Source organism: Sceloporus occidentalis, unplaced genomic scaffold (assembly GCF_023333645.1).
Source record: "Sceloporus occidentalis isolate IW3139 unplaced genomic scaffold, rSceOcc1.0.p SCAF_1, whole genome shotgun sequence".
Taxonomy (NCBI): Eukaryota; Metazoa; Chordata; class Lepidosauria; order Squamata; family Phrynosomatidae; genus Sceloporus; species Sceloporus occidentalis.
Window position 1 is genome coordinate 119,512,604 of NW_028316981.1, and position 144,179 is coordinate 119,656,782.

The following is a 144,179-nucleotide window of genomic DNA, read 5'->3' on the forward strand; positions in this document are numbered from 1 at the left end:
GATGGATGGATGGATGAGGAAATAGTGTGATATCTATGAATAGATAGGCATTAAGGCTTCAGTGGCACAGTTAATTACATCCTGAGTTTAGTTTTCCAGTCAGACGTAACACACTTTGGCCTGAATCTTATTGGCTGTCCCAAGCAGAGTAGGTCTATTCAATAAATGGTATTTACTTAAGCCTTGGCTCAGAACTGATCAATTAATTAAATGTGTCTACTCTAGTTAGGTCTATCAACAAGACTCTGGGTGCTTTTCAAATTATTTCCAAAATTATCAAGAGCACAGAGGTGTGGAGGCTGGAGGCTGTTGTTGTACGGCACCTTCAAGTTATTACTGACTTATGGTGACCCTAAGGTGAACCTATCACAGGGTTTTCTTGGCAAGTTTCTTCACAGGTTTGCCATTGTCATCCTCTGAGGCTGAGAAAGTGTGACTTGCCCAAGGTCACTAAGTAGGTTTCCATGGCCAAGCCAGGATTCGAATCCTGGTCTCCAGAGTCCAAGTCCTAGTGCTCAAACCACTAGACCTCGCTGGCTCCCAAGATTGGACAGGAGTCACAACTATACAAAACTAAGTTGAATTTATTCTTTTTACAGTTCAGGATTTTGTGAACTGCAGCTCTCAGACCTTGTACTGGGTTCTATTACATCCCAACTTTACACTATTCTGTAAAAATTAACCGGGCTGTTCCTCAAAAATTAACCATGGTAGGGAGCTGTTTCTAATACCACCATGTCTATGACAGTGAAGGGAAGGCCAAGGTCACTTTTGAGGAATGAACATCTAGTTTACACAGAATAAAATAGTTCTGATAAGATTAGATTTGCAACACATAGCTACAAATTTGGGGTCCCTCCCCCTGCAGAATCAAGGGATATCTTGGGGACTGTAGACTGGGATTTTGGGGCATGAAGACATAAACCCATACTTAAGTTAAGTTCTTGTTGATGTGCAATAGCATAGCACATCTAAATGAGAAACTGTATTTATTCTAAGGAACAGCAATATCCCTTAGATCTAAGCTATCCTGGACATATATTCCTCAGGTCTGTTGTTTAAAATCTCATGTGGGCATCTCAACTACAGAGCAAACGGCAGGAACAAAGTTGAGAGAGGCTGCTGATGTGCACTTCCTTACTGATTCAAAATTCATAGTTGTGAAATACTGGAGGAGAGGGCTGATCATTTTATTTGCTTTTAATTTTCCACTATTGTTGCTTTTAGTATATCTTTCCAGGGCTGTGATGAGAATTATGGAGAAAAGTTATGTGAAATATTCTAAAGTGCTATATAAATGGTGGTATTGCTTCAGCTTATGTTCCCAAATCTCAGACACATGTTCTTGTTTGTACAATATATACTTTCAAGCTATTCAAGCAGTCCTTTGGTGATAGATGTTTGAGTAGCGATTTTTAAAAAGTCCTCTCATCCAGAGATATGCCTGCAATTCTGAAGGCAGTTTATGGATTAGGCTATTAATTGTGCCATCAGCCCATCTCAGTCACAGAACCACCACCTTTATATTGATAGGTGCTCCTTCTTTCCCCATTGCTACTTTTTTTTTCTTACTAAAAATCAGATAAGAAAAGGCAAAACTGCACAATGCCTTTGGACTGGAAAAGCTGTAAACCCTTTGTCTGGAATATCCCTTGTCTCTTTGAAAAACTACTATGGGCCCAAACAGACAGGCCAAAATAAAACTGCTTCGGGTTACTTTGGAAGTATGCTGTTTAAATGACACACGCATCCTAGGAGGCCGGAAGCCGGGCTGGAGCGTGGCTTTGCCATGGCTTTTGGCATCTTAGGACGCATGCATAATTTAAACAGCATACCTCCAATGTGATCCAAAGCAGCTTTATTTTGGCCTGTCTGTTCAGGCCCCAAGATACCATGACAGCGGTTTCCAAACTTTAGTCATCCAGATGTTTTGGACTTCAGCTCCCAGACTTCCTGCTAGCTGACCAAGTTGGCTTGGCATTTTGGGAACAGAAGTCCAAAATACCTGGAGAGCCAAAGTTTGGGAACTAATGTCCTAAGACCTCGGATACAGGGCAATATATATTATTTTTGTTTAAACAAAAATTTAATCATATTAGATTGTCTTTCAAAGTATATTGATCTCAGTGCCCCCATGTTGGAAAACTGATTCTTGCGAGTCCTCTTTCACATGTTTGTCCAGAAGCTACATTGGTGGCATAGAACAGGCAGCTGTAAGGCTCATAATGGAAGAATGTTTTCTTGGTATTCAGCACTTACCAGGATACGTGGATGGGAAATAAGATGGTATCCATGGAATTATAATTATTGGTAGTGGGATACTTTTAATGAATCATTTAATAACCTAAACCCAAAAGTATGAGTAAATAATAAACAAAGAAAGAAATGACACACAAAGGAAGCGGAGGCAGTTTCCTTATTAGCTATGTTTATTATGCCGCGGCTCAAGCCGCTCTGTACACAAAGCACCCAGCTGCTTTAAAGCTACTTGGTTTACACTGGATTTTTTTTTTAAAAAGGGGGTTTTAAAATGAGCTAGAAATGGTCCTTCTATAGCAGAGGGGAGACTAGCAGGGCTGTCCCCCCATTACACTACACAGCATGGGAAGGGAAGAGGGAACAGGGAGCAGCAGTCGCCCCTGGACTGGGCTCCTGCCTGCTCACTGCTCCCACCAGCAGTATTTACAGCCAGGAATAGCTGGAATGTACAGGGTGCAAGGAGGAAAGTAGGTAGTTGACTGCTGGGCCAAAAGTCTTCAGGAGAAACAAGACAAGTATTTTTTTAATATAATCTCAGTACCTTGCATGCCAAAGTGAAACATATGATGTCTGTGGCTGCCCAGAGATCCTACAGTACCGCAGGGGCAAGAGCTTTGCCATCAGGAAAGGCAAAGGCAGCCTCAGACAAGGTAGTGGAGGGGACGTCAGTAAGGGCCAGGCATAAAAACACAGTGGCTCAGAATACTTTGGAGACTGGGAAATCCCCATGACCATGGCTAATATTAGCCAAAGCAACACAGGGATTTTTTTGGGGGGGGCAGAGGAATGGGCTGAGGCATAGCTTTAGAATTTCAGATGAATAAATTAACCTGGAATGTGATGAAGTGCCAAGTTCAAGGGTGGGGCTCAGTTCCCTGCATGACAGAGGCAAGGTTGGGACTTGGCCCTCTGTGTGGCAGTGCCAGCCTAGGCTAATGCTGCGTACCCAGTACACAAATAAAGTGAGCAAAATCCCGCCCCAACATGGTGGGAAGGGAGGTGGGTGCTCAACCCGACAAACAATGCCACACAGAGGGGGAGAAAGGATGCCTACTTTCCTCTCCATCCCTCACAACATGAAGGCCCACAGGAAGAAGAGTGGCACAACAGGGGCTGACACTGAATACGCTGTAAAAATAAAAGCGTTTAGAGTAAAATGCAGGGTTTATACAAAAAAGGGTTATTTTTAAAAAAAAACCTCCCCAGAAATCAGGTTGTCATGGCAACAAAGGAGGGACAGCCTGGGCTCTGTGGCAGTGAGGGAATGAGGAGGCCAAGCCTCCCCTCTCCCAAATTAGGCATCTTATTTTTTAAAAAAACTTTTTACACTTGAGTTTTTTCTTATAAAAACACAATTCGGGGAAACAACAGGATCCTGGAGGTGAGCACAGGCCCCAATGGGGGCCACAGTGGGACACAAGCCTCTGGGAGTTTTTCCACAATTTAGCTCCTCATGCAAACACCTGCATTTTAGCGGATGGCTCCGCCGAAGGAAGCTGAGTGTGGCTGGGGCCCAGGACAGTGGGGCTGGGGGTGGACTCAGACCAATCGGACAAGGAGTGCGGAGAGGGGCTGCTCCATTGCTCTGGGGACTCTGGGGAGGGGGTCAGGTAGGGGTGCTCGCTTGGCGGGTGGAGGAAGTGCTTGGGTGTTGCATCCTGGCCCTGCGTGTAACTGTGTTGAGAGGGCGGTGTTGGGTAATCCTCCACCCCTGTGGGCTTTAAGTACTGTGGGGGCCCTGCACGTGGAGCCCCTTGGCCCTGGCCCTCCTGAGGGGAGACAGGCTGGTTGGCCCGCATGGTGGTTGCTGGTGGGGGCATGGGTTGGGCTGGCTCCTTGGCCTGTGCAGGAGCTGGATTGGGCAACCCCTGTGAGCTGTGACCCATGGCCATGTGGTTAGGCAGAAGCAACCCGGGTGGGAAAGCTTGGCCAGGCTGGTGTAGGTTAGGATGGGAGGCAGCAGGGTGCACAACTCCTATGATTGGCTGGCACTGGGAAGTAGGGACACGGGCATGCCAATCAAAAGGCATGGCCACAGGGCTCACCATGCCCAGACTGAGCCCCATGCGGCCAGGTGGCACGGAGAGGCGGTTCATAGAGAGAAGGGTGCCATCACCTAGGTCACTGAGGCGTGCCAAACTGACAGCAAAAGGAGCTTCCATCATGCCATGGACCATGGGAGTGGAGGGTACTGACAATGATGCACTGGCTGTGTGGAAAACCCCTGGCGAGGCAGGGTTGGGCACATATGGGGAGTCCAGTGAATCAACAGGAGACAGGGTGACAGAACTTTCCAAGAGAGCACCTTGACACTCCAGGTTAAGCTTCTTGGCACGGGCCTTGGCCTCTTTGCTCTCCCGGGCCAGGCTGGCACTGCTACCTGCTGTCACATTCTTGGCACTAGGCCGCCGGCTCTTCTTGCCTTGTGGAGTGGGCTTGAGGCTGGGTAAGTAGCTATTGGGAGGGCACATGAGCGGGGAAAGGGAATGACCAGCAGGTAGCCCCCCTTGTGGGCTGCGCACAGTGTTGTAGTCATCCAAAAGCCGGACAATGTCATGGTGCAGGCGCTCCTGGGCCACATCACGTGGCAGCCGATCCATATGGTCTGTGATCTCACGGTTAGCGAAGTGGTCCAGCAGGATTTTGGCTGCCTCATGACTGCCTTCCCGGGCCGCCAGAAACAATGGTGTCTCCTCCTACCACAGAGAAGACAGATTGATGGGCATGTACTGTAGATGTTCTAGTACTGTGTAGTGCTTCTACTTCCCCCAAAAACTCCCCAAATTTTTTTTTAAATGCACAAAAATGGCAGGAAAGACACCAGATCTACCTGGAAAGCATCTAGAAGAGTGGAAAGAACTCCACCCGCTAGTAGGTGCTGACAGTAACAGTTATGATTCTCCAAATTATGGGGAAGGCACTATGGTTTTAAAGAAAAATCAAATATAATCAAGAACATACCTTGCTGTCCTGCATATCCTTGTTAGCCCCATTCTTAAGCAGTGCAATTGTAGCCTCTACATTGTTGACAGCTGCTGCCCAGTGCAGGGCTGATTTACCTGGGAGAGAGGATGGCATCCAGCTTAATAAAACTGCTCCTGTGTCAATGATCTTTCAAATCTACCAGACACCTTCTGCTATACCAGTTCTCCCAATGCTACTTAGTCTTAAGGTACCACTTTCTTTTCCATTACTATTGCAGCCATTACCACCCCTCTAACCCCTGACCATCTATAGATGTGGGACTTTGTAAATGCCCTCAGAAAAAAACTACATTGTTATGTAGATGAATGCCCAGGCCAGATTTGAGCAACCATAAGCCGCCACCCCCACCCCAATATGTCTAATGTTCTGCAAAACAAATGGTCTGATAAGATTTTCTGTGGAACAGCTTGTTTGTCCCTTCTTGCCAGGACCATACACCACTCTTTGAACACAACAAGGCACTGCTGTTACTACAGCCTTCCCCTCAGATATTCTACTACAGTGCGCCAGTGTTATACATGGGCGTTTTACGCGGATTCCAGCATATGCTGGAAGCCGTGACGGAAGTGAGAGAGGTGTGCACCGGAAGCAAACAATGGCACACGCTCCTGCGGCATGCACCCCGCACACCGCTGCTGCACCACCGTCACGGGCATGAACCCCATTCAAATGAGCATCCACGTTTTTTCCTTTACGCGGGGGGATCCGGAACAGATCCCCCACGTAAGGGAAGGGCGGACTGTATTCCTACCTCTCCCTCTTCTAGCTGTGTGGGTACAGGGCTCTGCAAAAACACTGCCCATGCCCATGGAAAGCCCTCACCTCTGGAACAGATACCAAATGAGTTTTGTGGAAGGAAAATGAACAAAATTCAGGAAAACAGCCAAGTGAATTCCTGCTGGTTGAGGCATATCCAGAGTAACCAGATTAGTGGTTCAGGTTGGAAGGTGAGCATAGTGGGAGGAGAGGAATGAGACTGCCTCTGCATGTGTAAAGTCTCTACATGTGTAAAATCAATCTGGCATACTTTTGCAAAAGGTAGTCTGTGATCTGCAAATATAGATATAAGGAGGCCTGCTGAAAACCTGAAGTAGAAGATGTTAATGGCAACTATCTAAGTAACGGAGACAAATTCCAGTGCTGCCCAGCTTGTAGGATAAACCAGTTCATTCTGAGGGCTACATACCCATCTCGTCCACAGCATTGACATCGGCATGACAGGCAATCAATTCCTCCACCATGCCTTCCACAGCCAGTCTGGCTGCCAGGATCAGTGCAGTTGAACCATCCCCCATTCGAGCATCCAAATCTGTAGATCGATTCCGGATCAGGATCTGTCAACAATAGTGGAACATTAGGTGGGAGTGGAACCAAACACACCATGCAAAATAGTACACCACCACTGTCCAGTTCTCATGTTCTCAGATGTTATGTCAATGGGAACTGCAGCAAGGGCTAGCTTTCTGCAATGATAACATAGGTGATAACAAATGCAGTGACTCTTCACTGGAAATGCATAACTGTGCTGCCAGTGTAAGCAAGGCAAATGATAATAGCCATGGATATCTCACAGGATTCCAAAAGGCTTCAAAAGTGTACTGGGAAAGAATTGTTACATCAAGAGGACAAGTCTCACCTGAAAGACCCCCTGGGCATCAGCAGTCACAGCAGCATGAAGTGGTGTGCGCCCTGTGTTGTCCTGCGCATTGGTGTCTGCACCAGCATCCAACAAACGCTTGGCAGCATCTGCACGTGCATATCTGGCAGCCAAGTGCAGTGCAGTCTCTCCAGTGCGGTCGGTTTGGGCACTCAGATTAGCCCCCTGGCAGATTAGGTCTGAAATGATGTTGGCTGAAGAATCATCTGCTTCCTCTTCCTCAGCCAGATCAGTCTCCATGCCACCACCACAGAAGGAAGCCAGCATAAGTGGCGTGAAACCATCTGAAAGGAGCCACCAACAATGATTTATTTTCCAAAAAAGTATTTACTTTGTTTCTTTTTTCTCAATACACTATATATTTCTATGGGAACAAAGCATGTTGGGGCATTGCTTGTGAAAAGAAGTCACAGACTGATTCTGTTCTGCAGATGCAGACAAAGACTATGCACAGGGTTTTCTGCCCCACCACCACCCTCTTTTCTAAATTACCTGGTCCACGGACATTGACATCCATACAGTCAGTGTCAAATTCACCCTGGGGTGGTGTAAGGGCCATAGAAGGTGGCATGCGGATGTCTGCTGCTACCAAGTGGTGCTGTGTCCATTGGCGGCAGTCCACAGGGTCTTCACAGTCTATAGTAGGCTCCTCCACCTGGCAAGGAAAAACACAGGTCTGTAACTTAGGGGACATTTCCCCTATTCATCTGCTACATCCAACAATGTAATTGCTGACTGCAATGTACTTCGCAGGGAAAGATCACATAAATCCAGGCCACGGTCAAAACACAAAACAAAACCAAAAACCCAGCAGCCCTAGCATTTAAAAGACAGGAAAGAAAGCAGAGTGGAGACAGACAGAGGGGTTGCTCCAAAAATGACAAGTGTAAAGAAGAAAAAGAAGCAAATCCCAAATGGAATAGTCACTACCTTTAGTCTCTTGGCCTCTGGGCATTCAGCTTCCAACCAGTCTTCTGAGCTGTCTGGTATGAGACTCTCCCCTTTGCCAATATTCCTGCAGGGGGAGCAATGAAGCCAAATGGTAGTGCAAGGAAGACAGTAACTGGTTTTCAACAACTTGCTTTCTTTTATGTACACCCACATACAAGCATAATTAAAGGAAATGTTCTCCATGAACTACTCACTAGTACTGCTGACAATGCTGCACAATCTGACAAGTTACTACTGACTGTTCTCTGTAGCAGCTGCTACAGAGGGACAGAGGCCTTGTATCTAAGAACTTGCTTGGAAGCCACAGGTGACAATGAATTCCATGTAAGTGAGTGAGCAGACCGGAAGAGAATAAATGGATTCCTCCTCCAACAGCCTGCTTGGTTTCAATGCTAACTGAAGAGAAAAGCAAATCTATTCCTCCCCTGTCAGCACAGAAAGAGAACAGGAGGGGTGATAGTGTGATCCATCTTTCTACCTCTTCCCTTGAGTAAACATCTTTTCTTCTCTTTCACTAGACTGTGTTTCCGCACTGGCTGCAGAGAAATGGCTTCTCTTTTTCTGCAGCCAGCAAAGAAATGGAGACTAGTAGCTTCTTAGCAGATCAATACAGAAATTTACTTTGGCTGGCAAGTAACTTCTAGAAAGTTATTTGCAAGGTTCTCTGTAACAGGGACTATGTATTGATTCTGGGCAGCAGCTGGATGTGTGAGAGTCTCTTACTTCATGCCGAGGGCATCCTGGCCCACAGGCTCACGGCGGTTCTTGTTGCTATTCTCTTTCTTCAAACTGAAACCTTCAGGAAACCAGAGGGTGCTATGCTCTCTTTTGCGTCGTGCTACCAGCACACCCAACACCAGAATCACCAGGAGGATCAGGGCTGCTACCACCAGCAGTGGTAGCAGCTTGAGTGGGTCTGACCCATCTTCCAACTTTACACCTAAAGAAGCAATGTCACAGCATTAATAGAACTTCCAATAACACGCTGTACTTTAAACCAGGCAGAGGGAAGAAAAACCAAATGCAGAAAAACTGTGATTCCCCAACTCCCACAAAAGGACCCTTACCTTTTACAGCCTTGAGTGGGTATGGGAACTCTAGGCGCTCTACAGCTGAGAGAGCACCAAGGTAGTCAGCAGCACTTTCTGCATCAGGAAAGCACTTGTCTGAAGCTTGATAGCAGAGGCGGTTATCAATCTCAAGAGTAACTTCAGACCTGGAGAAAGAGCCAAGAATTGTAAGGGCCTAGTGCAAGTCAACCACCTCTACAAGAAGTACCACCCTTCAGTTTGTGAGAAGACCTAGCTTTTTACATCTGAATTTACTAGAGGCATTTCGGGCTGAAATTACCCTTGCCTCCAGATGTATGAACATTAGGAATGCCAATGCAATTGTTATAATTCTCCCTCTACAATAAATATATGCATTTTCCCCATAACTGTTAACAGTTATCTCATTTGTTTTAATGGTGCATTCAGTATATTTCACTGACATTCACACAGATCTCCAGTAATCTGGCACCACCTTAGGGACTTACTTCTTTATTTTTATTTTTAAGAGTTGTATTAACTGCATATATTCCTTGGGTAACATAGTGAAATTCTTTGAGAATGAATGCTTATGGCAATTTATCAGTGTATAATCTACTATTTGGCTCTGAAGCCTCTTCTGTGGTCATTTGGATTTGTAGCATTTTTGCAAAAGTGGCAGACAGGTAGTTACAGTTATGTACTTTCTCGGGCATCTTCTCTAGTGAAGGCAGCTGGAAACAGTTTCCCTAAACTGCTTCTTCCCATGCAAGCTGTGTTTCCTCCTCCCTCAATATCCTCCAAACCCAGATTGCTGCTAAGTGCCATAGCAGCTCTATTAGCCAGCCTTGAAACCCTTCCCTTTCCTTGGGTTCATCTGTACCTCTTACCCAATAATCTCTTGCCCCAGCTCCCTGCGATGTCGAGCACCAGATCCATAATATGGCTTGATCATATAATTGCCATTGTTATCAAGCCGAAAGCGCACTGAGGTTCGCAAAATGGCACTTAGCTTCTGGAGGAAGACAGTACTTGTGCGGAGCAGTTCATCAGGATGCAGCAGCACCGTTATGACCAAAACACCATTTGCCAAGTGCTCAGGCACTTCCCGGGCACAATCGAGACCATCCCAGCCACATTCTTCAGTGTTACAGCCCTGGTCACAGCGTCCATCAGCAAAGTGATCTGAGCAGTATTTTTCATAAACAGGGCTGTGGAGGAAGAAGGAGACAGAACTGTATCAAACCAGTCAAGAAAAATGCTGTGCTAACCCAGATAACAGTTCACCCTGAATGGCTAATCATCACTAAGGGAAGAGCACACAACAGTGTGGGTCTGCAGGAGGGATTATTTCTACACATCCTCAACACAAGTGTTATACACAAGGAGAAGGATACAGGAACAAAAAGAAATGTTCAAGTCTCTAGGTTTGGGAAATAACTTGAGCTTTGAGGGCTTGTGTATAGCACTCCCTTACCCCAAGTAAGAAACTTTGCACTCTCATTTGGTTAGTAAGAAGCTTTGCACTCTCATTTGGTTAATCTGGAGTAAAACCCAACCCTCCATATTTGGAGAATCTGGTATATGGTATATCACTAGAGTCCACCCTACCCCCCCCCCAAAAAAAAAAAAAACACCATGCAGCAGCTGGACTCACTTGCAGGTGCGATCTCGGTTCTTGCAGTCAAAATTATCATAAAGGCATTCAACAGTGTTGCATAGCTCATCACACTGGCTGTTGTTGAAGTATTGCCAACATTGCGGGCTCTCACACTGCTTCCAGGGATCATCCACCAACAGGGAACAGTCACCCCCATCCCAGTGACAAGCTGGAATATTGCACATCTTATCACAGTACCAATCTCCAGCCTTGGCAGCACATTCCTCCAGTGGACAACGGACCTCAGGGAGCTGAGGGGGATGCATGTGGCGTGGGGCCTGGCACTGTGGGCCAGAGAAGTCCCCAAGACAAAGGCACTGAAAATAAGGAGGGCTAGAAATCTCATGGCAGGCACCCCCATTGTGACAAGGCAGGCTTGAGCAGCTACTGTTTGCACGAAGGCGGCAGTCAGGTCCAGCCCACCCAGGTGGACAGTAGCAGCGAGCACCAAGGACTGAGGTCCGGCAGGTGCCACCATTGAAGCAGAAGAGTTCCCGGCAGGAGAGGATGCTGCGCTCACAGTTAAAGCCCGAGTAGCCCTGGAAAGACAGTTAGCACAGAAAAGCTCATAAAATCCAGAATATTCTCCAATGGCTAAGATAGGAACAAAACAAAAACCCTCAACAGTCTTGTTCCCCATCTAATCCTCACCATAGTTAGGAAATCCTTCCCTCTAGAAAGATGTAGACTTAAAGCTGACATCCTGCCTTCAACTATCTTCTCATATCCCTCACTCTCTAGCACAGGCACACCAGCACAATACTCCCTTTCCTGGGCAAATGAAAACTCTGCCTTTTACTGCACCAAACCACTCTTGTTGGAACTGCAATCAGAACATCCAGTTCTGTGGGTAATGTCAGGTCTTGCAGCGGAACTGCTCCTCACCATTCATCCAATGGAAGCAGAACTCCTTTCCACAGCAAGCTTTCTACTAGAGAATGCTATACTCCCTGGCCAAAAGTCTGAATGACAAACCCCTTACTTAGCAGGAACCAATATTCACTCAAGCCACAGCTTCAGCTTATCCACCTTACAGTTTTTCCATTTAACAAACCCACTGTCATCCTCTCCTTAAATATACTCCTTTGTAATGATTCTGTTGAGGATCTGCATTCATCAGTTCATGGGCACAGAGCTGGAAGGCACTTACCCGGGGGCAGTGGCAGGTGTATCCTAGAGGCAGGTTTACTGCCAGCTTACATTGTCCACCATTTTGACAAGGCTGAGACTCACATGCATTCACAATATTCTTACAGTGACGGCCTGAAGAGAAAAACAGAGTGTTACTGGTAGAGACCTGTCCATAAGACAACAAACATTTGAGCAAGGCCAAGAACATTACCCTACCATATCTGGCCCTGTATCTTACTGCCACTTCCTGCATTCTCTCCTTGCACATACATCGTAAAAAAGAACTACCTGATACACACATTTTAATCCTCCATGCATACACATACTTCTCCAATGATATTTGGTACAACTCCTACCTCTGCCTTTATGGCTTTAAAGTGCACTTAGTTTCACATACACCCACTTGTCTGCACTTGAGCCTCTATCATCATCATGATCACAAACATCTACCTTTCCCCACAAACTGGGCTGCTTATGAATATGGGAAAACAATTGTATGTAGCATATATCCTCATTATGAAATTGCACTGGCCTCGATATGTAACCAGTGAGTGTGTAACTATGTGTAATTTCAGAAATAAAACTACTATAACATAGCTCTGTGCAACTGGAAGATACTAAATGTACCAAGCAAAAGTCTAGAAACAAACAAATGGGAAATGGTGCTAAAAATTTATGCACAAGTAGTTCAGAGTTTATACATAGTCAAGTTAGAAATCCCCCACAGAACAAAGAATGCTAAGCATTCGCTGTAAGAGGTAGAATAGGATGTCAAAGAGCATTCCTTTTTTTTGCTGTCAACCAGCATTTATAAGGCAAAATGGACCAAATGGAAAAACAAATCAACCACATACTATTTGTAAGACAGAAGGGAAAAAACCCTATGATTTACGGTACAACATTGTGATGGATTATCTGAACAACATGAAAAGCCATACAACAATTTGAGCAGCATGGGGCTACAGAAAAATATAACCAGCAAATGCGTATGCCCTGCTGTTCTGCTGAAATTAAATGGTTAGATACAGTCCCCTTCTTTTGTTTTATTTAATAAAATTAGTGTCACTGTTAGCCATAGTTTCAGCCTGCTGCACCAATAGAATAGTGCTAGAGAAACCAGAACCTACATTTATCATGCCTCTTGCAACGAAAGACTCATATGCTCATTTTGTAATTTCTATGGCTGGAAAAGCAATTTGGGGGATTCCAAAAAACCTTAGGCTTTGAATCTAAAACGTTAGGGCTGCTTGTTAAACCAGGTATGTTTCTTTAAGATGTAGGTTAAAATGAACTATGACGGTTTTTCCCTTTATCATGTAGTTCCTAATTGATTAAGCACACCTTGCCTACTTCTTGCTACTCACCATTCTTTACTTAAACCTGGCTGCCCTACATACCATCACTGTAGCCCAGATCACACACTCTTCTCTACTTTGACACCCATCGCAATAACTTAGCATGCACTCCCACTCACCAGTGTAGCCAGGCTTGCAAATGCACTGATAGTCACTGGCTTCCTGAACGCAGTCAAGTGTGTTGCGTGGGTGGCAGTGATTGGATTGGCATTCATTTATGTCTCCCTCACAACGCTCGCCTGTAAAGCCTGGTGGGCAGCTGCATCGGTAACCACCCACTCTGTCCACACATGTTCCATTATTGAGGCACTTAGGGACACGACTGCCAGGATTCATGGCACAATCATCCTCATTAATTTCACACAAGACACCTAGAGAAATAACACAAAGTCACCACACAAACATCCCAACACAGGAAAGTCTAAACCTCTTCCCCACACCTTTTTAATTGTCTCCATAGGTAAAAGAACTCGTTTTCTACACTCTGTGGCGCTCTAGAAAAAATTAGTATTCTTTCCCCCCAATGCCTTATGGTAGAAGACATCCATGTGGCCACCAGGTAGTTTTCGACTATAGTGCCCATCTCTCTAGTGTGGGCAACAGGGTCTGAAGTCTAACAACACTAGGGAATCACTGCTCCAGAAGGACCAACTCTGTGGTTGTCCTGCTTCAAAACTATTCTGAGCCTATATCCTCCATCCTGTGACCTAAGGGAAAAAATCCAGAGTCTCTCTTCACATTATTCAACCAGGAACTCAAAACTGCAATGGCAAAAACCTCAAGTCCTCTCCTTTTCATATTGTTCATTTCTGCTACTGCAGAAGTATATTATTTACATAACAAAGATCTCCCTACCCAATCATCACTTACCCAAAGTTCCTGGTGGACAGGAACAAATATAACGACCCACAAGGTCGATGCAAGTGCCTCCATTCTGGCAGGGGTGTGACTGACACTCATCAGTGTCATACTCACAGTTCTTCCCTTCAAAGCCTACTGGACACTAGAGTGAGAGAGAAACAAAAAAGGCAGTGTGATAAGAAGAGCCAGGAGAACTGAAACTTAGACCTTTTGACAATGTTTCCTGCTCTTGATTCTGTTGGAAATCTGTACTGTCCTTATTAGATGAAAGTAGGTAGAAATAAGACCATTTCATATATATAAGGAAATATTCTTCAAGGATTATTAATTCCTATTCTTTGATAGTGTTATAATCCCTTCTTGTTGCTACATCAAAATTATTAATTTTTAAAGGGACATTACATGAACAGATTTTATCAAATTATGAGATATAAACTTATGCAGATCAGTCCAGCTTTACAAAGAGGAGGAAGAGCAGCATCAAGTATTGTAAGCATTAAACACAAATCACAATATGGAGGGATCATATTGATCAACTGTTTAAAGATATATGTTAAAACTAATTGAAAACACAAGTTAAAGCCTTAACTCCAACAAGGACTTTTAAAAAATATTTAATTCAGGCTATTATTTGTGGCTATAAAGAGAAATCTATCAGAGTTATTATTAGTTTTATTTCATTTATTTCATTTGTATGCCACCTTTTTTCCAGAGTGGGATCCAAGGTGGCTACCATAGAAAATCAATTTTAAAAACTTATTAGCAGTTATTATTTATATACAAGCTGTGTATAATAGCTCCTTAATTTTACAAGATAGCAAGCACTGTAAAATCAGTCAGGTCTGTTGGGAAACATAATAAATAAATAAATAAATAAATAAATAAATAAATAAATAAATGTTTATATACCACCTCTTCTGTTTTGGGGATCAAGGCAGGTAACAACAAAGTTTGTACAATATACAGCAATAAAAACACTAAGCCCCACAAGACCCAGGTCCAACCCTCCCTCCCAAGTATAAAATTAAACAATAAAACATGGTTTTAAAAAATACATAACAATACACTGAAATTAATAAACAACCACGAATGAGAAAAAAAAGTAAGAGGAGGGGGATTCAATTGGTTCTGGACATTATCAATCTACCAAATAATTAAGATGGTCAAATATTATTGGAATAGGATTCTCATAGGTTCAGACAGAATTCTAAGTAGATAAGGGTTTCCACAGCAAAAATGAATTATCATTGCCTATTTTGTTTTAGGTTTTTTTACTTCAAGTTCTAAACACAAGAAAGACTAGCAAAAGATACACAGTGTGCCCTTACTTTGTGCAGGGGATCCGTTCTGGACTCCCCTGCGTAAAGCAAATTCCACCTATGCTTGAGCCCCATTTAAATGAATGGGGCTCATGCACGCAACAGCACGCCGGCACACCAGTATGGAGCCCACACGTGTCATGGGCACGCACCCCATTGTTCCCTATGGGACACGAGTCAATAGTTTTGCACAGAAGAGTTCAATACTCGTGCTTTCATTCACCATAGGAAACTGCTGTGGTTGTCATTTAAAAAAAAACTCTTTCAAAGGAAATTAATTATAAAAAATCATACAGACATGGGACACACATTTCTGTTATATATCTTCCTATTATATAATCTGGATAGGAAACAAATTTGAACAAAACACTAAGATGAGAAAATATATTTAAATGTGGAATCTGAGATATCAGATGTTGGCAGTGTGATGAGAAGACAGAAGCCCCCAAATGCCAATATTGAGATTTGGAACACACACACACACACACACACACACACACGAGAGCATTTCGTTGTAGCATAAGAATGATTTGGAGCTCACTTTCAGAAATCATACAGTAATGCTTTTAAGCTGATTTAAAATGGATGTTATCTAAAGAACTAAATGGGTTTTGGTAGCCAGGTGCCACTTGACAATAAGGAGAGCTGGTATTTTGTGGACTGCAGTTTCCATCATCCCTGAGCACTGGCTATTCTGGATAGGGGTGATGGAATCTGGAGACATAGGGGAATACAATTATCACCCAAATTTTGAATGCCTAATAATTGGGATAATTTGGGGCTTCTGAGAAGGTAGAAAATATATTTTTAAAATACTCACTGAAAAATTTTATTGCATCAACTTTAACTGATATACTTGTAATGCAACATTATACTAGTACGGTAGTTTAGTCAAGTCTCTAAGCATCACTTCAAGTACTGTATACTGATTTGATTTAGGCTGCCAATGCAACAGAAGCAAGTCTAGGGAATTATCAGTGTAAAAAAAAACAACCCCACCAGCCTAGGCAAAGAGGGAAGGAGGAGGCGCCCGGCTGGTGCTGTGGGCAGTGCCAGCATTCAGCAGTGAGTCACATGGGGAAGGGGAGCTATGTCTGGGTGACTGACTGGTATCCAACCGGGACATCAGCCAGGCCCATTACACCACATATCCTTTCTGTGACAGCCGGAAGCTGCTTGCTCGAGGCAGTCTGGGGTGCCTCTTTATGTGAGTAACGAGAACGTAGAACCACTCATGCAACCGGGAGTTGTGCAAGCTGACCAAGATATTTTACTGACAGAGCTAAACACAAACAACATGTATAGATTTTGTAACATGTTAACCAACCTCTCCACCAAGTGTTACTAGCAAAGCTAAGGGGAGCAGCAGCAATGGAAAAACAAACATTAATTCGTATTAGTGAAAGAATGCTAGCTACTCCACGGGATAAAATTTTAGGGCAAACTTATTTTTCTGTTTAAATTATTGGGAAAATAATGTTTAGATCTTTATTGCTTCCTTGTCTTTAAAAAAACTGTGGTAGTCTGTTGGCTGTAATGGAAAAATAAATAATCAAATAAGTATCCTTCACCTTCTTCTGAACCCCCCCTCCTTTTCCCAGAATTCTGAAGAGAAGCCAGGATCCCTGGCTATTGCCTGCTAGACTTCTCTCACCTCACAGATGTATCCTCCCACAAAACTGCGACAAGTGCCTCCATTTCGGCACAGGCTGTGCTGGCAGTGGTTGACTTCACTTTCACAGTAACTGCCAGTGTAGCTTTTCTTGCAAATACAGTAGTGAGTATTTCCAGCATCCACACAACGGCCACCATAATGACACACTTGCTCCTTGGTAACACCTATCCCATCAGAAAGAAAATTGTACAATGTCAGTCTAATAGACATTCCTTCCCAAAGGAGAGTTAGGCAAAGTCATCAAAAACAAGGGAGGTCAAGAACGAAAGAAATAGTGAAAACCAAGAACGGAACCCAAGACCTTGCACCTAGAGATGTAAAATTTTGAAGCCATGAAGGGAAAAAAAAAAAAGGGGGGGGGATTTCCCCAGGAAAAAAATGGAAATTTTCACAAAAATTTGAAAAAATTAAACTTTAGCACTTTTTATAGATTGAAAATCACTTTGTTACTTTAGGAACATAAAATACCACTATATACAATTTGATTTGGCATCAAATTATCACAATTGGTATGTTAAAAATACAGTGTATTCAAACAATTATTACAAATGGAATTTACTTGTATTATTTTAAAAAAATATTTGTAACAAATGGAGTAACAGTCTCCCAAATTGTATGGAACCTCTCTGGTTTTGCTAGTACATGGCAAGAAAAATATTTTAAAGAAACCATCAACATTAGTAACAAAGAAAATTATTTATAATTCCTCTACATAGTATCAGATAGATATAAAGATCCCATTCCCATCAAACGAATCGAAGGAGAAAAGTGTGTGAAAGGGAGAAGGGACTAAGATTTAATGAACAGGCATGACATTTAATCACTCATTTCCAAACTCTAGGCCACACTGCAGAAATAATCCAGTTTGATACCACTTTAACTGTCATGGCTCAATGCTATGGAATAGACATGGGTCAATGCTATGGAATTCTGGGAATTATAGTTTGTTGTGGCACCAGAGCTCTCTGACAGAGAATGTGAAATATCTCACAAAACTACAATTCCCTGAATTCCATTGCATTGAGCCCTGGCAGTTAAAGTGGTATCAAACTATATTATTTCCGCAGTGCAGATGCAGCCCTGGTTATCAGTATCAGTTTCAATCTCTGCTTCTGCTTCATTGTTTGTCATCATCACAATTATCATGGCCTTCTAAAACCCAAAGGTTTACCAGGATTTCACTATCCTTTTGCATGTCAGTTTTTTTCTTGATTTACCTATATTCAACTATAAATCGACCTCATGTATAAGTCGAGGGCAGGCTTTGGGGCCAACATTATGGATTTTGCCATGATAAGTTGAGGGTAAAATTTAGGAGCATGTAACAAAGGATCTAAAGGACAATGGGGAAAAAAACAATACCAAAGAACTTACAAAATTCCAGCAGACATAACTGTCTGTATTCACACTAAAGGATGAGAGCGTGGAGGGGACCACTGCTTCCAGTACAGATTATACTCTTGCCTTTAACCAGGGCACGGTTAAAGACTTAAAACGAGTATATACAGTACTCTGTTTCCAAATATAGGCCAGATTCTTTCAGTGCCCCCTAAAGGAAGAAATGCATCTTGCGTGTGCATTGGACAGTTCAATTTGTCACCTAGGACTTGCCTGTCCTCCTCACTCAGTGCACAGGAATTAAAATAATATGATACTGTGCATAGTTTTTAGAAATCATTTGGAGAATATATGAACACCTTGTCTAAAGTTTTATTCATCATGCATTTGATAAACAAATTTCTTCTGTTATAGTTTTTTTGGAGGGGGAATGAAAAAAGCTTCAGGAAAAAAATGAAAGAAAAACTTCTTTTTCTGAATTTTTCCAGTTTTTTTTTTCCTGGGCCTTCACATATCTACTTGATCCAACCTTTTGCTTGAGAACGTATCCCCAACCCATGCTTCAGAACTGAAAAGAAACTTTATTAGAAATGGACAACCTAAGTCCAATGTTTTCAAAGTTCTACCTTTCATTTCTCTTTGAAGAGCATAATTTAATGAGCTCTAGAAGAGAAAAGCGAGACACATCTCAAGATGCTTTGAGATGGTCTTTATTAGCTAAAAATTTCTTCATCTTTTATTTATCTACTTTCATTTTGCCAGTAAATGGTTTTGGAGTTCTTTGTTCAGAAATTTCTGCAGTGTTGACTTTATATATATATAGGTACATAAGGTAATTATATCCATTAAGTGGGTATACATAGGCTACAGACAATGTCCAAATATATAACAGTGATTTTATATGTGATGATGTCAGTTGTGTTGCCCTTACTCGTTTTTTACACAGCCCTCTGAAAAAAGCGTTAAGAGTAGCTACAGGCTAAAATGCATCAGGTTTTTAGCCAACAAAGACCTGCTTCCAGCATCTTGAGATGTGTCTCCCCTTTAAAAATAATAATAAATAATATATCCTGCTTTTCTGTGACAAAACAATCAAAGTGGCTTTCCCTTGTAGATTTTATTAGCTGCTCCCTAGTCCTTGCTATTCTAATTCTCATGAGCACCACTAATAGAAAAGGATACAAATGTTTAAAAAGTCAACAAAACGTTTGTAGGAAATTGTAAAAAGTGAAAGATACCACAAGAGCTCAGTTTTGCTTGCAGAATTTGGTTCTCAAATACCACAGTAGGACTTGGGATTCCAGACCACCTTTCCACTGCCTCAGTGTGTTGTCTGCCAAGCTCTCATTCTGTTTCACTCCTCTTTAGTAGCATGCCATTTTGATATTATACAATGAGTCAAATATAGTGCTGTGGTTTTTGCTAACACCAAACCTAACACCAGATCACATATTTTCAGCTTTTATTCTGCTCTAAGGAAGCATGGAAAATCTAACTTCATAGGTTGCAAATATTTAGTTTATACACGTCCCTGGGGACAGCTGTCAGAAGTTTTAATTGTTGCATCAATGAACCTTAGAACATCATCTCAGCATCGCTGAAGGGAAGTGACATATAGTTGGAGATCCTGTATTCTGTAGTACACAGCTCCACATCCCTTTCTTCATTGGAAGAAAGCTTCCATGGGCCATGGCATTATGCAATGGCTATTTATTGCCGGGGGGGGGGGGGGTGGTGGTATTGCAGGGATACGGGGGAGTTGTCTAAGTAGCACCCAACTTCATTTCTACAACTGGGAGAAGAAAACTAATATCACCCTCCTAGGTCTTTAGCAAGTGGTTGGAGATCCAGGATGCCAATGGTAGGTCTTTCCCTCAGGATACAAAACTGCAGTTGGGTACTGCCTATGTGCCTTCTGCCATCCCTCCCCAGGCAGTAAATGGCCACAGCAGCATTCCCTTGCACATAGAAGCTGCTGAGGGGTTGGAAGGCATGCAAGGAGGTATTGAATAGTTCCTTTATATTATCCAAAAAAAGGACAACCACCTATTCCTGCCTGACTGTGCCAACTGTGAAAGTCCTGTAACAGTTTTGACAGTGAACACAATGATATTGGTGAGTCTGGATAGAAAACCCTACACCTTCAAGCTTGCTGCCTAGATACTTTCATGGGAATGAAGAAGAAAAAATAATGAACAAGGGACTAAATCCCACTTAGACTTCTAATTTCACTGGCCCTGGAACAAGACATCCTTACCTCGGTTCCTGGCCACCACTTCACAAGAAACATTGGGGATATCACAATAACGACCAGTCCAGCCTCCAGGACAATCACAGGATACTGTAGTCCCTGTCTGCACACAGCGGCCTCCATTCTGACAAGGGGAGCGACTGCACAAATCCAGTAGGGTCTGGAAGGAGCAAGAAGATAAGAATGTGATTATTTTGCATCTGTCAATAATGAAGTCCAACTACCTTCCCACATACTCACTGAGGTCCCAGTGCTGCATCCTCCCTGGTAATCCATATGGAAAGAATTAATAATGGGTTTAAATGTTTTGTTATTATGGTATGCTCCCAACTGGCAAAACCACCTGAGTATTCCTTGCCTAAGAGAACCCTATGAAATTCATGCTGTAAGTTAACAAATGACTAGAAGGAGCATGCACACATACACACAAACAATCTAACCACATGGGTTCAGTTTTGCTTGCAGAATTTGGTTCTCAAGTTCTCAATATTGTTCACCTTTTCCCACTAGACATGGAGAAAATTACCTGGCACTGAGAACCTGTGTAGCCCTGAGGGCAGGTGCAGCGATAGGATTGCACACCATCCTGGCACATACCACCATTGAGGCAGGGCTGTGACTGGCACTCATCAATCTCATGCTGGCAGTGTGAGCCTGTGAAGCCAGCACGACAGTGGCATGTATATGAATTCACACCATCTAAGCACGTTCCACCATTGAAGCAAGAGCTGTGGAAATATGAACAACAATGTCAAGGAGCAAGCCTAATGGACTCCTAGTGAAGACAGGCCTGTCCCACTACATAATGGCTTGCAAAACTATCCAGAACTAACATAAGAGAGGTGCTTCCACTCTAGTTGAAGAGATACAAGTATGAAAAGATAACTTTTTCTCACTTTTTAATTTTATTAAGAAAGTTACAATGGAGAAGAAGAGAGAAGGGAGGGAGAGAGGGAAAAACACAGGCTGACAGAGTAACTTCAAATAACATATGGCAAAAGATGTATATGTCCTTTCAAAACTTGGGGATTCAGTACAGCATGTCTTTCTAGAGACTGGCATTAAAGACTTGGATGCAAAGTTGATACAGGTATTGCTGGCATATGAAATAAATGGGTGCCATGTTGAAAAAAGGTTGCTGTGTCTTCATTCCTTAAGAAGTAAGGCTAAGAGAAGAAATTTCCTCTACTCCTACTCAGAAACTGCAGGTTCATTCAGTTGTTCATCCTTCTTCAGAATCAACATTTGGGTATTATTTCCAGTTGGACTGTGTTTGACTGAAAATGATAGCGACCTTAGATCTAGCCCTCAGTACTCTTTTGCATACAATGCTCCAGACTTCAACCATGTTCACAAGAACAGCTAACTCACTGATTTTCACTGACAAGAGGAATTAAAAGCAAAGACGAACAGGAGTAGCGTCCTCTTTTAAACATGTTTACCACTTCTCTACCTGAAATTTATTGGAATACTTACCTATAGTACCTCTGTTGTCTATAATGGAAATTTGTTAAAAACCAACCAAAAACAACAACAACAAATAACCCTCTTAAATATCTTTCATTAAACAAAATGCTTCATGCAAAGGGTAAAGCTGAGAATATACTCCAGCACAAGTGAAGTGTGTGAACAGAACAAAAATCAAGGCCACCATTGTGCCACTTGGCTTTGTTGATAAGACTGTATCACTAGTGACCATTCTGCACACTGTGTTTGCCAAACAATCTGAGACACTCCGGGAATTTTGAAAACTGAAAAGCAGTATAAAAATGTCTTATATAAATACATACATTCTGCCACAAACCCTTGGAGAGACACTGGGCAAGTCACACAAACCCTCTTGGCTACCTCACCTGTCAGTGCACTCCTGCACATTATGCTCACAGTGAAGACCAGCCCATCCCGGTGCACAAGAGCAAGTGTAGCTGTTGACATAGTCTGTGCAGGTGGCCCCATTGCGGCAGGGGTTGCTCAAGCACTCATTGGTCTCAGTTGCACAGCGTACACCTGTAAAGCCAGGCAGGCAGGTACACGTAAAAGAACTGATGCCATCCTGACAGGAGCCACCATTCAGGCAAGGATCTGTTGATGTAAGGAGAGACATATGGATAATTAAGTTCACAATTACCATGTATCTATGATATAACATTAAGAGGTTATGCTTACTTGCATAATTTCCATAAAATGACACTGGTCTACATTATTTAATTTGCCCTAGAATACTAATTTTCCAGGCTTAATGTAGATACGATGTAGTTATACATTTTCTAGGCACAATGTATTTATACCCAACCCTTTCATTAAAAAAAAGTTTAAGATGGCCAAAACATAATGTACAATTACTTGCACTAATGTAGGACTTAGAAAGAAAGTTGGAAAAGTTAAATGTTGCCTATGCTTACTAACGTCTTCACCCAGTCCCCCTTTCTTGCCTGTGTTTCTCCCCATTCCCTGTGACACATTGCTTCTTCCTGGAAGTTCCATCCAGACCCCTTTACCATGCTGCCCCCCCCCAAAAAAAAAACAGGCAGCAGGGACTTAAACTGCCAGCTGCTCTCTGCCCCCTTCCTTTTGTCTTATCAGCTCAATGAACTCACTGGGTGTGCAGTCATCAATATCCATCTCACAGTTGATACCAGTGTAGCCAGGACGGCAAGCACATCGGTAACTGCCCAGCGTGTTGGTGCAGGTGCCCCTGTTTCGACATGGGTTCTGGTCACATTCATTAATGTCAATGTGGCACTGCTGCCCTATGAAGAAAGTGGGAAAACACCAATAATAATTTCATTATTGCAATTATACTGATTTTTAAAAAAATAATGTTTCCACCCACAGATATTCAACACTGAGCAACTGAGACTCAAATTACGTACAGAAAAATGACTTAGTAGGTTTTAAAAAAAACCTACCAAAATGACAGGAAACAATAACATTATATTAGAAACCATCATTTATAGACGGTGCTATACTCTACAATACACAGAAGCAGATGGCAGAAAAGAGATTCCTTGGTTTAAATACCTTGCCAGCCTGGTGCACAGCCACAGGTGAATCCTTCATAGTCAGGCGTGTGGTCACAGACACCATTGTTCTCACATGGATTGGAGGAGCAGGGGGCCAACACTGTCTCACAGTTCCGACCTGCAAAGAGAAACCAATAAGCCTGTCACAGTACTTAGCTTTCCATAGTTCAACAGCCAGAATGTCCTGAATTACAAATGTATTCCTTAGGCTCAAAATGAAAGCAGATGAAACTACATCTAGCGACAGAGGAATGTCAATGAGGAAACAAACATCTAACGACAGAGTGATGTCAATGAGAGTTCTACTTTGTACACTAGAGGAATGTAATCAAGTTCAAGTTCATTCAAGAGCTTTCTCTTCCAGTCAGTTCACACAGCACCAAATGCTAAGTTGTCAGTCATCTGTGGCTTGAATCCAGATGTCTTTCTTTATGGAAGCATTTCTGTTTATACCACATCTTCAAGAATAGAAGTCATAATACAGTGCGCCTGCGTCATACACGGGCGTGCCTTACACGGCTTGAGCATACGCGCTCAAGCCGCGGAGCGCACACAGGGCGGAAGGGGCGGCGCGTCCCATTCAATTGAATGGGCGCACGCGCCCATTGTGCCCCACATGCCACCGCGCTGCCGTGCACGAGCCCCATTGTTTACAATGGGGCTTGAGCATAGGCAGAATTCGCCTTACGCGGCGGGATCCAGAACGGATCCCCGCGTAAGGCGAGGGCCCACTGTATATTGTTTGCTGGAAATTATTCTCTCCTTTCACAGCCTACAGATGCTGTTATAATTGAACTGAAATTTAGAATGTAGTTGCACAAATGCCATATTGGGGAAGAAGAAGCTAAGTCCAACCATTTTGTGATACTGTCATCTGAATGTAGTCAAAGATGGGATACACAAGAGTTAGGCTGACTAAAATAAGGGTTATTTGTTTCTCTCCTTTGGTCATGATCTGTACAACTATCATATGAATGGCTAAAATACAGAATATGAATATGAGTCAAGACCCTGCAGTTTTCAATGCAGCATGCAACATAAACGAATTACTTCTTACCAATTCCTCCCTTCCCAACTGCAATCTGGGAATAAAGCTACATCCCAACCAAGGAAGCTTTTGCTACACAGCTCTCTGATGGTCTGGAGATGAGTTTTCCTAACAAGAATTAAATTTTCTAGCAAATTATAACCTACATATCCACACAACCACACATCTATCCACAAATCACTCTTTGCTCACCAGTGTAAGGCAAGTCACAGAGGCAGTCATAGCTAGCAATTCCATCAATGCAGGTACCCTTGTTGAGGCAGGGGCTGGAGGCACAATCATTTATGTTGGTCTGGCAGTAGGTCCCTGCCGGGAGGGAAAGAATGGAAAATTTTAAGACTGTCCATGAGCAGGAAGACCCAGGGAGAAGAATCTAATGCTACTACCCAATACTAGCTTTCAAGTTAGATCAAACAGGAGGAAAAGCTGCCATTCTGCAAATAGGCATACAGTGCCCCACACTATTCCTAGCTATGGGTAGATACACAAGAAAAGTACCCTATGGACCTAGACAGATAAAAAATCAAGGGTTTATATGGAAATCCTAATTATAGAAACCAACCAGAGTATTATCCATGAACCAAGGAAGGGAAAATGAGAGATTCTGGAACAGAAAAAATCTAGATAGAGATCAGAAGTACCATAAACCTTTGGGACAAAATACAGTCGGCCCTTCTTATACACGGATTTTTTATACACGGATTCAAGCATACACAGTTTGAAAATGTTCCAAAAAAGTATAAAGTTACCTTGATTTTCCTTTTTTTATAAGGGACACCATTTTGCTATGTCATTATATGTAATGGGACTTGAGCATACACGGATTTTGTTATACACGGGGGATCTTGGAACCAAACCCCAGCGTATAAGAAGGGTCCACTGTATGAGTGAAGGAAAGCCATTGGAAAGTTTACCTTGGAAGCCTTCTTTGCACTTGCAGCGGTAGCCATTGACGTAGTCTGTGCAGGTGCCCCCATGCTGGCATGGATTGGAGTCACACTCATTACGGTTCACATCACAGTTGGTGCCAGCCCAACCTGGCTCACATTCACACTGGTACCTGCAAAGGGCATAAGAATGCATGAATGAAGTCGATTTCTTACTAAGCCCATTTGACTAGTCAGTAGAGATCAGCATAATCCATTTCTTTCTTCATAACCACCTCACAGCAAACCCTAGCTTGCTACCACCATCAATTTGTCCCAAAGACATCCTTCTGCCTATGCTAGTTCTTACCCGTTGATGTCATCATGGCATGTGCCATGCACACAAGGACTGCTACTGCACTCGTCCACCTCTGAATAACAATGCGGGTCATGGAAACCCTCAGGGCAAAGGCAAGAGAAACCATCTTCACCATCTATACAGGTGCCACCATTCTTGCAGGGATTGGATGCACATTCATTGATCTCTACATTACACAGAGGACCTAAGTGAGAAAAGGAGATTGTTTAGCAATGGGATGGCTAAGGGCAGTTCCGGCAGCTTTTAAGCCAGCTGGATCAGTCCAGCTTTGACTGCTTTACCAGATGAGAAAAACATCCTATAGCTGAAGAGTAGGGCCTCAAGTAATATCCACAAAGCCAAAGAATGGTTACTTGCATAGGAAATCAGCCATGGCATTACCTCTTAAATCAGCATAGCAGCTCTTATATCAACCCCTCCCTCCTTGTCTCTCTACCACTTCCAAGCCATACCTGTAAAGCCAGGTTTGCAGATGCAGTCATAACGATTGATGCCATCACGGCAGATGCCATAATCACAGGGGTTGCTGGCACAGTCATCAAAGTTTATCTCACAGTTAGCACCTGGGAGAGAAAGATAATATCACAGGCACGGAATATCACATATTGCACCTACTTCACAGGGTCCCATATGAATTTGGAACTTCCTTCCCACCTTGGCTAAATTATACCCTAACAGTGGGTGTAACTGAGAGGAACAGAAAGAGATATGATGAAAGCAAAGCTATCACAGCTGTCTAGGCATCACCTAAATTTGCTGCTTGACAGAGTTGCAAAATGATACCATGCTGCCTTCCTCAAAGTGCTGCCAGAAGAGAGATGGATGTACTGCAAGGGAAAAAGAGGAACTCTGTGCAACAAGGAGAAATGGCCTACCTGAGGTCCCTGGTTGGCAGTGGCACAGATACTTATTGACCAGGTCAATGCACTTGCCACCATGCTGGCAAGGATTGCTGTGGCACTCATTGATCTGGTTCTCACAACGGTAACCAGTGTAACCAGCCACACATGTGCAAGTGAAGCTAGCAATGCCATCCACACAAGTGCCATGGTGGCAAGGATCTGGCGAACAGTCATCAATGTTCTTTTCACATAGAGTCCCCTCGAAACCTGTGAGGGAGAAGTGAATGACGCATTAGCATGGCTCACAGAAATTCATACACATACAGCACAATGGAAAAAGCTACTTCCCCTGCCTCTGCCCCTCTGGTTTCAGAAAACCAGTACTTGATGTTAGGTCTGATCTTTCAACCAAATCTGGTTGACAAGGCATTTATCCTTTCTTCCTAATTCTTCCCAACTATTTCCATTTAATTAAAACTTCTGTTTTGAATTTTTCAGATTTTTCCTTGGCTCTCATAGATATTTATTATTATCCATATCGCAAAAACTATCTTTCCTGTATTAATTTGATTGAGCAAATGGTAAGGGATGCAGCTTCTTGCTTAGCAAACAAGTCAGGATGAGGATTTCAGAACCTTGGTAACAAATGAAAACTAACCTACAACTTCCTCATCACTGAAGTATGAACTATGCACTACTTGAACTTCCCTTTTCTCAGTTGTTATAAGCAGTTTTCAATAGGGGTTCCCCGTCTTTTCTTGAAATGTCCAGACCCATACGTCTTTACTAATAGGAAGGTTAGCATGGGTTATGTATGATATGATGATGACATGAACTATATACAATTTGTTCTTTAAATCAGGGATGGGAGCCACTGGTTCTTCAGATACTGCTGGTCTACAATTCCCATCAGTGCCAATTCTGGTCCTCACTACTGACTATACTGGCTTGTGTTGATGAGAATCAACAGTGCCCTCTTGACTCAGGGAAAGCCTTTCTGGAACACAGAAGCAGAGAAAAACAACCACTGTGGAAAACAACACCTTCTGTACAGCGGCACTCATAGGCATTGGGTCGGTCCACACACTTGGCACCATTCTGGCAGGGGGTGCTGGCACACTCGTCAATGTCAATCTGACACATGGAGCCTGAGAAGCCTGAACCCAGAAAGAGAAAGAGGTCAAACAAATCAGAAGGATGTTCTGGCAGCATTTTCATGAACACTCAATATCAAGCAATACATGGGACAACTTCCTGTCCAACGCATACATACACACATGCTATTATCCACCCTGATGCACAGGAATTTGGCAATAACACCAATATTATTTGTACCAAACGAGCTGGTAAATGAGAAAGAAAACCTCAAACTGAATTAGGAAAAATGGAAATACTGCACAGATAACTACTTCTGTTTCCCCAGTTGTGTTCCCCATAGGACTAAGTGAGGAAAGGCCTTTGTACTAAGCAGCCTGCATCTGTTAAGATGGAATATAAAACTTTGCAAAATTGACAAAGTCTGAAAAAAAGCACTGAATAAGCTGATAAAAATGCAGCAAAGCATTTGAGGTTAGTGTGCACCTAGATTAATCTAGTAAAATCAACAGTCCAACTGGAGGATCTCAACAGAAGGAAAAGAAATGTTTGCATGGAAGGAGAAATTATGTGGGATAGACCTCCTCATGTTCCAGCCTCCTTGTCCAGCCTAGCCCTACTATCGGAGGTCTATAGCAAGGACTCCCAATGTCTTCCCCCCTCCTCTCCACAGGAGGCTTTGCGGTGTCTGCCCCACATGTAAATTGGGTTCAGGGGCCTGTGCAACAGGCTGGGGGAACAAAGATGCCATTGTCCCAGCTCCCACACAGCAAGCTTATAGGCCTGTCTGTCAATCAACCCTAGAAGCAATTGAATGGAGTACAGGTCCCCCGCCCACTTGCTAGCAGAAAGACTGGGCCAGTCCTGGGGAATACGCTGAACACATCTTCCCTAGGGCTGCAGTTGTGTCCCAGACACTGATAAGAAAATTCTCAAAACAGGTGCCCAACTCAGCAAGGGACATCTATAGAACGTTACTACAGTGCAAGGGAGAGGAGGAAGCACCAGGGGCAGTGTGAACTCATGAAAAACTAATGCAGAAATCTACTTTGTTCTATTTTACTTCAGGTACACACAACTGAGTTCACATAAATAACAAATATTTCCTAATGTCAAGAGAAGAAAGTCTGAAAACTAGCTAGGCCCCTTGCATGAAGGGTTGATTCTCCACAGCTTTCTGAGAGTGAAGACTGGGCACACCTGAGGTATATCCATGCATGCAGAGCGCTTTCAAATTACCAGGAAGAAAGCCCTGTGTGAAAATGAGTTCAAGTCCATTCATAGGATGCAAAAATAATTTCTGCTGCTTAGGTGCTGGGGGCTGAGGGGGGGGGGGGAGACATAAGGAAAGACATCTACTTTCATTCCTCTTCTGGTAGAAAGGTAACAGAGAACACCTCATTACCAAAAGTGCTAGGCTTACCTGAGGGACAGGTACAGCTGAATCCATTGACAATATCCTTGCAGACACCACCATTGACACAGGGATTACTCTCACACTCATTGATGTTGATCTCACAGTAAGTACCACTGAAACCTACAACCAAGGGAAGCCATGTGTGTTACAGAACCTGCTCTCACCTTATCATTCTCATAGTCACAACTTGTACACAGCAACAAAAAAAACAAAGGACCCATCTCATCCTGGTAGGTTCATGCCTGGAAACATTAGCTTACTACATGAGCAAACGTGCACCATAAATTACAGCACCATCTCTGGTACAGAACACTTATAAAACACATTTTTAAAAGCTGCTAGAGGCACCTTATGGTTACAAATACAGCGTGCCTGCGCCATATGCGGCGCACTATGCGGCTTTAACCTTACATGGAAGGTTAAGCCGCTGGAAACACAATGGTGCGTGAGCCGCACTGAACGCGGGACCACTCCCCCTTTAAAACAAAAATGGTTTGAGCATCTGCGTTTTTTCCCCATACACATGTGTGTGTGTGTAAAGGATCCCCCGTGTATAGGGAGGGCCCACTGTACAACATCTGACAGGCCCAAACAGTTAAGTTCACAATTTAAGAGTTAGAATGTTATGTAAGGTACAACCAGGTAGACTGAAACAGAAATTTTTTCTCCAAACGCCAATTCCATTTCCCTCATCCCTACTGCCACCCCAGTCCTATCATCTTCTCTCTAGTATTTCACCATGATCTCATTTTACAGTCATGGTAAACCAAAGCATATGCAACTTCTCTACATAAATTATTACTACTTCCAGTGATTATGAATGGGCCATGCATTTTATATATCACATTAGATCATGAGTTAATTAACTAATCCAAACCAGCATTTGCACATGCTTAGTGATGTGTAATTGATATAAAGAGTTCCCGTACCTTGGATCAAACACTGAACAGAAGATTGCAGTCAAGAAATAAGAAGACTAGGAATGGGAAGGACAGACATGAAAGAATTAGACAAGATCCTGAAGTGTAAAGACATATAACTGACCACTAAAGTCAGAATAGCCCAAGCCATTATATTTACCATCACCATGTATGGACATGAGAGCTGGACAGTGAAGAAAGCCAACAGAAAGAAAATAAACTCATTTGAGATGTGGTGCTGGAGAAGAGTGTTGAAAATACTAGGGACAGCCAAAAGACAAACAAATAGGTCCTTGATAAGATCAAGCCTGAACCTTCTCTGGAAGCCAAGATGCCAAAACCTAGAGCCCAGAGGCTGTCATAGTTTGTGTTGTATCTTAACTTAGTTTGGCTTTCTAAGAATTTTAGTTATCACAGTGTGTGTGTATAAATGTGTGCTTTGTTCATTCCCTTTTAATGGAGTAGGCACTATTGAGCAATGGTAGCTCTTGCCTCGTTTGCATGGAGAAGACTCCAGGTTCAACCCCTGACATCCCCAGTTAAAAGAATCAGGGAGCAGGTGATGTAAATGCTATTCAGAGAAAAGATAATACAGTGCACCCTTGTTTAACGCGGGGGATTTGTTCTGGACTCCCCAGTGTAAAGCAAATTCCACGTATGCTCGAACCCCATTTTAACGAATGGGGCTCGTGCACGTGGCGGTGCTGCAGCATGCATGCGCCACAGGCGCATGCCCCATTAGTCCCTATGGGATGTGCCGCCCCTTCCTCCCCATGTGGCTTTCAGCGTATGCTGAAAGCCGCGTATGATGCGGGCGCACTGTACTGGGCTACTTGGAAAATAGTCAGGCCGACTTTAAGGCAGTTTCTGATCATCCTAATAAGATTGGTACAGGAACACAATAAAAGAAAAGAAGAAAACACAGTTTATTATATAAGCTGGAGCCAGGGAGATAAAAAGAATCTATCAAACATAATTTTTAGTAATGTTTATAGTAGTGATACATGCACATACTTATATGTATACAAGATCAACCTAGCCAAATACTGTCTATACCACCTAGCAGCAGCTTGCCATGTTCTTTAAGACTAGCCTTGTTAAGCCAGGTCACCTTTTAAATGAACATGTAGACAAAAATAAATAAATAAATAAATAAACATGTAAACAAAGCACATACTGTACTATTGAGCAATAAGGTCCCTCATTTGCTGTGTAGGTGGAGAAGGCGCCTGGCATCCAGAAAGAGGAAGACATTGGCCATGCATTATGTTAGCACGTGATATGAAAGACCAATCATGCTGAATGCTCAAGGTTTCTAGTCCTTGAGCCAATTTGTTTGTTTGTTGCTGCTATTGTTTTCATTTATATTCCACCTTTCTCCTGATAACAGGTCTCTAGGTGGCTAATAACATATTTAGAACAATACAAATTAAAAATGATACAGAAGCATTAATATAAGTTTACCAATTTTAAAACCTTTTTGCCTGTAAACAATTTATGAAGTTAAAACATTAATAATAATAATAATTTGTTTTATTTATATACCGCTATTCCAAAGATCATAGCGGTGAACAGCAAGTAAGCTAATTAGCAAGTAAGCTAATTTGCCCCCAACAGTCTGGGTACTCATTTTAGCGACCTCGGAAGGATGCAAGCCTGAGTCGAGCTTGGGCCCTTTTGCTGGTCTTGAACTCGCAACCTTGTGGTTTTGAGTGAATGGCTGCAGTACAGGCATTTAACCACTGCGCCACCATTAAACATTAAAAACATATTAAAATGCATTTTAAAACTTTATACAAACCTTAAAACAGCACTGTACAGCATTAAATGCCCAAGTAAAAGCACACAGTTGTTTTGATTTGTTGGCAGAAGAAGAGCAAGGACAAGGCCATCCTGGCCTCTCTAGGCAGAGAATGTCAAACTCTGGGAGTAGCCACCAAGAAGGCCCTCTCCCTTGTTCCCACAAAACATGTCTGAGAAAGTGGTGGGACAGAGAGAAGGACCTGTCCAGATAATCTTACAGATCTAATGGACTCATAAAGGGGGATACGGTCCTTCAAATAACTTGGAAACAAGTCATATAGGTCCACACCACCACTCTTAATTGTGCCCAGAAACAGACTGGTAGCCCATGAATCTGTTCCAACAAGGGAGTTGTGTGCTCCTTGTAGCTAGTCAAAGCTAACAACCAGGCCAAATGATGTTTCTGAGCACTTTTCACATAGAACGCATTACAGTAATCTAAATGGGATGAATTCCGGCACGTGGCACATTTTTTGCTAATGTGCCCAGCCAGTTATCTACACCCTCCAAAGGGATCCTAGAAAGAACAAAGGAAGTCCAGCTGCTATAAAGGCACAGTATTGCATGACTACACTTCCCAAATCCGTTCATCTCAATCCTTCTCCACTAAAATAAAAACATGAAATCTACCTCTCCTATGAATACTCTGCTGGCAAGCAGCACTGAGGAAACCTTCATTCTCTGAAGATGCCAGCCACAGATGCTGGCAAAACATCAGGAAGAAACTCTTCTAGAACATGGCCACATAGCCCAAAAAACCCACAAAAAACTGCGGAAATCATTTTGAGGCCTAGTCTCTCACACACACACACTCCTTATTTGGCTACCCACTGAGCATCTGAGCAACAATGGCGTTATATTTAAGTTTCTGGCTGAGGCATCATTCCCTCCGCCATGAACATTTCTTTCCCACTACATGACTGCCAAAGTACTGAGATGGGTGGAACAAGATCGCCTTACTTGTAATATGGCTCTTAAAAGTCTTTGTGCAAACTACTTAAACAGGCAGGGCTTGACCAAGGTCAAAAAGAAAGCCACAAAACTCTGCCATCTTCTGCTGTACCCTCAAAGACTAAGCTTCAGGCCAACTCCCATGTCTTTCCAATTTGGAGATAATATGTATACAAGGGAAGGAGTACAGTGTGTTAAAACAGTTTATTGTCCATCATCACCACATTTCTCAAACTCCTAGAGATTTTGAAGAAAATTTTAAATGGTGGTGATGCAACATTATGTAGTCCCTTTCACCTGGCTATCCTTAATGCAGATACTCTTTTTCAAAATTTATTTTATTTTATTTCCTAGTGTAAATAATCTTATTGCCTCAAATATTATATAAAACATATCCCCGTCCACCCTGCTTGCTTTTTTAGCTGTACTGAGAAAAAGGAATGGGAAGGAAAGAAAAGCCACTTGGCACCTATGGGGGAGATGGGGAACAGAAATTCCTACTCTTTCCAAAAGAGAAAATAAATAAAGCTGGAAACTGTGTTTGGATATTGCAGTAACACGGCAAGATGAGAGGATATGAGTAAACCAGGAGTGGGCGCCTTGCCCATTCTTTGGAGTAAGCACAGAACTCCAGTGAAAAGGGAAGCAAGCTGAAGTTATATGAAGGAATTTGGGACAATCTGGTCACATGCTTCTGGCACATTTGCCCCATGAGTAGCCCTTTGATCTGTGGCTCCCAGTAGGGAAAAGAATTGGAGTTCAAAGACTATGAGGACCATACCAATAGGAGTCAGCACAGCTGTAAAAGTGAAGAGATAAGGCACCAATGCACACATTGATTGAGCTTTCAATAATCACAGGTACATGCTTTCTAGACCTGTTCCCTAACCCATATAAGGGAAGTGCTACAAGAGGAAACAAAACCACCCATGACACAGTCAAGAGGTTTTAAAGCTTTCGTGCCTCTGCTGTGGGAAGAGGATTATGTAGGAAAAGAATGCTATTGCATTCTGGCTTCCAATTTCTGGAGCTCCTTGCCAAGCATCTAAGCTATATACGCCAAATTTCTTACTACATCATAATCCCAAGAGGAATGGCTCCAGAATGCAGATAGTGCGTTGGAACAGAATTGTAGTATGAAAACTAACCCTAGTCCAAAATCACTCCTAGCTAACAGGGCCCACCCTCCCCCAAGTTTTTACAAAAAGCCAGCATTAACCAATGAGTGAGCAAGCAAGCAGAATGTTCCTCCCTATATGGGGTAAAAGCAGCACAAAGCACAGCCAATTCACATCACCCGCCAGGCCGGCCCCACCATTAATATTCTAAGCACAATGCTGCACTCCCACTGTCTGTATGAACATTGTACTGATTTTCCCGGCACCCCAGTCCTACAGCACTGCCTCAATTTCCAAGGACTCCTCCATATGTATAAACATGCCTCAGCCCCACAGAAGCATCACTAAGTATCTCAGTTTCATTTTTTGTGAGGAAAGGTTGCCCTAACCCACAACACTGCAATGGCACACTGGGAGTGGGCATAGCTGTATAGACATCAAAGGTCTTCAATAAAGGCTGCATTCTCATTGCAATTTTGTGCCACAAACAGCCTGTCCCCTAAGTCTGTATTGGCCACCCATGCTGAAAGTAGTAATCAGTTATGCTCCTGCTGTAAGAATACAAATATAGAGCTTGAAACCATACAAACCAACATGGAAGAGAGTGAGGGAAAGATTCACACTAGACACCCATACCAATTGAACCCTCCAATTCATTTCTCCCTGCATCTCTCACTTTGGAGAATACTGCCCTCCCACACTGAAAAATCCAGACTTAGAAAGAACAAGTCAGTATGAATGAAACATCCCTCTGAGTATACATATAAAACATATACATAAAAAGAACAGGTAGCGCAAGTAAGACACAGAAGTGTCAGAATCCATTTCAATGTATGAAACGTATAAGGATCACACACAAAAATTAAAAACCACTCCTTCAAATAATCAGACATACACTCTTCTCTCAGTGTGGATCAGAAGAATATACTTATATTTTTAGATGGATACTTAAACAGCCAGCTAGTCCAAGAGAAAGGACTCTTCTTCTGTCATTTACCCAACAGTTATAGCATATGTTTCACATTACAATGAGCACCCCTTGCTAATCTGACACAATGCAAATGCATGGAATTACAAGTCCCATCATCCTCAATGACCATGGCTATTGGCCAACTAAATGAGGGAGGACTGACAGAATTTCACAAGAGTTTCAGATAGGTGAAATCTTCACTGTATTTAACCAAGTTCAATCAGACAACTCAATGAACCTATATTTGGTGAGAATTGGACTCCAGTTTGCCTAGGACCAGTTGTCTACCTTCTCTCTCTCTCTCTCTCTTTCTCATTCTCTCAATATCCCACACTTTGTAAAGCTACAGCTTGGATTTTCTGTTCCTCCAGTACTGCATCATCAGGTAAAGCCGCAGAACTCACCTGACATGCAGATGCAGGTAAACTCGCCAATGCGGTCAAGGCAGGTAGCATCATTCTGGCAAGGCATGGAGAGGCACTCATTAATGTCTGTTTCACAGCGTGGACCTGTGTAGCCACGTCCACACTGGCACTGGAAAGAGCCTTGGGTATTGACACATTTGCCAAAGTGTTCACATGGATTGGCTCCTGGAGACGGCAAAGAAACACAAACTGACCATGAATGGCTGGTCCAATAACACATTCCCCTCAGTCTTCACCTCAGGGACTCACTCAGACACGAAACAAAGAAGTTATGCCAACTCAGGCAAGTCACTCCCAAAAGTGACTCAATGGACTTAGCCTTGGTCAGAATTTAACTCCAGTCTACTTATGACCAGTTTATGTGCCAAAACCAAAATCAAAGAGCTAATGAAAGCAATGGCATTGCTAAGAGTATGGGCCACATCAGGTGACACCCTAGATGAGGGGTGACACCTGGTGGGGTTCTCCTCCCACCGTAAGCGTTTCAGTGCTGCTGCAGGTGAACAGCCCTTCTTCACTGCCATTGCTCCTTCCCTGAGGAGGAAGCCAAGGCACTGGAAGAGGAGGATGGGCGAGAGTGCCCCTCCTGGCTTTGCCTCTGTTTGACTTCCTTGTGAGGAGGCAATTGTGTCTCCAAGAAGAAGGGATGAGCCTCCCTTGCCTGCCTCCCCTCTCCTACACCAGGTGACACAAAGCCTGGGGACACCAGCAAGTCAAAGCCCATCATTGGAAAAGCAAGTGATCCTTCTTTCTCCTTTTGATTCTATGAGATTAGGAAAGTACAGCTCTTACCAATGGAACATTCATCAACATCCTGATCACAAGCTCCTCCAGTAAAGCCAGGAGGACAAGTACAGATGGCACGCCCATTCATTGGATTGGTGTCACAAATGGCATCTTCATGGCAAGGGTTACTGACACAGGCATCATCCAAGTGACAGAGGAGTCCTAGGACAGAAAGGCCATGAAAGGCAAACATATGACAGCAGAAACAAAAAATAAGTTCAATACAGTAAATGGGAAGAAATTCACAGGACAAGGACCACTAGCTTTTGTACCTTGTTCACGCTGAGCAATTTCTTTCCATTTTAGACTACCACCCTACATGTGTTACCCTATGTCCTGTAAAGCCACTCCATTACTGCACACGGCAGTGACCAAATCCTTTTTGCTCCAAGCTAAAATAAAAATATGCAGCACAAGTATATTATGCAAGGCAAGTAATCAGTTACCTGTCTTTCCCATAGGACATGCACAGTAGAAGGAAGCCACGCGATCATGGCAGGTAGCACCATGGAAGCAGACAGCTGTCTGACAGTCGTCAATGTTCTCACTGCAGCTTTCCCCAGTCCAACCATTAACACAGACGCATGTATGGCCTCCATTGGTATTGAAGCAAGTACCCCCATTGTGGCAGGCGTTTGGCTGCAGCTGGCATTCATCCACATCCTCAGTGCAGAACTGTCCTAAGGTATAAAAAGGGGTGGGGGAAAACTTTTGGAATACAGCCTTCCAAAGTAAATGTAGCCCAAAAGCTACAGCACTAACTTCTCTCCCCAGCCACCATTCAACTAAACCTAGTTCCCAGCTCTGAGTTGTCCTGGTTCTTCTTTGCCCTCCATTCACTGAGCCAGATTAAAGACAGTGAGGAAAAATTCCATCTTTCATTCTGCACAGCCAGTCTTCCTGACATGGAGTCATTATTCAGCTAACCCCAATACACCAGACAGAAATTAATATGCCTCATCTCTGCTTGACAGCTTCCTACATTCCTCATTAATCCCTCTACAGTCTCAGGTTGTTCTAATCGTATTCTGGCTCTTGGATTGAGGATACCCCAGTACCTGTCCATTCAGGAGGGCATTGGCAATTGTAGGTGTTGACACCATCTACGCAAGTGCCTCCATTCATGCACATGTGCTCTGGACAGTCATCTATGTTAATCTCACAGTTGTGCCCTTCAAAGCCTGAGGAGGGAGAAGAAAATAATTTAGCATGGGTAATAACTATGGAAAAGTTGACTCTTGGAAAGGAACACAAACAAAATTAACCCATATCCCACTCCAATGTAGTCCTATACAAACTTTCCTGGGAATAAATGCAATTGAGCACAGTATGACTTACTTCAAAGGATATATAGGTGAGTTACAGACCGCCCATTTGGGGCAGCCTGTAACTGGCCCTTTTCCCGCCGGATCGGGGCCTCAGCTGCCACAGCGGCAGCCTCTGAGGCCCGATCCGCCACTTTCCAGGCTGCAGGGAGGCGGCAGAACGCCGCTTCCCCGTGGCCTGGAAAGGGGTATCCTTGAGGCTTCATGCCCCAAGGACATCCAACGATGGCGAGGACATGGAGAAAGGGGCCACTTGGCCCCTTTCTCATTTGCGTCGCTGGCACAGCCATGTAGAGGCTGCGCCAGCGACGCAAATCATGGAAGGAGCTCTGAAACGGAGCTCTTTCCGGGGCTGCGAAAAGGGCGCCCGACGTGCCCTCGCGCAGCCCCACTACGTCACTTCCGCGCCACCCCGTTTGGAGGCGGCGTGGTCGTGACATAGTCATGGCGGCGGCCATGTGTATAGGGCACCGCCATTTTCTGCGTATATTAGGGTTAAGAGCGTCAGGAAGTGACGCCCCTTCCTAACCCTAATACGCGCTCTGCACGTACTTTGTGCGCATCTGTAACACGCCATAAGCAGGATTCTACTCTAAATGAATTACCAGTTTCAATTTTGGGCAGGGACTGCAGCAACGATAACCACCACAAGGAAAGACAGATCCCTTCTGCTACATAACACTACTCCTGCTGCTCCAGAGAACAGGAACTGGAAAATGGATGCAAGCTACAGGAAAAGAGATTCCACCTCAACATTAGGAGGAACTTCCTGACAGTAAGGGCTGTTCGACAGTGGAGCATACTTCCTCGGAGTGTAGTGGAGTCTCCTTCCTTGGAGGTCTTTAAGCAGAGGCTGGATGGCCAACTGTCGGGTATGCTTTGATTGAGAGTTCCTGCATGGTAGGGGGGTTGAACTGGATGGTCCTTGTGGTCTCTTCCAACTCTCTATGATTCCTCTGATCTAAGCCCCACTCTCCTGTCATATCTCAGCCTCAACACAAGGAGGAAGACTGAACCGAACCTTCCACTATATTCTGGCTTGCACAGCCAGAGCCACAGCTGCTGTCTGCCAACTCTGCCTGCCTCCCCCTTGATTGCTTCCTTCCTGCTCCACCAAGGCGTTCAACAGCTTCCCATGAGCTTCCTGATAGCAGAATGTTGAAATGAAGTACAGTCTAGACAAGGAAAAGGACTAGGCCTGTATTCCAAATGCAATCCTACACCACCAAAGTGCCCAAAGAAATATTCTCACCCTGAATCTACCTGGCACAAATCTCCACCCTACTGTCATACAACAGAGCCAGCAACAAATTTTTGCAAGCTGTTCACTTACCGGGTAGGCAAGCACACTCATAGCTGAGTTCCCCAGTCTGGCGGCAAGTGCCTCCATTGAGACACTGAGAGGGTGCACATGGTGTGGAAATGCTCTCACAGAGCTGTCCTGTGTAGCCAGCTTGGCACTGGCAGCGGAAGGAGCCAGGTGTATTGAGGCAGGTACCCCCATGTTGGCAAATACTAGGCACCCGACATTCATCCACATCACTCCGGCAGTTGCGGCCTTGATAGCCTGATGGGCATGTACAGTTGTATCGTCCATTCCAATTGGTGCAGCGGCCACCATTAAGACATGGCTTGTTGGCACAGGCATCAAACAGAGAGCAGTCTTGACCTGAAAGGAAGATAGAATACTTAGTGACACTAGAGGAAAAATTAACTCTTCCTCTAGAAGATCCATTTTCTCACCTATGATCTGGAACTATTCCTCAAGTGAACCTCTGCCTGAATTCCCATTCCCATGATGCCAATTTTCTACAAGGATAATAGAATTCTACCTTCTACATACAGTAATCTCTCCCAAGAAATGTCCTCACCTCTGAAGCCCTTGAGACAGGTACACTGATAGTGCACGGTGCCATCACGCAGGGTGCTCTCACATGAGCCCCCATTAGCACAAGGTGATTGGTGGCAAGGGTCTTGAAACTGGCAGTGTTCTCCAATCAGTCCAGGTTTGCATCTGGCAAAGAAAAAGAATTTATTCACAGATAGATTACATCTGACACGCATCCTATCCAAAATTCTAATACCCAAATCCAACAAGTATTGGAGAGTACAGGAGATGTATGGGAACAATAGTAACAAGAAAAGAGATTCCACCTCAGCATTAGGAGGAACTTCCTGACAGTAAGGGCTGATCGACAGTGGAATACACTCCCTCAGAGTGTAGTGGAATCTCCTTCCTTGGAGGTCTTTAAACAGAGGCTGAGTGGTCATCTGTCAGGGATGCTTTGATGAGAGTTTCTGCATGGCAGGGGGTTTGACTGGATGGCCCTTGTGGCCTCTTCCAACTCTATGATTCTATAATTCTAAGGTAAAAAAAGACTCCTTGGAGACATTACATATAGGGAAGAAACAGTAGTTGAAACAGGGGGACTCAGAGAAGCAACACAATAGGGAAACAGTCTGGCACTTAGAAAATCTCCACTGCCCCTACTGTAAATTGCTCACATTTCATTTTTCCAGGAGGTAGTAAGCAAATTCATTAATAACTGTATATCTAGAGAATAAGACAGAAAATGAGGAAGGAAGGACAAAACTATGGAAATCCAGTGGCCTCCATTCTGTAGCTGCAGCCATCAATGCATCAATAATTCTAAAAGCAATGACTGCAAGAAGCCCTGAGCACTCAGTTTTCTCATAGAGGGTACGTCTTTGTTTTGCTAACTAGAGCTTCTTGATATAGAAAACAGCTCATGACTACATGATGAACTAATTCAATGTTAGGCTCATTTTTCATCTGGCTATGGACTGCCCTTTAAGCTCCCAGCAGTGTACACAGCACTGTGCTAAGGTCACCATGGCGAGTTACAGACTGCCAAAAAGCAGTGCTCTGCTGCCGCCGGAGGTGGTTGCTGCGTCCGGGAACCGCAGCAGCCAAAACCGCGCGGTTCCCGGACGCAGCGAAGAAGAAGCACCAAAATGGCGCTTCTTCTTGCACCCCGGATGGGACGCCGCGAGGCACTACTCATGCACTCGCGACATCACATCTGGGGCGCGACGTGCGGATGCTATGTGTCCGATATGTCAAAATGGTGGCGCCCATGTGTATAGGGCGCCGCCATTATTACGACCCCGTCACGTGCTAGGGGTGAGGCTGGTATGGACGGTAGGTCCTCGGCCAACCCCTAGCACGTGATGGGGGCGCTGCAAAGGCCCGTTTGTAAAGGGCCCATGTGAATTTTTATGTTGAGTAAGAATTTGAACCTGTATCTCCCAAATCTAAGTTCAATGCTCTAATCATTAGCCACACTGATTCGCTTTTTGAGGTTTTACTAACTGTTTTTGGAAACAGGAGTTCCACCCAAACAATATAGGAGCCAGAACAGGGGGTTAATGCAGACCTGACTTTCTCCTCCCTGAGCAACAATTCACTAAAGAGAACTTCTTTCAGCTTGCACTAACCTAACTAGTCCACCAGTGTGTGTCATCTGCAAGTTCTGTTAACTGCTCACACTCACTCCTTGCAGAGCTGAAAATAGATATGTTAAATATTGGCCTTCTGTCAGGTTCCAGCCAACCATTTCCTCTTACCAGCAAATTCCAGGCAGATCTAAGAAAAGACATTTTTTTCCCACCCATAAGATTTTGTCAGCAGAACTCTGGAAAACATTGAGGGAAGTCATGAACTGAATGTGGCTTAAGGATGGGCCAGATGTTTATACAGATGGCAAACAAGCTGCATGCCACTGAGCAGCATTAATATGTTGAAAATAAAGAATATAGCTTTGAGACAGGTCTGAGGCCTTCCTTAAAGAGAGATTATCGCAGTACTTGACATCTCCCAATGTTTTAGGCATTTTTTAAAAGCATACTCTGTACAGGGCGCCCTTCCCTTACATGGGGGATCTGTTCCGGACACACACACACACCCTGCGTTAGGGAAATTCCGCAGATGCTCAAGCCCCATTTAAAACAATGGGGCTCGTGCATGCAGCACAGTATGGCGTGAGCACTGCGGGCGTGCACACCATTGACTTTTATGGGGAACGGCTTTCAGCGTAAACTGAAAGCCACATAAAGCGCACCCACATTCGATGCAGGTGCACTGTACTGTCCAAATACAAAATGTAAGCTAAGATCAAAGGAGAAATGGATCTACACAGTTCAGTTCTTATCAGACTAAACTTTGTAATATGTCTAAAATACCAAATCTATCACTTTTAAAAGAATCCAGCTATCTTTCATTATACAAATACAGTCAGCCCTTCGTGACCATGGATCCTTTATCCATGGATTCATGCATCCACAGCCTGAAAACATTGAAAGAAATATATAAATTCTAAAAAGCAAACCTTCATTTTGCCATTTTATATAAGGGACACCATTTTACTATCCATTGTATTTAATGGGAATTGAACATCCAGGGATTTTGGTATCCACGAGGTGTCTGTAACCAAACCCTAGTGGATACCAAGGGCCCAATGTAAGTGTCCTTATAGTTTTAGAGAAAAGTGTTCTAAGAAAAAAAAGTACAGTCCCACCCTGGTAATTCCTTATAGTCCTTGAGCCTCATCCTGTTGATTGTGGGGCTAAACAGACAGCCCCTTCCCTTGCTGGATCGGGGCCACGACAACTAAACACTGCGGCCCCAATCCGGCATTTTTCCAGACCCAAAAGAAGCAGCAAAATGCGGCTCCTTTTGGAGCCAGAAAAAGGGTGCCTTTGTCGCCACTGCAGCACCTTCTGGCGCTCCTTTTGGCGTGCGTCATCTGAACGCTGCACCAAAAGAGTGACATGATGCCGCCTGCCATGCAGGCAGGCAGGCGGCATGACAGCAGCTTGGGGATGGGGTTAAGGCATGTGTCGTGCAACCTCCATGTCCAATCTCTACCCCTTTTGGCCGGTCTGTTTGGCCCCTGTATCTACTACATACAACTCCCACAAGGTCTCTTTCCCAGTGCCAGACAAAAAGATTTTGGCCAAGCTCATGAGCCCAGGCAGATAACCAAGATTTAACAAGGTCCAGGAAACTGTAAGTGTCCTGCTGGGGCTAGAACAAAACCCTTTATTTGCCTAAAGCTGCCATTTGGTCAAGCTTGTCCTCTGCCAACTCCTTCAGATCATAAGGTCCCTGAGAGGAATGTTGGGAGGACTTTGCACTGGCCCACACATGAATAAAACATGCTAAGTAGCTACTGTGGAAAGGATAATCCACGGTGTAACGACTGGCCTTGATAAAACAGGATTTGGGAAGACACACAAGAGGGAACTGGGTTTCCTCTTTCTTCATCTCCCTTGTTTCATAAATTCAAGTTCCCACTTGCAGGACACTCACAGGATTACTACAAATAGGCCCACCCTGGCTCTCAAAGGCTCCCCTCCAACTTGGTTGCAAGTGGGCCAGGTTGTGATTGCCCGCCTCTAATATTGGGCCTAATTCCCATGTCACATCCATCTCCTTTCTTCTATAACTGCTTTGGCTCAGTAAACTAATCCTAACCTGGAGATGGCCCTTCCAAGTAGGTCAAGTCCCAAGGGCACATCAACATCAAGTCTAAATAAACTAAAAACATGACTTTATCCTTCAAGCAACGTCTCCTTCTTTCCTTTCTTCTTTCCTTCCCCATCTCTGATAACACCAACAGCATCTGCACTTTCCACGCTTATTTGCAGCTGCCTTCTAAATTCATATTCTAACAATTCTAGCAACAAAGGAGATTATTAGACAGGAACAAAGCGGATTACTCTCATCCTTAACCCATGGTATTTTCACAATCAGGAGGAAGATTATCACACCCCCACACACTTATCCTGTTCTCCTCCTGTCTACAAAAAGTAATGAACTCATCATTTGGTATTAACTAAAACTCCTGTTAATACCAAATAATGGGTCCATTACTCTTTATGGGATAAACTCATGTGGGTGTAATAATTCCCCCCCCCCCCGTTTATGCAAATACCACAGGTTAAGGATGGGATAAAGACGCTTTGCCCCTCCATGCGATAATCTCCAAAACCACAAGTGCCAAGGTACAGATGTGACACAAGCAGTGCCGGCGTAGGGATTATACAGCTCTCCTCTCTAATCCCTGACCATCCTACAGTCTTTCAAAGGGGCTTCTTCAACTTGTTAATTAACTCCCCTCCAGGCCTTCCTGCTCAACTCCTTGCCCATTGCCTGGAACGGTCATGGCAACATAGAAAAACTATCTGTTCTTCTGCCTAAGACTGAAGAGCAGGTCCTGGGCCTTGGCTGGGACAATGTTCAGGGCCTTGCAGCCCAAAGGAAGATCAGTCCAGGAAAGGCTGGGCATGTTGGAACAAACTATGGGGCTCCACCTTGGTGTCACACGAAGAAGAAGAACAACCTGGCAGGGAAGGAAATGAACAACACCCAGATATCCTTGTGGGATCTGTCAACTGATCAAAGTTTCTTTGCAGGCCAAATCTAAAACCAGTGTAGGGAATCTTCTGTGAATGGCAGCCAAGTTAAAGTTAGCCCCAACAGGGTGAAAGGCAGGCTTCTGGCTACTTCCAGTTGTCATGGGAACTAACAGAACCCAAGAAGGAGAAAATGGCATCTGAAAACTGTAAGCTACAGAGAAACATTTGGAAGCTCTCTGTTTGGAAGCTAAGCCTGAAAATCAAGAGGGAGGCTCTCCTTAAGTGGAGGGAGAACTTAGGCTACAATTCAACAGGTCTGCTGACAGAATGTGTTTCTCCACTGGCAAATTTGCACAGCTAAGAGGCCAAAGAGTGCTCTGCTTTCCCCAGGTGTGCAAGGGCAACTGAACAAGGCCCAGGCATACAAGGACATCAGCAACACCTGAGGTTCTTTACTAGTAGTGTGTGAGCATTTGCATATGCGTCCACACACAGAGACAGACACATACATGTAAGAAATTGCAAGGAACTGGGAAATATTAATTGTGGTCTCTTCTGTGTGGTAGATTTTATGCATCTCTTAAGTAAATCAGTTAGCTAATAAGCTGTAATGCAACTTTAGTCATGGCTGTAAAATGTAAATTGTTCTTGAGCAACCAAGTACCATACTAAGGCTTGCTCATCAAGATTCTTATTTCTTACTCCAAAATTAAATCTAAATCTTTTTTCTGTACATATCGAGAAGTATTTTATGTCTTGGCCAGTAAGAGCATCCCAAGGAAATATTACATGTAAAACATTATATGCCTCAACAAAAAACAAACAAACTTGTGTATTCCCTTGTGACAGGTATATTTTGCAAGCCTATTCAGTTGTTCCAACTTCCACCCAGCCTTAACCACAGTAGTTACACTCTTCAACACAAATACCCTCAGATTCTCATGTCAGTGTAGAATGGGGGGGACACAATTCTGGTGGGCCTAGGGTCAATTTTCTGCCTCTGTAACTTTTTGGCATCTACCAAACTACCAAACATGGTTTCTTTTTTTCTTTTTTAATGGCCAGTGGTCTGATTCTAGAATTGAAAAACAGGTATTTTTATGTTAAACTTCGTAGAGAAGCCCTGCAATCTATTTATGTATTGCTAATTCTAGAAGCTTTCAAGAGAGCCAGCTGACAGGAAAAAAACGAAACCTAGTGGAACTGTGGGCTGCATATAGCAACAATGCCTCATTTTGCCTACCTCTAATGTAGGGCCTGGTCCCCATATCACATCCATCCCCTTTCTTCCATAACTTTGGAAGAAGTTATGGCCCAGAAAACTAAGCATAACCTGGAGAGGGAACGACCAAGTAGGTCAAGTCCTAAGGGCACATCAACATCAAGTCTAAATAAACTAAAAAACATGACCTTATCCTTTAAGCAACCTCTTCTTCCTTCCCCATCTCCAATAACACTGACAACATCTGTACTTTCCACGCTTATTTGTGGCTACATTCTAAATGCATATTTCAACAATTAAAGCAACAAGTAAGTGCCATGGTACAGATGTGGCAAAGAAATCCACCATGGTTCTGTCTAGAGACAGGGACGTAGCCAGGATTTTGGGAAGGGGGGGTCAAGACTAAGTGCCACCATTTTGAGAGGCTAAGAGCCCCCCCCCAGACACAAAAAGAGGGTCAAGCGTTTACCCTCGACACCTCGATGGCAACACTTTAACTTCCGTTATGGCTTCATGCTATGGAATCTTGGGATCTGTAGTTTTGAGGACCTGTTGAGTTATCTGTCAGGTGCCACAACAAACTACAAATCCCAGCATTTCACAACATGGAGCCAAGGGCAGTTAAAGTGGCATCAAACTGGATTATTTTTTCAGTGCAGATGCAAACTGAGTCCTTCCTCTGAAGGTGTTTACATCAGATAAATTCAGCTCGATAAAGCAAAGTGCAGCTGCTCACGCAATGAGCGGCAGCCACTCTGTTCATGCTCAGAGGCACTCTGCTCATGCTTTGAGACACTGCATTCCAACTTCTGAGCTGAGCTAAGAACCCAGGCTGCATCCACACAACATTTCATTCCCACTTCCAAGAGGGATTTTTAATTCCAAGACATACACACACACACACACGATTTTTAATTCCAAGCCTCATCCATCTATCTATCTATCTATCTATCTATCTATCTATCTATCTATCATAATTTTAAATTCCAAGCCATTATACCTTCCTTTCTTTTTATGAAAAACAAACCCCTTTAAGAGAATCCTATTTTGGGAGAAAGGCAGGGTATAAAATCAATCAATAAAAAATTATAGCGCAATAGTCCATCAGTGCATGGTTTGCACTATAAGACTTTATACCTTTATACATTTAAAAACAATTAAAATCACAGTAGGCTCAGAGTGCTATAGAATCATGGAATCATAGAGTTGGAAGAGACCCCAAGGGCCATCCAGTCCAACCCCATTCTGCCATGCAGGAACTCCCAGTCAAAGCATCCCCAACAAATTATGTAATGGAGGTGTCCATCTACATTGTAGAAAGATATACTATAGATTAATGCTATGGAAAATCACCACCTTGAGTCCGTATATTGGGAGAAAGGTGGGCTATAAGAAAATAACAACAACAACAACATCTGGGTATTGTAGTTTTGTGAGACATTTAGCATTCTTTGTCAGAGAGCTCTGGTGGCACAACATACTACAAATCGCAGGATTTTCCATAGCATTAAAGCAGTGTCGAACTGGATTATTTCTGCAGTGTGCAGACTCCACAGCCACGATTCATCATCTTAGATTGATTCCATATATTAATTAATTAATCATAAAATCATAGAGTTGGAAGAGACCCCAAGAAGGGCCATCCAGTCCAACCCCATTCTGCCATGCAGGAACTCTCCGTCAAAGCATCCCCATTGACATGCTGAAAAAGGGCCAGCTAACTGTATTTTATTCTATTTGTCTTTTAAAAAAGAGAAAAAACAAGGCTGGAAGGAAGCCTCTTGCCTTTTTGCATCACAGACCCTCTTCTTTTTTGTTGTTGCAAAAATCCAGAAATGACTGTTTTTGAAAACATGAGTCCATTCTCAGGAGAAATGTCCAGAGTAGAGTCTGAGTCTCCTTTCTCTGGACTTCTGAAACCTAAATTATTCCAAAACCCAAAACTGACCCTGAGAGCATCTGGTCTGACCCCAACTCAAGGATACCTGGGAATCCTGAAGGTTTAGATCAATTACTGAACTATTGAATTATACAAGGAATAGTGGTCTCAGGGTTTTGCTGAAGCTCAGTGTACAGAAGCACAACATTATTTTGAAAATATTGTGTATTAAATTACCTTCAGTCTATGTCTGTGAGATGCATATGAGACATACATGGATCCCATCTCCCATTATATCCCATTAGACATACTGTATATAAATATACCAAACTCTGAAAAACTCCAAAATACATCTAGTCCTCAGCATTTTGGGTAAGGGATATTATTAATATTATTATTATTATTATTATTTTACTATATTGTATATGGATATAACTGCTGAAAGGAAAGTTAAAAGTCACCTTTTCTTTCTTTTATATTTCCCTTTAGAAGCTTCCTTCCTTCCTTCCTTTTTCTTTCTTCCTTTCTCCCCTTCCTCTTCCTCCCTTTCTTTTCCTTCTTTTCTTCAGTTCTCCCTCCCTCCCTCCCTCCCTCCCTTCTTCCTTCCTTTTCCCCCTTCCTTCCCTTCTTCTTCTCCTTCTGCAGGAAAGAAGAGACTTTTATTCTGGCAAAAGCACAAGGGAGGAGGGGGGAGGAGGAGTGGAAGCCGGACTACGATGGAAACGAAAGAGAAAGAAATCACAAGGACCCCCTCCCTCCCCCTCCCCCTCCCCCCCCTCTCTCTCTCTCTCTGAGCTTGCAACTTTTGTTTTGTCTTTCCCCTTTTCCCTCTCCGTTCTCCGTGGTTTTGATGGAGGGGAGGAGGGGGGAGGAAGGAGCTTGAAGGCCCCCAGGGCCTGAAGGGGGGGTCCGGACCCCCAAACTCCCCCCTTCCCTACGTCCGTGCTAGAGATACACTGACTGAACCCAGCGGCACTTATTTGCAAAGGAGCCAGGAAGCCAAGGAACCAACTGACTGGTTGCTCACTGGCTGCAGCTAACCTGACATTTCTCTCTTCCTTTTCTAAATTATTTTATTTTATTTTAACTTTGCATGACATACAAATATATAAAGCCGTACAAATTAATACATGAAAAGGGAAAGAAAAATATATACATATGTATTGAGGAGGGAGCAAGCTTGTTTTCTGCTGCTCCAGAGACTAGGACCCGGAGCAATGGATGCAAACTGCAGGAAAAGAGATTCCACCTGAACATTAGGAGGAACTTCCTGACAGTAAGGGCTGTTCGACAGTGGAACACGCTCCCTCGGAGTGTATTGGAGTCTCCTTCTCTGGAAGTCTTTAAGCAGAGGCTGGATGGCCATCTGTCGGGGATGCTTTGATCTGGATTTCCTGCATGGCAGGGGGTTGGACTGGATGGCCCTTGCGGTCTCTTCCAACTCTATGATTCTATTATTCTATTTTTATATATATATATATGTAAATTTATAAGCTAAGTACTTCTGTTGTAAGGGCATAATAATACCTTTTAACGGATGTTTGACAATTCTTTCTGTCATCATCCGTTAGTAAATTCTTTACGCGTGATAGAGTCTTTTTCTGTTGGATCTCATGATTACTTTAAGTAATCGAGTGAGTAAGGGATTTTTTTTTCCTTATACCCAAAGCTTATTCATTTTTCCTATTTTTAAAAAAGTTTTGATCTGTTTTCTCATTAATCATCATAGTTATTTTATCCATTTCTTTCAACTCGATTACCTTAATTAGCCATTCTTTCAATAGATTGTTATTCCCCCCTTTCCAATATTTAGCGAACACTAGACGCTCTGCTGTTACTAAATACAATATAACATCTAGTTCGTCTCGACATATTTTCTCTTTGAGATCAACTGTAATATTTAGTAAATATAGTTGGGGTTTCAATCTTAATTCACATTGAAAAATATTCTGAATTTTCCTGTGTATTCTTTCCCAATAACTTTTTGCAACCTTGCAACCCCACCACATGTGGAACAGTGTTGCTTCATTTTCACCACATTCCCAGCATTTACTTTCTTTTAAGTTTTTAATTTTTGCCAATTTTGACGGAGACATATGCCATCTATATAGCATTTTGTAATAGTTATCAACTAAGCTGGCACTTCTGGTAAATTTTATATCTTTTTTCCATACTTTTTCCCAGTCATTTAATGGAATTGGTTCTTTAATGTCCTGCATCCATTTAATCATTGTATCTTTCACCAATTCGCCTTCGGATTCAATGTTCAGTAAGATTTGATACACCCGATATCATTTGTTTTTGCCTCTTAAATAGTGCTTTATCCAAAATACTTAATTCTGTATCAATACCAGGTTCTTTCTTGTCTTTATGGTATCTCCCTTTTAATTTATGATAAAGAAGCCAGTTTATTTCTATTCCTTCATTTTTTAATTGTTCCGGTGTTTTAATTTCCTGTTTATTTCCTATTTTAGTTAAGATATCTGAATAAGTGATCCATTTACTTTTCAGGGTTTTTTCTGTTTTATAAAAGGCTTCTTGAAGCGAAGTCCGTTTTGGTACTTTAGGTAAAAATACTTTTTATACTTCTCCCAAATTTTGATTAAAGTTCTCATTATATGTTTATTCCATTCTTTACAATCTTTCTCTTCGTAACAAAGGTATCCGTGCCATCCTTTTCCTAATTTTGTTCCTTCTAGTACCAATAAGTCATCATTATTTAAGTCCATCCAGTCTTTGATCCATGTAAAAGCACACGCATAGTAATACAGTAGTAAATTGGGAAGACCTAATCCGCCTCTTTCTTTATGGTCTTGCAAATTTGTTAATTTAATTCTGGGTTTTTTCCCCTGCCAGACAAATTCACGAATATTCTTATTCCACAATTTAAATATTTTATTAGATGTTATAACTGGAATGGTCTGGAATAAGAAATTCATCTTTGGGAGTACATACATTCGAATTAGGGCTATTCTCCCTAATAAGGATAACTGCAAGTTCTTCCATTTTTTCAAGTTGTTTTTCACTTTCTCCCAACATTTCTCTCTTCCTGATGGGAAGAATTTGTAGCATTCAAGGGAGGGAGGGGTATTTCTAGACTGATATATTTTTTTTGTTTTTAAGTGATGAAAGAGGCCAGACTAATGCCAAATTGCACAATTCCCTGTAGTGCTAGTAGTATGGTTGCCATGTCCCGCCCCCAGGTGGGACAATCCCGCTTTTGAACCGAGCGGGGGCACCCCATCCCGGTTTCTTCCGGGACCCAGGTTTGCCCTGGGTCCGCTGCTGCGGCTGGTGCCTATGACAGCAGCTGCGCTAGCTGTTGCGTGCGGCCACTCCAGTGGGTGTTGCGCTTCGCTGCACGCACTGCGCTTCGCCGCCACTGCAGCCACCACCAACACAGCCAGCACCTTCCTAGCCCTGCGCGCTCTTGCAGGGCCATGCGCAGAGCTAAGTAGGAGAAGTTTCTCCTCCTGGGGCTGGCTGGCCAATGGCTGCTGGCAGGGGGCGGGCTGTTGGAGCTCCAGTCTGCCCCCATTGGCCAGTCAGCCTCAAGAGGAGGAGCTCCTCCTCTATTTGCTCCCCACATGGGCCAGCCAGGGTCCAGCGAGGAGGAGGAGGAAGGAGGAGGATTTCCATTCCATTTGTACAGGTTAGCCTTGTTTTAACAATGATGATGATGATGATGATGATGATGATGATGATATCAGTCAGCTTCTGAGGCATGGCCAATGTAAGTTGCTCTGATTTTTACAAACTCATGCGCAGTGAAGAAAAACCAAAGTCCCTTGACCAAGTACACACTTCTGAGAAGTACAGTTGAATCCGAGGGCAAATCCACTTCTTGTTAAACCACCTTGACATGTTCAATATGCATAGCCACGTGAACCCATGTTCAGTGTGAAACCCAAAGAGTTTGGTTATGCAATAAGCCTCTGAAATATGCAAGAGGCCATGTTAAATAAAGCCATGTTCAATGCCCAAATGTTCAGTTTAGAATGGGGGGAGGGGGGGTTGGCCCAAAACGGAAGTATATTTCTGCCATCTGTCTAGGAATAATGCCAAAATGTCCTCCATTTTGATCATGCCTAAGAAACATGCATTTATATTAACATTTTTTAAAAATCAACCAATTATTCGCGTGTCTTCCATTTTAAAAAATGTGCCCTACATTTGAAAATGTTGTCCTACATTTGTCCTGGTTTGCAGGTCCTGACTTATGGCAACCCCACTACACTTGATCTTAGCCAAAAGGCCGAGAAACGATCTGACTTATGGCAACCCTAGCTAGTAGAGATGTCATCATCCACAGCTAAGTTATTTATTTTGCAAGCTGTCCTAAGAATGCTAATTGGTAAGGCATAAATAAGGGCAATGTACAAATTTTAAAAAAATAAACATGTCCCTTGCTTTTACTTTTAAAACAACTGTTTAAATGTCCACTTGGACTGATGTCCAATTGACAAGTGCCTCTTGAATTTTCTATTTTGTCTATGAACTAAGATGCCACTGGCACCAATGGCAGGTGTCCTCCCAGGCTGAATCACAACTTTAAAGCAAAGACGATTCTCATTGAGACCACAACACAAGGAGAAGGAATTAATCCCATTCTTCACAGTCCATGTTCTGATCCCATACTTCACAGCTCTTATTTTTAATATAAAAACAAGGTACATTATAATTGAGCTATTATTTCATTGGACTACAATAAAAGTGTATATGTTTTTAACAATTAAAAGCATAAATATATTTAACCTATTGTGTAGTTTGGCCTTTAGTGGTACACACCTGCAGCTAACACAAAGACTTTACATCCACAAGGAGAATATAGGCTAGTAGCAAAGCACATCCCAGCATCAACATGTAGGCTCTGTTAATCTATTGAGAACTCCATCCTACCCCCAGGGCAGTATAAAGGCAATCTCACTTGCCAAATTGGGGTGACTAGATGCTCCAAAGAAGAAAGCCTCTTTTTTTTTTTTTTTGCATTGGGAGCCAAGCCCTGGCACCGTGTCCCTGCCTGTTCACATCTGGGGAAGAAAGCTGGGTTTCTCTACCTCTCCCCTGAGACTGTGAATCACCAACTGTGTCTGTGCACGTCACTCAGCACTCTGTGACTCAGCCCTTGTACCCCAGGGCTGCGCAGGCGGTACTAGGAAGCCTACAGCCCTGTGCCAAAACTGCATGATAGAGGCCAGCTTGGAGCACTATAAGTAGAAGCTATTTAATACTTCCAGCCAAGTAAGGAAAACAGCACCTTTTCTCACCTCAACAATCTGAATAGAACATGGACAGGGTTAGCAACATGAAGGAAATACAGGGTGGAGCAGAGAAGTATGAAACAGGAATTCTTCCAGCCTTGTCATGTCTGTCTTTGGCTCCTGGGCTGGCTTTTAGCTTCTTTGAGGGTAAACCTATATTCTCTTCCCAGGCTTCACCTATACCTTCTAGTTACCTCATTTTCCAATGACTGGCACTCACAACTTCTGAATCTTCCTGGCAAGCCAGAGACTGGAGACAATTAGTCATACCTCACAAGCAGACTTAGGACAATAGCTAACATATAGCTCTGGCCTGTGCAGTATAGTCAGCTAGAACCAGACATACATGCACACTTACAATCCATATGCACAAGTGTCACAATGACAATCCATCCCCCACAAAACTAAAATGGATTGCAAATATTTAATTAAAACCAATTAGCAAATAGGGCCAACTACATACCAACAAGAATACAACATTCTGCTCCAGTCCCAATGCAAAAACAGAAGAAGTGACAGAGTGGAGAGATAGATACTACTGTTTCTCCATCTTCTACTACCACGTTTTACTGTTTAATTTTATAGTTGGGAGGGAGGGTTGGGCCGGGGCCTTGTGGGGCTTGTTGTTTTTATTATTGTGTATTGTATGAACTTTGTTGTTACCCGCCTCGATCCTCAAAGCGGAAGAGGCAGGATATAAATTATTATTATTATTATTATTATTATTATTATTTACTCTCTTTTTCCAAAGCCAAGCACTAGAGTTACAGACATCATTCCAACAGCAGTGTAAATGCTGTCTCTTTGTCTGAAATCACTTTGGCCCTTATTCAGCTGCAAAGGAGGTTAAATTATAAATACTGCAATTTTGGGCAGTGGGAGTATAATAGATGGAGAACCACAAACTCCAAAATTAGTATTTCTAGGAGCTAAAAGGCTAATTGCTACTTATGAGCGTCACAGTGCTTCTCTGAACCCTACTCAAATACTCAGCTTCCCAAACAAGAGGACCAACAGGTAAGGCAGAGGATGTTTCATGCCATTTCATGGTAAGGCAGACTGAACAACTGAAAGCAGACCTACAAAATCTTAAAATGAAAGCAAAGCAAAACAAACTTTTAGTGCAATATAGAAAAGGGGGCAACTTCTGCACTTTCTGAGTTTCAAGTGTGAGTTTGTCTATCTTCCTTGCAGGGACATGAGCAAGCCCCGCACATATGTAGCATGAGTTCCCCATACCTGTGGAACTTGTGCATCTCCCTGGAAGAAGATGCAGGAGCTTCTCTTTTCATGTCAAATACCACTTGGGAGATGAGCAATTTTCATTACACAGGAAGCATAAACAACAGGATGTGCAAGTGACTCACTTATCCTCTACCACTGCTCCCAGATAACATTCAAAGCTGCTCTTAGCCATCAGTCCTTATAATTCCTCTTGAGGCGGTGAGATCAAGATCAAGAGGAACAAACTGTTCTACTGTTTCTTCTGTGTTTTTCACCTGCTAGGGAATCAGCCACTCTATGCCACCAACAAGCCACGTTGGATCAAAGAGCAAAAAAGTGTCACTGAGAGAACAAGGGCTCTCTGAGCAACACCATACCAGTCCCTCTGACCTGGCATCAACCTAATACTAAAGGCAAAAACCTGGAACCAAATTATGAGATGGTAAAGCTGCTGAGGTAGGGACCAAAAACCCTAAAGGCACAGATCCTGTCTGATCTTGGAAGCTAAGCAGGGTCAGCCCTGGTTAGTACTTGGATTAGAGACCACCAACAAATATCAAGTGGTGTAGACTATATTTCAGAGAAAGGAACTGGCAAATCCACCTCTGAATATTCCTTGTCTAGAAAGCCCTATGAAATTCATGGGATTGCCTTAAGTCAACCAGTGATTTGAAGGCACATTCACACACAAGGCTAGAGAGAGAAGAGACAAACAAGGCGGCAGACAAGGGTTTTGCGCTCCTCCTTATGCACTGCATTTCCTATTAGAGTAAATGCCCCTTCCCCCAATCTTCTGCTTAATACATGAATATGACAGACATATGAATGATGGCCCTGACAAATTAGGTCCTAAGAAGTTAGCCATACAAACAGGGACTCCTGTAAAACAAAACACAGTCATAAAACAATGGCAATATAGACAGCCCAAGGGAAATCTGATCTGTTCAGATACACTGGTAGCCAATCCACTGACTCTCCAGTTCAAACAATGATTCTGTGTTTTGTCCCAAAAAGGGATATATGCAACAGCCTGTCTTTTCTACTTTTAAAATTAAATGAACACCCTTTATTTTGGTTCTTGAGAAGCGGAAATGATACCTGGTATCAAGAGGCATGAAGCACACTGACAACTCAGTGAGTTATCTACTGCTGACAAAAAGGACACACACTCTCTTTGACAGCGCCCAATAAAAAGCAAATTGAAGAAAGTTATTTTTTTCCAAAAAGTTATAATTACTCATTGAAAATTATGATGCCTGCTCCAGAAGACTGCAGAAATGGCACAAATGCAAGTGTGTTCTTTGGCATTGTGTCATGGAACCTACTCCTACAGCATAAGGGTATGTGTAAGTTTGTGCCTTCATCTCCTCTGTTGACTTAACAGTGATTCCATGAATTAGGCAAGGGTGGTTTTGCCAGGTCCTTCCTCTGAAATATAGCTGACAGCACCTGGTATTCAATTGTGATTTCCCATCCACATATTAACTATGGTTCATCCTTCTTAACTTCCAAGATCAGATGGGATCTGGTGCCTTTAAAGTATTGAGGCTACTACAGAGTAAGAATATAGAAATTTAAATCCCAGTTTGGTCATGTATTGGTGGGACACTGGGATCTTACAGTGCCTGATCCTATAAAGCAGGGGTCGGCAACCTCCGGCCCGCGGGCCAGATGCGACCCGCGGAGGCCTGGCGACCGGCCCCTGGCTGCTGTTGCCGCTGCCGCCGCCGCCGCAACGGCTGCCCGTTACAGCTTTTCGCCGCTCTGGGCGCCGCCATTTTGGGCGAAAAAATGGCAGGGGAGGTCGCGCGAGACTTCGACGCCATTTTGCCACCCAAAATGGCGGCGCCCAGAGCGGCGAAAAGCTGCGGCGGGCGGCCATGGCGGCGGGCCTCTAGGAGGCCCGCTGCTGTCTCTGGAGCCCTCCATGAGGGCTCCGAGGGCAGCAGGGGGCCTCTGGGGGCCCGGTGCTGTCTCCGGGGCCCTCCAGGAGGGCTCCGAGGGCGGCAGGGGGCCTCTGGGGGGCCCGGTGCCGTCTCCGGGGCCCTCCAGGAGGGCTCCGAGGACGGCAGGGGGCCTCTGCAGGGCCCGGTGCTGTCTCCGGGGCCCTCCAGGAGGGCTCTGAGGGCGGCAGGGGGCCTCTGGGAGGCCCGGTGCCGTCGCTGGGGCCCTCCAGGGGGCCCTCCAGCACTGGCGGCCCCCCCAGCTTTTTTGCCAGTCTCTGATGGGGCCTGGGGCCCCATCAGGGGCCAGCAAAGATGGGGAGGCCTCGCCCCCGGAGGGTGGAAGCTCCACCCCTGGCATGCGGCCCCGCCCCTGGAGGGTGGAAGCTCCACCCCCGGCACATGGCCCCGCCCCGGAGGGTGGAAGCTCCACCCCAGGCATGCGACCCCGCCCCGGAGGGTGGAAGCTCCACCCCAGGCAGGTGGCCCCGCCCCAGAGGGTTGAAGCTCCACCCCCAGCTTCGGCCCCCCAGTCGCCTGAGGGACAGCAACCCAGCCCCCGGCTCAAAAAGGTTGCCTACCCCTACTATAAAGATTCAGAGTTTCTCTAAACTGAATAGGATTTATCCTCAATAAAGTACCATAGGTGCAGGATTGTAGCCTAAGAGCGGCACATCTTCTCATGCTAGTTTGCCCAACTCTCGTACAGAAATTAAAAAGCTAATGAGTTCTATATGGCCTGTATTTCAAAAGATACAGAAATTAAGGACCAAAGTCTCAAGAAGCCTCAATTCTGGAATTAGAATAAATACACACATTTGCATGCATTAAGTAGGCATGTCCATACAGGTTACAAGCCGGAACGATATATGTTCTCTCCCTCTCCCTCTTATATGTAAATTGTCTCTTTGTGATGGAACAGGTTAAGCAACACATGTGAGGGTGGGGGGTGACAATGTAGTAAGAACTGAGATAGCAAGCTGCAGAAACCTCAAAACTCATGCATTTTTAGGCTTGGTGCTGTGCAAATACAATCAGACTGATAACAAAATTTATATCCTGTCCCCCCCCCCTCCCCCCATGGCTTGCTTCCCTCTTTTCTTCTCCTTTTAAAATCAGTTCTTGCCAACAATTTTTTTTTGACCTTTATTAGCCTTTTTAATCCAAAGTTTCCAAAGTTTCATCATGATGCTTGGAAATACAAAGAATTTTCACCATTTTCTTTGTCCCTGAAGAGAAAAAATATATCAAAACACCCCACTAGAGAAAACTAGGGTTTTTTTGGTGAAAATGTCACAATAGGGTTCTTCACATAAAAATGTGTGTCTGTGTTTTTATGCATGTGAGAGAGACAGACCACACTGATGTGGTACGTCTTCAAATAATTTTTGTCTTATTTCAACCCTAAGGTAGGGTTTTCTTGCCTGAATGTGAGATATCCTATAGGCACCAAATCCTGTCTGATCTTGGAAGCTAAGTTGGATCAGCCATGGTTAGTACTTGGATGGGAGACTGCCAACCCACTCCAGGTGTTGTAGGCTATATTTCAGAGGAAGGAACTAGTAAAACCACTGCTACATATTCCGTGCCTAAACATCCTATGAAATTCATGGGTTGCCATAAGTCAATAGGCGACTTAAAAGTCACATAAACACACATGGTATTCTCCATCACCAAGTACTGGACAGTGAAGAAAGCAGATCAAAAGAAAATAAACTCATTTGAGATGTGGTGCTGAAGAAAAATGCTGAGGATACCATGGACAGCCAAGACAAACAAATGAGTGCTAGAACTGATCGAGCCTCAACTCTCCCTGGAAGCCAAGATGACAAAATTGTGGCTGTCATACTTTGGCCACATCATGAGAAGACATAATTCATTAGGAAAAGCAATAATGCTAGGAGAGGTTTCTGCTGTATGCCAAACTCAGTCAGGGAGGTGACAGGCTGAAACCTGCAGGACCTGAGCACAGTATTTGAGGACTGAGTGGACGTGGAGATGTTTCATCCAGTGTGTCACCATGATTTATGGTTGACTTGAAGCCAGTTAACAACAACACACACATGCTTCCCCCTGACAAAAAAATAAATATTTTTAAAAATGAAAATGAAGACAAGCAAGATTCTGTGACAACTACTAAACTTGGCATTTAAAACTGCAACCTGCATAGCCGTATACAATCATCCACCCATCTGCCCCACATAATGGCCCATATTCTGAGCCCATTTTCCATCCTTGGCCAGTTTTCAGGGTCAGCCTCCGCAATGCCAGTTCTAGAACGAAGTGCCCCCCTCCTCTGTACACTTTGCTAGGTAGTTACAACTCTTATTTCCCAAGTAAATCCATTCACATTCATTTTGAAGTGACAGTGACAGCCCTAATCCAGCCCCCTATCTTCTTCCAAGTGGGGGGGGGGGGGGAGGAATTAGCCATAATAACTGAGAACTACCCTGTGTCCACTTCCTTGGCATTGCCTGGCCCAATAGGTGACCACCCCTTTAAGAGGCCTCTTTGCAGGTGTTTAGTGGAGAAGGGAAGGGAGAGAGAAGAGGAGGGGGAGGACAGCATTTTCCCTTGGCTGGGCACTCCCAGCCCTCCCCACCCAACCTGTCGGACAGGTTTCAGATCATGTTGCCAAGAGCTCTTTTCCTTTTTTCTTCTTCTTTCCTGAATCCCCAGCAGAAGGTATGCAGAGCTCCCCCAGAAAGGGTCTGCTACTTTTGCAAAATCTCCAAGGTTTTGGCTAAGTGCCCACTACAGTGCCAGACAGACAGCAGCGTTCTGTCCTGGGACTCCAGATCAGAGCTTATGGCTGGCTGCTAGTACTTTCTTGTCCCATCTGATCCCATCCAGGGATCCAGGCCAGGCATTGTGCCTCCCAGTGATTCACCTGTTCTGGGCGTGGCAGCTGCAGGTAGATCCACCTGTCCTGGATTCCAACACAGGCAACACTAAGCCAAGCGCAGAACTGACTGCACTCATGCACCTGCAACTAGGCAAAGGAACTGAATTTAGCAGCAGCAGATTCAGGACAAACCATGTCCAGGCCTCTAGCTCTAGACCAGTGGTTTCCAAACTTTGGTACTCCAGATGTTTTGGACTTCAGCTCCCAGAATCCCTGACTATTGGCCAAATTGCCTGAGGCTTCTGGGAGCTGAAGTCCAAAACACCCAGAGGATTAAAGTTTGGGAATCACTGCGAGTCTAGACCATCACATGCAATATAGCCAGAAAGTCCTGTGTATGTTTGTGTGTGAGACAGTGTGTGTGTGTGAAAGAGACAGACACCCACAAACATCCAGTGTCATCTGACATAGCAGGTAATCAGACTAGTAACCCCAGGCACCAATGCAATATGACATTAAAATAATTGTAATTAAGCCATTAACAGAAATCAGAAGGTCTATCCTTCCTTCCCTTTTCAGATGTTTGTCAATACAGCACTGGGACCCAGGCTACAAAAACACAGCGAGTATTAGAAAGATAATACAAAATTAACCCTGTACGCTATTGCCAGCTATCAGCAATGCACTTTGCATCAAAGTTATTCTCATCTTTCTAACTTCCCAACAAGAGACATGTGCTTTCTCATCAATAGGCAAGGGTTGAAACAGGAAGGACACAGAAGGGATATGGTCCAGTCTCCCTAAGTTCTTGTTTTTAACTTGATTGCTCTGAATTTGACAGGGGTGAAGCCTTTTCCTGTTCTAAAAGCCACTCTACCGGCACAACTGCTATAACCAGTATGTTTCCTAGTAAGGGACTAATTAAAACAATTTGGGGAGTGACTGAGATTGGGAAACAAAGGAAAGATTAAACATTATGCGCATGCACAAACACAACACAGAAATGCTGATCTGCATATTAACTCTCAGCATATCCATAAAGACATAAGAGCCAAGCTGGATCAAACCAGAGGTCTAAAAAAACTAACACTTTGTTCACATCAAAGTCAACCAGACACATTTGAGAAGCCCATACTAGCAGGACATGAATGCAACAACATCTTTCTGTTTGTCTTTCTATCAAGCGGTATTCAGAAGGATATGGCCCCTGACACTTGGTGTTATATATATCCATTACCAATAGAAGTTATAAATAGCCCTATCCTCCATGAATTTATCTAATCCCCTTTTAAAGTAATCAAAATCATCATCTTTTATGTGTCTCTCCTGAATCTTTCAGCATCTAGCAGATGACTGCAGGCTTGAGGTATGGTGGGGTGGGGTGGGGTGGGGGGAGAAATTCACACACACTGCCAGCTTAGATCCCATCAGTGTGATGTTGCAATTACTGATCCAAGGTAAATCCCTTTATAGTGGCTTAAGTAGAATCACATTTGACATTTTAACATCCTTTCCTCCAATTTGGAGAGCATATTTTTTGAAGTTCTTCTATTTTATTTCAATCACCTTAAAATTTTAGTATTGCCAACAAAGTTACCCATTTATTGTTGTTGCTGCTGCCCTCGAGTCAACCTCAATTCATGGAGACCCTGTGGCTGAGATATCTCCAAGACCCCCTATCCTCCACTGCTCTGCTCAGATCCTGCAGACTCAGGCCTGTGGTCTCTCTGATTGAGTTTAGCCATCTGGAGCTAGGTTTTCCTCTTTCTACTGCCTTATACCTTTCCTAGCATTATTGTCTTTCCTAATGATTCATGCCTTGTTATGATGTGGCCAAAATACAACAGTCTCAGTTTAGTAATCCTGGCTTCCAGGGAGAGTTCAGGATTGATATGTTCAAGAACCCATTTGTTTTCTAAACTGTCCACAGTATCCTCAGCACTCTTCTTCCCCAGCATCAAATCTCAAATGGGTTTATTTTCTTCCTATCTGCTTTCTTCACTGTCCAGCTCTCACATCAGTGCATGGTGTTGGGGGATACAATGCTTGGACGATCCTCACTTTAGTGTCCAGATTTATGTTTGCTCTTCAGGATTTTATCCAGCTCTTTCAAAGGCGCATTCCGGACAGGCCCTATTGGGCGCTGTCGTTATGCACGAGGGGCTGCACTTCCTGACATGCCTTGCCCCCACACGTAACGAGGGTGTCAAAATGGCAGCGCCCTATACAGATGGGCACCGCCATTTTGACGTGATTGATGCCTAGCGTCCGCACGTCTCGGCGCCCTTGTGACGTCACAACAGCGCCACAAGAAGAACCTGCTTGTGGCGCGCTGGGGAACCGCGCGGTTTGTCTGCTGCAGTTCCCTCGTGCAGCAAACACGGGAGCCGGCAGACCACCCTTTTGGGCGGTCTGTAAAGCCTCATAGTTACCTTTCCCAATTCTAGCCTTCTTCTAATTTCTAGACTACAGTCTCTGTTCTGATTAATGTTTGATCCAAGATATGGAAACTCTTTAACCATTTCAATTTTCTTGTTATCTAGGATGAATTCTTGTAGATTGTGAGTGGTCATTATTTTTGTTTTTTTAATGTTCAATATCAAGCCTATCTTGGCACTTTCCTCCTTGACCCTCTTCAATAAACTCTCTACGTCTTTGTTGGTTTCTGCCAGTAGTATTGTGTTGTCTGCATATCGTAGGTTGTTCATGTCCTTCCTCTGGTCTTCACTCCTCCTGCCTCTCAGTCTAAGCCTGTTCTACAATATTTACTGGATACAGATTGAATAAATAGAGTGATAGTATGCAGTCTTGCCTGACCCCTTTTCCGATTGGGAACCATTCTGTTTCTCCATACTCAGTTCTGATGGCAGCCTCTTGTCCTAAGTACAGGTTACACATCAGGACAATCAAATGCAGTGGTATTCCCATTTTTTTGAGAGCATTCCATCGTTTTTCATGGTCTCTGCAGTCAAACACTTTACTGTAGTCAATGAATGCGCTTTTCTTTTGGAATTCCCCAGTGGACTCCATTATCTATCATATGTTTGCAATGGGATCCCTAGTGCCTCTTTCTTTTCTGTAACCCACATGCACTTCTGGGATTTCCCATTCCATGTATGGTAGGAGTCTTTTTGTTTGTTTGTTTGTTTTGCAGAATTTTGAGCATGACTTTACTGCAATAATTGTGCAGTTACTGCAATCTTTTGTGTCTCCTTTTTTGTGTATAGGAATGTATATTGTCTATGGGCCACTGCTTTGTTTTCCATATTTATTGGCAGATTTTAGTTAACCCACTGAGTGACCTTAGGCAAATTACACTCTCTGTTTCAGAGGACAGCAATGGTAAACCCCTTCTGAAGCAACTTGCCAAGCAAACCCCACAACAGGGTCACTTTAGGGTAGCCATAAGTTGGAAACCACTTAAAGACACACATCAACAACAAGCCAATCCCCATACAGAATCTTGGGAGGATCAAAAGGTTTACATCCTCTCATTGCAACAACTAACCATTTCTTTCTACTTTCTGGTTGCTATGTCTTTAATTGAGACTACTCTTCTTATTAGAGAGCCAACATCATGTAGTTGTTTGAGTGTTGGACAAGCACTCTTGGAGACCAGGATTCAAATTCAGCCATGGAAATCCATTAGGTGACCATGGGCAAGTCACACTCTTTCAACCTCAGAGGAAGGCCAACCTCCTCTGAATAAACCTTGCCAAGAAAATCCCTATGATAAGTTTGCCTTAGGTTCACCGTAAGCCAGAAATGATTTGAAGGCACACAACTCTTCTTATTCTAAGACTGTTAGGTTTGCTTAGAAGTGTTTCACCACTCTTGCCAAAAGCTTTTGGAAAGTTCAAACAATGGCTAGCAGATCATCTTTCACTATGTGTTTACTGACACTTTTAAAGAACTTTGTAAAGCAGTGAGACAGAACTTACCAATGCAAAAGATATGTTGATTGTTCTCAGAAAGATGTGCCTTTACATATCCTTGATAATTTTATAATGCTTTCCACCATTTTACCCCCAAACAAGTATTAAGTTAGCTGGTTTGTAATTTCCCAGATCCTAAGGGACAGGTTACATATTTTTGTTAAAAAATCAGAAATTTCAAATATGAATTTTTTAAAAAGTCCCAGTGATTTGATTATTTAATAAGGTCCCAGTGATTTATTTGTTTAAATCTGTCTATAAAGTATAGAATTTCATCTCATTACCACTCTTTGCCTTAGATCTATTTTCAGGCACAGCATTTGCCCTATATCTTCTGCACTGAAGACAGATGGGAAAAAAAATCATTTCACTCCCCTGCAATCTCTTTATTCTCCTTTAGTATTCCTTTACCATCATCCAACAGTCTGCCTGTCTCCCTAGTCAGTTTCCTGTTTCTGATTAATTTAAATACTTCTTTCTTGATAACAAATGAACTGTAATAACACATATTAATATAACAATCAGAAAGTTTATTCTTTTCGCCTTTATGTTTCTTTCACGTTTATTCTATCCATCCTCAAATGAACTAAATGTGGCTTACCGGGGGTGGGGGGGGTGCTAGCCTATTTTGCCCTCGTAACAACCATGTGAGGCAGTTAGGGAAGATAAATCCAACCTATCCAAAATACCTCTCTTCTCTCTTGTCAATACTTCATGGCTGAGCAGGAATGCCAATTCAGATTTCTATAGTGTACATCTAACACTATAGCACTATGGCGCTCATTCAATGCTGCGATTAAACTACTCGAATGTCCCACAGCAAACAACAACCTAGGCGTGTTTTTAGACTGCTTTTACAGGTTTTTAAAGAATATTTGTGTTTTTTAAAAGTTTTTTATTTGTATTGTTTTAATTGGTTTTTATTTGCTCGTTGCCTTGAGATCCCTTGTAGGCAGGGAGGTGATCCAGAGATACTTTAAATGAATAAAATAAATAAATAACAGCTGAAGAGCAGTCTGACATTTATAATAAAAAACAATATGCACCTGTCAGCAGGAGTACCTCCCAGTTCCCACACACCTAAAATGGAGCAGCTGAAAAAGTTGCTCTGGTCTTACTCACATCAGACCCTGACAGAACATGCTTCCTATCAGAAGACTAGAGGTGCATCTACACTGTAGAAATGATGCAATTTGATGCTACTTTAAGCACAGCAGCTCTATCTTATGGAATCCTGGTTTTGTAGTTTATAAAATCTTTAGCCTTCTCTGCCAAAGAGCGCTGGTGCCTCAGAAAACTACAGATACCAGGATTCTATAGGATGGAGCTATGGCAGTTAAAAGGGTGTCAAATTGCATTATTTCTACAGTCTAGATGCACCCTAGGGCCATCTAGGAGGAGGGGCCAGCCTGAAAAAGATACCCTCCCCATACCATCTTAACTAAGGACAGAAATAACAAAATGCAGCCATATTACTAATATCTCCCATTTTTCTCCTGTGTCGTATGTAACATCTTGCCTGATGAAGAAACCAGTGGAGCTTCGAAAGCTTGCAACAAGTATGTTGTGCATTTCAGTTGGACAATAAAGGTATCACTGTTTGGTGAATTTTTGCTTGAATTTACTAAATGGCCAATACAGGTACCCCTACATGTTTTCCTAGGGCAAATGGCAACCATTTTGCAAAGTGCTCTTAAAATTCACCTCACATTGTAGCATATCAAGTCTTCAGGACCCATAATGTCCCAACTGCATCCTGAACTGCTTAAATATAATCCCCCGCTCTGCCACCACAGTTTTCACAATGACAAATCAACAGCTCTCGTGTTACCTTACCAGCCTGTCCCTTGCATGCAATGGCCCAGCTTTATAAACTGGTTCAATGCTATAGCTGTTCTTGAGCCTCTAAAATGGGGTGTGGAATGGTATCACTTACATGCAGGCAGCAATCCCATTGGAGTAAACAACACAACTCCCGCCATTTTCACAGGGCTTGTCACCATCCAAGCATTGTACACCTGCAGGAAAAGAGATGAAGTTTAGTTAGAGCATGCACTATGCTGCGGGAGAGAAAGCAAAATACGTGGGCCAACAGTTTAAATATTTGTGTTGTAATAGCTTCTAGGGATCCAGGTTCAGCGAAGCTGATTTGAAGTAACATTTTATGCCGAACATGAATCTGGGAATTCAGGCAATGACAGTGATGACCATCCTCTTTAAGGATGGCAGAGTTTGGGCTGGGTGGGGTATTTGCAGACAGTTATGGTTGAAACATGGAGCTCCATGAAAGTTCCCTGTATCTTCCCAAGCCACCTCATCCAGCCTAAACTCTGCAATTCTTACAGAGGATCATTACAGAGAGTCATGTCAGGCATAAAACATTAGTTCCAACCAGCTTTTATATCACAATACCCACAAAACCTTGCCATTGCCCATGCTGGTTGAAGGAGTTGGGAGCTGTAGTATAGTAACTAAGGACTTGAATTTATGAAAGGCTGGGAGATGAAATGATTTCACAAGGCACTCCCTATGTTTTACATTCATGCCGCTATCTTGTCTTCTGCCTCTTCATTTCCCGAAAGTTGCTTTATACCAGCTCAGATTTTTGCTAAAATGATGATGTGTGAAAGCAGTTAATAGCTGCTACTGGTAGGGTTCAGAATACATTCTTGAGTGAAAGCTTATAGAGGAAACTTAGAAAAATTAAATGTGACACTCTCCCCACAGCACTTCAAAAACTGTGAAAAGGGAAAGAAAATGGATGTTGTTGTGATATATTGTCATAGAGCCACATGGGACAACACAGTGTAGCAGAAGCTAATGGCGAGATAGACAGTCACTTCAAAAACCATTTTACAGTAGCAATGGAAACAATAGCCATCTGGCTTCTTCTACTTTCCATCACAAATTTTGAAGATGTATACTAGTTTCCCATGGATTATTTCCATCCTTCTAAGCACTAGCCCATGATGCCTCACCAAAATGGGAGGGTGGCCTGAGGCTCTAGAAATTCTCTACAAGCCTCACTGGGCTGAAAAAAGAATGCTGAGGAGCACCATACTGCCTTCTCATTTCATACAGTGGAAGGGGTCCTCCCAGCTGGTTTGGTCTTAGGGGCCTGAACCTTCCCAAATGCATTACTCAGGAACACAACAAAGCCAGTATTAAGGGGAAGAAGAGTCTACTCCTTCCTTCTGCCCTGGCTTGAACAGGGAACATTTATATTGCAGGCTGCATGAACTGGCCATGAAGCCAGCCGTTACTATAGCAGTGGGTGACTATGATCCTCCCAAAGTTTTGGGCTAACTCCCAAAGCCAGAGCCAGAGCAGAGCAAATGGTGAGGCTTTACAGCAGTTGCAGTCCCAAAAAAACTAGAAGGCCACTGTTTCTTTCATATAAGAACAGGCAACTCTACTCCCTCAGAGCAAAAGCAAGCAAAACCAAGTCTAAACCCAGGCCAACAGAAAGAGAGACCCAACTTCACGTGCAACCAGAAGGGGAAAGGCAGCAATTTATGGGAGGAGTGATCAAAACAAGGAAGTAGCCTCTGCCTGCATTGAGTTCCCTCCAGAACAACTAAACTACAACAGAAATAACATCTGATATAAAATGTAGGCCAGTGATTCCAACACTGTCACTTTTCTCCTCCTGTATGATCTTTTTAATATCCTTTGCCTGATTAAGAAACCAGTGGAACTTCAACAGCTTGCATGGAATGTTTTGTGCATTTTAGTTGTCCAATAAAGGTATTGTTCTATTCTGGATTTTGTTAATAATAATAATAATAATAATTTATTTATTTATTTATTTATTTATTTGTATGCCGCTTTTTCACAAAGGAATCAAAGCGGATTCCAACAGTATAAATAAAACAAGCAATTAAAAATTACAATTTAAAAATTTAAAAAACCCAAAACCCAACCCCTCTCCCCAATCATAAAAACAGTGATCAACCCCTAAAAAAAGATTAAGCATCAAAAAATTTAAAACTGTCCAATATAAATACACTAAAATTTCAGGCAGATTAGTGCTAGAAATGAATCTAGAAATGGTATCAATCAATTTTGATATCAGTATCAATAGAGGGGGAGGCAAGTCTAATGGATCTAACCTAGTCTGGAAAGGCCTGCCGGAAGAGATCATTCTTAATAGCCTTTTTAAAGGCTTCCAAGGTGGTAATATGGTAGATCTCATCTGGCAGGTCATTCCAGAGCCTGGGAGCGGCTGATGAGAAGGTCCTCTGGGTCACCACAGAGTCTGGTCTTCTTAAGTTGTAGCAGATTCTTCCCAGAGGACTGAAGTATGTGGGGAGGATTGTATGGAAGTTCACTCCAAGGGAGTCAGAGAGGCCAGCCAGGATCTGCTTATGTTCTCATCACTCCATGGTAAAGATCCAGCACCCTAGAAGCATCAAGATTCACATGAATTATGAGGCTTCCTCTAGGTCCTCCACCAGTAATGCATTGTCACCTAGAAGCCCAGTGAAAGCAGCCTCGACCTCCACAGATATGGATAGCCTTGTTTACATGAAGGCTAGTATTTTAAAACAACCTGCAAATGGAGCACCCCTTTACTACCAGACCCCATCCATCCTAACAAGGAGCCTAACAAAACCAGCATAGAGAGAAATCTGCAGCTTGCGGTCATCCTACCAATATGTCAGTCCGAGTGGGGCAGGAGGAGGAGCCAATTAGTAAATTACCTAAGCCAAGAAAAGCACATTTCCTGAAGGGGCCCAGGCTGGGGGAAAGAAATAACAGGCACACACCTCTGCCAGCTGCCCTAGAAGTGGGGTGAATGAGGGTCCTATGAGAGGTTCCCAGTTACAGAAACAGCTACCCCCCCTTCTGTCCCCCCTAAAAAAAACACACACACACACACACACAACCCTTTGGGTTCAAAAGGAGATACCAGAACTCTGGCTCTATTTAACAAGAGAAGTGCAGCTGTGGAGCAGGAGGATACAGGCTGGAAACCCCCTCCCCTCCCTTCTCCGAGCAGAGAGAAGATGGAAGGAGCTGGGGCCCAGCCGCTTCCCTCTCTCTCAGCCATTTTCTAGAGACCCACTTGTAACAGAGTGCGTGCCCAGCACACAGATCAGCCCCAGACAAAGCCTCCCCCACCCCACTCCCCTGCTGCCCTTTACTTTGTCGGCAGGCAGAGCCAGAAACAGGACTGCAGCAAACTGCTCAAGGCAACCCCGATACACAGGCTGCCTTACAACATTCCCATCCCCTAAAGGAAACCAAGATGCTGCAGAATGGCTACACTTACAGCAGAGGCTGCACACTGATCATTTCTGAGTGCAAATATGTTTCCAGAAGCTACAAAAAGATGCACAAACCCCCACCCCACTTTCTCTCACACGCACACACTGAATGAAGCTACTAATCATATTTTTAAAAAAGCAGTCCCAGTACACTCACATGTGTACACATGCACAGAAACCTTTCCAGGATCTGACCAAGCCAGTGATCCCTATGCACTCCTACTAAATTCCAAATGTTAGAAACACAGCCTTCACCTGAATGCTTTCAAAGAGACATACCTAGGACTCAGCGTTTGAGTGCGCCATCTCACAGCACTCAACACATGTAGCCAGTAAGGACTTCAGCAGATGGCATTCCTGAGACAACACAATCCCACAATTTCCTACTGTTTCGTCCTTCCCAGATTGTAAAGCCACATTTGAGCCCATGGAATGCATTCCCACACCCCTTTGCACTCATAAAGCATCCTGCTTATATCCCTGCCTACAATTTCTGCAGCCAACATTCCAACACACATTGGCTCCTCAATGTCCAGGCAAGCCACAAAGGGCTTCATCTCTGAGACACAAGCAGGCCATTCAAGGATTTCAGTACCAGGTGAGAGCAGCAAGCCACAAAAATAAGCTATCATCTCCCATATATATATATATATATACAGGGTGGGGGAAAACACATAAGCCAGGAAATTAGCTTTTGAAGGTTCTGGCTTTGCATCAGCCTGTCCTGAAACAAAATGGAAAGCAAAAAGGTTTCATGCTCTTTAAAGAACCACTGGGAATAAGAAGTGGCAGAGGTCAACCCATCAAGGCTGTGAAAAGCCACAGACTACAATTGAGGAGTCCTGGCTCCCACTGCTTTGACCACTTAATCCCCATGCTCTTTGCAGAGCTAGGCTATATGTTAGGAATCTTGGCTTCTCACCCCTTCATCCCCCTCCCTTCCCTTCTGACAAGCAACACAGATCTGCCCATGAAAACTACACTTAACCCTTCTCCCTAAAGTGTGAAAGAAATCCAGTCTGATCTCCTAAACAGAAATATAGGGGGCATTTACTTCATAATGACTTGTCTATCCAGAGAAGAAAAAAGTATGCTTATATGGCAAATACGTACAAGAATATCCCTATCTTTAAGGTTGTTTTTACACAGCAAAACAGGATAAACAAATTGGACACATTAAGAGTTCATCCTCCTTTGTGCAAGTTTATATCCTTGCAATGAAAACACACACACACACACACACACACACACACAGATTTCTTCTGGCTGTGAAGCAGATTCATAGGAAGCATCCTGGTGAAATGTCAGAAACTAAGAGTAGAGATAAAATGGACTTTCTACTGGTCAGCAGGCAAGACTCCAGTACTTTGCATTTTTTTGTTCTTCTATTCCATAACTAGCACAAAAGACGGGAAAATAAACAAATTTATGTATATTTACCTAATTTTCATAAGATTCTGTAAAGAATAGGACTGTCTTGGCACAGATGTAAAGGTGGGAGGAGAACACCCAACCCTGCTTATGATATGTCTTGGGAAGGACAGTGCATTTGAGTAAAGGTATCAGATCCTGTCGTTAAGGACATATTTCACTGGGTCATTTGTTATATCTTTGCAGTACATTTGATTAGAGAAAATTTTAATTAGACATGCCTTGCTGTGAAAAAAGAAACAAAAAGAAAAGCTTAAATCCCTTTAGATGCTTCCTTGAGACTTTGAAGTACTACACACTTTTCTCTCCTGATCATTTCTCTTTCTCCCAAATCACTATCATTTCTCTCCAAATCTGAACAGCCTCTTAGTTTGCTCTCCCAGTCTGTCTTCATATAATCCACATTTCATTTTTTTTTAAATATAACTTTTTTTAACTTTCCCAAAGTCTCTTTTAAGGCTATAGCTCTCACTATTCAATCAGCAATGACACAGTTTCTTGTAAAGTTCGGTTTTTATACCATGGTTCCCAGTTTTGCTCTTTAGTTTGTGCAATGGTGGGCAAAACACAGCTCTTCAGATGTTGTTGGAGTGTAAATCTCAGCAGCCTTAACCACCATAGCCAGTGGTGAGGTATGGTGAGAGCTGCGATCCAACAACATCTGGAAGGCCCCATAATTCCCATCCTAGCTTATCTGGCCAGACAACTGTAGCCCCAGAAACATATAGGCAGGAGCTGATGCTTTCTTTCAGAGGGTTACGGTTAGATTTCAAATACAGTATAAATGGGTGCCTTCCAATATCAACCACACAGTGATCATAGTGATTAAAGTCTATGAGCTAAATTCAGTTGTTAGTCGCATCACCCACTGACTCAATGGGAACTTTCTAAGCTTGCAGTTAAGTAAATATACCATTGATAAAATCTGGAGCTAACTTTTTAAGGATTTAGTCCTAAAACTCCCACTTGGGACCATTTTCTAGAAGCCTCAAGGTCACAGGTAAAAGATCTGATACAACAGCAATGTCAGAATAGAAGGAAATTCTAAGTTTCCATGCCTGTTTTTAAGTCTGGAAGGAAGAACAGAGACAATTTGTCTTTGGCAAGGAAAATGGATTTATGATAACTGCCCTTCCAAAAAGACAATCTGATAGAGGCAGTGGAAGAGCAGGGCTACTTCCCACCCTCATTATTTGTAATCTATGGCTCTGAGCTCCAAATCTTTCCCAGGTAAGATATCTCCCTTCACCACCACTTAAGTTAAATATCAAATAAACAGTTATACCAAGCTTTCCTCACTTGGTTATTAATCAATATAAACTCAAATTGATTAGGAATTGAGCTGTGCAAGTGGATGAGTGCCAAAGAAACAACAAAAAGGCAGAAAAAAGTTTATAGCTTTTTGATAACTGACAGAAACAAAGAAAGTGGTTCTTCATCCACATTAATATCTTGCCTGTATCCAAATCTTGTTCACTTTTGACACTCATCTTCCCAATATGTTAACTCATATGGAGTTAAGTCATAAATTAACTCATCTTCTCAAGATATTAATCAACGGAAGTTTCACTGCATATGCACTCTATAATCATAGCTATTTAATTCAGTGACATGTCTGCATACATCAGGCTGTATCAAGATTTAATCATACTTAACTGAATGCTTAAGAGAGTCACTAAAATCTATGGGTTTTAGGATTGCAGTTGTTGTGTGGCTTTAAGTTGTTTCTGACTTATGGTGACCCTAAAGTGATTACAGGGGTTACCTGGGAAGATTTGCCTTTGCCTTACTCTGAGGCTGAAAGAATGTGACATGCCCATGGTCACCTAGTGGGTTTTCCTGGCTGAGCAGGGATTCGAACCATGGTCTCTAGTTGTAGTCTAACGCTCAAACCACTACACCAAATGGCTTTTCAGATACCCATTAAGTAAGATGTAGGAATCACTGATCACTGCATGAGTCTCTTCTTGTGATATATCTTTTTTTCCTTCCTTTCCCAAGGCTCACACAGCTGTGGACATTATTGGGAGTGGGGAAGCTGCAATCTCTTAAGCAAGCAGTTTCTGCAACAAAATAACATTAGCATGAAGATTTATCTCCAAGCCATTTCATAAGGACCCATGTCTTGCAAATGAACCATTGACCAACAGTTTATAAAACACCTTTGCCTCATGTCAAGCAACCACACATTGTTTTTGGACAACTTCATGCTTTATAGCACACACCTTTTCCAGTTTTTTCACTATGATGGACACAGCGACTGTAACAATGCCTGAAGAGCTGCATGGCTTTGAAAACACACGGGGAAAGGCAGCCAGGTGGATATCCCCAGAATATGGCAATGAAGTCTTGCAATCATCACAAGTAGGCATTATTGTGTTCTTAGTATCATATACCATAAGGAGAGTGGTGAATATTCACAAAACCCCAGCAACATCAAGTGAGGTACTGTCCCAGTGGAGCTGGAAACCTATAGCACCCAGAGAGACTTGCCTGTATAAGTGAGAATTTCTTAGTTTATGAGACTATTGCTGTGTGTCTCCAAGTCATTTTTGACTTATTGTGACCCTAAGGTGAACCAAGAAACATTTCTTGGCATGTTTCTACACAGGGGGTTTGCCACTGCCATCCTCTGAGGCTGAGGGGGTATGACTTGTCCTAGTTCACCTCAAACCCTGAACTCCAGAGTCATAGTACACCACTTAAATCACTACACTATGCTAGCTGCAGCCCTTTATGCAAAGGGAACTTGTAGCACCTTTGAAACTAACTGAAAGAAAAAAAACTCATAGCATGAAATTTTGTATATTTGAGTCTACTTCCTGAGATGCATGGAGTGGAGCCAAGGGTCCAGGGATAGAGACGCATAAGCGGGCTGTGTGTGAGAATGGCAATAGAAATGCAAAACCTTGTAGGTATGAAGACAAAGTGACAAGTTCAGTTTTAACTATGATCACTGGGGGATAAAGGCAGGAAGAAGGATGTTGCCTAAAGCCAAAGTGATTAGATAACCATCTGAAGGGTGGTGGGAGCATTGGAATATAATGTGGGAACCAAAAAGGAGATGTGATTAACTGGCCAACACAGCCCTCATGATGTTGGGGGGTTAGCTAGTTTATAATGAGTGTAGCATGCCAGTCCTTTGTTCGCAAAAGAAGCAAGAGTGAAGTGACACATGAAAATCACCACAGCACCACATAGGGTCAAACACCAGCACCGTGCCTTGATAAGAGAGGTAGAACTAGTTTTTTAATGGCACCACAGTAATTAGACAGAACACTTCCTTTGAAAACTTCCCTGCACCATGGAACATCACATATTAAGAAGTTTTGACCTCTGCACCAATCTTGCCATATGTTAGGGTATGGCAAATTCTTTCCTTCACAGAAATGAATCTCCATCATATGACCCAAAAATAAATCCTTTCAGATAACACCACATACCTTCATGTTCAGCCATGATTCTGCATTCAAAATGGGGAGGGGGAGGAATACATTCCTATCTAGCCCTTCTTCCAGTGGAAATTTCCATGTGAAATGCCCGCTTTTCCAGTGCAGGGTGACTAGGGTCTATTTTGGGAGAGAACTCTGTCATCTAGACACCAGTGAGGGATAAAATAATCTTACTCTCTAAAAGTGGACAAATTTTAAACATGGACAAAATAAGTTTTGGAAAGAAGTAAACACATGTATGGGGTGCATGCCTTTAAGTAATACAAGATCTCAATGGAAGGAAAGGGTCCTGAAAAAACAAATGTTATGTCTGAAAAGGGCAAATTGGCACTGTGCCTTTTCAGCTATCTATTTGAGAATATCTATGAGAAATGCACATGGAATTCCTCTGCCTTACAGCTGACACTGTGAGCACAATTTGTAAGCACCCCTTGATTACAATTTGGAAAATTCTGAGGTACCAGCTAAAGCTTTACTAGCGGCTGAATGTAACCTCCACCTGGCTATCCTTGTGAAAAAGTAATAATTCTGGAAACCAGGAATCACACATTCTTTTCCTTTCTTCAGGCATGACTGAATCAGGAGATGAAGACTCTAAGTCAGGGGTAGGCAACCTTTTTGAGCCGGGGGCCGGGTTGCTGTCCCTCAGACAACTGGGGGGCCAAAGCCAAAAAATAAATAATTAAATAATTTTTAAAAAATTTAAATAAATAAATAAACTGGGATAAATGTAAGACAAAATTTTCAAATGGTGGACACTTTTTTTAAAAAAGTGGAGGACACGTGAAAAAATTTGCTGATTTTTTTAAAAATGTTAATATAAATGCATGTTTCTGAGGCTTCTATAGACAATTGCCCCTGCGCGCGAGAGGCCAAAGGCCCCGGTGGCAATCGGCGGCAGGACCGGGCTGGGGCCGGTCCCAAGGCCTCGCCGGGCCACATCCGGCCCGCGGGCCGCAGGTTGCCTACCCCTGCTCTAAGTGATACTGTATATTCAAATGTTCTCCTCAGATAGAGGCTAATAATCACAGATGATTACCTGTATTTTCCGGCGTATAAGACGACTGGGTGTATAAGATGACCCCCAACTTTTCCAGTTAAAATATAGTTTGGGATATTCTCGCCATATAAGACTACCCCTCTTCCAATGCACATCAAATAAAAATTTAAAAAACCATCAGATTTGATTTCAATATGGTAATTTTAATTCAAATACTTATGACATGCAGGTACTTAGCAGGAAAATTTGTTGTATACAAAGCCTGCTTGGATTGGTCAGCTCTCCCTGCCTGCTCAGCCCTCCCTGTCTCCAAGATTTTCTTCTACCATAATTGTAAAGTGCCACCCTTGCTGCTTTCATATTGTCACCACAGACGGAGGGTATGCAGCCGCAACCGTTTTTGAGCTCCCGCCACAATATGCGGCAACCGCAGATTCTCCAGTCCGGCTCGGATGTTTCAGCCCTATAAGACAACACCCGGCGTATAAGATGACCCCCGACTTTTGAGAAAATTTTCCTGGGTTAAAAAGTAGTCTTATACACCAGAAAATACAGTACTTTTGAAACAATAATAGCACACTCCTGACAAACCCTCATTTTCAAAGGCTGCTTGTAAATGAATATTTATAGTTCAAAGTATCTTTAACTTTTCCTGGAGCCTCTGGAAAGAAATGTTTCTCGGGCATGGTACAGACCACCCAAACAGGGTGGCCTGACAGCGCCAAATGGCGCGGCTTCCCGCCAGTGGAAAAACAACCCGCAAAAAACAGGTTCTTTTTCTGCTACGAAGACATAATGAGTGCACCAGTGGCGCATTCATTACATAAGTGCCACGCAGCGCGTGCGGATGCCATGCGGCACTTATGTAACAATGTCGGTGCCCATGTAAACAGGGCGCCACCGTTGTTACACCTTCGTCATGTGCGAGGGATGTGGGCCATGTGGGCGCTCCGCACACCAGTCAACCCTCGCACATGACAAGGGCACCGCAAAGGCCCGTCTGTTCTGGTCCTCTTTTTCTATTAGGAACACAGACAGTGAACTGAAGCAGCCATTCCAAGTCACCCAAAGGTTCCACTTAGGGTGGAAAAATCAAATGCATAGATATAGGATGGGGGACACCTGCCTTAATGAGACTATGTGTGAAAGGGGTCTAGGAGTCCTAGTAGACCACAAGTTGAACATGAGTCAACAGTGTGATTCAACAGCTATAGTGTCACTATATTCTGCTTTGGGTCAGGCCTCACCTGGAATACTGTGTCCAGTTCTGGGTACCACAATTCAAAAAAGACATTGAAAAACTGGAACGTGTCCAAAGCAAGGTGACCAAAATTGTGAAGAGTCTGGAAACCATACCTTAGGAGGAAAGACTTAAGAAGCTAGATATGTTTAGCCTGGATAAGAGAAGATTAAGAGGTGATATGATAGCCCTGTTTAAGTATTTGAAGGGGTGTCACATTGAGGATGGTGCAAGCTTTTTTTCTGCTGCTCCAGAGACTAGAACACAGAACAATGGATGCAAGATATAAGAAAAGAGATTCCACTTCAACATTAGGAGGAACTTCTTGACAGTAAGAGCTGTTTGACAGTGGAAGACACTCCCTCAGAGTGTAGTGAAATCTCCTTCTTTGGAGGTCTTTTAACAGAGGTTGGATGGCCATCTGTCGGGAATGCTTTGATTGAGAGTTCCTGCATGGCAGAATTGGTTTGGACTGGATTGCCCTTGTGGTCTCTTCCAACACTATGATTCTATGACCACAACAGTTTTCCTAGGAACCTCCTGATACTGGACTACAATGCCCAATGCCCATGCTGACTGGGGATGAACGTGCATTATAGGAAAACACTGAAAACAGATGGTACTAAAACAGTACCCTCTAAAAGTACCATCATATATTCCCAATCATATATTCCCAAATTTGATTAGCAGCTTCCCTTCTAAGACACCTTAGGAATCTGCTCTCATCACACACACACACACACACACACAGATGAGAATCTAAGCCTCCTTCTCCTATATTAATCACACTAAAGGCCTTCCTGAAAGGGTCTTGCTGTCAAAGTCTCATGGCTCGCCACCCCTTTATGTTTATCTACTTTACAATTATAGGCTTCCTAATAAACTGGAACCCTCCTTGTGCTCCAGTCACTCTCCATTGTAGAAGCCAGCACTGATGTAAAATGAATGGGTTAACCAGAAGTCATCCTCCTCCTAAGCCCATCTTGTTGCTGATCTTGCTACAGTGTTTAAGAAAAAAAACAGCCTTCTATGAAATTCTTAGGATTTCTCAGTGAGAAGATACAAAATAACATTTTAGTTTTCCTTTAAACTGGGGTGGGCAATTTGTGGCCATCCAGATATTTTTGGCTTCTAATTCCTACCAGCCTTTATATTGCCTATGCAAGCTAAGACTGCTAAAAACTGCAATCCAACAACATCAGGAGGACCATCAGCTTCCCCACCCTGCTTTAAAATGTCCCCTTGCCCACAACTACTAACTTATTACAGCAAAGGAATACCAGTTGTGCAGCACAATCACAGCAGGATGAAACTCAACAGGTTTAGCAGTGGACCCAAGTAATAACTGGAGAGATACCACAGCATGGAGGGATTCCACAGCAAGTCTACTAAGCAGGAAAGTAAATGTAAAAAGGATGCTCTAGACGCAAGGCAATAAGAAAACACTACCTTGCTGCAAGAAATAGTGAGCTCCCTAGCACAACCAAGCCTTTCCCAAAGATATCAAATGTTCCACCAGAACACTTCTCAAAACAATATCCTAAGCATGAAAGAAAGAACCCCATGGAAAAACGTACTACAATGCCACATCTTCCTCCAACACTCTGCCAGCATAGGACAGGAGTACCACCCACACATCTTGGTTACCATGTAGGGTGTGGCTGAGTGATTTCAGGCCCTTTTTGGCAGGCACTTATAAACAGGACTGTATGCACTCATTACTTTAAAAAAAACACACAAAATTCTCTTCCAAGATATACTATATTCTGAGCCAAGAAATACTGAAAAAACGATGACTTGGATAAATTATGCAAAGTGAGCCCAATTTGCATGCATCAAATATCCTGCATGACTTCTTCTTAGTCATGGGAGGGGAGAAACGTTTAGAGACCTACATTCAGTTCCTAGTCCTGACTACAGTACTAACGCTCATGGAATCACTGAGAATTTGGCAATACTTCTAAACATTCCACTGATTCATGGATCAGTGCTAGTCAGGACTAGCAACTTGATTTAAATCTAAAGCCCAGTTTCCTGACCACTGGAAGGCTTGTACAGTCTCTTCTCTGGTTTTCTCCCAAATGTCATAACTCTGATTTAAAGAATAAAAACCAATTTTTACAGCAGGAATGTTGTGCCTACATAAAATACAACAACCTGCTTGCAAGGCACCCATGAAACACTTATAACTCCTAGTACAAGACAGGGAAAAATATTTTTTTTTAAAAAGGCAGAGGTCAAAAAATAAGGCTGCATCAACCCTCAGACATTACTTTCATGCCTCTCCAAGCCTTGTGCCAGCCATCCCAAGCCTCCACCCCATTTTTTATCTAAAAACAATACAGAAAGCTCTCCATGTGCATTTGCATTTTGGGAGGGATTCTGACCCCCCAAAAAGGACCTGATTTGCCATGATGTGGGAGGGGACTGCAGGAGGAAAGTGGGGGGAATGGTCCTTTCCCAACCCCTGTTTCACAGCACTTAGTTTTTATTTGGTAATATCCTACATTTTTCTTGAATGCTCCATATTCTGTGGTTCCATCTGGTTACCAATCCTGTTTTCACTACACTACTTCTCATGCTTTCAAAACATCATTTGCAGCGAAGAGCTCAGAGATATTACTTTTTGTTCTACAACTTCGAGAAACTCCTTGCCAGCTGGGGAATTCTGGGAGCTGTCATTCAAAAAAGTAACACTGCTGAACTCTGGCTGCCATGGTATAGCAAACCAAGACCCACATACATAAAAGAACTCAAGAGACTGCTTTCAATAGATGTATGTGCAATCTCAATATGGAATCTTTTCCCTCCCTTAATGTACTTGATCTGAGGCTTTTATTTAAAAAAAGTGGATGCATGCAGGGGGGCTTGTTATCTGCTGGGATTTGGTTCCAGGACCCCCAGTGGATCCTCAAGTCCCATTATATACAATGATATAGTAAAATGGTATCCCTTATATAAAATGGCAAAATGAAGATTTGCTTTTTGGAATTTAAATCTTTTTAAAAATATTTTCAAGCCATGGATGCCTGAATCTGTGGATGAACAAAATCAATGGATACAGAGGGCTGACTGTACTTGGGGGGGGGGGGATCAGCTCCAAAGTGATTGCAATGCAGCAAAGCTGGGGAAGGCATTACAAGTTTTCTCTTGCCTTCTCTCTCTGTGTCTCCAGCTGCCTTCGCAATGCCTTTGTTAACTGGCTAGCAATGTGGGCAGAATAAAGGGACAGGGAGTTGAATGGCCATCCGGCTGTCCCACTATTGCATCTGGAGGATTTGCAGCAGGAAGGCAGCTGCTGGATCTCAACAACTCTCTAAACAGAGACAGATATCTATGGAAGAGGAAAGTGAGGAGGGGAGGGAGAAATTCTTCCTAACCAGCAAGATAAGACACATCCTTCTACAGCTCAGAGTGACCAAGGGGCAGGATCCCCCTTCCCCAAATACACCTGAAGGAAGAAGGAAGCCTGCCAGCAAAAAGGGTAGAATCAACCACAAGTTTCAGGCAAGGAGATCTTGGGGTATCTTCATCAGTTTTAGAAGGGCCAAGCTTTACACTAGGAATACAGCTAGCGGGGAGGATTAAGGCACCCACCCACACACACACACACACACAATCCTTCAATGCCCACATTTCTAGCACTGCGGAGAGTGAGATATTGAAAACCCTTCACATCTAGAATTCTCACATTTGCTGTGTCTACATTCCTTTGGTCACTTTGCCTGCCTCTTTTCTTTGAGTGCCTAACTGTATTTCTAAATGCTCAACTGCAATTTTAAGTTGCCGCAATGCTAGAAAATTGGGGGCTGGAGGCCAATTTCATTGAGGGAACCAGAATTCTTATTTGGGAGGTAATGGTCTCATTTTGCCCCCTTCCCAAATACACCTGTTTTATACTCTTGTGCTACCCATCCACCTCTGCAAAAACTGGGAGAAGGCAAGATGTTCTGAGAAGCTGTTTTTAGGCAGAATGAAACAAATTGTCATAAAAGTACAGTATGGCAAATTCTTTCCTGCTTTTATGATTGCTATGCTTTTAAAACTGTGTACTGTATGCCTTCCAGTTGTTTCTGACTAATGGCAACTCAAAGGCAGGCCTATTATAGGGTTTTATTGGCAAGTTTCATCAGAGGAGTTTTGCCTTTGCCATCCTTTGAGGCTGAGAGAGTGTGACTTGCCCAAAGCCACTAGTGAGTGGGAGAGATGCTTGAAGGATGTTCTGTCTCAGGTGTTAAATAATCTGGCTCAGGTAAGGTGAAGCAGGGATCATTTGCTGCTGTCTCAGGCAGCAAAATGTCTTGGGCAGGCCTAGAAGATTTCCAAGTGACATAGAGAGTCCTGCAGCAGCAAAGCCCTACAGACTGAACTGCACAAGCATGAAAAATTTCCTTCCCAATTTTTGATTTAAAAAATTCAAAAGGGAAAGGAATAGGATTGGACTGAGCCAACAGACAAACAGATTTCACTAACTCTTATTCAGTGCTATACTTTAAATTAATTGTGTAGCTTGATTTTTGTTTTGTTTTCAAAATGCCAAGGACTTATTTAATTACTTGCATTTGTGCCCCTGCTCCGATCTAACAATCATTGCTCTGACTGTTATGATTTTTACTAGCAATGAATTTTGCAAGGAAAGGGCTGTGCTAAGGATAGTTCACACATTACAAAACTTTCTAAATGGAACCCATTAAGACAAAACATTTACACAGTGATCATGCATGCAGGGTTTTAATGCCCTGGCATGCAGTGTACATTGTTGGGAAGATAAGGACAAAATCCAGTAGACATATATATATTTATATATATAATCCTGTGCCTTTAGATGAGGGCTCCATCAAGTGAACTACTTTACTACAAATCATCACATTGTTATCAGTGCAGCCAGGCAGAAAAGAATCGACAGCCTTGGAAGAGACAAAATGTCTGGTTTGTAGCTCATAGTATGGATGAGACCTAAATGCCTGGCTCCAAATTTCATCACTGTCTATTTTCTTTCCCACACAGGACCCTTAATACTAGATAGACCTCCAACCCTTACATGACCCAGATGGGAGGGAGAAGAGGAGAAATATAACCTCAGATTTGCCAATTCAGATACCGAAAGCCTGGGCAAATTTGATCCCACATATTGGATCACCAGGTCCTTCAGTCTTTTTCCATGTTCCTCTGGGAGGTTTCAGGATTGGACCCACAGCCTCTTTAGCATGATTTCAAGTTCTCCAGAGTCACTAGAAATGTTCAAGTGTGGCTCAAAGCAGGCGGCTTCAAGCCCTCGTCTGGCGCAAGATGGCCAGGACTTCAGCAGTGCTGCGGTGGAATTGCTCAACCAAGAACAATGCCCTGTCTATGTCCAACCAAGCAGCAACTAGCTAGCGGGGGGGGGGGGGAGGAGGGGATTCATATTCCCGGGCATCCACAATCCGCCAGCATCTCAGCCTCATGGGCAAGGACCAGGCACACATTCCCACGCAAAGGCCGAACCAGCTGGCTGGGAAGAGTTGTAAAAAGCAGCAAGGCCCAGCTTCCCCAAACCAGTCAGGTGGCTTCATGGGAGAGTGAAACCCATGTTGAATAATAGCCTTACGTTCTATTTACCTTTCGCAGCAATTATCTCATCCCTGGCATACTGCTGCTGCACGTTTCATAGGGCAAAGCAAGTCCCTGCATGACACCCAATTAAAGCATCTTATCTCCCCTTTGCATCACAAGTTTATTCCCAGAGCACAAATTGGAAAAAAGCCGGCTGTGTGTTGGGTGGCAGTGCAGGAGGGGAGGGAAGAGTGGGTTTTGTAGCAGACAGAGCCGCCCTGACTCCCCAGAAGCCTGGGAACCAGCTGGTGCAGTTGCTGAGCTATGCACTTCCTGGGCCACCTCCAAGATGCTTTTCTGGTTCCACCACCAGGGCTTCTGGGACTCCTAGGCCGGCCCAGTTCATTTTGGGGTCTGGAGCCAGTGTGGTGTAGTGGTTTGAGCATCGGACTAGGACACTAGGAGACCAGAGTTCGAACCCTGGCTCAGCCATCGAAACACACTGGGTGACCTTGGACAAGTCACACTCTCTCATCCTCATGGGATGGCAATGGCAAACCTCCTCTGTAGAAACTTGTCCACAAAAAATGCTTAGGGTTGCCATATGTTGGAAACCACTTGAAGGCACACAAGAACAACAAAGCAGCCAGGCCCAGGCCCCAATAGTTAGTGGAAGAGTTTTCTGGCTGGGATGGCACTTGGACAGTTTACTTACTGAAAGCTGCTTAGAGTAACAATAAAACTTTGTACATCCAGCAAAAGGGGGGTTGGAGGAAAGGGCAATGACAGCTGCTACTACATCTGCCCAAATCATCAACACCCCCTTCGCTGCTCTCCTGCTCGCACAAAGCACCGTAACAAAAACATGATCAAATTCAGTGTTGACTCAAACAACTGGGGGACAAAATAAGGGGAAGGGAGCCTGGTGCTCTTGTGCATCAGCCCCATCCATAAGATCCCCCCTCCTCACAAGAAAAAACAAATAGCCACTCAGCAACAGTGCACAATCCTGTAACATAAACAAAGTTTCTGTAGATGCATGAGGCTTGGAGGACCACAAACGTAGAGTTTGGGGGCTGATGCAGCCTTATTTTCTGACCCTTGCCTTTAAATATTTTTTTTTAAATCCTTCTTTTTCCGATCTTGTGCTAGGAGTTGGAAATATTGCTCCCTGGGTGCCTTGCAGGCAGGTGGTTGCATTTTGTCTAGGCAAAGCATCCAGGGTGACCAGATGTCTTAACCAGAAAGGAGGACAAGTAACTGCTAAATGTAGGACATTCAAAAAAATGTGGAGTGTTACCAAACAAAAGCTTAAAAACACTAAGCTAAATCCATGCTTCTTAGTCATGCCCAAAATGGAAGACATTTTGGAATTCCTCCTGGACAGAAGGCAGAAATGTAGGGCATGCCTTGGAAAAGGAGGGCATCTGGTCACCCTGCATAACAACTGGTAGAGGGGCAGAATTGTAACCGCTGTAAAACTTAGATTTTTGCTCTATCAGAGTTGTGACATTTGGGGGAAACCAGAGAGGAGACTGCACAAGATCCCCAGCAGTCTGTGCAGTTGAGAAGGGAGCCACATTCCTCCCCTGTTCCAGACAAACCCATGTACCCAACAGCTCTCACTGAAGGTCCTGAAGTTGTGAATCCTCTCTGTTTGCCAAATACATCCTCTCCTGCTGTTTGCACAGCAAAGGTTTGCTCCCTCCCTCCCTGCTTCTCTTTACACACATGGAGAGCCCTTTCCACAAGGGGAAGAAACCCACAGGCACTAGACCTTCACACACTAAGCCTAAAACACTAAAAGACTAAACTTCCAAAGCACATCCTACATAGGGCAAGCGCCTGCCTGCCCCCTTCCCTGACTGAGAGGGACTGCCTTTGCAAGAAGCAGAGAGAGAAAGGGAGGAAGAAAGGAAGGAAGGGAAGGAGAGAGAGAGAGAGAGAATCCAGATCCCCAAATCCGCCGCCCGGGCTTTCCAGCTGCTCCTGTGAGCGAGGGAGCTGGAACTGGCTGGGAAGAAAGTTTGCTCCAAGTCAATAAAAAGTGTAAGATTGTTTCCCTTCGGAGCTCAAATCAGTGCCTACGAACTATACTTCCCCCCTTTTTTTTTCCAGCCTAATCTCTGCCTCCTTTCCCCACCGCCTTCCCCTTCTCCCTCCCCCCCCTTCCCTCAATCCGGAATCAAACAATGATCGCCTCTTTCTTTTCTTTTGTGGCCCCTCTCTGGCTCAGTGTTTGCCTTCCCTTCCTTCTCACGGGGGGGGGGGGGGAGGGGGGTCCAAAAAGACCCAGGGATGAGGGGAAAGGGGGGGCAGACCCACACTGAGGAGGGGGGGGCGCTGCTTCCCAAATTGTTGGGTTGTGGTTTTTTCCTAGTATAAAAAGTTTGCAAAGTTTTCCAAAGTTTACAAAGAAGAAAGGGAGAGGCCGGGGGGGGGGCTGAGTATGGGGGAGGCAGGGAGTCCTTCCCTCCAAAGCCCCCCCCCCCAAAGAGACACACACACAGGAGGAGGGGGTTAAAAGGGGGGTGCCCCAGTTGTGCTCACCTGCTCCCAGGGCCAGCCTGGCCGAGAGGGCCAAGACGAGGGCCAAGACGAGGCCTGCCCGCCACGGGGCCCCCAGCCGGGGCTGCCAGCCCATGCCCCCCAGGTCCTCCTCTCCAGCCTCCTGCTGCCCTATAGATCCATGGGAAGGGGCCCAAGGCAGGCACAGCAAGCAGACTCTGCCGGGGCCTCCGCCTCCTCCTCTTGCTGCTGCTGCTGCTGCTGCTGTGGCTTCTCCGGACCCTGGGAAACTTTGGGGAGGGCAGGAGCACGGGGCGGGGCGAGCCAGGGCCCCGAAGGCGGGCTCCCCCCCCCCCGGTCGCCCTGCCCTGCCCCGGCTCCGCTCCCACGCTCTTTCCCTCGCCTCTCTCCCGGGCAGGGGCTACGCTCAGGGTCCTCCCAGGCAAGGGCACCGGGAGGACCCCCGGGAGAAAGAGAAGGCCCTGCTCCTTGGCCAGGCTCACTCTGGAGGGCCTTCGGGGGGGGGGGGGAAGTTGCCAGCCCCCCAGGAATGGGGACAGGGGCTTTCCTAGACTTCAGCCGGCTTCCTCGGAAGCCGAGGGAAGAAGCTCCCGCTGCCACTTTCTTTCTTTCCTTGAGTCCCAAAGGCGCTCTCTACCTACTGATTCTCCATAGTAACACAGCTATGTCTTTGAATAGAACTAAGACTACTACTACTACTACTACTACTACTATGCATCGGAGGAAGTAGGCTTTAGTCTCGGGAAGCTGATGTTGCCAACGTCTTTCTTTCCGTGAGTCTCAAAGGTGCTACAAGATCCATGCTGATTGCATGGCCCAAGAGAAGCCAAAGGCAGGCCTGGGAAGGGCAAGGTCTGCTCCTGGAGGATGTGGCACAACAACCCACAGTCTGAAACGCTCCCGACTAGGAAGGCCAAGCTATGATGCTTCCTCAGGCTCAGCATGGAGGGCCTTGGAGGGAAAGGGAGGCCAAGGCCAACGACAAGCGAAAAACACTCAGAGAAAGGAAATGCGTCCTTCTTAGTCCTCCAAATGGAGGGCACCCAAGGAAAAAATGTAGGAAATGACACAATCTAGGCCGAAGACTACTCTCAGAGGGATAGAAAAGAAGGCTTAAGGCTCACAACGGAAGGCATGCAAGAGAAAGGGAGGCTATGACACCATAAGCCCTAAAGACACATCGGAATGATGTCACTCCATGTATTTTTAGTCCTGCTCAAAATGGAGGACATTCAAGAGAAATGGAGGCAAAGGTGCTGCTTCGTCGTGTTCCACATGGAGGACACTGTGGCCTCCCTCCTGGACCGAAGGAGGCTGAAAGTGTCCCGGGGGACCAGGTGCCCTCACCCCGCGCCAGATGAAGGCCATTCGAGCCAGAATGGAGCTAGGAAAAGACTGGCAGGGATGGAAAGGCATGCGCCTTAGTTGTGCTCAACATGGGAGGAGGCTTTGGAATTCCCGCCAGCTGGGCAGAAGGCTGAAATGGAGGACGAGTCCGGGGAAAGGAGGACGCCTGGCAGAAAAGCCTGCCTTTCCCGCCTTCGCCTTCTCCCACACAGGAGCCAGCAGCCTCTCCAAACGTGACAACCCCCGAAGTTGTGTGTTTGCGAAGAAGCCTCCACATTCCCCGAGGAGAGGCCAAGTTTCCATTCCCTTCCCTCCCCCTCCTCCCTCAGCGCTCTCTCGGCCTCTTTCCCTCCAGGAGCAGCAGCCCCCTCCCTGCCAGGCCAGGGCCACAAGGGACACCCTCCCTCCCTCGCTCTCTCTCTCTCTCTCCATAGCTAAAGACTGCTGCTCTGCTGCTCGCTCATATAGTGGGACAAACCCAGGACTGACACTGCTTCGTCTGCACTGCAGAAATAATCCCCTCTGACACTGCTTTAACTGCTATGGAATTCTGGGGTTGGGAATTTGTTGTCTCAAAATGCTGGACGAAATGCTTCAAGAAAAAAGGAGGACGTGACACAAGAAAAGCCCCAAACACTCCTAGGAATGGAAATCCATGATGCTTCCTAGTCAGCCTCAAAATGGAGGGCCTTCAAGAAAAATGGAGGGCATGATGCAAGAAAAGCCCAAACACTCCTAGGAATGGATATGCATGCTTCCTAGTCAGGCTCACAATGGAGGACATGACAACAAACTTCCCAGAATTCCTCAGCATGGAGCCAGGGCGATTAAAGCAGTGTCAAACAGGATTATTTCTGCAGTGCGGATGCAGCCTGGATGGTGGGTGGGAAGGAGGAGGCAGCAAACAAGGCAAAGTAACATCCTGTTGGGTTCTAGGTTTATTGTAAGATGCCAAAGGACAGCATTCCAGACATGCGCTCTCAGCCTATTGCTGGGCACCTCCCCACAACTTTAGTAAAGTGTTGTTACTGGTGGTTTTATATGTGCGAGCTGAGATAGATAGTTAAGAAATTCATATAGAATAGTGCAGAGTGGGGAGTCCGGGGTTCGATTCCCAGCTTGGCCATAAAACCCACTGGGTGGCCTTGCGCAAGTCACATGCTCTCAGCCTCAGAGAATGGCAGTGGCAAACCTCCTCTGTGAACAAACCTTGCCAAGAAAATCCCATGATAGATTTGCCTTAGGGCTGCCCTAAATTGGAAATGACTTGAAGACACACAACAACAATAAAGGGAAGAGCTGGTTGGGTGGTAATGATTTTGCTGTGTGCCTCCAAGTCATTTTTTACTTATAGCAAAGCTATCATAGGTTTTTCTTGGCAAGTTTCTTCAGAGACAGGTTTACCATTGCCATCCTCTGAGGCTGAGAGTGTGACTTGCCTAAGATCACCCCGTGGGTTTTTATGCTTAAGCAGGGAATTGAACCCTCATCTCCATCCAGTGCTCAAACCACTACACCACAGTGGCGCACAAAAAATATCTAGCTTTACCATGGGCCATTAAGACAGCAGATTAAAAAGCAGTGGGGGATGGTGGAAACTGGCACTAAAGCAACAGTTTTATGGAAGTGCCCCTTGGAACTCATTGCCACAAGATCTGAGGGTGCGTGTAGAAATAATACAGTTTGACCCCACTTTAATTGCTGAAGCTTTGTCCTTTGGAATCCTGGGGTTTGCACTTTTACAAGGGACCTTACCACATGGGGGCTTTTTGAGCGTCAGTTCGCATTGGCCAATGCGTATTCACGTTATATAGCATTGGAGTTCCACACCTGTGAGCTCTGAATACGCATTGACCAATGCGATATAACGTGAATACGCTTTGGCCAATGCGTATTCACGGCTGGGTTCCAAACTGAAGGCAGCCGGCTCCTCCGTTTTCCGAGTACACTAAATTAGGGGATCAGCTGGTTCCGCATTGATGGCCAGTGCGGAACCTCTGCTGCTTTGGCTGGTGTGTACATCCAATCCACTGGTTCTCTTGAAGACCACCAGTTACAAATCTCCCATGATGCTGAGCTGGAATTTCCCCCTTCTCCTTCTGGTGGCCCTTTTCCCTTTTAGCACAACCGTTGGGGCTGGGAGCGTTATTTCCACTGAACGAGATAAAGCAGAAACCTTTTGTGTCCAGGGAGGGGGGAATGTATATGTATGTGTGTGTGTGTGTGTATACACACACACACACACACACAAAGATGTGTGTGCAAGCATATACATGCAGCATTACACTTTCAGCTGCTCCACAGTTTGTGTGTGTGTATATATATATATATATACACACACACACAAAGATGTGTGTGTAAGCATATACATGCAGCATTACACTTTCAGCTGCTCCACAGTATGTATATATATATATATATATATACACACACACACACACACACACACACACACATATATATAAACACTCAAGCAGACAGATGTGTGTGTACACATATAAATAAGGCATCACACTTTTTTTTGTATATATATGTGTGTGTTTGTGTGTGTATTATTATTATTATTATTATTATTAACAACCTTTATTTATAAAGTGCTGTAAATTTACACAGCACTGTACATACAGTCTTTTTAATTGGACGGTTCCCTGCCCTCAGGCTTACAATCTAAAAAGACACATACATACATACATACATACATACATACATATATAAACTCTCATCCCAATCCCAAGGGAAAGGTAGGTACATTGCCATGGGTGGGTGATCCAGTATTCCTGAATGGCAATGTACCAACCGCATGATTTCACTGAGTGGATCCTTGGCAATTGCCATCCAGGGAAAAATATGCGTGTGTGTATATGTATATGTATGTGTGTATATATACATATATACACACAAACACAAAGATGTGTGTGTAAGCATATACATGCAGCATTACACTTTCAGCTGCTCCAGTTTGTGTATGTGTATATATATGTGTGTGTGTGTATATGTATATGTATGTGTATATATATATATATATACACACACACACAAAGATGTGTGTGCAAGCATATACATGTAGCATTACACTTTCAGCTGCTCCACAGTTTGTGTGTGTGTGTGTGTGTGTGTATATATGCGTGTGTGTATATGTATATGTATGTGTGTGTGTATATATATATATATACACACACACACACACAAAGATGTGTGTGCAAGCATATACATGCAGCATTACACTTTCGGCTGCTCCACAGTACATATATATATATATATATATATATATATATATATATATATACTCTCATACACATAGAAAAGGCATCACACTTTTGGCTATACCACTATGTGTATGTGTGTGTGTATATATATATATATATATATATGTATTATGTGTGTGCATATACACACACACACACACACACACACACACACACACATATACAGATGGAGCATACCCCTTTCGTAAGTGGCTAAAGGCAGCAATTCTCGCGATATTCCGCGCTAAACAGTGACCTCATTCTTCACCCCCGGAAGTTAAAAATGTTGCGCCCCGTTCAGAGCCCCACAGAGCATGCGCAAAGCTGCCGATGCGCATCGGCGAACACACATTATTCGGCTGGTGTGGTTCTCCAATCCGCACTGGCCTCGCTTTGCGTCAATACGCATTGGCCGATGCGCATTGGCCGATCCAGAAGGCCGCCCAGGTGTGGATGAATGATACGATATGACGTGAAATCGGATCGGCAAAGCGTATTGAGAGAGCGCGAATGTGGATGCCCAATGCGATATGACGTGAAATCGCATTGGCCAATGCGAACTGACGCTCAAGAAGCCCCCATGTGGTAAGGTCCAAGGTGTTTAGCCTTTTCTACCAAAGAGTGCTGGTGCCTCCCCAAATTACAAATCCCAGGCTTCTGTGGGATGGAGTCATTGCCGTTAAAGTGGTGTCAAACTCCATTATTTCTACAGTGTAGATGCATCCCTAGAGAACATGAGCCACAGGCCACTGCAAAGAGCCAATATCTTTTTCTCCTCAAATGACAGGACTGGAAATTGAGCAGTCAGTGGTCCCCAGAGCCTTGAAATTCACTGAGCGGCCTTGGGCCAATCATGATCTTTCAGCCTGACCTACTTGCCAGGGCTGTTGTGAGGAGAAAGGTATGGAGCAGGAGGAAGTCACAGAAGGCTTCTTTGAGCTCACTGAAAGAAAGATAAAAATGTTACTAACACATGGATAGAGCCAATGTGGTGTAGTGGTTTGAGTGTTTGACGACGACTCTGGAGACCTGAGCTTAGCCATATAAACTCCTGGGTGAACTTGAGCAAGTCACACACTATCAGCTTCAGAGGGTATCAATGGCAAGCTCCCTCTGAAGAAACTTGCCAAGAATACCCCAGGATCACTGTAAGTCAGAAATTGTTTGAAGGCACACAACAAAACAACAATAAATGAATAGATAATAAAGGATTGGATAAACCAATGGGTAGAAAGATAGTCAGTGCACAGAATGTTTCACCAACATACCTCTTTCTTTCGACATCCTCTCCACCTGCCCAAGAAGGTAGAATAGGGAACACAATCTTGTTGTTTCAGTTGGCAGGGCTAACACTGCCATTCTGCACAGTGAAGCGCATGCCTCAGGGGCCAAGGAGTGGCAGAAAGTTTCCAGAGAATAACACTCTGTGCACCCCAGACAGCCTTCCCTGTGTTCCCTTCAGTAGCCTGCTGCCCTCAAGCAAAGTAGAGGCAGGCATGGCTGAAGACAGGTTCAACTGCCCATCTAGTTGGCGTCTGTAAGTGGAACCGGGTGTGGGGCACCCCTTTCAACTCAGGCAGCAAAAGGCCTTGGGCCAGCCCTGGCTGCCAGACACACCTTCCAGTCCCTGCTTTGTAGGAAGTGTGATTGTGATAAATGATTCAGTCAGATTTTCAAGAAAAGATTTCTTGCTCCACCACTCTATGACCTCTCCTGAATTACTCACCTTCTTTGGACTGCCTTTTCTATATTTTGGCCAAGGAAACAATATTCCTTTTGCCTTGCTTTATGAGGTGTGCACATCCATACGGCGATACTGCAGTGCCAGGATGACAAATTATGCAGCTGATGAAAGGCAGCCTGGTACCCACACACCTATCCCTTAAGGTTAGTGCTCCCAATGTATTGACCATCTCCAGAAATTAATGAACATGTATTGTCAGTCTGATGCAGAGATGGAGAATGTAGAGCCTGCCAGAAGTTGTTCAATTGCAATTACCATTATTCCTCATTGTTGGCTGTCCTGCCTAGAACTGATGGAACTTGCAGTCCAAGAACAACTGATGGCCGCACATTCCCCACCTCTGTAGTCACGTATTTCTGTCTTTAAATAGCTTGTGTGCTATTATCCATATTAACATTATATCAATTAACATTTAGACACCGGAACCATGCTATTCTATTGTATGTTATTTTGCTCTGAATCCTCTGCAGATAAAGATCCACGTAAGATTACATCCTGCATCAAGGAGATGGAGGATGACTTTATGCTTATGGAGTTTTACAGTGGTTGTGCAAACTACCTCTTTAGCAGTAGAATTCAAAGATATAGCCATTTTAGTCTGTACAGTCAGTATGTAGAGAGATCTTGTAGCATCTGAGGAAGTAAACGTAAGTCTACGAAATCTCATGCTGTCAACTTTTTCTTTCAGTTAGCCTCAAAGGTGCTACAAGATCTCTCTACATACTTCTTTAGTATATCATGATACTGCACAACTAAATGTGGAACCAAATGTGCATGTTCAATGGGTATCCATCAACCAGACATGTACCCAGGGACTGCAAGCGCCACTCTGCAACCTTGAACTGGATACAACCCTTCTAATTACTTCTTTAGGCAGACGTACACACGTATGGCACCCCCAAGATTCTGGCCACATGACTATGTGTGAGTGGAGGGAGGGACAACAAATGGGAAGAAACAAAACATCTGCAAGACTTTTACTAGTGTCAGTCAAGAATCACATGTGGTCATAACAATATAAATTTCAACCACTTTGACCACATCTTTTCTCGTTATTCCAATTGTATATTGTAACCAAAATTCTTCACCCATTTTATCATGCTTGCTTTCACTTGTTCTTCTTCCATATCAAATTTTAGCAAAAGCTTGTACAGTTTACCAGTCATATAGCCATCATCTGTATACAATTGCAATTCAAACTCTGATTAGTTTTGTTTAAAAACTATAATTATGTTTATCTTAAATTTTCCAAATAACTGTAAATAAGAAAACCATTGAAAGCTGTAACTCTCAAGTATTTGCTCCTTCCATTTAATTTTATATTCTCCTTGACATTTGTCCATGAGATCTTGGGACATTAACCATCTTTTTTACCTGCTGTTTCTCTTCTGTAATGAGCTTCTTGAGCTGATACCCATAAAAGCATTTTCAGGCATTATTCTATGATCTTAAAGATATTTTTATAGAATTATGTATTGTTGATATATGATCCAGAGAAACAGTCTAGAATGTGCGGGATATTTTGAATGTACATTTGGAAATGTGAAAAACACAATGGGACGTTTTACCATATGTAGTGGACATGTTAAAAGGCTAAAAAGTTATGGGTTCATATTCATATTCTGATGCAGAGGATTTTACAGATTAATATTAAATTAAAACCAGCATTTTTTTATTTGGGACCAATGGCTGAACAGTTGGGAAAGAGTGACAGAACATCATTTCAATATATGATCAGCAAATTTTACTTGCAGCTTGGATCTCAAGAGAAGCATCTCTTTGTCTTGCTAATGGAACTTTTAAAAAAATTTCTCATGTACCAACATGGCCAGAAAGAGAGGGGACCACCAGACATGAATGTCCCCCCCCCCTTGACAGCTGAACTGTGAACAGCAGCATCTTTAAAATGTAGGCTTGTGACTAACATTTTCATTAAAAAAAAATTCTTCTGTGTGATTTTTAACATCTTTGCCTGAAGAAGCCAATGGAGTTTCAAATAAAGGTATTATTGTTATTTGGATTTTGGTTGTTATTGTACTTTGCTAATCATTTCATTTATTTAATTTATATCCCACTTGGCTCCCATATGGGCCCCAAAGCAGATTTCTTTAGACAATGCCATAATGTAATATTATGTATTTAAAAATAACTAGTGGAAATTGTTCAGAAACATGCCTGTGTTAGAATGGATCAGTATGCAAAGGGATCTTGTAACACTTTTGAGATTGAAGAAAAAGTTGGTCGCATAAGCTTTCATAGACTTAAGTTGATTTCATCAGACTACACAAGTGGAAGTTGGTTAACATGTTTTGAGGAGTAATGGGTAATATTTTCTGGTTATGTTTAAAAGACATGTTAATGAATTTTTAAAGACATTTTGAATGGACTTAGAATCATAGAATCATACAGCTGGAAGAGACCACAAGGGCCATCCAGTCCAACCCCCTGCCATGCAGGAAATCCAGATCAAAGCATCCCCGACAGATGGCCATCCAGCCTCCGTTTGAAGCCCTCCTTGTTTAGGTTTTATGCCATTCTATCAATCCTAAGATTTCCTCCTTCCCTCCCCTACCAAAAAAGAGGTTTGGAGGGAAAAGCAAATAAAATAAACTTTTAGCCATTCTCACCTGTGACAATAGTATTTAAAAAATAAACAGCAGCACTCAGTGGAGTCAATTCCTTTTAAGAAAACACCTTCCAAATGCCACACACACAAGACATTGGGTTAATGTGTTCTTTCCACTGACAGAGTTTGAAGGCTTCCACCTTTCCCAGCTTGTCTCCCTTTCTCTGACATGCCTGTCTTGTCGGCAGAGAAAGATTTGCCTGTGCCAGTGGGCCAATAACCATGGGAGTGAGCGAGGGCTTGGTGCTTGGGTCTGAGGAACGGTGGAACCAGTCTGAGCCAGGCCCATTCTCTGCTACAGGCAAGGAACTCACACACATCTGGCTGCCTGGCTGCTTTCCATGGAGAAAGAGAGAGAGAGCAAGTGAGCTGGGGCCAGGGACTTTTAGGAATGTTCAGGCTGCCACTCTGCACATAGGGTTCCCACTCATCCCTTGCCAAGGCTCGGGTGGTGGGGGAGAAGAGAAGCAGAGCACACATCCTCAGAGCTGGGACTGTTTCTTGACCCGCAAGACCCCACTGCAATTAGCCCTTAGCCCTTCCCAAGCCCTCACTACAACCCTGACCACAGTTCCCCCTCCTCTTCACATCCCTTTGAGTTACAGTGCTTCTGCTCCTTGCTGAACTGGTTTCAAAGACTAGACCAGTGGCTCTCAAACTTGTTCCTTCAGATGTTTTGGACTTCAATGCCCAGAATTTTTGACTGTTGGCCAAGCTGGCTGGGCTCTGGGAGTTGAAGTACAAAACACCTGGAAGACCTGGGAGTTTGGGAATCAGTGGACTATATGCAATCTAGGTTGAATAGACACCTGCTTCTATTCTGTTGTTCTTGTCATTGTTGTGTGCCTCCAAGTCATTTCCAACTTGTGGCAGCCCTATCATGGGGTTTTCTTGGCAAAATTTGTTCAGAGTCTTTGCTTTCCTCTGAGGCTGAGAGAGTGTGACTTGCCTAAGGTCACCTACTGGGTTTCCATGACCAAGCAGGGATTCAAATCCTGGTCTCCAGAGCCATAGTAAAATGTTCATACCATTATACCACACTGGGTATCCTTCCATTTTGTAACTACAAGTATGACTGGAATAATTAACTAACAATTTTCTCCCTTTTCTGACATCTAAAATTGTCTCACTCTACCTAATGGTAGGGTAGCCCTGGCTCAGAAAGACAAAGTGATATGGACAAAGCATCCTAACAATGTGCTATTGGCACGTGCCAATAAATATCCTGCAAAGAGAAGATTCACAATCTGCAAGGTCTCCCATGTCCATCCACACTAATGTTGGCTTCAAGCTGTAATAGCTGGGTGATGACATTACTACATCCTCAAAGTCAGCTTCCTCAGCTTGCATCCAGGCTTTAAAATTTCTTAATTATGCTGTAAATTATATATATTTATTTATATTCTACCTTCTCATCATTTTGAAATGGCTAACATCTATCTCTCTCTCTCTCTAAAAATGTGAACATGGGAGTTTTTAATGTAGTTTTGGGCACATGTAAAAGAATAGCAATGATCTCTCTGCATCAGGATAGAATTGCCCAGCCCTATTTATACTTCTGGACCGTTGGATGGCCTTCCATACCATGATAATGAGTCTTTTTTAGCTGTCTTGCCAGAGTGGAATCACTGTTGGGAACCATTGTTTAAAGAGAGTTTCTGTCCTTCCTGGTATAGTGCTCAGGGATTCTGTTCCATCCAATGTATGTTAGCCTTTGAGGTGCCTAAGGTTTTGTCTTCTGCCCTATGCCTTTAAATATCAATACTAGACAGCTCCTGGATGTTACCCATGGGAATAGATTAAAACAGCATCTGAATGGTACACAGTTTTATCTCTTCCCACCTCCACCTCTCCCATGAGTTGGGGTGAATCTCCTCACTGAAGTGGGGGAGCAGGGAGGCTGTCAATACTGTCTTCCCCACCACTACCATTGAGAGAGTCTTCTACCATTTTGCTGCAGTAAAGCACCACTATACTTTGTGATTCAAGGAGTCCTACCAACTCCTGACTGCTATTCCTCCTACTGCCATGGCAAATCCTACAACAGGAGAACAGCCAGCAGACTCTCCAGATCAATACCTACCCTCAATCATGATCTGAGGACACTATAAGAGTTAGAAGCAGCTTCTGGAGGCTGCCAGAAGCATGGTCAGGTCAATTTGGTCATGTCTAGACTGTCCACCAACTTCTCAAGAGCCACCCATTCATGCCATGAAGAATGTGGAACCTTGAATGACTGTTGGAAGACAAATAATCTGAAGCTGGCAAGAAGTGTAATGAAGCTGGATAGATGGGCATGTACACCTGGATCTGGATGGGGCTGCACAGCCTCAGAAAGGCCACATTTACAGCTTAGAGGTCATCCTAGACTTGACACTATCAGCTGAAGTACCAGTGACAGTGGTAACAAGGGCTTGAATCCAGTTGTGTGTCCACTAAAACCAACCCTGTTAAATAAAAGGGTTTACATATATGTTAATGTTTGATCAGTTGATCATAATAAATTTATTTTATCTTATGTTAATTTATCATTGAGCAATTTATTCTTCTCCAATGGGGATTAGCAATTGTATTTACATACCTTTCAACATTTCACAGATAAAAACTGGGACATGTGTGGCCAAACATCATCAGAGTGTGGTCAAGATCGCAAACATTATTAATAAGGAAGAACATACATTCTAGAAGAGGCAGCAGCAGTTTGCGTTTGCCTGAGTACTAGGAAGGGCAACATTTTGCCTCTCCTCTCCATCCTGCAAGTTACTTTTGCACTTTGAATGCAGTTTGCAGCAAACAAAGGATACTGAGGAGAAGAGGGAAAATAACTGAAAAAGTGGGATGACAAGGGAATACGAGCAATGTCTGGTGTACCAGCTGCAGACCTAATCAGAAGCACAAATCCATGCCTCAGTTATTCACACTCTGGGTATGGCCAGATTAGACTATTGGAAACTGCCTTTAAAGCCACATTGGAAGCTCTGGTTGGTGCAGAATGGCATTGCTTGAACACTTGTAAGGACCAAGCATTTGGCACACATTCTGTTGAATCTGTATTGGTTGATGGGTTATCAATTAATCTCTGGGTTCAGTTTAACATGTGTGTATTGGTATAAACACCCTAAAGGCACAAGATTATGCATTATCTTGGAAGCTAAGTAGGTTCAGCCCAAGTTAGTACTTAGATGGGAGACAGCCAAGGAATACCAGATGCTGTAGGCTACATTTCAAAGGAAGGAACTGGCAAAATCACCTCTGAGTATCCCTTGCCTAAGAAAACCCTACGGGGTCACCATAAGTTGACAGGCAACTTGAAGGCACGCACACACATGCGCACATACACACTGACCTTTAAACTCCTAAATAGTTTGGACTTAATTGTCTGAACAACTGCCTTTGCTCATATGAATCAGCATGGACTTAAGATAAATCACAGAGGTCTTATTCATAGGACCATCCTTTATGATCAATGAGACTAGAAGGTATAAGAGAAAGGGGCCTTTTGTCTCATCTCTTTCCCCAATAAACTTCTCTTTATATTTGGGTGTTGTTTTAAAATAGAGAATGTCTCCCTAAACACACAAAGGATCACACCTTTGGAGTAAAATATAACATGTGTCTTTAGAACTTTCCTAGGTTTTTTTTCCTTGCTTAATTTCTGGATTTGGGGCATGAAAATCCAAAGTGTCTTTCTTTTTATTAAAGAAGACAATATTGTATTTTCAAACCAACCAAAAGTAGCATAAAAAGTATGTGAACTTCCCATGTTCTCTGCATCAATTGCAATCAAAGAGGAAGAGGAAGGAGAAAAGGGTAAGACACCAGTTCATCAATAAGAGAATTCATTTGTCACCCCAAATTCCTATCAAGGATCCACATGAAATGTGTACTTTGTCAGGAAAGGAATGCACTATGTGAAACTCCTGTCGTCCAGGCTTGTGTTTGTGAGCAAAGCAGCACGATGTCAGAGCTTCTGGTTCTGTTCCAAAATACCCTCCAACATTTCACAAATAAAAACTGGGACATATGTGACCTAGTAAAATTACAGTGTGGTCAAGATGGCAAAAAGTTATTAATGAGGAAGAAGACATGAGCTGAAAAAGGATGCAGCAATTTACTTTTGCCTAGGCATACTGGAAAGGCAAGATTCCAACCCTTTCTCTCCTCTCCCCCCACCACTTCTGAGTTACTTTGAACTTTGAGATCAGTTTGCAACAAATGAAGTAATCTGAGGATGAAGGGGGAAAGTGGGAGAAGGAAAAAGAAACCTGGAGATTTTAAAAGCAATTCAAAAAACTGGGACCACAGAGGATTTGTCCCTGCCAAACTGGGATAGCTGGAGGGCATGCTATAAACATAACGGAAAGGAGATTTAGGCCTGTTACAGACAGCCAAAATAAAGCTGCTTCGAGTCACAGTGGAGGTATGGTGTTTCAATGATGCATGCGTCCTAAGAGTCCAGAAGCCACACCAAAGCCACGCTCCAGTCCTTAGGGCTTGAGCGTGGCTGTGGTGCGACTTCTAGACTCTTAGGACGCATGCATCATTGAAACACCATACCTCCACTGTGACTCGAAGCAGCTTTATTTTGGCTGTCTGTAACAGGCCATAGGGAGAAAAAATAAAGTCTTGGCATCTGTAAAACTAACAAATTTATATTAGCATGAGTTTCTGTGGATGTACTTCTGTACTTCCTCAGATGCACTGATTTATTTGATGTATCAAAGTTGATTACAGTTCATAGAAGTTCATGCTAAAATAATTACATGAGTCCTAAAGATGCCACAGCTCTCTCCATCTCCCCTTGTTAAAATCTTGAAATAGATTTACATGGCTATCTCTTAGAAAACAATTATGCTTTGAACTACTTAATTGCCTCAGTTGATGTTATGATTTTGCTTAAGAGTTTATTGAAACAAAGGTTTGAGTAGAGGCACCTTAACTTTATTTCATACTATGATAAATATGAAATACACCAAAACCAGCATTTTTTTAAAAGGGGGGGAAGCAGTTTACCAATTGATTCCAAACTTCTGTGAAAATGTTCAAGATATCACCATAAGGATTAATATACTGTTTGATGAAAAGGTTCATTTTAGAGCAAAAAGGGTTTAAAACCCCTAAGTGTTTGTTTAGGAAGTTCTGGAAGAAGTTGATGGATCAGTTCCCAAATCATACTACAATTTTACTTTTGATCCCATTTGATCAAAATGGCAAGCTCTGTGATTAACCATGTAGATCAGTGTAGTAGTGCAGAGGCAGATAACTCAAATTCAAGCATAGCTGAGACTGTGCAAGTAATCGCTCCTGCTCCTGCTCCTGCCAGGACACCTGTATTTGTCCACTGGTGAGTCATTACAGGACTGGAAAGAGTTTGTGCCTGATTAATTAGCACTTGAAAACAAGGAATACAGCCCAGCTATGCTCTATTGAAGATATGCAATTAAATTACCTAGAGTAAATTATAACAACTGGGCTTATCAGAAACAAGGTGCTTTTCACATATGTGAAAAGTAAGAGGAAACTGGATTGAAAAATAACAGAATTTCAGTTTACATTGTGGCTTTGTTTTTATTATGCTTATTTGTTTAACAAGCAGTGTGTCACCAGTTCATTTGTAAAGCTAACAGAGACACTGAGAACATGACAAAAGCTAGAGTGAAGTAATCTGTGGAATGTCTTGCACCCATCAGGAGGCACCGTTTCAAACAGCAATGGAGGCAGGAATGCATTGGCGGAATTTGCTGATGGCATGACGAGGAGAATTTGAAATGCTGAGATCAATAATCCAGATGAAGACTGGAAAACTTTACGGAATAAACAAAATGGTTTTAACAGGCCTGCATAATAGAAATGGAATAATATTAAGAGTACATCCAGACTGACACCAGGTAGTAATAGAAGGGTATAACCTCTTTTAGAGAAATAGACCAAACAGAAAGGGAGGAAGAACAGCATCATATATCAAGGGTGTTTACACCTGTGAAGAGATCCATGATTTAAATCCTGGAAGCTTGAATAAAAATGTGAAGCAGATGCACAGAAAACTCATTTGCTACATACTGAATGAACTGTAGTGAATGACATGAATGGTGAAAATGCAGCACAAGTAGAAAAGGGCCTCAGCAATTAAGGAAGAATAATGGGGCAATGGCCAAACAAAAGCAGCATGTCCAGTTCAATTACTGGAGGAACTGTTCCTCTTAAGTGTAAAACTTCTCCCACAAACCAGGAAGCGGAGCACATACAGTGACAGATCATAGAATGCACTTCAGAAGGAACCCTGTCCTTGCAAAAGAGATCACTCTCCTGTGTATACACACACACACACACACACACACACACACACACACACACACACACACACACAGGTTAGTGTTAATAATCATAGTTTGTAGGCTACAAAGGTAAACAGTACTGTAGTCTCTCGTATGGCAACTGACTGCTGAATGAACAGGCATTGGATTGTGTTGCAACAGTGAAAAGTGGAAGGTTTATATTGATTAAAAACAAGTAGTTTGGTGGTCTCTTGTCATGTACTGTAATTGATTTGAAAGATTAAACCAGGAGAGAGACTAGCAAATACTAGTCAATGTATTGATGTAATCACAGATATGCCAAGTTACATTTTTAAATGTTTTACTTCCAGCAGTAAACAAAAAAAATTGCTATCATTTTACAGAACCCTAGGTAGCAAAATTACTCACAGAAGCAGCCAAAATTGCACCTATAGAATATTTTAAGCACAGTTCCCTAATGCTGTTGCAGCTATTGTCATTGTGTACCTTCAAATCACAAGGTTTTCTGGGGCTGAGAGTACATAACTCACCCATGGTCACCCAGTGGTTTTCTGAGGCCAAACAGGGAGTCAAACCCTGGTCTCTAGAATCACAGTCCAATGCTCAAATCACTACACTATGCTGTCAGTGTGGCAGCACTCTATTGCATTACACTGTGTGCCCCCTCCCGCTTTGTCTTCCCCTAACAGTGGTGCTGATTTGAACCCACTCCCCATGTAACATACCTCCCAATGGTATAAAGCATGGTGGCAGCTTCAGAGATTTGGCTTGAGGGGTGTGCCAAGAGGAAGTGGGGAAGCAAGGGAAAGGAAACCCTCTTCCCTTCTGCTTCCTGTCCTCTAAGTTTGATGGTGACAGCTATAACATTTGATAGGGATTTACACAAGAAGACAAGCCAGCTGCCCCCCCCCCTTGGCCCTTCCTCTATATCCCCAGTTTTCTTCTGCATTTTGGTGTGGTGCTGTGGGCAAGGAGAAGAATGAACTAAAGTCAAGTTATTAATTAGTTGCACATTTTCTAATGAAAACAAACTGATTTTTTTTAAAAAACTAAAGGGATTGGCTTAACTTGGAACTTCATCATTAATGTAATGTCACATGAAAGTTATTACGTTATGAATCAATTAAATGAGAGGAAGGCTAGAGAACCAACAAAATTTACCTTTATCCAAAGCCAAGTGCCACGTTCTCTTGGATTTTTGAAGAACAACTCCTTACTTTTTCATTGTTCTTCAAAGGTGGAGAGTGGCAAGGTTTAGGTGTCAAGAGGCAAAACACTTAGTCAAGAGCAGGCTCACTGGCATGAATTGTGTCCAGTGCTTTTGAGGGTATTCTCCATCCTTGAGCCTAGGGTTGCAGCCTGGAATAGGCAGACTCTTTCCTGACCCCCTTGCAGATAAGGTTCACAATCTTTTCTGCCATCCCTGTTTCTGCCCTTTCCACAGCAGCTGAACATAACACAGACTGACTTTCATTGCCACATTACTTAGTAGAATTGTTTCAATTTACGATCATGAATAATCTCAAGGTCCTTTTCACATGTGCTACTTTTTCTAAAGGTTGCGATCCTGCCTCCATGACATGTGCACTAGACTTGTCATGGTTCTCCCTGAGCTGACACAGCCTGTGCAATAAAGGATGTTGTGTGTTCATTGCTGACACTGAGGGTAACTGAGGCAACCTTCTATATTTTGCAAGATTGTTTTGTTTTTGTGTGGTTGCTTCACAAGTCGTCCTCCCCGCATGCCCAGATATAAGCCTAGGAACCACCCCTTTTGCTTTGATCTTCCTGCCCCAGGCCCAGGGCAAGAATGAACATTGTCAGCTAAACAGGCTGTTGTCTTGTTTTATTTTGAGAACATTCAAATCTGCCTTCTATTGAGGCTGGTCCATATGGTCAAGCATTATTGGCACTGATTGGCACTAGCTCTCCAGGCATTCAGTCAGGGATCTTTCCAAGACTTATCTGGAGATGCCAGCCAGGTATGCACTTCTACTGAGCTATGGCCCTTCCCTCAGACACATGGTCCTAAACACATTACAGGGAAATTGAAAAGAGTAGGAATTATATCCTCCCACCCTGAGGCCTTACCATTCGCCAACAGACCAGCACAGAGGTTAACATGTAAATCACTTCCTCTCAACCAAGGGTCACACAATATATATACCCCACACACCTCCATGCCACCATTCTCTGAAGATGCCAGCCACAGATGCAAGCGAAACATCAAGAATAATTTCTTCCAGAACATGGTCATATAGCCCAAAAAACCCACAAAAAACTATGAATGCAAGCCATGAAAGCCTTCGACTTGACAACCTCAAAAGTGCTCTTAAGGAGCCTTGAATTTCTTTTGTTTCTTCCTTAAGAAAGAAAGGGGAAGGGGTAAGAAGTGCAGGGATGCATGCCTCCAATCCTTGAAGGGTTACTTTCAGAAAGTGTCAAATGTCTAAAAATGTGTCTAAAAATTGTATCTTCCTTACAGTAATAGCAGGTTGATGTCACTTTAATTGCTGGGGCTCTGTTCTATGGACTCCTGGGATTTTTACTTTAGTGAGGGACTTTGAATTCTCTGCAATAGTTCTGGGGAATTCACTAGAGCTCTCCATAGTGGAAAGTTCTAAGTCCCTCACTAAACTACAGATCCTAGGACTCCATAGGACAGAGCCATGGCAGTTAAAGTGGTGTCAAACTACTGCAACTGTATAGGTAAATTCTCATAGATAGATTCCCTAAGGGTCGCCCTAGGGTTGCCATAAGTCAGAAATAACTTGAAGGCACACAACAAACATGGTGTACATGAAATTCATTTTCAGGAGCCTTTGGGTAGGCACTCTGATTATTATTATTTTAATTCATACAAAGTAATGTGGCATGGTCTCTATTAAGGAGATGACGGGTAAGAATTTGCAGGACCTGAGCAGGGCAGTGGAACATAGGGAGTATTGGAGATGTCTCATCTACAGGGTCACCATGGGTTGAGATCGACTTGAGGGTGGATAACAACAACAACAATGTGGCATATCACTTGAAAGATTTCAGCAAGCCACGTTCAAAGAAACAACTGTTACTGCATCACACATAAACAGCTGCACAAATTTTCACTGGATCAGGAGATAAAGTTTGGAATGCTCTTACATAATGTACTCTGTATATGGCATACATGGAATTGATGGGCAGGGGGAGGGATGGGCTGGGAGGCAATCCAGTTTTTTTTAAATAAATACAAAGTAGTGTATTTCATGGTCAATCAGGAGAGGCCTGCTTTCCTATGGGCAACTGATGTCCAAAACACACTGCAGTTTGAGAACTCCTTAACTGTTCAGTCTCAGTGCTAGGGAATCCTGGGAATTGTAGTTTATTGTGGCACCAGAGCTCTCTGACAGAGAAGGATAAATGTCTCACAAAACTACATTTCCCAGAATTCCCTAGCACTGAGCCAGGGCAGTTAAACCAGTCTCAAACTGGATTATTTCTGCAGTGTATTTTGGACTTGAGTCTGATACGCTACCTGAACAGCACCTTTGAGTACCAAAAGAGAAAGGCAGGAATCCTTTTCCAGGTTAGCTAAATTTAAACAATAATTAACAATGGTTAATGATTCTCTCAAGCAACCCTGGGTGCTAGAGTTAGTGCATAAAGAAAAGGAAAGCTTCATATTCTGACTAGAAAACTCTAGCCATTAAATACAGATGTGTAACAAATAACTCTAGTTGCTTCATCCTGTGTACTCCCTGTGCAAATGCTTGTTCAGGAAAGTTTCTGAACATTGAAGGAGGTAGCCATCATGATGCTTTTATGATCCTTAGTGGGAGAAAGTCCTTCTTACTAGAAATGATATCACGTAGCAAATTAAGTCCTGTTGTCCTTATAAAACAGAAAGGGAAATCTTTGACTCTTGATCTCTTTTGGACTTCAAGTCCCATAGTCCCTTTCCACTGGCAATGTTAGTGGCAATGTTGCTGGGAGTTTAAGTCTAAAACAGAAAGATGCTTTTAAAAAACCCACAGAGAAAATGAACTGGGTAATTGAACTGAACTGATACATTTTCTAACCTAATCATAGAATCATATAATCGGAGAGTTGGAAGAGACCACTAGGGCCATCCAGTCCAACCTCCTGCCATGCAGGAAATCCAAATCAAAGCATCCCCAACAGATGGCCATCCAGCCTCTGTTTAAAGACCTCCAAGGAAGGAGACTCTATCACCCTCCGAGGGAGTGCGTTCCACTGTCGAACAGCCCTTACTGTCAGGAAGTTCCTCCTAATGTTGAGGTGGAATCTCTTTTCCTGTAGCTTGCATCCATTGTTCCGGGTCCTGTTCTCTGGAGCAGCAGAAAACAAGCTTGCTCCCTCCTCAATATGACATCCCTTCAAATATTTAAACAGGGCTATCATATAAATAATAATAATAATAAAAATTTTATTTATATGCCGCCCTTCCTTCGATCAGGGCGGCTTACAGCATAAAAACAGACAATACAAAATACAAATCAATAAAAAATACAATAAAAATACACAATACAAAATAACAAAAACTCAAGCCCAACAGTAAAAAGCCCCATGGCCCAGCCTCTTGGCCACGAAAGAGGAGGGAGGCCCGCAGGATATCTATTCGGGGAATGCCTGTTGGAATAGGAAGGTTTTCAGGTCCTTCCTAAATTGGGCCAGGGTGGTAGACGAGCGGAGCTCTGTGGGCAGCGCATTCCAAAGGGCTGGGGCAGCTATGGAAAACGTCCTCCGCGAAGTGGAGGCTAACCTAGCCCCAGGCACCTTCAGTAGCTGCTGCCCAGACCTTCTTTTCTCCAGGCTAAACATCCCCAGCTCCCTAAGTCGTTCCTCATAGGGCATGGTTTCCAGACCCTTCACCATTTTAGTGGCCCTCCTCTGGACACGCTCCAGTTTCTCAATGTCCTTTCTGAATTGTGGCGCCCAGAACTGGACACAATATTCTAGGTGGGACCTGACCGGAGCAGAACAGAGTGGCACTTTACATCTCTTGATCTAGACACTATACTTCTATTGATGCAGCCTAAAATTGCATTGGCCTTTTTAGCTGCCGCATCACACTATTGACTCATGTTCAACTTGTGGTCTACTTGGATTCCTAGATCCCTTTCACACGTAGTTTCATTCAGCCAGGTGTCCCCAATCCTATATTTGTGCATTTTATTTTTCTGCCCTAAGTGCAATACCTTACATTTCTCTGTGTTGAATTTCATTTTGTTAGCTTTGGCCCAGCTTTCTCGTCTATTCAGGTCATTTTGAATCTTGATCCTGTCCTCTGGGGTATTAGCTATTCCTCCCAATTTGGTGTCATCTGCAAATTTGATAAGTATGCTCCCAATTCTGTCATCCAGGTCATTGATAAAGATGTTGAATAGCACTGGGCCCAGGGGACCCCACTGGTCACTTCCCTCCAGGATGAAAAGGAGCCATTGTTGAGCACCCTTTGCATTCGGCCGGTCAATCAGTTACAAATCCACTTAACAGTTGCCTTGTCTAGCCCACCTTTTACATGCTTGTTTGCAAGAATGTCATGGGAAACCTTGTCAAAGGCCTTACTGAAATCAAGATATACTATATCCACAGCATTCCCTTCATCTACCAAGCTGGTAATTTTATCAAAGAAAGAGATTAGATTTGTCTGGCATGACTTGTTTCTCTGAAACCCATGTTGAGTTTTTGTGATTATGGAATTGCTCACAGACTCTTTGTTTAATGATCTGCTCTAGAATCTTTCCTGATATTGATGTCAGACTAACTGGACGATAATTGTTGGGATCCTCTTTTTTCCCCTTTTTGAAGATGGGGACAACGTTTGCCCTCCTCCAGTCTGCTGGGATCTCTCCTGTTTTCCAGGAGTTCTCAAAGATTATTGCCAATGGCTCCGATATTACATTTGCCAGTTCTTTTAATACCCTTGCATGGAGTTCATCTGGTCCTGGAGACTTAAATTCATTTAGATTAACAAGGTGTTCCTCTACTATCTCTTTACTTATTCTGTGCTGAAATTCTCCTATTCTGTCCTCTGCTCCATTATCCTCAGGTTGAGCACCCTTTTCCTTTTTTGAGAAGACTGAGGCAAAGAAGGTGTTGAGTAATTCTGCCTTTTCTCTGTCCCCTGTTAACATTTTGCCATCTTCTCCACGCAGTGGCCTACCATTTCCTTCTTCTTCCTTTTGCTATGGACATATCCAAAAAAGCCCTTTTTATTGTTCTTAACCTCTCTAGCAAGTCTGAGTTCATTCTGTGCTTTAGCTTTTCTGACTTTACCCCTACACATGCCTGCTATTTCTTTGAATTCCTTTTTCATGATTTCTCCCTTTTTCCATTTCTTATACATGTTCCGTTTCAAACTTAGCTCGGTTGAAATTTCCTTAGTCATTCATCCTGGTTTCTTGAGATACCTCCCATTTTTCTTTCTCACTGGAACGGTTTGAAATTCTGCCTTCAGTATCTCTTTTGAGAAAGTCCCATCCGTCCTGAACGCCTTTATTTTTTAATATTTCTGACCACGGAATTAGGGATGCCATAACCCTGCTGCGCCCATGCTTGTAACGGTTTTGGGTGTACTGGCACGGTCACGGTCCGGTTCCCTCTAAATCCCAGGTTTGGGCCCGGCCGGCAGCCATCGCGCCTAAAGGGAACACTCATCCCCTTGAGGCTGGCTGGCCAATGGCACAGCAGCTGGGGTGGAGCTGTTTCCAGCCCCACTCTGCCATTGGCCAGCCTCAAGGAGGAGGTGGACCCTTGCAGGAGGAGGAGGAGGAGGAGGAGGAGGAGGAGGAGTGAGACTCTGGGCCAGCCAAGGGGAGGGAAAAGCGCCCTTTCTTAGTGCATGGCGAGGAGGACGGGGAAACAGGAGGAGGAGGAGGAGGGGAAACAGGAGGAGGAGGTGGGTGCCCATTTTCAAAGGTTTTTCCCCCCCAAAGTGCACTTTCTGTGTACAGTAGAGTCTCGGTGAAGAAGCATGGTACGTCGGATTGGGGACAAAAGTCCCTTGCCTTGCCTCCGCCCTCCCTCCTTCGCTCCCTACTTCCCTACTTCCCTTCCCTGCTTGGGTCAGGCTTCTCCCTTTGGCCTGAGGAAAATGAAGCCTCCGAGGAGAGGCCTGGGGTTGTCCTCCGCAGCCGCTGAGTCCTCGCCTTCCCTGCTCCCTTCCCTTTCCTGCAAAGGGCTCCAAAAAGAGCCCTTTGGAGGAAAGGGGAGGTCTGGGAAGAGCAGGACCGGGCTAGTGCCCAGGTCTCTCCTCTCCTTTCCTGCTTCCCTTCCCTTCCCTTCCCTTCAAAGAGCTCCAAAGAGCCCTTTGGAGGATAGGGGAGGTCCGGGAAGAGGAGAGTGGCCTCGGAGGAAAGGCCTGGGCCGAGCACACAAGCCCCTCAGAGGAGCCTGCGTCCTCGGTCTAGGCTTGTCCTCTGTGGCCTTGGAGGACAGGCCTGGGCCAAGCACACAAGTCCCTCAGGAGCCTCCGTCCTCGGTCTAGGCTTGTCCTCCGCTGCCCAGGCTTCTCCTTTCTGGGGATTTCCTCTCCCCCGAAGGGGTTGGGGGGAAGGAAAGTGAAGCTGGGAGGGAGAGGCTTGGATCTGCTCCCCTGCCCCCCAAAAAAGGTCCTACATTTGAAAATGTTGTCCTACGTTTGTCCCGGTTTGGAGGTCCTGATTTATGGCAACCCTACACGGAATCGCCCTCAATACTTCTCTAAGTTTACTGAAATTCGCTCTCCTAAAGTCCAGAATGTGTGTCTGACTCTGCCTGGTTTCTCCTCTCCACTGTATTACAAACTCCAGGAGAACATGGTCACTTCCACCTAATGATCCCACCACTTGCACCCCATTAACCAAGTCATCCTTGTTGGTTAGGATCAGATCTAAAATAGCACTGGGCCCAGTTATTTATTAAAATAATTTTAAGGGTTTTGTTTGGTTTTGGTTTTTCCCATAGCTTAGCTGGGAGATGCTCTCAGCTGGTATTCAGATATTATGCATCACAGAGCTTGGAAAAGTTCCTTTTCACTGTAACTCAATAAATCTCCAATGCAGTATAGCCCGATGTCCTGGCTGGAGGATTCTGGAAAGTGGAGTCCAAAAAATAACTTGTCCAGAAACTGATTTATCAGGGCATAAGAGATGGGGTTTGAACCACATGCCTTGCCAGAAAATTAGTCTGGAATTCACTGGAATGGTCTACGACCTTGACTGCATGTAGTTTGTTTCCAAAAGTTGAAATTCTGAGCCAAGGTCTTCAAATACTGTATTTATGATTTGTGCATATCAAAAATAGATTTGCATAGTTGTTTTATGTGCATAACTGTTTTATTTTGATTGTAACATTTAGGAGGCTGCAGAATGTTGATTTTATTTTCAATGTCTTGTGGAGGAGCAGTATGGCACAAGAGAGAGGAAGAGGTCTATATAGGGGTTTACTGAAAGCTGCAACCATTTTGGAAATGCCAGAAGTCTCTTGTTTCAGAGCTTTTTCAGGCATTTCTTCTCCTCCTCCAACACAACTGCCACTACTACACCTCATAGATTTTATTAACAATTAAGAAGGCTAGAAACTTTTGTTTTTAGTTGAAAGCTGATTCTTTGGAATCCCACTCCTGTGCCAGAGCCAGATTCTTAATTCTAAGGCTTTTTAAAGGACATACAAAAGTTCAGATGAGAACATAAACTAAATGTGCAAAGCCTTGTGTTACAGCTCTTTCATTTTGTCAAGTGTTCCATAATCAGTAGCAGTGCCAGCCTTTCCTTGTGCCCACCTGCATGCACTCTCTCTCAGGAACAGAGCTCAGAAAGGTAATTTTTGGACTCTGAGACCCAGAATCCTTAAACAGCATGGCCAGCACTATTGCCCTTTTGCCAGGTGAGGATTCTGGGAGTTGTAGTCCAAGCTTTGAGTTTAATGTACTGATGAACCACAGGGTAACCTTTCCCTGAGGAATTTCCAGTGTGCGTTTTCTAGTTTGTCAAGACAAGGCTGGTCTAAGATATTTTGTTGTCTGAAGTGGCACAAAAAATGGTGACACCCCCCTATCCGGTGCCAAAGTCAACGTCTGGTCAAGTTGTTTGTCTCCAAAAGGCAGAAAACCCCACAAATAGATAATTCCTCCTTGCCGTTAAAATTGAAACAACAATAAAAGTAATGAACAATATCCTGGCCTTTCGTCACACTCTGCCTAATAGGAGGGCTGGTTCTGTCTCAGTGTCATACTGGTATTCTCTCTCTCCTTAATTCTCCAGTCTTTCTAGCTCTGCTGAACCAACCAATCAACCAACCATAATAGTAGTAGTACAGTAATATTAAAAGTAATAACAGCAAATCTATAGTGGAAGTAATAATGAACAGGATCACACAGAAATGGGATCCAGTGTCGTGTAGTGGTTTCAGTGTTGGAGTACAACTCTGGAGCCTAGGGTTGGAATCCCTGTTCAACCATGAAAATTCACTGGGAGGCCTTGGGCAAGTCTCACTCTCTCAGCTTCAGAGGAAGGCAATGGCAATGGCAACAGTACCCCATCCCCTCCCAAAACAAATCTTGCCAAGAAAATCCCATGAAAGATTCTTCTTATGGTCACCATAAAACAGAAACAACAAACTAGGGAGTAACAATAAACTGTGATGGAGTTCACTGGCCTGATGTTCTGTCCAAAATGCTCCCTGAACTTAGAGCATTAGAATAAAATTCTGGGAATTCCAGAGAAACCTGCCACCTGCCTCATTGCCTCGTACTTTCTTCCAGGCCAGTCTGCAGTCTCCTGCTGCCTTTTGATTCTCTAGGCTTCCAGCCCACACCTGTTAATTTTTCTTTGTTGTTTATACCAACCTTTTTACGCCAACTTCTCAGTGGGGGAAAGGGGTTGAAGAAAAACCATCCTCCTCCTAAATATTAGGAGGAAATTTCTGACAGTAAGAGCTGTTCAACAGTGGAACACACTCCCTTGGAGGGTGGTTAAGTCTCCTTCTTTGGACAGAGGCTGGATGACCTTCTGTCAGGGGGCTTTGATTCTGTATTCCTGCATGGCAGGGAGTTGGATTGGATGGCCCTTGAGGTATCTTCCGCTCTCAGAAATGGCATCCAAAAAGAATACGAAAAACAATGTGTGCAGCATGCTGAAGGCTCTCAATAGATTTGGCGGACCTTGGTCTCATGCAGAAGGTAAGGCAGCTATGGAGAAGACTGTCTGGTCACAGCAATGACAAGCACAGGCAGGCATTGGTATGGGTGAGGCAGGCTGCCATGGCTAAGAGGTGAGGAAAAAGCAGACTGAGACCGGGAACAGGTTCCTCCAAGTGCTTCAAAGTGAATCAGTCTGTACATTGCTTGTGTGACAGAAAAGAGGGGAGTGTCCCAGTAGCAAACCCTGGAAAAGTTACTCCCAGCAAGCCCTCCAGCCATTACCTCCAAGGGCTCATCCAAGCTGTGCCTTGGGGTTTAAAGTGATTGGAATGCTTAGCTCTCTGCAAAGAAATCCCTACTGAGGATAGCCTGTATACTGGAAGAAAGACACTTTACCCATGATCAGAGACACTATCTTCATTTGTTGTTGTTGCTTCATATCATTAGGATCTTAGGCCCTCTGGCAAGGCAAACAAGTTCTGGGGCTAAACCTTAGCTTGAAGAATGTTTCAGGTGGTAAAGAGGGGCACTGTTAGCCATCTGCTAGGCACAGTGGAGCCCACTTTGCCAGTCATAAGGCAAGGTAGAACAGCCTGTGGCAGGAAAGCTTCAGAGGCCCCAGTCAAGGTCTCTTCATGCCTGGTATTATGTCTAACACCCTCTCCCCACATGCTAGTCTCTGGCGCAGCAGGGCTTTGGCAGGAGCTACTGCAGCTGTTTCCCATTTAGACATGGATGAAAAAAGACTGTAGCTTTCAACTTTAAATGCACTCCCCTCCCCACAGGCCTGGCTTCTGGCCCATTCAAAACCTGAAAAGTCTCCTTTCTCCCCCACTCCACTTTCAACCTACATACTTGGAAAATCATTCTTTTCTCTCCAAATCAAGGGCATCTTAGAGGTAAGATAACTTACCTAAGATTTCTAAGTGTATATGGGGTCAGATTCTTCTATGCTCATGCTCAGCCAAACATAGCAAGAGTTGTCACCCAGGACTCTGTTCTTGGGGTTCATGATTTCATCCAATTCCCTATCAACCTTCCCATATTCTGGATTCAGAATATAACCCATCCCCTCCCCCAAATCCTGGTGTCCTCCAGATGTATAGGACCACAATTCCAATCAACATGAGCAATACATGTTCTGCTGTCTTGCCTGCTGGGGCTAATGGGAGTTTATAGTCCAACACATCTGGAAGATCCCAGTGTGGGACAGCTGAAAGCAGAATAAAATAGGAGCTCCCAAACCCAGTTTGCCAAGAGTCCAACACTATAAATGAGGTGACATTTTTGGAGAGGAAAATTGTTATGCAGAAGAAGGAAATTGTCCCTTCCATTGTTGTTGTGTGCTTTCAAGTAATTTCTGACATAATGGTAACCCCACAGTGAGCCTATTATGGGATTTTCTTGGTTAGATTTCTTTGGAGGGGGTTTGCCTTTGCTCTCCTTTGAGACCAAGAGAATGTGACTTGCCCAAAATCTCTGAGTGAGTTTCCATAATTGAGCAGGAATTTTAACCCTGGTCTCCAGAGTTGTAGTCCAATGCTCAAACCATGCTGGCCCTTTCATAACCACCAATTAGCCCCTGCAAATCTCCTCCCTGAAATATCAAAACTGACTTTTGTTGTCTGTCTATGAGAGAGAAAGGCATAAAGAGAGAGACAGAAATACAGACAGATGGGGTGGGGGGAGAAAGATTGAAAGAGAGAAGGGAGGCTAATGTTTCTGCAACCTTGGGGAATGACATACAGTAGTACTATTTTTTCCATAGGTGAGTGGCTTACCAGGATAGAGATGTGGCAGCACAGGATTGCTCTTTCTTTTTAAAAGGGGGAGGGGAGCTGTCACTTCACATGTCCTTTCCTTTGGGCCATTCTGTTCGCAATGAGGAATGCCACCTGGCTGGAGCTCATTCCTCCCCACACCCCTAAACATAAGGCAGCCATATCTGCTGCTTTGTTTCTATCATGTTAGGCGAGCCTTCCTTCCCCCTTTATTACAAATTCGCCCAATGCCAAACATCACAGAACCACAACTCTCTTGTGTGGGATACATTTTCAGAAAGTGTTATGTCTATGCTCAAAACTGTATTTGCCTGGGAAAGTACTCAAATTGTAAGTTTCTGATTCTCAGGCAATTCTCCTTTTTTCTAAAAAAATTTCAAGACATGTACTTTTTAGAATCTACAATAATCACATTTTTTTGCTGAGAGCCAGGGTGATGGGGTGGTCAGAGTGCCAAACTGGGACTTGAAGGTTACAAGTTCAAGAAGCCCTTTTTGAGCTGTGAAAATCACTAGGTGAACTTGGGGTTGTCAATCTCTCAGTGCTTCACTCTTGCATACTTAGTGGAATCCATGTACCAGATCTTGTGCCACCCAACTTGTTTTGCTCTCCAGGGAAGAAAAGCCTAGGTGGATACAACCTATCCCTCTTGACAATTAAATGAGAAGCAAACTCTTGCACTCGAAAGGAGAAAGAGAGAGCAATAGCAATAGCAATAGCAAGTACATTTCTATACTGCTTATCAGTGCACTTAAGCACTCCCTAAGCGGTTTACAATGTGTAAGCTAGAGAGGAAGAAACAGCAGCATCACTGTGGGCACAGCTGCAAGATGTTGTGTCTTTGGCCCTTCCATATATCACGCATTATCAGTGTGGGAAAATCAAAGGACAGCCTGAATTGACAATTCCTTGCATCTCCTCTACTCTCCTCGTCTGTGAAAGAAGACCATTTCTACTAATATAGGCAAATAACAGAGCCTAGATTCTTCTTTGAAAGACTGTAACTAATCCAAACACAGGATTTTCAAGACTATCGTTTCCTGCCAAGCTTAAAAGAAACAGAGCAGAACTTTCTATCACTCAAAAATGCATCATGTCCCTTTCAGCCACCATTTCCATTTCAGTTCCAGTTCTCCTGATGCCCACAACCCACCCTTGTACATAACTGCTTCTCCTGCCCATTCTTCTGGGCCTCAAATTCCCATGCCCTTTGGAGCCCTCTGCCATAAACACCCCCAACTTCCACACAGAGAACAGAACAGAAACACTAAGCTTCTGCATCCCTGTACCATGACACTGACTTTTCTGCAGAAAAGGCCTTACCATGAGACAATAGACAGCCACTGGCTATCTGAGGTGGCAGAACTAGGGCATGTAAAAAAGAGCAGGAGAGCAGCTACTCTTACAACAAAGGTACTGGTGATTCAGTAGTGTGTACATGTAAGGTGAAGGTTGGTGGCATGAAAGCAAGAGAGACATCAGAAACTCCAAATGGCAGAAAAGGGACACAACGAGCATCAGTTTCCTAGAACTCTAATATGGAGCAGAGCCACTTTGTCCAATTTGAAGACCAAAACCTGCAGGAAGTATGAACTCTTGAAGCCATATTCTCCATTGCCAAATGAAGAGGTTGTTTAAGGGCAGAAAAAAACAATAAAAAAGCAAGCCTCAAGCTGGTACCCCAAAATCCATATTCACGAGAGGTGAAACACATGTGTTCCGATTTTTTTTTTTTAAAAAAAAGCCCAAAATCTTATTTGAGGGCATAAATATTAATGTCCTTAGTTACTGATGGAAAACCTTTTTGAGCAGGGTGACCATACAGCCTGGAGAAAAGACCCTGAGAGAGTTGCTTTGCTTGTAGCTTTATTGAAATGCATTAGGAGCTTTGCTTCTTGTTCATTCTTTCAGGTACCATTTTGAAGCTTCTTTTTCATCTTGATTTTTATTTTCTTATTTTCTAGTGCTGCCCCTCCTTTTTTAAAAAACTGAAGAGGAGGGAATAGAAGGCCAACTGATGGATGAAGAAGGGAGGATTGAGAGAGAAGAAGAAGAAGAAAGACTTTGCTGTGCCCTGGAGGCAGTAAAAATATGACAGCCACTTCTGCTTTTCTGAGCCAGTCTTGTTCTTAGATTGTTTATTAGAGGTATCCCCCTCGATCTTCTATCAGATTGTGCATGTGAACAGGGAAACCAGTGTGTCTTGAGATGCCCTGTCCTCCTCAGAGTCTGTTCCCAGAGTCTGTTCCCATCTAGACACACAGAAGAAAACTAAGCAATGCTAACATAGTACTATAGCTATGTACCATCCGAGGATGTGTGAATAATGCCCCTAGTGAGAACTTGTATTAATGAGGATATGACCTCAGACACTATTGGTTCACGCGTAAAACTGCCAGAGCACAGTTTTTAAAAAATCAGTAACATTCCAGTGCATTGGTCTTTAACCCTGAGAGCTGCAATGTACTGAAACAGAAGATACCAGTTGTTTTTTTATGCAGTATATGTAAGACTGCATTTTAAAAGTTTAGTGGATGTGCCTTTGTTTGAGCCATAGCTCCAAGACCATGGAACCAAGATATCTGAAACATGATATCCTAGTTATATTCAACAGATATTATTTTTGTGTGTTAACTGATTTTAAATAATTTAAATGTATGCCTCTGTTTGAAGCCTACAGCTCCATCTTCAGTCTCTAGGAAGCAGACTTTCCTCACCAGCACATAGCTTTGCAACTGACACCACCTGAAGCCAGAGGAGCAGTCTGATAAGTCTAAGAGCTGTCCTCTCTCTTCTGTTGTGGAGAAATACACTTACAAGCATGGAGTAAGTAGATTCCTCCTTCAGGGGGCTCTAGGGTCATATCATGATAGTGGTCATGCCTCTTTTCTTACAGTATCTGTAGTTTTACTCAGACAAAGTGGGCCCAATATGCCACCTGTAGCAATTACATAATTTTACTTAAAAGTTTGGATTATCAAATTAAAGGCTATTTAACATAATTTTGTAGAATGTATGCCATTGGCAGGTTTCATTTTTATTGATTTTATTGTTTGTATGTACAGCGCTATATAAATAAAGTATAATAATAATAATAATAATAATAATAATAATAATAATAATTAACACAAGCAAATCTGAGTTCTTTCACCAATAAAAAATATAGTAACCTTGGGCTCCACCAATTCTCATTACTCTAAAATTCTCCATCCTGCTGATGCTATTTTAAACATTTGCTGGATGCAAAGTTGAATTCTCTGAAGATGCCAGCCACAGATGCTGGTGAAACATCAGGAATAAATTCTTCCAGATCATGGCCACATAGCTCAAAAAGCCCACAAAGAACTATTTGCTGGATGTTTTACTGCATCATTTATAACATCAAAAAGCCACCAAACAGTGATACCTTTATTGGAACAACCAAAAATGCACAATATACAAGTTGCAAGCTTTTGATACTCCACAGGCTTCTTCATCAGGCAAGGTCTTAAAAACGATACAGGAGGGGGAAAATGAAGATGTTAGTTATTGGCCTGCATTTTGCTGTTTTTGTTCTTAGTTCAAATGGTGTGGAGGAGTAACTCCTGAAGGTTGGCACCTCCTCCTTCTGGCCATGTAACAACTGGGAGACTCTCATTTATACCACTTACACTTAGCATTTATATAATACTCTTTCTAGGTTGGGGAGGGCAAAGTGTGGCCTTACAAATGTTGTTGGACTGCAATTCCAGCATCTCACACCATAGGTTATGCTAGCTGAGCTGAGGGGATCTGAAAGTTATCTGATATCTGAAAGTGCCCCTCCTTGTTCTAGGTGCTTCAAATATTTTGGCATGTTAGGAGGGAGAGTCAAATATTAGGAATACTTAATCATACACCTCTGCTGTGATTTCTCTCTTCTTTCCCTGTCTTGACCTATATGCTTTGGGCAGGAATTTCCAGTACACCTATGTTGCAGTCCAAGAAGAAGCACCCCTCCTCCTCACCCAATAATCATAGTTACATTAATGGCTTCGCAAGATGTACAAGGCGTATTAAAATCATGCTGAATGGCCTGCTCATTCTGGAGAACATTTCCCATCCAGAATACACTGGGATCCTGTGGTTAAAGTCCATCTCCTTTGATGTAACATTAATTCAACACATTAACTAAGAGGCCATGATTACACTGAAATTAGTTAGCCTAGCTTTCATCTGGATCAGACATATTTATCTCAATTGGAAAAAAAATTAATATCTTGCTGTAACTCGCCTGCGTCCAAAAAACATTTCAATAACTCTGAATGTGTGATCCTTTCCCATAGCTTGGAAAAATTGCAATTGCCTATGGGAGATTGTGGGAATTGTAATTTTAAAAAAACAAAACCTTTCTAAGCTCTGTCCTCCCTAAACTTACCACATGTTAAAGATATTTAGCACCAATAAGGCAATCATCTGGAAGCTGGTCAACTGCTATGCTGAACACATGCAACACTTAAGAAAACACTATATTCCTCATCACTGTTCCTCAATATCTGTCCCCAAAGCAAAAGCAAAAGTGGGCAATACAATGCCATAGCAAGCCCAAACCTAAAACAATTGTAAACATTCACTGTTTATTATTATTATTATTATTAGTGGATATATTTTGATACATAAAGATGACATAATATACAATTTAGAAAGTCCTTGAGCTATTCTTGAGAGGCCGTCCTGGTGGTGACACAAACTCCGGTGTTCTTTTGTTGTTGGGAGCAAGGTATTTAGTATTCTGGCACTCACAATGCAGAATACTCTACCCTCTCATGTTTAGTGTACTCCAATAATTTTTATTTTTAAAGGCATGTTGGAAGATTTCCCTAGTTTTGTAACCCTTTCCAGTGCAGTTCAACTTACACTTATTTCACAGACTATGTAAAATATATTGCTCAAATTTAAAAAAAATATTTTTGTGTACATTGTAGTTTTATTACTGTTTTACGCAACAATATGGAATTGTTGCTTTGAGGCGTTCTGACATACTCAGTATATAAATACAGTATTCATAAGAAAAGAGAGAAATAAAGCTGGTTGTGGAAAAGCATGAGGAAAAGGATAAATAATATCACAGTGGCAAGCAGCCAGTAGAGGTAAGAATCCCAACTAACAGCTGTTTGGCAAATGTGTTGTTATTGGTGGGCTGAATCTATTTTCACTACTGATTTCATGGATGCTTCCAGATTAGACTCTTATTGTGTGATTGTCTTGCCTTGAACCCAGAACTTTCTGGCCAGGGACAATGTCCAGGCAATGCCATCTCCTATTTGCAACCTTCCCAGGCTTTCCCCACTGGTATCCCTTCTTTTATCTTATCACACAAAATCCACTTAGGAGGAAAAGACAGAAGAGGCACACAATGGCTTTTGTCAGATCCTGCAAGGAGCTGTCCTCTCTGGAAGTATTCTCAGTCTGCTGACCTCCAGAACTTCCACCTGAATGTAGAGCAGATGGTGATGACAGTGGTAGCAACAGCAGTGCAGCCAAGAAACATGGCATACAGAGACTGCAGGGCTCTAATAAGGTTTTCATCAAATGTCTCAGGAATCACTTCCGCCAACAGGTATATCACCAGAAACCTGCTAGTTCAGGCCCAAAGGCTGACCTCTGAGGTTAAGGGTGCGATCTCATTTTATCCTTGCAACACTATGGATGCTAGAGAAATAAGACACAAGGCTCCTGTCCCTTTAATTATTGCATTATTGTTGTTGTGTGCCTTCAAGTTGTTTCCGATGTATGGCAACCCTAAGGTGACCCTATTACGAGGTTTTCTTGGCAAGTTTGTTCAGAGGGAATTTGTGATTGCCATCCTCTGAGGCTGAGAGAGTGTGACCTCCCCAAGGCCACAGAGAGGGTTTCCATGGTCAAGATGGCTTTTGAAACCTAGTCTCCAGACTCACAGTCCAATGCTCAAACCGCTGCACCATATTGGGGAATTGCAGCAGGTGCTTCAAGTCAGATAAGGAACATCTGATGAAATCCCTTCTTCTCATTGCTGTTTGTTGACTTTGATTTATGGTGACTATGAATGAGAGATCTCCAAGTCATCCTGTCCTCAACAGCCCTGCTCAGGTTGCCATGGCTTCCTTGATTGAATCTATCAATTTTTAATGTGGTCTTCCTTTTTTTCCTACCTTACTAAGCACTATTCTTCTACCTTACTAGGCACTATTGTCTTCTCTAGAGAGTCATGCCTTCTCATGATGTGTCCAAAGTACAACAGTCACAGTTTAGTCATCTTGGCATGTAGGGATTTATTTGCTTTATTTGCTGTAGGACCCATTTATTTGTCTTTTTAGCAGTCCACGGTTTCTGTAGAACTCTTCTTCAACATATTTCAAATTAATATGTTTGCTAGTTGTGAGGGTGCTGGTTTTAATGAGGTCTCCAGAGAAGGAAGTAAATCTCACAGTGAGTGACATTGGAATTGGAGAAAGTTTGATATTTGTATATGAGGTGACTTTAAAGCATTCCCAGCAGATGCCATAGTTCTCTCAGCATGAAAATGTTTACCTTCATATTTCACTTGTCCACTGGCAGTGCGCTGAAGAACCTTGAGTGAGAGGAGTAGATTGAAATGAGAGATTGTGGATGCCTGCATTAGGCCCAGTAGGCATTATTTAGGCAGGGATCAAGTGATAACATTCTTGTGTACAGGCTCTGGCATCAATGGTATCTCTCCAGGAAAGGAAAAGGAAAAAAATCCCCATGGGCTAGTGATGAGCCTTCTATAAGTCCCAAGAGCAGCATACAGCAAACATACATCATGTGAGGATGTACAAGGTAGGGCATATAGGATGCAAGTCCTAGTGGAAATAACAATACATCTTATGGATGCCTGCCCAGTTACTCCAAAATACAGTGTTTTTATCCCCTGGTTCTGGATGGACATGTTACCTGATTAGCCAAGTTCTGTCAAAATTCTGGGATTATTTATCCAGATGACCCTCATGCTGGTTTACACAATTTGCTGACTCAGTAGCAGTTCTCTCCTGATTTTCAGCAGGTGTTGTTTTTTACCTGGTTGCGTGACCAACATCATCTACTGAAATTCTCTCTTCTACCCAACCATTAACAGTACAGGAGGCATCTCCAGTTTTAGCTCTGGCAATCCTAGACTTGCATCCCAGTCCTTAGTTACCTTGTCTTTGTGATATCCCAAAAACTCAGTCCCTCAACATCACAAAAGCTTGCCTTTGTGACATCAGTAAGACCCATCTGTTAGTCCCAGGTTTCTGCACTGACTTGATAACAATATTAAAACCGTATAAAGTTATCCTGAGTAAGAATGTCTCTGATTTTATTCTGAAGGTTATGTGATTCACAAACGATGTAATTTTATTGGCCATTGCTCATAATTAGTTTGGGGACCAAAATGTGCTGGCAAAGCAGCACATAAAATGACAGAAAGCTGCCTTATACTCAGGACAGTAGACCTTGAACAACAAAACAAACAAACAAGTTATAAAGTGAGACAGGAAAGAGAAATAACTGAATTACAATATATTCAAAAACTCTAATTCAACAGTGGGTTGAATGGAGACAATGACCATTACACAAAATTATAACACTCTTAGCCATTTTAACATATCTCCCTTTCTGGTTCCCACCCTACATGCACCACATTCCAAAACTTTCTCCCACCATTTGATATGGATACCAACCCACCCTGGCCACAGGCAACATCTCTCCTTTGTCCCTCAACAACCATCATTAAAGCTGAACTTGTCACAGCCTCACCATACCTACATGTTTTGCATTTCCTTAGGTATTCATACAGTCTAATGATAAAAGTCCTTCCTGGGTATCATTTCACAGTCTCAAAGGTGCACGCATGCCTCATACTAAGTTGCACCATTGGTCCATCCAGATGACTACTGTCTGCTACACTGCCTGACAGTAGCTGCCTAATGTTTCAAACAGATTACTTTCTCAGCTCCACTTGCAGATGCCAACAACACAGCCTGTTTCCCTTGGCATGTAAAACGTGGACTTCACCACTGTGCTACAGTCCAGACGCATGCTGTGATACATAAATGCCATAATAAATAAATAAATGTAAACACTGTAATAAACAAGGTAATGTTGAACAGTTAATGAATGGCTGGCCCAGTATTCCCAATGAACCTAAAAGTCTGAATAGGGATTTGAACCCAGGTTTTCTCAGTTCAGCTCCACACCAGTATGCCACCAGCTCTCAGTTTTACAGGGGTACAGTCTCACTGGCTTTACCACCAATACCTTACTATAGCACCATGAAACTACTACTAAAAGACAGATAAGATTTCACAGGAAGAAGGACCAACTCAGAGCTTGAAAAAGTTACTTTCTTAGACTGGCCCCTGGCCATGCTTGGAGTTGTTGTCCAGAAAGTAACATTCCCAAACTCTGAACCTAACTACACAACAAACAATCCTGGGGATTATTCACACATTTCATTTTGCACTGTGACTGTGAATAATCTCATTCCCACATTCCCAATTTGTTGTTCACACTATTTTTCTTATCAGGACCACATCTATGCGAGTTCTGTTGCTCACACGTCTCAGCACTGTGGATAAAAATGGAATCAGTGGTGCAGATGTATTCGAAACACATTCAAGACATGCAGAGTTTTATCCCGGTTTATCCTGGATCTGACAGTAGAAATGGCTGTTGCTTTGCTCAAAGAGGGCTGGAGAGAAACTAAGCCATTCAGCCCCCATCCCAGGCCCCCAGCATCAAGCCAAGGACCACTCCACACTCCCTTCTGGGCAACCAGCTGTTCCCATCAAGCTGCCAGCTGTGTCAGAATACTCAGAACAGCAGCCCATTGTAGTGTGGGACTGGAGCATTGCCAGCCCATGGACAAGGAGGTGTGTGTGTGTGTGTGTGTGTATGAGAGAAAGGGAGAGAATGGCTTTCTTCTAAGCCTCCTGGCTTCTGCGGCCGAGTTCCCCATAGTGAGGCCCTTTCCTTCCCTCTAACACAGCTTTCTCTCTTAAACCCTCAGCTTACTTGTACCCATACTAAATGTCTCCAAACGACAAGTCAAGAAACCCCATAAATCCCAAGTAGTAGATCAGATCTCTGGCTGCTTTTATTAAGCAAGCTCCACTTTCTTCCTAGTTTTTATCCCATACAGATAATTCTGTTTTTCAGGGGGTGGGGGAAAGATAATCTCAGTTACGAGTGGAACTCTTTGGGAACCAGGTAAATACTCTTTATTAAATGTGATTGTTCCCCTTTACGTCTGGCTAAAAGCACCATCTCCCTAGTCTGGCCAATTTTTGAGAGATACCATAACAGTTCCCAAGTCCTCTTGTCCGTTCATTCTACTTGTTTACTCCCAAAATTAACAAAAACATATATCATTAATCTTATTTACTTATCTGTATTTAATAATACTTGACATTTGTATGATATTGCCACATGTTCCAAATCCTTCACACACATAATTAACTTGTAATCTTTACAACAGCCCTGTAGGGTAGACCACAATTAGTGTTGCCAGGTAAAATAAGTGACAAGGCTCCTGTCCTTTTGACTATTGTACAGAGAGGGAATTTCAGCAGGTGCTGCTGTGCTGTGTGCCTTCAAGTTGTTTCTGACTTATGGTAACCCTAAGGCAAACCTATAATGGGGTTTTCTAGGCAAGATTTGTTTGGAGGAGGTTTGCCATTGCCTTCCCCTGAGGCTTAGATAGTGTGACTTGCCCAAGGTCACCCAGTGGGTTTCATGGCTGAGCGGTGAATTGAACTCAGGTTTCCAGAGTTGTAGTCCAACACTCAAACCACTATGCTTGTCCAAGAAAGAGGACCTACCGAAATCTCTTCAACCCAACTATTAAAGGGACAGGACTCCTGTCCCTTATCTCCCCTAGTAACTCTGACTATGGTCCAAGCCAGGGCTTGAAATGTTTCTTGGGAAAGTTCCTGGTCATGTTGGCCAGGGGATTCTGGGAGCCGAGGTCCAAAACCAGTAATTGTCTCATGTTCTGGTCCCAGCAAGGACCAGCGTGGCATAGTTGTTTGAGTGTTTTGACTAAGACTCTGGAGGCCAGGGTCAAATCCTAGCCTGGCCACAGAAACCCACTGGGTGACCTTGGGCAAGTTACACTCTCTCAGCCTCAGAGGATGGTCATGGCAAAGAAAATCTTGCCAAGAAAATCCCACGATAGGTTCACCTTGGGGTCGCCATAAGTCAGAAACAACTTGAAGGCACACAACAGCAACTTGTCCTAGCAGGGACGAACCATCATATTACAGATGGGGAGACAAAGGCTGAGAGGTAGCAGCTTGCCAAAGACACACACACATATTCTAGAAAGGCACAACCACAATAGGCTGAGTAAAAAAGGATAAAAAGGGGTGGAAGACTTTTAAAGATGTTGCTACATTTCTTTCTCTGACTTCTTTATTTTTTTTTATGCTATTAATAGACTTTGTTGTTTCATAGAAAATTGCAACATGGAACTGGAGTAGCTGCCCCTCAAGGAACAATTATAAGGAACAATGTCTGAGGCTATTTAGCATAGATAAAAGGTGTGCAAGGGGCAACATAATAGAGGTGTTTAAAATTATGCATGATGTGGAGAAAGTAGGTAAGGAGGAATTTTCTTCTTCCTCTCTCAGAAAACTAGAATGTGGGGCCATCTACAGAAGTTGAATGGTGGGACATTCCAGAGAGGAAAAGTCAGTGCTTCTTCATACAACGTATAGGTTACATCTGCATTGCAGAAATAAAGCAGTTTCATACCACTTTCACTACCATGGTTCAATCCTGTAAAATTCTGGGAACTGTTGTGAAACCAGAGCTCTCTGACAGAGAAAACAAAATGTGTCACAAATCTACAATTTCCAGAATCTCATAACATTGAGCCAAGGCAGTTAAAGGGGTGTAAAATTGCTTAATTTCTGCAATGCGGATGCAGCCACAGTTAAGCAGAGAAATCTACTGCCCCAAGGTGTAGTGATAGCTGCCAAATTGGCTGGTGTTTAAACTGGCTAACTTCATGTAAGTTTGAACCATCAATGACTGTATGCCAACTGCAAGATGAGTGAAGGCCTGCCTCTGGGTATCGGTTGCTAGGAGGAAATGTGGGATGCAGGCAGGGTGACCAGATGTCTTTCTTTTCTGAGGACATGTCCTACATTTCAACCTGCTATTCAGGAGGAGTTTCTAAATGTCCTCCATTTTGATCATCACTATGAAGCATGAATTTACATTTATATTAGTGTTTGTAGCTTTTATTTTATTATGTCCTACGTTCTGCGGTGCCTTGTCGTCCTTTGTGGTTAGGACACCTTGTGCGTTGTGTGTTAGGACATACCCTGGACTCAGAATGACCTTGTACTCCAGTCTGGTGGGCAAGTGGTTGGTCTTTAGTGTGATCCAACATGGCTTCTCTTTTGTTCTTAGGTTGATGGAGTCTGAGGCTGCATCTACACTGCAGAATTTATGCAGTTTGACACCACTTTAACCGCCATGACTCAATGCTATAGAATTCTGAGCATTGCAGTTTTGTGATATAGTTAGCCTTTCTCTGTTAAGAGAGTTGTGGTGCCAAAACAAACTACAGATCACCAGGATTCCATAGGTCAGAGCCACGACAGTTGAAGCAGTGTCAAACTGCACTAAATATGCAGTATGACAGCAGTGTGTGGTGACGTTCAGCCCAATGACTCTTGATTTCCAGATTTTGCAGCTGGCTCCCTGAAGCCCTTCACACCACCATAGATCAAAAAACAACAAACATGTTCAGCCTCACAAGACTTTGGCGGCTACAGCTCTATCATCTTCAGGCCCACCGCCTGGGAAGTCGGTTGCTAACACAAAATGGCAGCGGAGCACCCCCTCCTGCCCCCAACCCTCTCTGTTGGTCTGAGCTGAAGGGGCAGGAAAGGCTTCAGCCACCCTTCTCTTCCTCTCACTTTCTTCCCTTTGCTTCTGATTGGTGCCTTCACTGGGAAAAGCTGGAGGTTGCAAAAGGCAAGGGTGTCCAGGCATCCTCCTTTTCCAGTACACGTCCTACATTTCAATTTTCTGTCAAGGAGGAGTTTCATAATGTCATCCATTCTGAGCATGGCTATATTATATTAGTTTTTTAGTTGTTGGGGTTTTTGTTTGTTTGTTTCTTTGTTGTAATGTCCTATAACCAGGGTGGCATAGTGGTTTGAGTATTAGACTGCAACTCTGAAGACCAGGGTTTGATTCCCAGCTTGGCCATGAAAACCCACGGAATGAATTTGGGTAAGTCACACTCTCTCAGCCGCAAGGAAAGGCAATGGCAAGCCACCACTCAACAAATCTTGCCAATGAAACTCCATTATAGGTTTGTCTTATGGCCATTGTAAGTTGGAAACGAGTTGAAGGCACACAACAACATTTTTCTTGAATGCCGTACATTTTGCAGTGCCTTGCCCTCCTTTGCAGTCAGGACAACTGTTCACCATTTGCAGTTCCAAATCTTTTTCACCCCAAATCTGGATGGTGCTTTGCTGTTGCTCTCAGGTAACCTATGAAGCCACATCTGTCACTTTTTTGGACCCTCATCCTCCTCGCCCAGAGTAATGCCTATGATCTGAGCTCTTGCTTGGGTCTCTTTCCAACTTATGGCAACCCAAAGGCAACCATATGATAAATAATAAATAAATAAAATTTTTATTTATATACCGCCCTTCCAACAGATCAGGGCGGTTTACAACAGGTTAAAAACAATACAAAAACAGTAAAACCATACAATAATTCATAAAACAAAGACAAAAAAGCCCCGGGTTAGCCGATCCCTTTGCCAGTGCGGAGGAAGGAGGCCTAAAGGACTTTAATCAGGGAATGCAATCCCAAACAGGAAGGTCTTTAGATCCCGTCTAAATTGGGCCAGGGAGGTGGCTGAGCGGAGCTCTATGGGCAGCGTGTTCCAAAGGGCCGGGGCGGCGATGGAAAATGTCCTCCTAGTAGTGGAGACAAACCTCGCCCCGGGAACCCTAAGTAGTTGCTGCCCAGATGTTCTGAGGGTGCGGGGCGGAATGTATGGGGAGAGGCGGTCCTTCAGGTATCCTGGGCCCAAGCCATTTAGGGCTTTATAGGTCATCACCAACACCTTATATTGCGCCCGGAAGCGAATGGGCAGCCAATGGAGATCTTTTAGCACCGGTGTTATATGGCTGGCCCTGGAAGTACCAGTGACCAGCCTGGCTGCCATGTTCTGCACCATTTGTAGCTTCCGGGTTTGGTATAAGGGTTGCCCCATGTAGAGTACATTGCAGAAGTCCAGTCTCGAGATTACCAGAGCATGTACCACAGTTTCAAGGTCCCTCTGGGCCAGGTATGGGCGCAGCTGGCGAATAAGCCGAAGCTGATGACAGGTGCTCTTGGCCGTCGCATTCACCTAAGTAGTCAGGCGAAGGGACGAGTCAAGAAGCACCCCCAGACTGCGCACGGAGTCCTTCACAGGGAGCGTGACCCCGTTCAGGACAGGTGGAACCACCGCCATTCCTGGGCCAGGGGAACCTATCACGAGTACCTCCGTTTTCTCTGGATTCAGCTTGAGTCGGTTTTCCCTCATCCAGCCCATTACTGACTCCAGACAGGCCACGAGAGGAGAGACGCCATCCTCAGTCACTGCATCAGTCAGAGACATAGAGAAGATTATTTGGGTGTCATCAGCGTACTGATAACCCCGCGCCCCATGTCTCCAGATGATCTCTCCCAGCGGTTTCATGTAAATGTTAAATAGCATGGGAGACAGAATGGCTCCTTGAGGGACCCCTGTTTTAAGGGCCCTCTCATTGGAGCACACGTCTCCCAGCTGCACCATCTGGGACCTCCCAGAGAGGTAGGACCGGAACCACTGGAGCGCAGTGCCCCCGATTCCCACCTCTGCCAGGCGCCCCAGAAAGATACCATGGTCTATGGTATCAAAAGCCGCTGAGATGTCCAAGAGCACCAACAGGGACACGCTTCCCCTGTCGATGCCCAGACGGAGATCATTGACCAAGGCGACCATGGCCGTCTCAACCCCGTAACCCGCCCGAAAGCCAGTTTGAAATGGGTCCAGATAATCCGTTTCATCCAAGACCGCCTGAAGCTGGAGTGCAACCGCCCTCTCGATCACCTTCCCCAAAAATGGCAGCAGTGAAACTGGCCGATAATTATTATGTACCAGGGGGTCGAGGGAGGGCTTTTTTAATAAAGGTTTTACGATGGCCAATTTAAGATCAGATGGAAATTGCCCTTCCCTCAAAGATGTATTAATAATCCGGCGTAACAATAAAGTCACAGCCGGTCCCCCCTGGGCTGCTAGCCACGAGGGACAGGGATCGAGAGAGCAGGTTGTCTTCCGAACACTTCCGAGGATCTTGTCCACATCATCGGTACTTACCAACTCAAACCGATCCAGTTTAATAAAGTCCACGGAGGCCCTGGATGCCTCTACCCTAGGTTCTGCCTGAATGTCGGCGTTAAGACCTTCGCTTATCCGAGAAGTTTTATCCGCGAAGAAGTTGTTAAATTGGTCGCAGCAGGCCTTATGTTTCTTCAGAGGGGGTTTGCCATTGCTGTCCTCTGAGGCTGACAGAGTGTGACTTCCTTGGGGTCACCTAGTGGGTTTCCATGGCTGAATGGATATTCGAACCCTGGTCTCCAGAATCATAGTCCAGCACTCAAACCATACACCATGCTGTCTCTGTTTTCCTCTGCCCACCCCCAACTCCCGTGCCCCACAGAGCTGGCCTTTGCCCTCAACTAAGGAGGTCAAGAACATGCAGGATGACAGCATAGTGACTGCCCCCCCTTTCCATCTCCTTCAAGAAAAGTGTCACCTCCCAACTCTGCCCCACACCTAAGAGTGCTGCTACCATAGGCAGCCATCTAGAGTCCAAGGAGGAGAAAAGACACATTTGTATAACTCTATAGCTTTAACTCTATACCATACTCTGTAACGATAACTTTCTATAACTCTATAGTTTTAGCTGTATAACAAAACTGTGGCTGTGGTTATGTCCTTCAGGTCACTTCCGATTTATGTCAACTTTAAGGTTTTTCTTGGCAAGAATTGTTCAGGGAAGAGTTGTCTTTGCTTTCATCTGAGGATAAGAGAGTGTGACTTACCTGAGGTCATCCAGTGGGTTTCCATGGCTGAGTGGGGATTCAAATCCTGGTCTCCAGAGTCATAGTCCATATTAAACAGGTTTGGGGGAAGGCAAAAGGGGCTTTCTGCCCCATTGGCCTTTGCTTCCCCCCTTGCTTTTAAACCTTTGACTCGACACTTTGTTATTGTTGTCTGCCCTACCTGACCCTGTGGATGAGACATCTCCAAGACTCCCTATCCTCCTGCTTAGGTCCTGCAGATTCAGGCCCCTGACCTACCTGATTGAATCTATCCATCTGGCCTATGGTCTTCCTCTTTTCCTCCTGCCCTCCACCTTCCTAAACATTAATTTCTTTTCAAATGAGTTATGCCTTCTCATAATGTGGCCAAAATACAACAGCCTCAATTTAATTATCTTGGCTTCCAGGCTTGACCTGTTCAATGATCCATTTGTTTTCTCTTTGGCCATCCATGGCCATCCTCAGCCCTCTTCTCCAGCACACATCTCAAATGGGTTTATTTTCTTCTTATCTGATTTCTTTTCTGTCCAGCTCTCACATCCTTATACAGTGATGGGAAATTCCTGGATGACCCTCACTTTACTGCCCAGTTGTATATCTTTACACTTTAGGATCCAGCTCATTCATAGCAGCCTTTCCCATTTCTAGTCTTCTGATTTCTTGATTGCAGTCCTTCTTCTGATCAATATTTGATCCAAGGTACAGGGAATCTCTGTAACTATTTTGATTCCCTCATTATCTAGGTTGAATGTATGTAGTCATTATTTTTGTTTTCTTTATGTTCAGCAGTAAACCTTCTTTTGCACTTTCTACTTTAAATTTCCTTAGTAATTCTTCCAGTATTTTCTGCTAGTAGTATGGTGTCATCTTAATATCTTAGACTGTTAATGTTCCCTCCACCTATCTTCACCCCTCCTTCTTATGAGGAATTAATTTGAACCCCTTAATTTAGACAAAATGATCTAAAAGAGTTATGCCAACATTGCCTTTTGCTCCTTCCCCTCTAGAAGAGATAGCTACTGCTATTTACAGTTTCCAGTTTTTTTGTTTCTCTCTACTTTTTAATTTGGCTCAAAATACATTATGGGGATAGTGCAGTATAAAGGAGAAACTTCTAAGTAAGGTAGCCAGCTTCTTCCGAAATGGGTTTCTGTGTTTTTAAGCAGAAAATTTTTGCATGGTCAGGATATGGGAATAGAAAAATGTTCATGTGCAGAACACGCAGCTGATTAAAAACTGTAAGGTACCCTTGCTGAAGAGCAGAAATACTAATGTCAGTAGTAGCAACACTTCTTCAAGATTAGAGTTACCAGATCTCAGGGTCTCGCCCCAAGTCTCCAATTTTAGCTGGTAATCTTCAACTCCAAGTGAGAACCAAGGACACAAACTCTCCAGTTTTGGTGGTCTCAGCTATGGGTAAGGGGAAAGGGCTATGTCCAAATCTCCAGGCCAGTTAGTAAAGCAGCAGCTTGCTACAGTTTTCAAGGGTTAATTGACTGGTCACCGGTGCATCTAGGTTTGGCCATATAACACCTGAGCTGAAAGATCTTCACTGGCTGCCTATTCGCTTCCAGGCACAATACAAGGTGTTGGTTATTACCTATAAAGCCCTACATGGCTTGGGCCCGAGTTACTTGAGGGGCCGCATCTCCCCATATGATCTGCCCTGCACACTCAGAACATCTGGTAAGAATTTACTGGAAATACCATCTTCCAAATGTGTCTCCACATCCCAAAAGGCCTTTACAGTAACGGCCCCAAGGATGTGGAATAGTCTTCCTGAAGAGCTCCGTCTCACGACCCCCTTGGAAACATTAAAAAAGAGGCTTAAAACCGTGCTCTTTCATCAAGCTTCCCCCCCCCCCCCCGAGGAGTGATGACCAATATGCCTGTCTGACAATGATATTCGGCCTTGCCCCTGGATGTCTGATTGTTGATGTTTTGATGTAATATTTTTTAGATTGTGTATGTATCGATTTTAGCAGCCTGTAACCCCGCTTCGATCCATTGGGAGAGGCGGGGAAACATAAATAAAATTTTGTTGTTGTTGTTGTTGTTGTTGTTGTTGTTGTTGTTGCTGTAACTTACAAAGACTCTTGAAGGTATCCACATATTTATTTATCTTTTCTGCTGGTCTGGAAACCATGCCCTAAGAGAAGTGGCTTAGGGTGCTGGGTATGTTTAGCCAGGAGAAGAGAAGGTTAAAGGATGACATGATAACGATGCTTAAATATTTGAAAGGATGTCATATTGAGGATAGCGCAAGCTTGTTTTCTGCTACTTGAGATATTACGACATGGAACAATGGATTTAAACTACAGCGAAAGAGATGGAGTCTCCTTTGGAGGTTTTGAAACAGAGGCTGGATGGCCATATGTCAGGAGTGCTTTCATGGTGTATTTTTGCATGGCAGGGGGTTGGACTGGATGGCCCTTGTCCACTTATTCAGCTGTATGATTCTATGGCCTGAGACAGACAGATGGGAAGGGGCATGTCTGCACTGATTCTAGGGTTCAGGAACGTGCAGCAACCACATATTCCCGAACCCTAGTCCATACAGGGGCTGCCATGATGATGCAAGTGTGGCGCCACGTCCGCATGTTGGGGCACTGCACTTGCATCATTGATGCAACACAATGTGCATGGCGCACTGATGGCAGTGCCCACACGGGTTCTTTTTGGCACAGAGGGAGCCTGCACGGTTTGGTTGCTGTGGGCTCCCTCCAGAGGGAAAATGAGTGGCTCCAGACCGCCCCTCTGGGGTGGTCTGTCAAGCCCCTATGATACTTTGTGGCACCAAGGCTCACCCTCCACTCTGTATCCACCTACTGACTAGGTAGGCTAGATTCAATGTTCATTATCCCCACTCCCTAAGCAAGTAAAAAGGAATAATCTCATTTCACCTTAATCTGGGAACAGCTCCTTTAGTTAATATTTCTGTCTGAATTTCCAAACATGAAAGTATGCATATGTGTTTGAATGACAAGCTGTGAGCAATTGTGGTCAGTAATTGCATGTCACTTAATACTATCACCAGAGGCTGTCCCTAGGTCTCAGTTTTTTGGCCTGGAAACATCTGGGCAATCCTGAACAGCAGTCTTATACAAGACTATCTTATGCTGCTAATGCTTAGACAAGTTACCTGTCAGAGCAAGATGCAGCCTGTTCCTGGAAAGTTGTTGACAGCTGCAGAGAGCAAGTGACAGTCCTCATGGGGTTTCCATATTTCACTTTAAGCCCTGTGGCTGGAAGAGGCAAGACTGAGTGGGTGCTTTTCCAGCAGTACCTCAGCAAGGCATCACTGAAAAAGATTATGAAACTGCTAAGTTTCAAAGGACCTTACTGGTCCTCTCAGCTAAATTCAAAGAGGATGTTTCATAACTGGAGGAGTGGGAAAGAGAAACTTGAAAAAGAGAGGCAACAATCACAGAAGGGTTTGGAGCCAGCTCTTTGGGAAAAGGAAATCAAATGTTAAGCACATGTTGTTTGCATAGCATGTTATACTCCAAACAGTCAGATATATTGGTGGGACTGCAGCATTGTGAGAGCACACATACTTGGCTGCCAAAGATCCCAAGTTCAATCCTGGTATTGCTAGTTTAAAAGAATTGGGTTGGAGGTGGTGGGAAAGACCTCTACATGAGACCTTGGAGAACTGCTGTCAATTAAGGTAGATGGACAAATAGTCTGACAATATGGGGCAATTGCATACTAAAAGATAATTAGATGTGGTCTGAAAAAATAGATTGGGCAACTCCCCTAAACAACATGCTAGGCCAGTGGTGGCAAACCTATGGCACGCGTGCCAGAGGTGGCACTCAGAGCCCTCTCTATGGGCAAGTGTGCCATCACCCCAGCATAGAGTTTGACAGACTTTGTTACTGGAAAGTCAGAGGGACGCTGCCCTTCGCGATAAATAAGTGGGTTTTGGGTTACGGTTTGGGCACTCGGTCTCTAAAAGGCTCGCCATCACTGTGCTAGGCAAAAGTGTGGGCTTCTAGCACCTTTTGTCCCACTGAAAACTTTCATCCAGAGCTGGGGACAAATCCTGGTTCCCACTCTCTCTCCATCCTCATGAGAGCCATCCAGTTGAAGGAAAGGGTGATGTTAAAAATAAAGGAGAATGGAAGAAAAGGTCAAAAGAGAGCAATGCCCCAAGTCGTGGGACACAAATAGCTGAGAGGACCAGTAAGGGAACCTGGTATAAATAGCCTTGAAATGCAGACTGTTCCCAGCATTTCGGCCCTTTCCTGTACCCAGCTACTGGAGGCTTCCTGTTAAGCTCTCTCCAGTAAGTACACCCCACAAGGCCAAGTTCATGGCACAGTCCCAATAACAGCATTCCTTTAGCTTCTGGCAGGGGAGTCAAGCCCAGAGTATAGAAGGTCTCCCTAGCAGGTCTTGTGCTGTGGGAGGATGTAAACAAAGCCAAATTCTAGGGGAGGCAACAGTACGAGTAACAAAGCTTCTCAAGCCTTGTTATGTTCTACCATACATTTTGGGTTGGGACCTTTGCATTGGATTTTTGGTTCAGGAAAAAGTGATTCCATTGCATTAAAGAAAATCAGCCTTGTTTGAATTCTCTCAGAAGTAGTGGATTTCCCCAAATCTCTGGATTAATTGCTCCCAAGAAGAATACATATGCTATTTTCCTACTGTTGGTTATCTAAACTAATTTATGTAGAATTTCTTCCAAGGGGTATGTGCCCTTCTGTAGAGGATTAACTACTGGTTGTAGTATCCTGACAGATAAGAAGTATTTTCCACAAAATTTTACAATGTATAACATTAAACAAAATAAAACTTCTGTGTAGTCACAGGAATAACATCTCTATCTCTGCCCAGTAAGAGAATTTTACCTGCGTCTAGCTTATGCCTAGGTATGGCAGGAGTGCTGTGTTTGTGATCAGAGGCTGCCTGAATTATGTTTTCCTCCTGTTGTTTTGTCACTGCCTGGAATGGATGGTGCCTGCTTGTTATTGGGTATTGGGAAGGAATCCATATACCTGTCTACATGTGTTGGGAAACACAGAAAAGGTTCACATGGTCCTGAAAACACAAGGCAGATGCTGGAATTGACAACCACCAGTTCTTCTATGGCTCCTATGCCTTTGACAGTAACATGTCAGAAGAAGACAGAACAGGTATGGGGCTGCATGACTAGAAATCGTATCACCTTTTGCATGCTTAGCAGCCACCTGGAGCTTAGCAGGCACAAGAGTCAGCCTGGTATGAGTAACTGGCAAACCTGCAAGATTGTTTACTGGTGAAGAAAGAGTGTGCCTTCCTCATGGTCTTCATGGGACTGAGTAGTGAAGTGCAATGCCTGTTAGGAAGTTGCCTATGGAGACCAAAGGGTGATACTTGGAGAAAGCAAGCAGTGAACAAACACAGTGGACAAAGATGTGATGGAAGAGTGTGTGCTGTGCATGTATGCTTTGTGTATATGAGAGAGAGTGTGTGCAGTCTGTGGTGCCATGACCAAGATGCTCATGTAGTGTTTATACTTCCACATTCTTGCTCCCTCTGGGTGGTGGTGGGGAGGCTGCAGTGATGGTAAATATTTCTTCCCAAGGGAATTGCAGAGCCATTTGTTCTGCCCCTATGCATGCTGACTTGCAGAGCAAAAGTGCTCCTGGGTGTTTGGGCAGTTGCAATGGTGGGAGCAAAAATTGTTGCCTGCTGAGTGACCAGATGGAGCAAAGGCCTTTTGTCAGTGGCATCATAACCTGCATCCAGGGAACACTGCTGTGAGAGAGAAGTATTAGTACAAGAGAGCATAGATAAACAACCCATAGACCTCTTGTGGTTGTTGGATTGCACTTTTCCTCACCCCTCACAGGGGAGGATTGTATCCAGCAACCTCAGGAGGGCCACATATTCCCCAACCTTGCAGAAGAATGAAGCAACATGCAGTTTTCACATGGCAAACTGATGGGTGGAAATGAGACATAAGAGAAAGAGGTAACTGGAGTAATCCCTTATACAATTTGTGTTCTCCTTACCTTTGTGGTGGTATTCTTCCTTTGCACCTCTAAGTTGTTGGACTGTAGTGGCATTTAGCATTGGGTGTTTGTGTCTGTAATCCTAAAACAAGGCCTCTTTTAGGTTTCTCATCAACGAGATATTACCAGTGCATCCCAATAAACTTTGTGAACTAGGTTGTGAGCTAAGTGCCCTTTTTTCACAAGTGAGCCTCCCAGGAACAAAGAGAATGGTAGCTCCATGTTGCCCACCCTGGCACTGGAGTTATAGTGGCTCTGTGTAGAGTTTGTATAGTGGTAGATACAGGTGTGTTGTGACAGAATGTTGAGTTACACCATGTCTGATATGGGTCAGACAGTTGTTGTCACAAGTATCATTATTATTATTATTATTATTTTCAAATTCAGTGGGAATTCATTGGGAGCAAAATTCTTGTGCTAGGGCCATATAATTGCTCTAGATGTGAGGAAACGGTTGTGCTCTGCTGGGGCATAGGATACAGGATAAACATACAGTACTCTCTTTCTGTGACACCAATAACCCACTGATGTATTGTCTTTTTAACTTACATTTTTTAAATTGTACATGCTAAAAAGGGAAGTATATTACAAACACAGGAGGAGGAGGAGGAGGAGATTAAAAGAAAAGAAAAAGTGGAGGAGGCAATATAATGATGACATTGTGGCCTAGGCATAAACTTTAATACAAACTGACCATATGTTCAAAAAGATATCTAATCAAAGTTGCCTCCTGTAAAATACCCTTTCAGATGTAGCTAAAGCTGTTCTCCAAACTGTTGAACAACGGATGCTGAGTGTTTGTCTTTCCAGCCCTAAAATACAGTTATCTTTCTTACAAGAGTGTGCATTATCCAGCCGTACTAGCTCTCAGTTAAACTCTCAGATTACAGAGACTATAATTTAGCAATACATAAACCTCTACAAAAAAATTCCAATACAAAACTAATGCGTTGCAAAATATCCACACGCCCATCTTATATGTTTTCAACCCCTTGCAGTGTCTGGGGCTAAGCAAAGTTAGAAGCAACAACCTAACCAGAGTTCCTTATTATTGTTTGGTAGAGTTTGGGGTGAGTGCTCCCTCTCCTGGAATCTCAGTGCCATTGTCCAGCAAGGCACTACTGTGAGGAAATTTGCAGCCCAAACAAAAAGAAAAAATTGTGGGCACATTGCCATTAAACGGCACAAACTGATAGTACTGAAGCGTGTGTGTTCCTTTCACCTACTCTAGCCAGATTACTGCCTCAAATCAAGTGAAATACAGTAGTTCTCCAGCCAAGTTGACTTATGAGATGTTCTTTACTTGATCTTGACTGCCCTCCTTTTTTTACATTAATTGGGCAGGAATTTTCCCAGCTCACTAGTGATTCTATTATCCTTCTCTCTTTTCTGGTAAACTTCCAGTTCTTCTAGGCAAATAGTCTATATCGCTCGAAAGTGGAGGGATGAAGTCAATGTTTTTTGCCTCTGCTGTTGGAATTGACCGAGATGTGCATTAGTTGCAAGGAGAACAAAAACTGTACCAGTTTAAGGAAGAAAGTTTAGCAGTGGAAATATAGAAGAAGCCATGGATGGACAAACTATGGCCCAGAAGCCCCATAGGACCACCTAAAGTTGCTATTACAGCCTTTGACTCCACAAAACTGCTATTTATTGCAAAGGCGGGGGGGGGGGTGTATTACTTATTCACATTTAAAATGGAGTGCAAGGGGCCTGTCTATGCTATTTTAACATTTAAAACCCTCTGCTTTTCAAAAATAAAACTGGATCTCAGGCCATGTTTTTGGACAATTTAAACAGCCCCTGGAAGGTTCCTCGACCAAGAAATTGCTACTGAACCTGTCACAGTAGCCCAGTCTTTCATTAAGGACCTCAGGAGTGCCCTAAATGGGAGTGGGTTGGAGTAGGAATTGTATGGATACAAGTGTTAATGCTGTATGCTCAAGAGCCAGCATGGTGTAATGGTTTGAGTGTTGGCCTACACTTCTGGAGACCAGAGTTCAAATCCCCATTCAGCCATAGAAACCCACTGGCTGGCATGAAGTCAAAGGCTTTCATGGCCGGCATCCATAGTTTTTTGTGGGTTTTTCGGGCTATGTGGCCATGTTCTAGAAGAGTTTATTCCTGACGTTTTGCCGGCATCTGTGGCTGGCACCTCCAGCGAATGCTAAGCTGGAAGAGAGTGGACATATATATACTGTGTGAACCTGGGTGAGGAGGAGTGATTCCCATGTTAATCTGTGTATTATTCTGTTATTGATGGCCAGACCTCAGGGTAGGAGGTTACTTTAAGAAACCATTAAAGTAAATAAAGTTTGGCTACCAGTCCTGAAGAACACCAAAACTAGGACTCAGCAAATGCAAATGAGAAACCACTCAGGGTCAGAGGCTCTCCCAGCAAACAAAGATCACCAGTTAGCAGACACTAATCCTCTTTTGCATATCCTCCTACCCTGAGGAGGCCATCAACAACAGAACAATACACAGATTAACATGGGAATCACTCCTCCTCACCCAGGATCACATAGTGTGTATGTATGTATATATATATATATACACACACACACACACACACACACACTCTCTCTCTCTCTCTCTCTCTTCCAGGTTAGCATTCTCTGAAGATGCCAGGCAGAGATGCGGGCAAAACATCAGGAATAAACTCTTCTAGAACATGGCCACATAGCCCAAAAAACCCCACAAAAAAACACTGGGTGACCTTGGACAAGTTACATACTCTCAGCCTCAGAGGCAGGCATGAGCAAACCCAGTGATAGGTTTGCCTTAGGGTCGCCATAAGTCGGAAACAACTTGAAGGCACACAGCAACCACAACCATTGTAATCTTGAGGTTATATCTTATTAGATGGATATTAAAGAGCAAGAGTGGTGAATTTTTGGCTATCCAGATGTTTTAGCTGAAAATTCCCATAAGCCACATGCACCATGATCACAAGTAAAAGGAAGTCAAAATCATCTGGAGGAGGTGTTGGTAATGGTAGCTGTGTTAGTTCATAGCAGCAAAGCCAACAAAAAGTCTCACACCATCTTGAAGATTAACATGTTTTATTTGGCATGGATTACAACCTGCTTTCCCAGGTGCTTGAGCTGGAAGATTTCCAGTTCCAAGAATTAATGGTTTGGATCCAGACTATTTGAAAGAAGTCTGCCAATATCAGCCTCTCCTCATTTTAAGATCTTTAGGAGAGTGCTTTCTCTCAGTTTCACCACCATCACAGCATGTTTCCTGGTCACAGGAGAGGGCCTTCTCAATGGTTGCTCCCAAGCTGTGGAACTCTTTACTATAGGACATTTGGATGGCCTCCTCTCTGCAATCTTTCCATTGACAGGCAAAAATCTTTTATGTAGGCAGGATTTTGGCCCTTATCTCATACACAGAAAGGCCTTTTAATGAGGTGTGCTGTGCTTTTATTTGTTTTACTATGTTCTAAATGTGTTTTAAAGTATTTTAACTTTGTGCTTTCAATATAATTATTTAATTGTTTTTAAATTTTTGTATCATTGGCATTTAGCAAATGTTGTAAGATGACTTTGGTCCCATGCCAAAAGGTGGGATAGAGGGAGGATAGATGAGTGATGATTATGCACATGGACAGCTAGCTTGGGGGGGGTGGGTGCATAGGGTTGCCATATCCCACCTGGGGGCAGGACTTTCCCAGTTTGGGGCAGGGCCACATGGTCCTGCCCTGGTTTGGCCCCGCCCCTGGGACCTCCCCCCCCAGCGAGGCCCTGGAGGCAGGTCCACCCCTCCCCATGGCTGTGTCCCACCCTCCCCTGCCTGGCTCAGCCTAGAGAGCAGGTCTTCAAGACATCTGCCACTCAGAGCTATTGCCAGCCAACTTGGTATATATGTCTTGCAAAAGGCATTACTTTCCAGGTTACAGTGAGGGAAAAAAAGGCCATAAATCGTTCCTGTTTCACTGGGAGTCTAAATGTCTCATCTTTTAAATGTCTACCGCATCAGTATTCTTGTAATTCTTTATCACAGGATCGTTTTTTGAGGCCCTAAACACCTTTACTTGTAATATGCAAATTTCTCCCGAAGCTGACCAATGGGAAAGAAGCAATCAGCCCTCCCCTTCGGTTGGTTTTCAATGGCTTGGAAGGAAGAGATTTTGCCTTGCTTGTAAATAGGAAGGGCTTTGGGATAGCAAAAGGCTGCAGAAATAGTTTCACCCCCCCCTTAAACATCCATGGCTCAGTGCTATGGGATTCTGGGAATTGTAGTTTCTTGTGGCACCAGAGCTCTCTTGACAAAAGGAGGCTGAATGGTCCACAGAGCTACAGTTCCCAGGATTCCATAGCCTTGAGGAGGAGGAGGAGGAGGAGGAAGGGTGCCTTGAAGGGCAGAATTGGGGCAGAGGAGGAGGAGGAGTTGGAGGAAAGCTGAGTCAGTGGCCATTAGGTCTGCCATGGTTTTTTGTGGGTTTTAAATTATTTTTAAAAATATAAAATACTTATTTTATTTTATTTTATTAATTTTTATTATTGCTTGTTTTATTTTATTTCATTAATTTTTATTATTGCTTGTTTTTATTTTATTTCATTAATTTTTATTATTGCTTGTTTTTATTTTATTTTATTAATTTTTATTATTGCTTGTTTTATTTTATTTCATTAATTTTTATTATTGCTTGTTTTTATTTTATTTCATTAATTTTTATTATTGCTTGTTTTTATTTTATTTTATTAATTTTTATTATTGCTTGTTTTATTTTATTTCATTAATTTTTATTATTACTTGTTTTTGTTTTATTTTATTAATTTTTATTATTGCTTGTTTTTGTTTTATTTTATTAATTTTTATTATTGCTTGTTTTTATTTTATTAATTTTTATTATTGCTTGTTTTATTTCATTAATTTTTATTATTGCTTGTCTTTATTTTATTTCATTAATTTTTATTATTGCTTGTCTTTATTTTATTTCATTAATTTTTATTATTGCTTGTTTTATTTTATTTCATTAATTTTTATTATTGCATGTCTTTATTTTGTTTCATTAATTTTTTATTATTGCTTGTCTTTATTTTAGTTCATTAATTTTTATTATTGCTTGTTTTATTTTATTTCATTAATTTTTATTATTGCTTGTTTTTATTTTATTAATTTTTATTGCTTGTTTTTATTTTATTAATTTTTATTATTGCTTGTTTTATTTTATTTCATTAATTTTTATTATTGCTTGTTTTATTTTATTTCATTAATTTTTATTATTGCTTGTTTTATTTTATTTCATTAATTTTTATTATTGCTTGTTTTTTATTTTATTACATTAATTTTTATTATTAAATATATACACCCCTGCCTTGTTTTTTTAAATTATTTTTTATTATTAAATATATGCAAGTGCATTTTCTGTGTATTTATGGCGATTTGAATGCTAACAAGTCTGCCTTTTTTGGCCAATTATAGTGGTGATGATGATGATGATGATGATGATGATGGTGATATTGATATCAACAAGCCTCTGAGGCACAGCCAATGTAACTTGCTTATGTAACTTGCTGTGATTTTTACAAACTCATGCGCAGTGAAGAAAAACCACAGTCCCTTGCCCAAGTACACACTTCTGAGAAGTAAAGTTGAACCCGAGGGCAAGTCCATTTCTGCCATCTGTCTAGGAATAATGCCAAAATGTCCTCCATTTTGATCATGCCTAAAAAACATGCATTTATATTAAGATTTTTTTAAAAAAACCTCAATTTTTTCGCATGTCCTCCATTTTTATAAAAATGTGTCCTACATTTGAAAATGTTGCCCTACATTTGTCCCGGTTTGGAGGTCCTGACTTATGGCAACCCTAGGGGTGCAGTCTGCAAGGACAAAAGAACTGAAATGCATAAAGTATAAACATCAATCATTACCTTAACAGGGATTATAAAACAGAAAAATGAACATCCTTGCATTTCCCATTGGAATGTTGTTAAAGTTGATGGCCACCTTGAAGAGATTCCAGTGGGAAACAGTAGGGCAAGAATTCATCATGAGATTAAAGCCTATCTTCTGTGGCTTAAATAGTGATTAAAGAGTTAGGGAAGACAACTGTCTTTTTCCTGAATTATCTTAATGCATCCTGCATGGCTCTAACTATGGAGTAAGCACTGTTGTACTTCTCCAGGAATTTAGAATTTTATGTGTGTTAAGTGCTCCCTCTGACTCATGGTGACCTTGTGGATTTGAAATCTCTAAGCCCCCCTGTCCTCCAATGCTCTGCTCAGGGCCTGTAAATTCAGGCTTATGTCCTCCATGATTGAATCTACAGTATCCATCTGGTATGGAATCTTCTACTCTTTCTGCTACTTTCTACTTTTCCTAGTATTTTTAACTTTACTAGTGAGTTATGCCTCCTCATAACGTGGCCAAAGTACAACAGCCTCAATTTTGTCATCTTGGATTCCAGGGAGTATTCAGACCTGATCTGATCAAGGATCCATTTGTTTGTCTTTTTGGCTGGCCATGGTATCCTCAGCACTGTTCTTCAAAACCACATCTCAAATGAGTTTATTTTATTTTTGTCAGTTTTCTTCACTGTTCTGCTCTCACATCTGTAATTGTAATGGGGACTACACAATGGCTTGAATGATTCTGACTTTAGTGATCTGTTGTACAGTGGTTCCTTCCCTTCCAGACCCCCCCCCCCCGACGTAAGCAAAATTCTGCGTACGCTCAAGCCCCATTAAAGTCAATGGGGCTCATGCCCACAGTGGTGCATAGTGCATGCACTATTACTCTTTCCAGCGCATGGCACCGCTTCTTCCAGCACACTGTATATCTTTACACTTTAGGATCCTGTCTAATTCTTTCATAATTGCCCTCCCCATTCCTAGTCATCTTCTTATTTCTTGACTGCAATCTCCGTTCTTATCAGTGTTTGATCCAAGGTACAAGAACTCTTTAACTATTTTGATTTCCTCATAATCTCGGTTGAATTGATGCAAGTCCTGTGTATTCATTATTGTTGCTTTCTTTTTGTGTTCAGCAGCAAGCATGCCTTTGCACTTTCTTCTTTAACATTCCTTAATAATTTTTCCAAGTCTGTGATGTTTTCTGCTAATAGTATTGTGTCATCCGCATATCTTAAATTTCTAAGCCTGCTCTTCGTATGTTTTTTTTTTGCACACAAGTTGAACAAATAGAGTGATAGTGCTGTATAAACTCGACTATAAGTCAACATTGTGTATAAGCTGAGGGCAGGTTTGGGAGCCAAAATTAGGGATTTTGATATGAACGGAGGATAAGTCGAGGATATCCCTTCCTCTCTTAATACAACTCAGCTATCCCTTCAGAGGACATCTGGAGGACAGCTGGGCTGAGGAAGGGAGGGAAGCAAATCTGTCAGTCCAGGTTTTTTGGGTCACTTTTGGGGCATAAATTTCTCGATTTATAGTTGATTATATACAGTATGTACAATTTAACAGGTCTGATAAAAACCCTGGAAGAAAGCACTTGCCTGCAGTTCAGTGACTGTGATAATAACCTTGATGCTTATCTGAACAAACAAATGGTATATATGAGAAACTGTCTCATATTGAGTCAGACCATTGGTCCGTATAGTTCAGAACTGTCTCCAATGGCTGGTAGCAACTTGTTAGGATTTTAACCAGGGAACTTGCCAGAACTATGTGGAGGAGTTGAACATGGGACCCTTAGCCTGCGGAGCTTGTGCTTTGCTCTTGTGCAGCATCTCTTCCCAAGGAACCTAGACTACCAGTGGGGATCTTAATATCTAGAGTTCATAAAAGAATGTCTGAATGGGAGTTCTGAGGGGCCTAGGACTCCTGGGCATCTGGAATTTGCAGAAAGGATTGTGGGGAGGGGCTCAGTGCCGTCAAGACCCTTCCTGTTTAAAGCAAGGACCCAGTGACCTCTCCACTCCCATCTGGGGCCAGCAATTTCAGAGCCTCACGGCACCATTCAGACTCAAATTCTTATTACTCTCATTTCTCTCCTTCTCTTGGATCCAGCTGAAGCAGGCTGCTTCAGCCTCCTTCATGGCAGAAATGTTCTCAATTTAGACCAAGGGTGGGCACCTGTGGCAGACTAGGGAGATGCATTAGCCCTCCAGGAGGCATAGGTGGGCCACACCTGCTCCTGCAAAAAGAAACAACCCCATTTCTTGCCCCCAGACACCTTATATGGGACACAGGGGCCTTCCTGGGCACCAAGAGGGCATCTCTGGAATATTTTGGAGTAAAAAACTCCACTTAAAAAAATATTTTGTAAAATTTCATTTTGACCCTGAGAGATCCAGGAGAACTCCAAACAAGTGGAAATGCTCTCTACAGCCCCTGAAGATCATTTTGGGGCCACTGGGGACCACAAAAACAGCCCTGGAGAGCTGCTTGTGCCCCATGGACCACAATTTTCCTCCCCCTGGTTTAGATCCACAGCAGCTGCAGAGGAAGAAGGACGTCTAAAGTAAATCGATCTACTTGGCCTATTACAGGGCTAGGGCAAGCTCACTCCTGAGGTGGCATCTGCACACTCTCTGAAGATGCCAGCCACAGATGCTGGCGAAACGTTAGGAATAAACTCTTCTAGAACATGGCCATCTAGCCCGAAAAACTCACAAAACACTATGTCTCAAGATGGTTGTCCTCCTAACTTCTGCTTTGTTGGCATATTCCTCAAACCTGTCTGGCTGAGGCAGTTCTAGATGGCCGTATTCGCTGGCCTGGAGGCCAAGGCACTCCTGAAGGATTTGTAGGGACTAATCCTGAGCACACTCTTCTTCCCCTCCTCCTCAGGCCTCCAGATTAATCCATGGGAATCTCTCGGCTGTGCTTCCCAAAACTACTTTTGGTGTCTGGGGCCCATAGGCACAGGACTCCACCAGGCATTTCTGGGGAGAGAGGGTAGGAGGGAGTTTTCCAAGTGTTTTTTCCTCCTAGTGTGGGAGGAGGCCTCCCACGTAAGAGGTTGTCATGGGGATGACGCTTTTGAAGCTGAAATGGAGGAGCGGAAAGCCTGTGTCCAAATTAACTCCAGATTTCCCTCCTTGTCACTGTTGCTTTCCCCTGGAGCTCTAGCTGGGTTGACAGCAACCCTCCCCCTCCTCACATACCATAGGGATGTAGCTCTGACAAGATCAGCACTGGGCTCCCTGCTTCTTTATTAACCAGATTTCCCTTTTTGCCGGCCACAGTGCAGCTGATGAGGGTAAGGGGGGGTCCCATTTAGCTTAAGCTTTGAAAGGAAGCACGGCTGCTTTCTGCTAAAGGACAAGGAATTTGCTATCTGTATATTTTTCAGTTGGGGGAAGAGTCTGAAACTGGTTTCCATTTATTTGTGGCTGCTGGTTCTTTATCGCACATTCAAAGGCAGTGTAAATATTTGGACTCTTCCTGCCTCCCTAACCCCACAGAATATGCACCAAGCTTTCCCAAGCCAGGCTTCCCTCCCTCTGACAGATTGCGCCCTGTCAACCCAAAACTTCATTTTGGTACAAACTGCTCCCAAGAGAGCTGGCCCCAAAGGTCCCATCCATTAGCGGTGACATTCCAGAGGTCAGCCAGTTTGGGAGTGTCTTGTGCAAGTAGGACGCCTTGGGCGGTGCTGTTGCCACAGTACCTTATACCTGTGTATGTCCCCTAAAGAATATAAGTTGCACTACACATGCAGGGTGTTTTTTGTGGATATTGTGCAATGGTTGCTTCCACTTGATGATAGCACAAGTAGAGTTCTACATGCAGAATTGCTACATGTGTGGCTGTGCATCAACATCTAGAGAGCAGTGTACAAACATGCATTGGCACATTGCCCTGTACATTATGCATGGCAGTCATGTACATTGGATTCCAATGCACATTCATTGCACTTTATTGTTGTCCAGTATAAGGATTGTGTATTAGAAGTGGTCCATTAACCCCAGTGGCTGTTCTTCATGCTACCTGGCATGAGTGTAGGCTCTCCCAGTTCCTGAGTTCAAATTGTACATTTTGAAATACATGCAGAGCCCAGTTCTAGATATGTAACTGGGACCAGTAACACAATGTTGCAGGGTATTCATGCTCTGTGAGAAGAGTTATTCATAGATGGTACCAGTCATCCTGGGGTAGAAGCCTGTAACTAGTACAGGCATGTATGCATGGGTGGTAGGGAGAGTTTGCCACCATAGCATGCATCCCCTCAGGCATAGTGCCCTTTCCAGGATACTTACTATAAACTATCTGGGATTTGAGCGGAACCAGGAACATTTCCTGCATGTTGTTTTCTTTCATCCTTCCCCCAGCCCCCATGGCTCCCAGATCTTAGATGCTCTCAACTGTATATTTTATTGATGGATTCCTAGGATTGGATCCAAAGATAAATTAACAAAAAGTAGTTCATGGAAAGAGATGTTTCCATGAAAGCTGGGATTCTTGAGCAAAGCAGAATGGGATATAGGGGGTTCCTAGAAATGAGGCAGAATCATAGAATCATAGAATCATAGAGTTGGAAGAGACCACAAGGGCCATCCAGTCCAACCCCCTGCCATGCAGGAAATCCAAATCAAAGCATCCCTGACAGTTGGCCATCCAGCCTCCATTTGAAGACCTCCAAGGAGGGAGACTCCACTACACTCCGAGGGAGTTTGTTCCACTGTCGAACAGCCCTTACTGTCAGGAAGTTCCTCCTAATGTTGAGGTGGAATCTCTTTTCCTGCAGCTTGCATCAATTGCTCCGGGTCCTAGTCTCTGGAGCAGCAGAAAACAAGCTTGCTCCCTCCTCAATATGACATCCCTTCAAATATTTAAACAGAGCTATCATATCACCTCTTAATCTTCTTTTCTCCAGGCTAAACATCCCCAGCTCCCTAAGTCGTTCCACATAGGGCATGGTTTCCAGACCTTTCACCATTTTAGTCACTCTCCTTTGGACACGTTCCAGTTTCTCAATGTCCTTTTTGAATTGTGGCGCCCAGAACTGGACACAATATTCCAGGTGGGGCCTGACCAGAGCAGAATATAGTGGCACTATTACTTCCCTTGATCTAGACACTATACTTCTATTGATGCAGCCTAAAATCGCATTGGCCTTGTTAGCTGCCGCATTGCACTGTTGACACTTGTTCAACTTGTGGTCTACTTGGACTCCTAGATCCCTTTCACATGTTGTCTCCTTAAGCCAGGTGTCCCCCATCCTATATCTGTGCATTTCATTTTTTCGCCCTAAGTGCAGTACCTTACATTTCTCCCTGTTGAAGTTCATTCTGTTAGCTGTGGCCCAGCTTTCTAGTCTATTCAGGTCATTTTGAATTTTGATCCTGTCCTCTGGAGTATTAGCTATTCCTCCTAATTTGGTGTCATCTGCAAATTTGATAAGTATTCCCCCAATTTTTTCCTCCAAGTCATTGATAAAGATGTTGAACAGTACTAGCCCCAGGACAGAGCCCTGTGGGACCCCACTGGTCACTTCTCTCCAGGATGAAAAGGTGCCATTGTTGAGCACCCTTTGGGTTCGGCCTGTCAACCAGTTACAAATCCACTTAACAGTTGCCTTGTCTAGCCCACATTTTACAAGCTTGTTTGCAAGAATGTCATGGGGAACCCTGTCAAAGGCCTTACTGAAATCAAGATATACTATATCCACAGCATTCCCTTCATCTACCAAACTAGTAATTTTATCAAAGAAAGAGATCAGATTTGTCTGGCATGATTTGTTTCTCTGAAACCCATGTTGACTTTTTGTGATTATGGCATTGCCTTCTAGATGTTCACAGACTCTCTGTTTAATGATCTGCTCTAGAATCTTTCCTGGGATTGATGTCAGACTAACTGGATGATAATTGTTGAGATCCTCTTTCTTCCCCTTTTTGAAGATGGGGACAACGTTTGCCCTCCTCCAGTCTGCTGGGACTTCTCCTGTTCTCCAGGAGTTTTCAAAGATTATTCCCAATGGCTCCGATATTACATTTGCCAGTTCTTTTAATACCCTTGGATGTAGCTCATCTGGTCCTGGAGACTTAAATTCATTTAGATTAACAAGGAATTCCTGTACTATCTCTTTACTTATTTTGTGCTGAAATTCCCGTATTCTGTCCTCTGCTCCATTATCCTCAGGTTGAGTTCCCTTTGCCTTTTCTGAGAAGACTGAGGCAAAGAAAGTGTTGAGTAATTCTGCCTTTTCTCTGTCTTCTGTTAGCATTTTGCCATCTTCTCCACACAGTGGTCCTACTGTTTCCTTATTCTTCCTTTTGCTGCGGACATATCCAAAAAAGCCCTTTTTGTTGTTCTTAACCTCTCTAGCAAGCCTGAGTTCATTCTGTGCTTTGGCTTTTCTGACCTTATCTCTACACTTGCTATTTGTTTGAATTCCTCTTTGGTGATTTCTCCTTTTTTCCATTTCTTATACATGTTCCGTTTAAAATTTAGCTGAGCTGAAAATTCCTTGGTCATCCATCCTAGGTTCTTGCAACACCTCCCATTTTTCTTTCTCACTGGAACTGTTTTAATTTGTGTCTTCAGTATCTCCCTTTTGAGAAACTCCCATCCATTGCACTTTGGTGAGGAAGAGACCTAACCCTTCAGAAGTCTCCAAGGCTGATGATCCACCTTTTAAATAGGTCATAACCCTCCCCCCCCCCCCATCCAGTTTAACATAAAACATTACAAAATGTTCAAAAACAAAAGCAGACTTCTGTGTTTTCTTGTTCATTTTCTTGTGTGTAATTTTGAGCACGCCATATGGCCTCTTGATGGTCAGGATGGAAATAGAGAGAGAGAGACTCTCAGAAGACACTCCTGGCTCAATGGTCAGTATTCTGCCAGTGTGGAAGCTTATAGGTCTCTGCCATGCTGTTTGTGTGTCTGTCTGTCTGTCTGTCTGTGCATGTGTGTTTGGTTTTAATTTACATTAAAGTTACATACCTTTCCAAATTTAATCTGCTATAGAAAACAAACAAACAACAACAAAATCCCAACAACCCAGAAACCTGATTTCTGCAGGTGACAAACTTTGACATAATCTCCCATGGTGCCAACATATTTTAAGGTCACTGTGGAAGGAGATATCCGGTGCCTCCCTGCTCAGTGATAGGTCTCAGTATATATGGGGTTGCCATAAGTGAGGGCCTCCAAACCGGGACAAATGTAGGACAAAATTTTCAAATGTAGGACACATTTTTTGTCCTACATTTGAAAATTTTGTCCTATATTTGTCCCGGTTTGGAGGTCCTCACTTATGGCAACCCTATATATACTGAGACCTATCACTGAGGCCTAACACATTTTTTTGTGTCCTACATTTGAAAAGGAGCCTCGCTGAGGGGAGGCTTTCCTTCCTCACCTGGGCCCTGTTCTTGCCGCGGCGGCGGCGGAGCCCAGGCA

At 43.4% G+C, this 144,179-nt stretch overlaps 1 protein-coding gene across 3 annotated transcripts; it reads right to left on the reverse strand.

Annotated features, from left to right (window-relative positions):
* Positions 1-2,411: 2,411 nt before the first annotated feature.
* NOTCH3 (notch receptor 3) lies at positions 2,412-82,836 on the reverse strand. Of its 3 annotated transcripts, none has more exons than XM_089533433.1 (34): positions 82,604-82,836; positions 64,065-64,146; positions 39,310-39,452; positions 38,772-39,107; positions 37,172-37,294; positions 36,560-36,793; positions 36,120-36,275; positions 35,307-35,492; positions 29,147-29,260; positions 27,672-27,785; positions 26,662-26,895; positions 26,239-26,349; positions 25,778-25,970; positions 25,456-25,601; positions 24,734-24,847; positions 23,492-23,611; positions 23,068-23,220; positions 22,324-22,552; positions 20,997-21,198; positions 20,477-20,630; positions 16,861-17,045; positions 13,897-14,029; positions 13,146-13,397; positions 11,691-11,803; positions 10,538-11,079; positions 9,771-10,091; positions 8,920-9,068; positions 8,576-8,792; positions 7,832-7,916; positions 7,394-7,556; positions 6,881-7,185; positions 6,431-6,578; positions 5,221-5,318; positions 2,412-4,955 (listed from the first exon to the last, which is right to left on the reverse strand). In XM_089533433.1, the coding sequence occupies exons 1-34, from the start codon at positions 82,695-82,697 to the stop codon at positions 3,711-3,713; spliced, it is 7,194 nt and encodes a 2,397-aa protein (XP_089389559.1). In that variant the 5' UTR covers positions 82,698-82,836; the 3' UTR covers positions 2,412-3,710. The 3 variants fall into 3 exon arrangements, with proteins under 3 accessions (XP_089389559.1, XP_089389551.1, XP_089389569.1); XM_089533425.1 differs by having other exon boundaries at positions 7,394-7,583; XM_089533443.1 differs by lacking the exons at positions 64,065-64,146; positions 82,604-82,836 and adding an exon at positions 39,593-39,660 and having other exon boundaries at positions 7,394-7,583.
* Between the last annotated feature and the right edge of the window lie 61,343 nt (positions 82,837-144,179).

Bases quoted from the DNA above. Each gene is read 5' to 3' on its own strand.
- NOTCH3 (XM_089533425.1), bottom strand. From the start codon at position 82,697: ATGGGCTGGCAGCCCCGGCTGGGGGCCCCGTGGCGGGCAGGCCTCGTC. The intron at 29,261-35,306 runs GTGAGTTCTGCG...CCTTGGTTGTAG, and splicing joins TACCTGCATCTGCATGTCAG to GTTTCAGTGGTACTTACTGT. The intron at 22,553-23,067 runs GTGAGTTCATTG...TTACATCAACAG, and splicing joins TATTGATGACTGCACACCCA to ATCCTTGCCTGAATGGTGGC.